Here is a 144,179-nt window from a genome sequence, read left to right on the forward strand (position 1 = left end):
ATAATTTTATACTTTCACTTATGTCTGTCTCTTCTGACACCATGGTTTTACTAGTCATTCATTCAAACAAATACATATTGAGTTATGTTCTTAGACACTGTTCTAAGCAGAGGGGATATGGTGGTGAAAAAGACAAGGGCCAGACATCACAGAGCTTAAATTCCAATGAGATAACCGATAATACAACTGAAACAGATGAACAAAATAACTACACAGTGTGACGGGTGTTATGATGGCAGTAAACATAGTGGTGAGATGGAATCAGCCACTTTAGATCAGGGCTGAGGTGATATTGTCTTCAGAAAGAAATGATTCTGCCATGGCCAGAGAGAGAAGACAAGCACCTAAGGCATAAGGAATAGGAATTCAGGAGGCAGAAAGGACTCCATGTATTTAAAAAAAAAAAGAGGTCTGAGGGATTGGACGGTAGTTGGCACAGCAGAATACACTGGATGAAGTTGGAGATGTTGGCTAGGGTAAAACGTCTCAGATTTTATCATAAGAGCGGAAAACTAGTGAATACTGTTTGTCTTGTTTTGTGTGTGTGTGTTTAACTAGGAGATAGAGGTGTTTGTAGGGCACACATCTGTAAGAGTACAATAAGCGGTATGTTTATGTATATGTGTGTGTGTGTGTGAATTGCACATAAATTATCAATAAAAAAAAAGGCTAAAAAAATTTTGCCAACCATGCTAGAGTTGAGATTGAATTACCTTTCTGTTCTCTATATAGGAAATGACATCACAAAAGTGTTATCATAAGACGATGGGGATACAGTCAAAAATGTAAACAAAACATAAGGCATGTCAAATGGTTAATTCATAAAATGGCATATTTTTCATATTCTTTTTCTATGTATTCTCATATTTAATTCTATATTCATTTTTTGGATTCTTTTTCTTTAAGACCCCTCTTCCCCAAGTTTTATAACCTTCAGACCCCACAAAACCTGGAGTGGATCCACCTTTGATTGGGACGATGCTGTGATCTGATTTTTATTTTATGAACTTACTGGCTGCCGTACAGAGAATGGATCAAGAAAGGACAGGAATAAAATCAGAGAGACTCCAATTTGTATCCAAACAATTACAATTCTTTGGAGTTTGGGTATTGAAGACGACCATCAAAATGGTCAAGTGTTGGCAGTGGTTTTCCTTCATTGCTTTCTAGAGTCAACAGAGCCTTTAAGGGGGTGGAGCTGGTTAGCACCGTGTCACTTCTCATACTCTAATGTGTGTATGAATCACCTGAGCATCTGGTTAGAATGCAGGGTCTCCTTCAGTTGGTCTGGGGTGGGGCCTGGGATTCTGCATTTCCAACAAATCCCCAGGTGCTCCTGTGGAAGTTCAAGGACCACATCTGGCATAGTGAGGTAGTAAAGCACTGTGGATCCAGAGTCAGGCAGCCTGGGTTTCAACGCCCATTTTTCTACAAACTTTGTGACTTTGGTTAAGTTAGCTAATCTTTCCAGTCCTCAGTGTTCTTATCTATTAATGGGTGTGCTAATAATAGAATCAACCAGAGAGGGTCATTGTAAAGATTAAATGAGGTGATCCAGGCTAAGAGGCTATCACAGTATAAGGGCACAAAAATATTTGATATGATTATTCTTGATGTAGTTATAACACTTGGTCTTCTTAGCCAAGCTTGGCTAAGACTTCCTATGAATGATTACCGAAATTTCTCATGCATATAGAAAGAAAGGAAAAGCCTTTCTCTGCAGTATGGATTAAGTAAAATTAATCCAATCAATAAAAACTTATAGACAATGAAATATATTTGCAAATCAAAATTACCAAGTAATGGACTTCCCTGGTGCTGCAGTGGTTAAGAATCCGCCTGCCAACACAGGGGACACGGGTTCAAGCCCTGGTCTGGGAAGATCCCACATGCCACGGAGCAACTAAGCCCGTGTGCCACAACTACTGAGCCTGCGCTCTAGAGCCCGTGAGCCACAACTGCTGAGCCCATGTGCCACAACTACTGAAGCCTGTGTGCCTAGAGCCTGTGCTCCACAACAAGAGAAGCCACCGCAGTGAGAAGCCCACATACCGCAACAAAGAGTAGCCCCCACTCGCTGCAACTAGAGAAAGCCTGCACGCAGCAACGAAGACCCAACACAGCCAAAAATAAAAATAAATAAATAAAAATAAAAAATTACCAAATAAAATAAATATTGAGACCAGTGAAGAGCGGGCTAAGCTGCTGATTAAATCATAGAATGTTGCATCTAGAATAGAAGTTAGAGATCTTATAGTCCAACTAGTTCATTCTACAGACAAAACCAAAACAAAGCAAATGGAAGAGGCCTAAGGGGTCATGACTCTGGTCATCATTTATCATGTAGGTGGGATCTTCTTATTGAAAAGACAACAGAAACCCTTTCATTGATATTTTGATATCTATAGAAACCTATCTTTATTTAGGTTGTCATTGTTGTGACAGGTCGAACTGTGTCCCTCAAAAGGACATGTTGACATCCCAACCCCTGGTCCCTGTGAACGTGACCTTATTTGGAAATAGGGTCTTTGCAGATGTCATCAAGTTAAGATGAGGTCATTAGGGTGGGTCCTAATCCAAGATGACTGGTGGCCTTATAAGAAGATAATGTGAAGACAGACACACGGGGCAAGGCCCTGTGATGATGGAGACAGAGACTGGAGGGACGCATGCAGCTGTGAGCTAAGGAACGCCAAGGATTGACGGCCCACACCGGAAGCTAGGAAGAGGCAGGGAAGGATTCTCTCCATAGCTGCAAAGGGATCTCGGCCCTGCCAACTCCATGATTTCAGACGTTAGTCTACAGAACTGGAGAGAATTCATTTCTGTTGCTGTAAGCCACCCTCTGTGCGGAGCTTCGTTCCAGCAGCCTTGGGAAACTATAGTACTCTTTATCCTTTCTCCATTTTTTCACACGTTTATTTTTCCTCTTCCACCCCACAGAAAGCTTCTTGAGGGTAGGAACTGGACTTGGCCCATGTTCGTGTTCCTTGAACAGCTTGACACTGCTTAGTCGGGGCTCAGTGAGCATTTGTTGAATTGAAGTAATTGCAGGCTTCCCCAGAGATAATGCAGCTCATTATTTGTTATTATAAACCCCCTATAATTTGCCTGTCAGCTTTGGACACTGTCATCGAGGACATAGAAGAGGTGCCTCTTAGTTGCCAAGAGATGTTTGGATGGAATGAGGAAATAAATACTGACAGGGAAACCCAGGAGCGTACTTTAATATTATTTTAAGAAGAGTTTCTAATATTCGCTGAGAGTTTGCTGTGTGTGAGACTCTGTTCTCGGTGGTCAGTGCACATTCTTTCATTGACTCATCATAATATCTAGGTGAGAGAGATCCTGTTAGACCCAGCTTACCGATGAAAAACACTGAAGCTCAGAAGCTGTGAAAAGCAGAGTTGAGAGTCAAACTTGGGCCGTAAGACTGTAAAATTTGCTCTTAACCACTAGACTATTGGAAAATGCAGACGCTGAACATTCCTTTCTGCAGAACTGAGAGATCCTCAGCTTTGTGTTTATGGACGATAATGTGTTTAGATTGCTCTCCATATAAACGTGTGTGTGAGAGTGTTGCGTATATATTTATTCTGTGGTATGTTTGTTACCCCCATATATACAAGCCATCAGGTTCCTCAGACATATTTAGAACTTATGAGCCAGGTTTCCTAAGCTGCCACCGCTACCTTTTTTTTTTTTTTTACGATTTTTTTGATGTGGACTATTTTTAAAGTCTTTATTGAATTTGTTACAATATTGCTTCTGTTTTATGTTTTGGTTTTTTGGCCTTGAGGCCTGTGGGATCTTAGCTCCCTGACCAGGGATCAAACCCACACCCCCTGCATTGGAAGGCAAAGTCTTAACCACTGGACCGCCAGGGAAGTCCCTGCCATGCTACTTTGAGTATACTCTTCTCCCTCTGTAAAGCCACAGGTTTTATATTTAAGTGAGTGGGTTTCCACCTTTGTGTGCATTGCAGCACTTAGTAGAGGAATGGAGAGCCCCAGCAAGGAGAGCACTTTGCTCTTGTTTTGCTTTTGTACTTTTGTGGGGTGACCCTTTCGTTTGAAAGAAAGTTTTTCTAGAGAAAGAAAAGTTAGATTCCCCTAATTTAGATCATTTTAGTTTACACAGGAGGACTGATAAATAAACTTCTCCCTTTGTTTATATAAGCCCAAGTCCTGAAAAGACCCAAGAGCAAAGTTATCAGAGAAACGAATGACTGTCTGGACACAGTTGGATTTTAGGTATGTGTGATCCATGTGTGACCTTTATCTAGGAAATCATTCTCTCTGGCTTATGTGACATGTTCATCTTTTTAGGGGCTGCTTCATCATGACTTAATGGCATACCCTTATTGGGAAAAATTCAGTGACTTTCAATATTTTTTATTTCAAGAGAATCATATTGAAGTTTGACTTAAAAAACTGGATAACACTGGAGAGATGGTGCAATGTCACATTCCCTCCAGCTGCCTCTGGTCCTAATAAAGAATTAGGCTCTGTCCTCAACCTAGAATAGTACTTTGCAGCCCAGAGCTACAAAATATTTCATAAGTTGTATTCTTGCAATAGGGAAGAAAACCTGTTTATATATCCTATGAAAGGATTCTTATCATGGCTTCATCTTAAACCTGGATGAATGGTCTACTCTGAATTCTTTTCTGAAATTTGGGCCTGAAAGTTTGCCACAAATAAAGCTCACGTCAACATGACTGTAGAGTTAGGACAAGCCAGGGCTTGAGAGTTCTGCTGCTCTATGTGATCTTAAACGAGTTACTTAATTTGTATGTGTCTTGATATCTCATGTACATTACAAGTATAATAACTCCTTCATGATGCTAAGGATTATGTCAAGTATATATGAACAAAACAAAGTTACTTTCTGATTATATCCTATTTCATGAAAATAGCTATATGTTTTCACCAACTTTGGAGGGGATTTCTGAAATAGTTTTATTAAAATATAGGCCACATAGCACATATGACATTTACATGGGGGACCTAAAAGGACACCTCAAATGGGTGGGCCATCATTCTTACGAGTCGCTGAAGCAGAGGGAGAAAGTCACATGACTGTTGGTCATGCATTTGAAATCCCCTGGACAGCTGTGGATCTAGTCACCCTGAGGGCAGACTCGGGAAAGTAGTGTTGATCTAGAATCAAGCTGCTTGTCACAGCAGAGCCTCTGTGTATCTTGATTAAGACTCTCTGCAGCCATTAGAACTTACTTATTAGTTATTAGTAATTCTCCTCAACAACCGGGGTGAGTTTCTATATAGAAACCTATATGGACTATTTCCCACAGTGCTCGACACGTAGGCTAGTCCCTGGGGAATATTCTCAATCCCAGTCCTTCCCCATCCCTGCCATCCCCCCCCACCCACCAAAAGCATGGAGGGAAGTCGCTACTGTGTTCATTTTGTATGAATCGTTCTGATTCATAGTGACTCAGTCATTTCTATGGACATAGCCCAGTCCAACAGCAATGGTGGCCTAATATTTCCGAGACCCTAGGATATTTGGCAGGGAAGAAGAACTCATTCTTTAGCGAGCCAGTATTTCCTTCTCACGGACTCAGAATGTTGAACTATATTTTGGTTTGCCTGGCTTCCCCTTAAAGCTTTAAAGTATTGCAAAAGAACTGTGGTTAATAATAAACAGTATATTTCTGAGTCTGAAACATTATTTTTAGTTTGGGCTTCCTAAAATTAAAATAACACCTTCCTATTGGCAGATAATTATAGAATAATTGATATTTTATATTTAAATATTTTCTGTGCTGAAGAGATGAGTTCGTTTTATCCTCTAAGGTTTAAATTTCTCTTTTGATTTTGATGTAGTAAGTACCGTAAAAAGTCAGTCTACTGATGAAAATTACACTTCATAAACCAGGTGTGAAAATTTTTGAGTACAGTTTGTCTTAGATTTTTCACTTAAAATAAAAACTTATTCTTGAAACTTGACACCTTGAACTAACTTAACAGAGAATGTTTTCTTGTCAGGAGTGACCGACGGAATAGCAACTTTTCTTCTGCTTTTACAGTAAAAGAAGTTGGTCTCCCAAACATATAGCCAAGTTTTCAAACATCCACAAAGGTGTGAAAGTATTTTTACCCTTGGAATTCCTGATGGCACTGTTTAAAAATACAAGTGCCTTTATTTGTATATGCCTGGTCTGTTGAATGTTTGTGTTGTCTACCCTTATAAGGGGTCTCATAATCACTCAGAAGGCCTGAAGCTTTGAACCTGTCATGGAGAAAATCTTCTTCTCTCCCTGTTCCTGCCTTGGCCCATAGAGGAGGTGACTTCTGCCAACCTCTGCATGACAAGGACTGTTCCCACCTTCCCTGAGAAATATCATGGGCCCCAAAGGACAGAGAAAGGAGAAGACTGAGAAGGTGCCCCGCACCTCTCAGGAGGCCTCGCTTTGTTGAGCACCTGCCCTCAGGTGTGATGAGCCCTCCTCAGTCCACCCAGCCAGGATGTCCGCGTAGAACAGGTTTCATCATTCTGCTTCTATCTGCAGCCTGAGGTCTAAGACACGTTGCTCAATCAGGCTCTTACCTGAAAGCCTGTCTTATGGATTAATGGGCATTTTCTCGTCTGTTAATTAACTGCCGTTTTGTTCCCCATTTGGTTACTGATCTCTTCACATCTCTTCATATTCAGGCAGAATTCTGAAGATGAGGGCTGAGTGATGGGATTTATTTTTATTTCTAATCTCAAAGAATACTAGAAGTAGTTCAAAAATGAGCCTTGTACGGGGCTTCCCTGGTGGCGCAGTGGTTGGGTGTCCGCCTGCCAATGCAGGGGATGCGGGTTTGTGCCCCGGTCGGGCAGGATCCCGCGTGCCGCGTGGCGGCTGGGCCCGTGGGCCGTGGCCGCTGAGCCTGCGCGTCCGGAGCCTGTGCTCCACGGCGGGAGAGGCCACAGCAGTGGGAGGCCCGCGTACCGCAAAAAAAAAAAAAAAAAAAAAAAAAAGATCCTTGTAAATTGTTTTTCTTACTGTTAAAACCCCCAAAACTCCAAAGCCTGCTCTTCTTTGAAGCTGCGAAATGTTATCTGTATGAATGTAAAAACCATTTGGTTTGGCTAATTATCAATCTGTCTCAACAACAAAAAAAAAGGAGGATGACTAGAAATCCTTTTAAATGCTTCTTTTATTTCATTGGTTGTACATTGGGTGAGTGAACTGAATATTACAACCAAAACATAGAATTGATACAAATTAGACTCCTGTTTACACTGTAAGGTAATGAATGAGGGAATTCTTTAAGTGTTACAGAAAGATTTAGTAGAAATGTTACCAGTGATATGGCTCAAAGAATATTTAGGTGAAGTGCTGTTATATCCTGAAAACCAAGAGTGAAATGTAGTTTCCATACAAGTGGCGAGTTCATCTCTTAACTACAGTATTTGTTGAATTGCTATCATCATGTCTTGGATATTGGTGATTTTGTTCTGTAATTAAACAAAGCATTTAAGATTTATTCATCATAGTCAGACTTCTGAATATAAACAAACTTTTGGCAAATAATATTTATACAGAAAAATAGTTTTAGATCCTCTCAAATCCCAGAATTATTCTATAAAATTACATTATAAATAAATAAAAAGCAAAATCTGTTGTACATATATTTGTACATCTATGCATTTGCCTTGCCTCCTCCTTATTGTAAATGGCATATTTATGACTCTTTGCATATTACAATCACAATTCTGGAAAATGGATATCATAGTAAAAATACAGTCTTCTATATTCGCTTGGGGGGTATAGGTGATGTTTTTCATGCTCCATTATTAAAGGGCTGAAAATAGTTGTGTGCTAAAAACCTTAAAAATCAAAATCATGAAACAAAAGAAAAAAAAGACAATGTTACAATAATTAGTCTACAAAAATATTTCAGTGATTCCCATAATTTACCTTTTAGTAATGTATACTATGTTTTCAATGAGTTTAAGTGAATTAACAAAGAAAAAAAGAAAAAAGAAAATAAGTTTGAATGTTTTAGGCAAGTTGTAGCATAACTACATTGTTATAGTTGAGAAAATTACAAATATCAATAATACATAAAGATGAAACTACCAAAGAAATACAAGTTAGATACAATACTTTCCCACAAATTAAAACAAATGCAACAATACAAGCACTATGTAAGATTACACTTAGAATGTGATTTTTTTTGATAGGGTTATCAAATCTACGATATAAGATAAATAGTCATTAGACTTTGACCAACATTAATTAAAATGGCAGATTTCTTTTTCCTCAAACAAAAATGATATGGTTGGTGCATCTAGTTTTCAGAACAGGCGGTGGTGCCAAAATTTAAAATATTTTACATTCAATCTCAAAAGTCAAAATACTTCAATCACTAATACGTTCACAAAGAAAATGGATGTTTTAAACAATTACACATAATAGTAATTCATAACAGCTGTTTCGTTTTTTAAACAATAATTTAAAAACTATGTAGGTACTGTATAGGCTATGTGCAACATATAAAATGTGAAATATGAAATATTTGGTACGATAGTGCTTAAAATAAACTTTAAAACAAACTTTCTGAACAAAATTTAATTGTATCGCTATTACCTTGAAGATCAACCAAGTATTTAAAAAAGTAAACAACATTAAAATATGTTTCATCCATATATAGTATATATATATGTATGTGTATATATAATATGTATGTACTTGTATTAAAGTTTTTTATACTTTTGAGACATAAAATATGCTTTAAGGTGAAAGAATTAAAAGAACTATTTTTTTCCATGCTGTAGTCAGTTACAACCTTTTAATCCAACTTTTGAAATGCAAAACAGTAATGGATTTTTTAAAAAGTGAAACTATCTACTTTTTGTTTACATAGTAATTTAGATTAAAGTCACAGTCAAATTTTCAGTGACTAAACTCAAACTTACTTAAATTAGAATATTATACAGATCTCCTCACCTACAGCTTCCTTGTTTGTCTAGGTTTTTAGTTCAGAAGAGTTATTCTGTAACAGGCAACCGGATGGTGAGTTTGAAAGACTAATCCTTTTGATTAGACTGTTGGCATGGGCCTCTCATTCTTGTCAAGCTGGATGAAGTCTGGCAAAATCTAGGCACTTCTACAAAGTCTCTCTTATAAAACAATTTTAAAAATATACTTGTAAAATAATACCTTCAAGACTTTGTTTGGTGGGGTATGAAGATCATACCGTGCAAAGTTTCTTTTTCAATCTAGTTAATGTTATTCTAGAATCACATGATTCAATGCGGCATCTCCAGGCAAACCAAATACCACACTTTGATGTGTCCCCAGTACTTGTGCTTGAATTTCCATTCAAATTTTAGACCTGCAGGACAGGTAACGGTTTTACTTCACTTCTCATCTTTGCTGCAGCATTCGTGTTGTCAAGAAGTGAAACATAGCTTTGATCCAGTAGGTAAATGAAATGACAGTAATTGAAGTTAGAATCGAACCTGCCCTTGGAATAGGTGTTTTTTTTTTAACTAATGCTAATTGTTTATTGCTAACTTTGAAATATTCTGAGTCAAAATGAGTAAATTGGTTGGACTTTCTGCATCAGCTATAGTTATGGAGATAAGACAATATTCCTAGGACAGAAACTATGTTTAGAAACCCTTTAAAAGTAAACTTTATCCTTTATGTCTTTAAACATCACAGCTGGTCTCAGGTAGTTAACTATCTTAGGTTGGAATATACTAAGCATACCATATTTAATACTCATATATGATATAGCAGCACTAGCTTCTTAGAGTTGTGGTCTGTCCAGAAGAACTAAATCTTTATTTAGCATGCAGTTTGTGGCAATTCTATTGAGGAGGAAACAGGATAGTATGTACAGTAACAATGTTTAGTTATTCTCAATGCAGATTCTTGGCATTCCATTCCGTTTCTGCTGATTATTTCAGAATTATCTGTTAAAGAAAAAGACAAGTGTGATTTAGACATCCTTCTTGAGGGAAGATAGCTAGTTTAAGTTTTACTGTTTGAAGATAGACATTTAAAAATAGGAAATTTCTGCAATTTCTCATAGTTTTGATGCAATTATAATTTTGCACAATCCCCACCCTTCATGCTGAAAATGTTTACACTTAAGCACTTCTGCTATGTGGCCACTGTAAAGAATGATGATTCAAATGCACAGTATTTTCTGTAAAACTGTGACTGCATATATATGGGCATGCAGTGTGTTTAGACCTTAATCTCTTTTTTAAGTTTTGGCTTCATATCTCTTTATTATATGTTCAATTCTCATTCAATTAATATTTGCTAATGTGATCAGGAAGTCTAATCAAAGGATTAGTTTGTACGTGAAAGGTTCTTTGTAAAGATTAAATACAAATATTTAAAAATGTGTAACAAATTAAGTAATACTTATCTATTAACTTGCATTTATAATTCAAAGATATGTTCCCATCAAAAGTAATTTTGTTCCCAAGATACAATAACAATTAGTTTCAAATTCAGGAACCGTTTAAATGTCCCATATTAAAGAAAAAAGAAATAACATTCTAATAAAGCTGTTAAAACAGTCTTAATAATTCCAAAAGCACAGATAAAACTAAACTATCAAATGCAAGTTTGATATAAGTTCATTTCCAACTTCATAACTTTGCAAAGGACAGGGAGTTTGCCCTGTGGACCCAGTCAACTAAATGTCAAGCTTAAAAGCCAAGCTTTTGACACATTCTAACAAAAATATTTATTCTTTGTGCAATGCTTTGACCAAACTTTGTGCAATTAATAAACAAAATGTTTTTTTATGAAATAGCCAAGAGTCTTTGTTTTCGAAATAACCAGTAAATATTCTTTATGGTCAAGGTCAGCCAATATTCCTACACACTGGGATCCAATTCCCAATAAAAGCCTCATTTCTACAAGTATGATTTCTTATCGCATTATGTTAGAATTTAAACATGTGGATATTTTTTACGTTAAGTGGGTATTTCTGCAGTTAATATGAAACAGTTTTAGTACGTACACTTAATTTCTCCCGTGAAATAAATATGAGTATGCTTTATTTTATTGGAATATACAGATATGTATGGAATTGATAAAAATAGAGGAAGAATTCATGTATGTTAAATATTTATACGAAATGGAAACTCAAAACTTTGGATAAGATCAGATCATTTTTTTGTTTTTCAAAAAGTTCTAGGAATTTAAAATTAATTGGGAAAAAATATCTCACATACTGATATACAAATAAAAATAATGAGATATAATGGTTTATATCTAAATATTATCATACTGTTTTTGAACAGTCATTGCAAATAGCTAACATTCAAATTCTTCAGATGGCTCTATTATAGCTTCATTTTTAGATTTAGATATTTGATTATTAAATAGGAATTATTCTATTTCATCCCTTAGCTTCAATCTTGTCTGTAAGTTTTCCAAATAAGAATGTTCCCTAGGACATCAGATCATGTTTTTCTTTTTTCTTTCTTTTCACTTTAGCAGAAGTCTCTCTAAAATATTTATGGAAAACAAACTTGCAATTTCTTAAATTGATATATATATTAATATATGTTTTAGAGCATATTCATATTCTTGCTTATTAACTGAAATGAAAATGCCATATAGGATAAAAATTCCCAACCACCTGGAAAGAAAAAGTATCCTACAGAGAGCCCAGCAATGGGCAAATCTGTATTGCAGAAATTAGTTACAATGCTTTGGACTTGAATTTGACAAACAGACGTGTTCGACCACCCAGATGTAATTGAACTGTAAATCATCCCTGAAGTTAACTAAAAGCATTACCTGGGCTCACCCAGACTGCTTTGCCCCTCTGCCTCAGCCTACACACCATCCGCTGTATGGATAAAGACGTAAATAAAAATGACCTCTGGTACTACTGAACTCTCAGCCGCACTGCTTCCTGGCATCTAGGCCAGAAAACTCTGGCCATACCCTGGTCTATGTGTTGGGCTATCTTGAGGACTGTATGAGTGATGTTAAAAAATGAATTACACCCCCGCCAGCTGTGAACTTCAAGAGGTTTAAGAGATTTGATCTTAGATGGTAGGAAAGCTATGGGTGTTTTTTGGTGGTAGCATTTTTCTCAGAAATACCGTTTGATTATTAAACTTTTTCCTGAGAAATATAGCTTGTTGGTACAGTCTGAATTAAGTGTACTCTGGGGTGAAATACGTTTTGGAAGTAGAGACAGATCAGGAATGCAGATGAGGACCAGTTACCAACTGAGAGCCTCTTGATCACTCCTGCCCCTTTGATCGCTGCTTCTGATGTTAGAAGGCACATGATATTACAGGTCTTAGGGCCCACGGGGAGGGGAGGACAGTTTCCAGCAGGAAGGAACCTCTGGAGGGAAGAGGAGGGCCAAGTGGGCGTGTGTCAAGCGGGAAGGGTGTGGAGAAGCTGTTTTGAGGGAAAGAGGGCTCTTCTGTCTAGTTTTTGATATGGCTTTTCTTTAGTCAGATTATATTTTTAATTCACATCAAAAAACCATAATTTAAAATAAGATGAATAGGTAATCTTGTGTTTCCCTGTTGCCTCTCTTTGGAGATTCTCTTCCACACCAATTCAGTATGAACATATAAAATAGGTTCTATATATGAAAACTTCTTCAGCCTCTATTGTAATTTCAATGGCCAGGAGGATCAAAAGCTTCAGGAGGTACCTGAATATTTCAATATAGACACAAAACATATATTCCTAAAAGAACAGGCTTACATGTGGTCCCAGAACATGGGCTCCAAGTCTGATATTGACAAGTCCTAGTCCTGAGCTGGTCTATTTTTTAAAAATGGTTAATTAAACCACAGTTCACCAAAGTGACCTCTATAGACTGGCTGTCAGTGGCATCCTTCCTGCCCTGCACTCATCAAAACTGAGGCTGATATCCAAAATTCCTTCCTCAACCTCCAGGCACTGCAGCCCATGCTTTTTTGGAAAGGTCAATGGAAAACTCCCCTGGGGACTGCTAGCATATGTAGAGGTCAGAGAAATAGCTACTACACTAGGTCCCCTAAAAGTCCCCTTCCTGAAGCATCGTTATTGTCTCCATTTTAATTTTAATAGATACTCCCCTGATTTTCCAGGAGGTACTAAGAAATTTTTATCAAAGCCTTAAGAGCTATGTCAGTCTTGCCAGTCATATTTCACAGACATGGAAAAGACAGCATGAACAGTGTCAGCTGGCTTGCACAATATACCAAGTACTTGTGCAAGCCAGCATGAACTTAGAGATGTCAGCTCACTCTGCTCCCTGGCATGGGAATCCCCTCCAGGGTGTAGTGACGGTCTGCAATGGGACCAGGAGACAGTGATTCCAAAGAGCAGGGCTGTGCCTCTCAGGGTGCCAGTGGAAGTCAGTGCTCAGAACCCGTCTGGGAGCTTGGGAATCGGGGAAAGGCGAGGCCATGGGGTAGGGCCTAAAGCAAACAGAGCCTGGAGCACTGGATGAGAGGCAGCAATGACTGTGTGCAAGAACCAGGTGCATAGCAATTGCTGATGGACCTGTGTGCTGCTAGGCTCCCTGCTAAGTCATCCCTGCCTGGGTGGTCAACCACATCCTACCCTAGGCCTCCTCCAGATGGATGCTGCAAACATGTCTGCTTATGACAGCAGAACCCCCTACCCAATCAGAGTTCCACTGCTTCACCTTCTAAGGAGCCCTGGCAAGCTGTATCATAGGAAAGAAATTGAATACACTGAACAAGTTGTATTTCTGTTCATCTCTCTGATAGACTAGTCCCTCAAATAAGAATTATTTTCTATAACAGAATCATGATGAAGATGGGGATTAAATTATTAAAATAAGATTCTAGCTAACCTTTTATTGGTAAATCAAAATCTTGAACTGAAAGCATTATTTTCAATTTCTTTTTCCACTCAAAGGAGAACACACAAAAACGAGAATAGCTGATGCCCACCAAATCGGTGATTCTGTTTTTAAGACAAAGACACACTTGATCTCAAAAAATGACTGCGTTCATAAATCTTCAGCGGACCCTCTAGTTTTAACAAGAGTGTCTGCAGGCAAAAATATCAGTTGGCTGTGACAGAGTCTACCAAGCAATGAACATCTCCTTCAGGTGGTTGGATTTAAGAATGTAAAGATTCTGCTTAATCCACATCCGTAAATTATTCCCATATGAACCCAGGACACAATGAGTCTCATTTTTATTTACTGAAGACAAAATATGAATGGCCCCAAAGAACATCAGATGGGTTGTTTCCCCACCAAATGTGTTATGAGCAGCCATTTAATAACCCCTGCATCCCCAGTGAAATGCCTACCGTTGGCTCACAGTGCAATGGCAGTCAAGGTCATCGCAAAGAGGACCGGGTTAGGCACTGCCTGAATACTAAGCCTACTGGGGCCAGGCAGGAAATGTGCATAAGTGGGGGATCAGCCTGGAAGTGTGGCAGATGGAAGGGCCCATGCCTAGAAGGAATGGAGCAGCAGGTACTCAGCTCCAGCCACCTGTCACCTGCAGAAGCCTGGACTCTATAGTGCCTGACCTTTCCATCTGCCAAAAGAAGCTGGAAATTCAGCTGCTGATTCACATTATGGAAAACAACTCTGTATGGGTCAGATATATCTTTGGGCTGAATTCAGCTATGAGCTGCCAGTTTGTGTTCTCCTTGAGCCTTACTTTCTTGAAGGAGATATCCACTAAGCCTGGATTGCTAGCTTCCTGAGCCAGGCAGTAGCCAAGGCTGAAGGCATCATCCAGGGAGGCAGCGCTGGTGATGGTGGGCAGGGTCAAGAGAGCAGGTCTAATGGGGAGTTCATCCTGCAACTTTCAGACATTTGGCTTTCACCCAAAGGAACGGGGTACTTGACCCACCGGTACCTTCTACCTAAGAAGAAATTACTGACCCTCCCTTGACTGATTCACCAGATATGAAATATACATGTTGCCTTGTCTTTTCCAAGATGATGATGGATTCAGAATGAGCCATCCATGTGCCCTTACCTTTGGTGTGCACTTGAAAAAGAGCTGACCAGAGTGAGAAATGCACTCGGTTGAAAGCAAAATAGTCTGTGCAGAGGCTGAAACACTGAACTTGAAAGCATGAATACCACGAACTCAACAGCAGAACTAACTAGCGCTCATGCAAGAGGGTTCAAAGAAGACAAATCAACATATAATTTCCTCAGTGCTTCACAAGTATCAAGTATTAATACTTTCTGAGTTTTCTACCTTGTGGCTGATCTCCAGGAAATGTACATATAAATAATTCTGGAAATTGTGAGCTTCTAGATGACTTCTAGACATGTTCGCACTTCTTATGTAAATGTGTTCATTGCAGACATTCAGAGATGTCAGATGAGTTATCCTTTAAAATGTTAGTTCAGTAGTAAATTCAGTAAGAACTCTTACTGCTTGGCTTAAATGATAGAAAAAAAAACCATTTCAGTGAAAAGACCAACTGTTTCTAGGGATCCAAACCACGAGAAACAGTTAGAAAAGAGGGCTAATGAATGTTTTAGTTAAACATTCAATACTAACTGTCTTTGTAACGTTGAGTTTGGAGAGGTAGATATAATATACCTTATCAAATATCTGTGTGGCCTTGCTGAAATCTGAAGGAATCTCAGTGGATCTGCATACCACTAGCATAAGAGCTCAAGCACACATTTCCAAGCAGGGCTGTTGCATTAACTGGGTCCACGGTACAACCGAATTTCATAAGGACAGGGGCACTGTCTCATTCCTCTTTAGATCCCTAGTAAAAAGGATGGGACTGGCTATATAGGAGGCACTTCTTAATTACTGGTTGCATGGATGGCTGAATAAGTAAGAACTTACCGAGGCATAATGCCGCAATGTTGGCATCGACAGAAGACCAACAGACCTCTCACAAGCAAGAGGTTGCAGTGGAGGCAGGAAAAGAACCCCTTGGAGAGTTTCCATCTCTTACCCTTTCAGAGCAGCTAAGGCTTCAGGAATATCCAAGAAAAAGAAACATTCATCCCCATCCCCCCACCCCATGTTCTATATAGATAAAAGGAAAAATATTACAGGCTGGGGGCACAATCACTCAGAGGATGGAAACATGACAGATAAACAAAAATGACCCCTGAAGAAAACTTCTGGACTTAGAATATTTCTTAGAAATCTCTTCGCATGGTGACAGGGACCTGTTTCCTCAGAAGGTAATTAAAGAAAGGGATGTTTCACTGTCTCCTTAAACAAAACTTATTATTAATCTAAAAATAGACAACTGGATGGAATTTCCTAAAAATATGACCAAGCTAAGGAGGCCAGCCTGTTGCTCACCATCCCAGTATCTTTGTCTTTATTCACAGTATTCTTCTTGTTCTGTCACTCATGTGGCTCTTCGCTACTTTCCACTGGCGTTCCTCCGTCCTCCAGGCCCTGCGTTATTTAATATTCTCTGCATCTTCTCCCTAGCCCTCCACACGTCTTCTCCATGGAAGCCTCTACTGTCTGAAATTCCCTGGTTTTGTCTGAGAGGTGAAACTTGTATTTTGGTTGAAGCAAACTATACAAAAGCAGAAAGACATTTGTACATCTTTGGCTGCCAGAGAATTCTGTACTTAATCCTAGGGTAGATTACTATACATTAGCATACTATGAATTATTAACATCGAAAGCAAATGCCTTTGTTTTCTTGGTGGACATATGTTATCAGAGTAATTCTCATGATATGTGTTGATCAATGAACACTTTCAAGAACTTTGACTTATTTCATGCCTATTTGTAAATTTTGTTTTTGAAGATTTTTTTTGATGTGGACCTTTTTTAAAGTCTTTATTGAATTTGTTACAGTATTGCTTCTGTTTTCTGTTTTTGGTTTTTTGGCCGTGAGGCCTGTGGGATCTTAGCTCCCAGACCAGGGATTGAACCCGCACCCCCTGCATTGCAAGGCAAAGTCTTAGCCAGGGGACCACCAAGGAAGTCCCAGTATTTGTAAATTTTAATTGTATGAAAAGTTCAAAGATAATTAGAGGTGCATGAAAAGACCCTTTGAAAAACAGTCACATTCATTATTTGAGCGGTATGTTTTTCCAGGGCAGGGCAGGGCAGGGTCTTCTGCCGTATTTGACTTGTTTTTCAAGTGGAGTTTTATTTATACAGAAAAGGCATACACTGGGTTGTGGGAGAAAATTCTCAAGTGTGACAACCAGTTTCACTCTTGGGAAGAGCAACCTGAGGTTTGTGGGAAGGCCCACAATAGTTAGCAGAACTTAAAGAGTACTTCAGTCCAGATTATTGTTTTGCCTTCTGTCATTAATATAAAGTTTACACTTAAAACTCTAATTCTTCTATTTTCAATGACATATCACTTTGCTGATGACTCACGACTGTCTAATATTTTCCACTCTACGATATTTGAACAAAAAGATTTTTCAGATATACTTTCTAAGAATTATCATTTAAGATACTACTAACTGAGTTTTTGTATAAAAGGCAATAACACTGGCCTCATTGAAAATTACTGACGAGGGTCCACACTGGCAATTTATATTATCTGGATAAAATACATATATGGAGCTTCTTGATTTGGGACTCTACACCTCAGATCATCTAAAAATCCATACATCATTCATGGGTGACTCTTTCTCCAAAACGATATTTATGAGGAAGAAAGGAAAGGTGTTTGAGAGGAGATTTTTTATTCCTCATGCTTCCCCCTGCTGCTATAGCAGTGTTGAAAAGAAAATCGCATTCAGGAGTGTTGTGTGCTCATTCAGGAAGAGAGGGGCTATGAGACCACGTTTGCTCTGCAGGTGCCGGAGCAGGTCAAAGTAAAACAAAATGCTAGATTGGAAGGGCCACACGACAGCCAGGAAAAAAGAAATTGGCAAATCAATTATAGCCTCCAAGGCAAATGAGAAAGAGGGTGGTGTGAATACATCTGGTGGCCACCCAGGACCAGGTTCCAGCGTTTATCTTCCTATTCATCCTCTGGCATTCTTGGCTCCACGCCGCACATCCCATTCCTACTCCTCACACCTTCCCCAACAAACATTCCAATCACGCAATGAACCGTAGACTGTGGTTCCTCTACCCTCAGCTGGTGGAGAAGGTGAAGGACTTTCCTATCACACGCTGTCCGGGGCTTTGGGTTAAGCATATGCTTTTGGCATCTTTCTTGAATCCTAAAGATGTAGAAACATCCATGAACATGGTATTTAGCCTCTTTCATGCTGTGAGCACAATATTATCCTTGAGCAATGTCACCAGTTAAATAAACTGTTACAGGCCAGCCTGGGGACCTAACCATCAAATCCACCACTGTCTCCACAGGAAAATTACTTGAGTTCCAAACCAAGGGCAAAGGGAATTTTGAACAAACATTTTTAAAATTAGGGACTGTATGTATACTAAGGAAGGCTAAATTCCTCGACTACATCAAGAAATAATATATAATAATTGGGCCACACTATTTAAAAATACTGTAAAATATTATAGAAAAGATAATAAGATATTTTTCTAAAAATATTAAGTTTAGAATATGTGCAGTGAGATATGGAGCAAGCAAGGCTGTCTGGGATTAGACAGTCTGCCCACATCTGAGGCTACTTCAGGGAAGGTGACCTCTGGACATGAAGGGAGAATCTAAGAAAACATTTTTTATACCTTTAAAAACCAGTTTATGCAGCGACTGAAAAGAAATTTCAAAAGCATTCCTTTAAACCTGTTTTTTTCAATATGGGGTTTTGCTCCCAGTAATACATTGGAGAATCAGGCCAAGAAAAATCACAGAAGCAAGATCCTGCTGGATTCAACATTAAGTCCCCAATCCTGCTCAGCGCTCTGCTTTTGTATCCACTACCATTATGTTAGACTTAGGATCCTGGGCACATCTTGGCCGTAGTATTCATTTTAACAGTGGAGCAGAATGTATAATTCAGTCTGCTAAGAACTGGCTTTTAAGACACCAAAGGCAGAAAAGTAACCAAATGCTGGGATTCGGTAAAAAGAAGGGTAAGTTAATGTCATGTGCAGGATATGAAGTGTGTCTTTGTGTATTGTAGTCATCTTACACATTTCTCAAATTGATAGGATGACACTGCCATTTAAAAAATTTCCAGCAAAAGTAATTTTGTTTTGTTTTCTTCCTTTTTAGTTCTATGCCTGGGTGTTTGTGTATGTGTGTCAGAGAGCGAGAGAAAGATGAACAAAACCACTCAATGTGTGTAAAATAATGGTGCAAAGGAAAAATCCAAGAGAGTCCTGGAGTGGAATTTCGGGAGGCTTGTTTGTGCCACCAACCAGCTTTGTGACCCTTTTGGGCCTTAGTTTCTCACTCTGCTTGTTGGCGCCTCTGCAGTGTGGTGGCTAGTTAACCAGGTTGCCATCTGTCCTCCCTAATAACTCCTCAGAAAGTGCCCTAAATATCCTGGTATAATAGATGGCAAAATAGAAACCAAAGGAAGAAAGCCAGCTCCTCCATTCTCTCTTATTTCTCTATTACTAACTGTCCTCCCTCAGAGCTCAGTGCTTAGGCCCATTCTTTCAGCTTCTCTGCTTTTTGAGATGATCCTTCTTATATAATAATTACTTTGACTGTAATTACTTACATGTTGGTTTATTGCCTGTCCCCTTGACAGTGTAAGAGCCACAAGAACAGGGACTGTTTTGTTCATTGCTGTATTCCCAGAATTTTGAATTTCATATGACACATAGTGGGCTCTTTATAACCATTTGTTGAGAAAAAGTATGAAGATGCATTGCACTGGGTTAACAGTGGGCTTTTGTTATGGCCTCAGAATAGACTCAGCTTCTAGCCTGCATGGTTCACTGAGGAAGAATTTGCATTTGCACTCAGTTACCTGTTTCATGAAAACAGAACTCTTAAAGGAAAACACAGCAACAATAAAGAATTTTTAATGTGAAAAGAATAATTTTATACTATGGATTAAAAGAAACAAAAACCTACGTATAATTAGGCATCCTTCTTTCCAATCCTAATTCTTTCTTCTTTGGAGAAATGTCTACTCAGATCCTTCACCCAATTAAAATATTGTGGTAAAATAGGCAGAGCATAAAATTGGCTATTTTAACTATTTTTAAGTGTATGGCTCAGTGGCATTAAGTACGCTCACACTATTGTGCAACTGTCACCACCATCCATCTCCAGAACTTTTCATCATTCCAAACTGAAACTCTGTGCCCATTAAACAATAACTCCTTCTTCTCCTTTCTTGCCAATACTTAACGCCTCCTTCCTTCTTTCCCTCCCGTCCTTCTTTTTATCCTCCCCATTTTGGGCTTCAAAATGGAATTTTCCTGTTTGCGTACCTGAATCGTCATCGATTCCTTGGGATACTTTGGAATCGAGCTCTATGGTTTTACCTACAACTGAATTAACCTCTAGTCACTCCTTTCACAGTTGCCTCCTCCAGGCTTCCCAAGACATTCCTTCTCAAGTAGAATGAATCAAGTAGTGATGTTCGTTTAACCTGAGATATATCTGTGAAAACAGTAGAGAAAAACAGTATCTCTCTTTTAAAATTATCGTTTAGAAAAAAAAGAGTCCTGGATGAAAGGACTCCTCCTGGTAGACTCTTCTTTTACAGAAGTTTCTTGCCAGTTTACCACCCTTGGAAGGGTGAAATGGTGCCCTCATTCATCTACTTTCTAGCTCTTGTTTACTGGACTGAAATTTGAATTTCCTTGTTGGTCTCATCAACTAACCATATTTTCAGACATTTCTGATATCGAACTTGGATTTTAAAAAGGTTTGCTTCTACTGGAACTTTCTTCTTAAATGGTGAAAACTTTGTAAACCAATAGTTAAACTCAGTAGTTAGCAGTTTTTAAGGGAACCATATAAAGAACTTCACCCCAGTCCTACACTGACCATAAGCTCCAATCTAATTCAAATATGGTGGAGACACAAGAGAACAGGATTTGGAGATCCGTGAACCTGAGTTCTAAAACTGTCCAGCCACTTCCAACCTGCTTGAATCTTAAGCACATTATTCTTTAAAATTTGCTCTCCTCTGGAAAATGGATGAGACACTACACAGAGTTCTACTGAAATATTAAATTAAATAATGTATATAAAGTGTCTGATATGTAGTAGTGTTTTTTGATAAATGTTGGTTCCCTTCCCTTGGTCTATTTATTTGAAAATTCATAATCCTCAATAAAATTTGGTTTCAGCTTCTACTTAAATAGGCATTCAAATAATAATTTTGTGCATATAAGTATTATATGATCTGTATGACACTCCATATGTGTTGATAATAGATTTGATTTTGATGAGATTAGGATTTTCTAAAATGTCAAATGCACTTCCCTTTCTGTGTATGTATATCTTGACCTGTCACTGACAACTAAATAAATATAGGCTGAACTTCTTTATTGTTCATGAAAGTCTTGACTGTCATTCATATTAACCATTTCTCAAACTAAAATCTTTTATTATAAAAGCATCAACATCCAGTACCATACAGTGATCAAAGTCTACTGCAATAGAAAGTTACATCCCTGGTGGTCCAGTGGTTAAGACTCCACGCTTCCACTGCAGGGGGCACGAGTTCAATCCCTGGTCTGGGAAGTTCCACATGCCACGGGGTGTGGCCAAATAGATAAATTAATTAATTAAATTAAATAATAAAGAAAAAATCCAGTTTAAAAAAAAGTTACATCCCATGGGAGGCAGCATCTCCCACTCTTTAAATTTAGATCCAGTTCAAACCCAGCTTCTAGACCTAATAACTGTGTTACCATGGGTAAGTGATTCAACATCTTTTATTCTTAGTATTCCTCTTCTCTGTAATGGGAATCAAACGTTGTCCCTAATGCATAAGTTGTTGTGAGCCTTAGATAATGTAATTAACAAGTGCTTGGTGGTAGTAAGCAGATGCTACTGTTATCCTGTGGTAATAATTCACTGATTTTAATTTACTAGGCTATGCCACAAAACATGAATATGAATATTTTGACAAGGTATAGCATTTACTAATAATTCTTAGATCACTGGGCTTAGAGCAAACCACTATTTATGGCCGCTTCTGCACACCCAGTCTTGTCTAATAAACATCCATACTTCAATTTTCAAACCTTCACCTCTTCTCAGATAGGTTCACATAACCAGCAGGAAAAATGAGGGGACTTAGGTTATGAGTTTATGTTAAAAAAAAAAAAAAGAAAGCAATTCTTAAACACAGTTTTCCAAGGCAAAGGAATACAGTGGGGTTTTCTTCTCATTCTTCACACACACCTTAGATCTCCCTATTTTAACTTCTTTCCTTGTTCAAGGCCATGCTTAATGTTACAGGGGTCAGAGAAGACCAAAGAAAAGAAGATGAACAATAGAAATTGATTCAAGCAATTCCTTTTCCCCTGGATCTTCATAACTAAAGTGGTTCTCTGGCCCTTTCAAATATATCGGGATAACAATGACAAGAATTGAAAGGATGACTAATGGAAGAGTTATGAACAATATTTTGAGAAAAAGAAGGAATTGAGTTTAACATCCTTGGGTATCTTTTTGATTCCTCCAAAACCTTTCTAAATTTTAAGGAGGAAGAAAATCTATTTACTGTTCAAAAAAATGTATAGCTAGCATATTCATGCTGGATTGTGGTTTGAGGGAGGGAAAAAGGACTAAGCATGGTGTTAGGAGATCAGTTTCTAATCCCTTATGTAACCTTGAATGAGTCACTTAACCATTGTAGGTCCTTTTCCTCATTATAAAATGGAAGGTTAGGAGCTTGGGGGAGGTTGTATATCTGGTTTTGCTACTTAATAGATGACCTTGCACAAGTTTCTCAGCTTCTCAAAACTGCAGTTTCCTTATCTGTATATTAGGGAGAAGAATATTTCCTTACAGGGCCATTTTGGGTTTTAATGAGATAATTCGAATAAAAGCTTAGCATGATGTCTGGCACTTGGTAAGAGCTTACTAACAGAGAGATGCTTGCATTATCTTTGTGCTGTCTGTATGCTCTATGGTACTTTGGGGTCCCTTTAATGATCATTTAAAGCACTTTCTCAGGAAGGCAGTGTGGTGAAAGGGAAAAAACACTACCCTAGGCAGGACACAGACAGTTGGGTTCTAGTCCTGGTTCTCTTATTATTTATGTGACTTGGGTAAGCCACCTTACTGATCTGGGGTCTTGTTCCAATTTATAATGTAACTTTCATCATCATTTCCCTTCTCTCTTATTGTAGAAGTATGGCATGGTTGTAGTCAGTTTGCTCTTATGACTTATCGCCTTTCATAACTTTGATGTAGTTAATGCAGGTCTTGGGTCAGACCTTCAGTGCCTGAGGCAACAGTGACTATGGGAAAATGGGTGACATTTTACAGCATTCAGCTTAATGATGCTGCTTCCAGAAATGCCTTGTGGTGAATACTGAAAAGTGTCTGTATTTGATTATAGGAAGCTCATCGACATAAACTCTGAGAACTTTGGAAACTCCAGAGCAAGGAAAGTGATGATAATACTATAATTTGATCACTGAGAGTTAAAACAGACAGACCAAAGGTTTCAGCATATCAGACGTGATGCCGAGGCATGATGGAGTCTAAGTGCTAGACTAGCTGTAGTGTTTCCTAAACCAGTGTCAGAAAATACCAGTCAACAAATTTCTCCTTTATAGTACAAATAAAAGCGAAGAAGTGTCAGCAGGAGCCATTCTATTTGTGTAAGTCATCGGAGAAATGTCTTGTAGAAGGTTGATGTGGTGGCGAGCAGAGAGCTGGTGAATCCACAGGTACTATAGAAACTGGCAAGAGCCACTGAGAGAGTAAAGGATCGAAATGCCTCCCTGAAGTTTCTTGATTTTCTTAGTTACAGTCTGTCCTGCTTCATATCTTCAGGTTCTGAATTCATGGATTCAACCAACCATGGATAGAAAATATTTGAAAAAAGAAATTCCAGAAAGTTCCAAAAAATAAAACTTGAATTTGTCATGCGCTGGCAGCTCTTTACATAGCATTTACATTGTCTTAGGTAATGTAGAGATGATTTAAAGTATAAGAGAGGATGTGCGTAGGTTATATGCAAATGTGCCATTTTATATAAGGGACTTGAGCATCCATGGATTTTGGTATCACTCGGGGTCCTGGAACCAATGCCCCACAGATACTGAGGGACGAATGTATTCATCCTCCCCTCCCCACATTTTCTCTTTTCTCTCTATCCCAGTTTTATCACTTCATCAACAAAGTAGATTCCTTACCAGTTACCCTGCGCCTGGCCTATCCCAGCTCACACCTACCCACTCACTCCGGTAGATGAGTGTTTGCAAGTCTCTCGTTTCGCATTTTGCTGCCCTGCCCTCAGCCTGCCTTTTGACCTCCTCAGTAACCTAACCTCTCCTCACCTGCTCAAGGAGATTTCCTAGTCCTGCCCACGTGTGTCTTCCCTGCACTCCCTCACTCACTGCGGTGTGGCCTTTCGTGCGTGTGAGCTGCACTGTCCCCCCCCCTTTAGATCTGATGTAGTAATAGCTGCTCCGTCTGCATCTTTTGTGGGATAAAGTCCGAAACTTATTCTGAAACTCCTATCTGAGCCGTGAAGGCTACTGGGGAAGAACGTGGGATAAGGGGGAAGCATTGACCTCAGGGTCAGAGTCTTGAGGTCAAATGCAGGCCCTTCTACTGCTTCGAGCCACGGCCACATCTGAGCCTTGATGTCTTCACATGTTAAAGAGTGAGAATAGGGCCCATCTGGTAGGGTTAAGTGTGAGAACACACGTAAAGCAGGATGCTGGTGCATTTATAATGCCAGGCTCCTTGCCCCTTACCCCACCCCTAGCTCCGCCCCTTACCCCACCCCTAGCTCCGCCCCTTACCCCACCCCTAGCTCCGCCCCTTACCCCACCCCTAGGTCCGCCCCTTACCCCACCCCTAGCTCCGCCCCTTACCCCACCCCTAGCTCCGCCCCTTACCCCACCCCCAGCTCCACCCCTTACATTTCACTCTGGTCAGGAACGACCTCACCTGTTCCTTATCTAATTCCTACACATCCTTCAAGACCTGCCTCTGCACTTTTATACACAGTAGCGTGTATATGTTAGCCCCAAATTCCTAGTTTACTCCCCCCTCCCACTTAGGGGCAAGGCTCTGCTGTGGAGCTTCCTTCCCATGCAATAATGTTTGAATCCTTGACTATTTCACTTTGTGACATTGTCTGATGGCCTCGCATCTCTTTGACTAGGCAGTTAACTCCTGGGTACCCTTAGCACCTCCCCACACTGGTGGCCTCTAGAATGTTCAGCAGACTCAGACAGGTCTGACCTTGGAAGCCACTGACTCCTGTGATGTGGCCCAGAGAGAATGCTGGAAGAGGCTGAGAGGCCAGACCTCACGCCAGTTTGTCTTTGACTCATCATGGCGTCATATCCAGTAAGTGAAGTGACAGTCAGGCCAGCTTTGTGTCAGGAGACGGCAAGGATCTCTCCTCTCCATCCACCCACACAGCAAGGCTGGCAACTTCCCCAAACATGCAGGTAGAAGTGTGGGAAGGCAGGCAGCAGTGGCAAAACTTGGGGAGATAGATGCCTATAGGTCAAAAATTTTCTCTGTTCATAGCAACTTTTTTTTAAAAACGAGACCCCATTCATCTTTCAATCCTTGGCAATGGATCCAAATTCCTGCACTGTGCCTAGTCTCTCTTTCCTTACAGATCTAGAGCTGGAAATAAACACACATACAGGATGAACTGTATATTTATTCCTCTCAAAAGAGAAAACCTACAATTAGAAAAATGGGCATGATTTTATTATGGTCAACAAAAGCCAAAGTACTACTGGGAATATAACTTTTCAATCTAAAAAGATTCCCCCAAATTCCATCAAAATGCAAAAGAGGATGGGATTTGAAGTAAAATAAGTAGGACGATCCACCAGGCAGTCAAGTTCCACATAAGGACCCTTGACATTTTCTCTTCAACTGCACAAAATTGGAACTGATATTATGTCTTTAGGTGCTGTATACAAAAGAATTCTACCCAAGTTTCTCACCATGAGGTGTAAATTATTCATGAAAAATGAAAATGTACTAGATTGCAACACTTAACATAACTTAGCCTTTCCTTGGAGAATCTGCAAATACATATATTAATTAAACCTCATGGTAGTTCTGCAAAGCAGCTGCTTCTGAGGCAGGAAAATAAGAGGCCTTTTTTCTTCTTATTTTCTGCTTTCTTGAAGAGAAAAAATAATCTGCCTCTATATGGTTCTCACAGATCCAGCTCCACTAAGACACACGGAGCGACCCTCCCACCTCTTCTCTCCACCTTAAACATCTTTTTTTTTTTTCACCAGACTAGCAAGACTGGATTCCAGTGCCCCAGCCATGTTGCACCATGGAATTTAGACTCAAATTGCCAAGCAGCTTTAACCAATGGTGTTAACTGAATGCAAATGCCGCCATTTTTATTGTTTTGATTTTTTTTATTTGAAGAGATATACAGCAGGCTCCAGTTAATCTCCCTCTCTCCCCTCCTCTGTCCCTCCACCCCTCTTTCTCTACACACACACACACACACACACACACACACACACACACACACACAATCCCTCTCTCCACAAAATATTTGATATGGCGATTCTGCCTCATTTGAGGCAACCAGATCCATTACTGAAACGGAACCTTCCTCTATAGTTAGAATGTCAGCACAAAGTTAGAGAAGGCCGAACAACGTTAGCAGAATTATAATGCTGAGATGGATGTCTCAGCCCGGGCACTATTTACGGGCCCTGGATTTGGACAGTTGCTGTCCAGGCCCTTTCAGAGCACAACATACTTGGGGCCCAGCTGCTTTCTGTCGACTGTTCTCAGGACCCAGCAAACTGCGAGAAAGGAGTGGTTCACAGTTTGATCATCCATACAGGGAGGCCAGTCGCTCTACTGTGTATCTCAGGGGAGGGAACTAACAGGGATCTATTCCTCCCACGCTGGAGCTTTGCAGAACCCATATTTTTCTTGTGAAAAAACACAGGCTCCAAATGGGTCAAGTGGTGAATCGTGGGGAATGTTTAATGCCTCCTACATTTGTCTGAATATAGTCCTAACAGATGGCTTTGAATAATAGATGTTTTAGAAAACTCTTTGAGATGAGAGATTAAGTAAAACATGACCTTACCTTTCTAGACTTCTTGGCTAGGATGGGGTGATTTACTGTAACTTTGTATATAGAAGTCCAAGAATCTATATACAAATAGCTTTGAAGTTGTGTTCATGTTTATATGTGAGAAATGAGTAAAATCTGATGCTCTTAAACTTTTCTCATCTCCCTTTAGTAATTTGTAGCAGGCCTGATAAAGCATAATATAGGTATCTGGTTGCATGTAATTATTTTGTCTGGTAAGATACCGTTGAAATTGTTATTACATATATATATATATACTAATCAGGTATGTCTGGAAAATGGGGATTTTCTGACTTACCAAATATCCCAATAAATGGAGGGCTAGGAATGTATAATATGTTATTAACTAATTTTCAATAAACTCTTCCTAAGGCCAGCTTTCTGTTGAATGGATTTAATCTTTGGAAGAGGATTCGGAAGATGTGATAAAACCTTGAGGTCATAATTAAACACCAATCAGCACTTTTTGGAGATGTAGTTAGTGTTGTTAACATATTGTCAGAATTATAATTGATTTCACCAGCTTTAAAGGCACTGCGTGGGATGCTCCATTAAAATATTCCTAATATCCAGTATGTAAGAATTTGCCTTCCTAGCAAGGACTCAGGACCCAGAATGAATCAGATGAATAACTGCCCTCCGCATCCACATAGCTCTAACTGTGCACACGTGGACAACGCGTATTCACTCCAAACCTGGAGGGACCCTTTCTTCCAGGCAAAGGCCTGGGGGTGTTTGAGCTTTTGTGGCTCTGATGTCTCATTCGGGTAGGGAGTGGGGAGCCGCATATTAGGCGCAAGCGCCCTGGAGGCATTTGCCCAGGGAGTCCACCCAAAGGCCATCCTTGAATTCACGTCCTACAGAGGCAACTTTCTGTGGTTAACCTTTCATGTCAGCCCAAATCTCTTCTTCTGCTACATGACATTTACTTGGACAGGTTTTGCCATAGTATGAAACCATTTTTATGTTTCTCTTTGGCTAAACGTGACCCTCCCTATGTAACAGGCAAAGGCAAGGCAAAGTCGGCCACTCGCCGGCTGCCACTTCCCCACTTCAGGCTCTTGTGAAAGCCTCTCCACAGTCTCCGCACACTCTCCTGCCTTGACTCCATCTGCCTGCTCTTCTCAGAGTTGTATTCCGTCACTTTCCTGCTTGAAAACCTTCAGTGGCCAAATAAAGGCCAGCGAACCCTTTACCCTGTCATTTCAGGTCCTACACACTCAGAATCAAACCTATGTTGTAGCCGCTCGCGAAAACTGGTGCTCTGGCCAACGGGATTGTTAGGTTTTCTCTGCTAAGCTTTACACTTCCCCACCTTTGTTGTGTATCAGAACTGTCATTCCATCTATCTAATGATGATGCTTTAAGGAACACGCAGATAGAGTCCTTGTGGAATTCAGAGGATAGAAAAAAGAAATTCTAGCTGCAGGGTTCAGGGAAAGACTCAGAATACAAATTGTATTTCAATTGGGCCTTCAAGGATGTTATCAGGTAAGTTGAATAATCTCTGTATATAAATGAAGAAACTAAGATTTAAAATATATTAACTAGGAAATTATTTTCTCCCCTTTTGAAATAGAATGTATTTTTGAAGTAAAAATAATAAAGCAATGACAGGATAGAGTACCATAATAATTCAAGTTAGAGGGATTTCAATCTGCACTCTCATTTTATTAAATAAAATTTCTTATAATGTGAAAAAAACTAGATAATCCATATACTAAGCTGCTGACCTCTCCTCTCTCACTGTACACTCTAAGATTAAATTGGCTTCGATATAGGCATCTATAGATGTATATATACATCCTGACCTTCTATTAGCGGACTGAAATTGACTGACTTATATAGTACCTGGGTTTTCATTTCTGATTTCCCTTGTCACGATGCTACTTGTGAGATGAGTGGCAGAGGCTGGGAGTAAAGTCCAGGGCCATGATTCACACAAAAGAAGCCCATGAATCTGCTTCACCAGGACTAATGACTAATTCCTTTTCACTTCTCGTCTTAGTTCTCATCTTACTTGTACAGAAATTATTCATAATTTTCAGTCTACTCACTGGGTATAATATAACATAGACTATTAATAAATAGTTCTATATCATAACTAATATATATCAACTATGTATATGGTTTCTAAATGTGACCTGGCTATTACATAACTAGCCTGAAGCTCTGCTCAGATTCAGTTCATCTCCCTAGCTTGGAATTCACCTCAGTCTGAGCTGCATTAGCAGAACTCCTTCATTTTTCCCTAAAGCAACAGAGCTTGCTGCTGTTGAGTTTCACTTTAAAGACAGTTTTACCTGTGGAAGAAGTGACTTCCGTTCATTTATAATTATAGAGAGAGGCAGTGTAGCATGGTGGTTAAGAGCAAGGCCTCTGGGATCAAACTGCCTGGGTTTAAATTCCAGCAAGACCATTTATTAGATGTTTAACTTTGGCTAAGATAGTTAACCTTCGTTTCAGTTTTACTGTCTATAAAATGGGGATGACAGTAATATTTATAACACTGTAGTAAGGATTGAGTGTATCCTATACATATGTATTCTTTCTCATATGATATACATGATATGATATATAAAAATATGTAATGTGTTATATAAGAGAGAAACCATTTAGAATAGTATCTTGTATCTATAAGTAATTTGTTAATAATAATATTATTATTATTAGGTGTAACTTGTATATTAAGGCCCAAAGACCTTAATTGAAACAGGAGATAGCTGTTGGTAAATTTGTTGATCGTATTTTTGTTTATATATCTACTCCCAGAGCTAAATAACCAAAAAATAATTTTCTATTTCCCAAAAGTATTTGGATCTTGTCGTCATTTAATTTCAAACTGCAAGTCTAAGTTCAGTTAAAACTTTCATGGCTGTCACCTTGATTAAGCCCTGAGGGTAGAATTAATAGATTTATTGCTGGTTCAACTTGAATCACCATGGGGTAACATGTGAAGGAAACCTGGGCCGGAGGAGCTGTCATGGGATGTTTTGGTCTATGTTCTTTCTTCTCTGAGTGACTTGTATCTTATTACAAATACTTGTGAGATTTGAACTATTTGACAGTCTAAGTTGATCAAATGAACTGAAAAACTGTCAAAACCCTACCGCATTTTGTGATAAAGACAGATGGCTCAGTGACGGGGAAGAAGGGAGGATGCGTATCATGCACTGAACTCTGAAGTCATTAGCACCACTTTCTACTCTGTTTGTGTTTACCTTTATAATCTCATGCGCTGGGCTTAGCACAGCAGCTAAGGAGCCATACGTTTGTTGAATCTTAGAGCTGGAAGGGACCTCGGAGGCCATCTAGTTCTAATCTTCCTTTTACAAGTGAGGAAACAGATTCATTTTGTTTAAATGACATGTAATTCACATGGACATGATTCAGTGTGAGTTGAAAGGGCGAAATCTTAATAAGATGAAAACTTGTCATTTCACAGCCATCAGAAATCTCTCTGAATTCTGAACTCTTGGGCATTAAAAGAATTTCCAAGTTCTTTTGTAGCTGCTTTGCTCTTTGAAACTTGTTGAAAATACATTAAGAATGTCATATCTGAAAATTTATGTTTACTACTATTTCTTTTTCTGTTGTGTTCATGTGCAAGCAGACCTTCATTAAGAGTCCTCACTGAAGTGCAGTCCAGCAACGATTACACCTGATAAACTGCAAAATGCCGAATCTAGGATTCTTGAAGCTACGGTCAGGTACTGCTGTAATTATACTTCTTTGGATTTAATTGAAGTTAACTTGTTAGTTCCTTTACCAATCACACTCTGCTGAAAAGTGATATATTTTAGCTTCTGAATAGTTATAATTCCCCTACCCACATACATAAACCTACGCATACGTATGCAATCTCAGTTTTTTCTACCACATGGAGCCAAAGAATCATTAGGCTGGAAAAATATTTATGATACATGATCAAGAATTTATCATAATAAAGGGACTTATCCTAAAACTCCAAAATAGTTCTTTATCTTGACTTCCGTTCCATTCCCAGGAAAGAGCTCTCTGTATTAGAAGTGCTTAACTTGCCGTAAAGTATAACGTTACATTCCAATGTAACGAACACTCTGTTACGCTTGAAACTTGCTTTCTGATGAAGGGACTTCATATAAAACTTCTGCCCCAAATCGCAAAAAACATGGTTCAGGAAGACAGGGCTTAGACATAAAAGAAACCTTTCCAGTTTCCCTACTAAGAATGACCATGTGAAAAGGGGTGCTTTGAACCTAATGATGGCAGGACGCACACTGTCTCTCCCTTCTGCCATCCTATCATTTAAACAAATCTTCGCAGCTAAGAAAGTGATTTGCTGTTCTTTGTTCTATCTGTTTGGAAGCTGAGCTGGCTTTCCTTAGAGGGAAGCTGGCATGTTGAGGTGGCGAGTGAAGAGCTAAAGCGTTGTCAGCAGTTGGTGTTGCCTCTGAGGGCCCGCTTGGCCTCTCCTCCCTCCCTCCCTCGATCTTTTGTGCTTTATCACACCTCAGAGGGCACAGGAGGAGCTCAACGGGATTTTACTTTTATTCCTTCATACAAGTGCACTCACGCCTATCTTTTCAGCAATGAAACCTATAGCTCTGGAATCACTTATTCACTAGAACTGGGAAAGAAGCGTGACTCAGCCCTTCTGCCTGCAGAATGTAGTTTGGAATCTGCTATTTATGTCCAGACATGATTTCTTCCAACTGATCCCGTTAGCTGGGACTTTCCCTCCACCTCCTCCTATATGTCTTGTCATCTTTTATCAGTACAGTTGATTTTATTAAAACAAAAATCAAAACAAAGCAAAACGGAAAAGAACCCACTACACTCACAGCAAAACCAGAATGGCTCTTCTGTGAAGGGAGAGCATGCGCAATCGAGTGTTTTTCCAGGCATGTGAGAGTTTATGCTTTTACGCCTCTCCTGGGACCAGAAGCACACGTTTGCAGGTTGGTTGGCTGGGGTTAGGGTTACAGTCAGCCTGTGACGACAGGAAACAGCCAGCTGGCCCTCCCTGAGAAAGAGTCCATCCGAGGTCTCATTGGTACATGCGTTAAACCAAAAGAATTACACGCCCCTAATCAGTTATATCCAGCCTTTCTGAACTCGGTGGCCCGGCACTCTTCTTCCAGGACCGTTTGTCTCTCACTTGGGAACCAAGCGAGTTTGGGAGCACATGGGACCCAGGTGAAATGTTAACAAGAATCATTCAGACCTCAAATTTGACACTAAGGGAAAAGGGGAGACTTTTCTAAGAGGAGAGTTTTCTTTTCCTCCACAACAGATAATAGGGTCTCTGAATGAACTGAATCCAAATACAACCAGGTCTGAAGCACTCCCAGGTGAGCTTTTCTGATTTTTCTGTGACAATTCACAAAGCCCTGGATGCGTAATGCTGCCCTGAAAGGAATGTAAGCCTGTCAGGTTAATCACACAATATTAGGTACGGAAACGAACAGCGCAACACGAAACACAGCTACATCATTATTTGCAGTAAATGTTAACTCTAAATAAGTGCAACCTGTCCACAAATGCTGGCCATAAACTAATCAAAAATAAAATAAAATAAAATCTGATGGATAAACATGAAAAAAAAAAATTCTCCCTGAGAATTTTTTTTTTTTTTTTTAACTATCAGCACTCATTTAGAGTTTGGGATTTGTGAAAGAAAAGCTTTAAAAGGAGCAAACCTGATTGGCTGTGGCTGCTGCTGCGAAGGGGGCACTTGTTGCAGGAGCTGTTGCCGCAGAGACAGTGGCTGACGTAGCGCTGTGCATCATGGGTACTTTCAGGAGGGGGACCATGGGAGCAATGAACAGGAGGGTGTAGCGTTACGGTAACAGAAGTGGCATTTTGGCATATGGTGAATATCAGAGCAGCAAGCCATCATGGGTTAAACCAGCAGATGGCATGCAATCACAATGCAAAGCAAGGAAGCATATGGGAGAGAAATAAAAAAAAGGGAAAATAGCTTATTACAAGTACAATTAAAGGAAGTTTTAAAACATCATCAGTGATTCCCAGAAAGGCCAAAGCAGATTACTTTGGTTGATGTATTTATAAACCCTTTTACCTCCAGCACTAGATTGTTCCCAAGTCAGAGTCTACAGTGCCTGTAATAAACGGTGCTCCCCAAAACACGGAATTGTAATGTCCAAATGAAGTAAGACTATTCAATATTCACTTTTAATGATCATTCTAAAACATCAAAGCCTCGATAATGTAGGCCTAATTTGGGTTAGAATTTTCTTGGAATTAATTGCAGTTAAATTGAATGTTTTGGGTCGATTTGGGCCTGCCTGTTTGAACTGGAATTACTGGGGATTGTGGTTTATTTGGGTCAATAAACAGTAGACCAGAAATCATGGCCTTGATGTAAATTGTAACACAGTCACTGTGAAACAGCCAGATAAATTTTGCCAATATTTATTTTTCTTTACTCTAAGTGGAACTAATCCATATGTCCTTAAGACAGACTTTTGTACCAAGGCATTGGAATGTGTGGGGATAGCTTATGTATGTACTCTTAAAAGTTAACATCTAAGGGAATGGTAAGGTACAAATACTCATCACAAATAAATCAACACAAAATTAAAAAGGATAATAAATCAAGGCAGTTGAGACATTTGTTTTCAAAATACATCCATTTATAATTTTTTAAAATAAATACTTCTGGGAAACTCTGATAACTCTAACACACAGCAAAGAGGAGATAAAGGCACACCACATGAAACTTTAAAACATTGATGAAATTAGCCTGCCTCTCTGATAAAGTAAGCTTTTTTTTTCTTATGCTAAACCATATAAACTATAAAGAGAAACAAAATACAGATCATTAAAAAGCAGACTCGTACTTGTGGTTTTATGTCTTGCAGTGGTTGTTCTAGTCACATTAAGATGGTCATTGTCTTCAGTATACAAGTACATTTTGAAACCTATACATTAACTCTAAAGCCAAATAAGCCTTCAGATCTACCAGTTCCTATAGCATTTCTACAATCTTTGAGATAAATCTCAATCAAGTGAAGGTATTGTACATAATATAAAAGACAAATAAAAAAAGGTTGGAACCTACCAATACTGGTAGCGGGTGTCATGCACAAAACTGACCCTGCATGTCATGCAATGGTAGGTGGAAAAAAGTGAATAAAGGGAAAGAAACAGGTTAGCGGTTTAGAGTTAACATTCAAAGTGAGATTGAAGCACAACCAGAAATAAGTAGGGTTAGTTAACACAGTCTTTTAGAGTCATTCACATGTTCAGTGTGGACACAAATATATCTGACTTATTTTAAGCCAATATTATTCATTACTTTTCACACTTTTGATTCATCTCCATCGACATGATTCTAGTAAGAATGACATGTGATAATGCAGCAGTCACCTTCCTCTAAGACCTCACAGTATCTTACAGACATTCTCAAGTTCATCCTCCAAGGTAGGAAGTGGGTATTTTACAGATGAAAAATCTGAGGCATAGTAACTACTCCAAGGTCATGCATCGTGGGAGTCAAGGCTAAGGCTAGAAATAGAATTCTGTTCCTAAATCCAGGTCAGGTTTTGTATTCACTAAATCACACTGACCTTATTGAATTAAAAGTTTGCTTGTTTGATTGTAAAATGTTTTGTGTCAATAACAATATGAAAATAAAAACAGTAATTAAGATTCCGTATCCTCTAAATCAAAGGGTTGCAGGTCAGGTGAATTTTAGATTACTGCTTGAAAGCCCTCAATGTAGGAAGACTGAGGTTCCCATGACGGGATGACCGGATGTGTATGTGACCTATTTTCTGTTATGAGATTCATTATGACAAAGGAGCGGTGGCTAGCAATAAAATCTAAACACTGTAGAGGCAAAACAGCACTGAACTGAGGCTGGGATAGGACCAGGGCTAGGGGTTTTTGGTGTGTAGGTGGGTAAGTGGGAGGGTGGGAAGGAGAGAGGGAGGGAGGGGGGTTTTCAGCCCTTCCTTGGGAATAGCTGCCTTACCTGTGGGTGGTCTTATTAATGTACTTGAATCAGAAAACTGACCATGAATATAACATATGTTGTGGAATACTGAAAAAAGAATTGTATTGAAAGGAATTATCTACTTCTGGTTCAGCTCCTTAGAGTGAAAATCAAGGTAATGTAAGGATTTAGATAACTGAAGATTGGATGTCATATGGGTGCCAGAGAAGTAGTCTTTAATGAAGGTAGGTGTACCCACTTAGGGCTTTAGAACTGCCTTCTGAGGTACTGGTTGAAGAATCTGAGATGTGTAGGTCTTTATTCTCTCTGCTGAACTGTTCATACCTGAGGGAGACTTTTTGCCTGATCTGCATTTTGATCAGGCCAATATTAACTAGTCAGGAAAAGAGGCTATTTAACTGGGCCACTCCTGGATTCTTCAGCAAACATGTGCTAATATATCCAACTGAACACACACACACAGACACCTCATGACACCCTATCTTTCTCCAGCCCTATGTTTCTAAACTTCTTCACAATCAAACTTCTGGAAAGTTACCTACACATAAATTTGCACTTCCTTGACCCCGTTTATTCTTCAATCCTCTCCAATTTGGCTTTCATGTTCACCTCTCCACTCCAACTGCAAGTCATCAAAGAACTCCGTATTTCTGCAATCAGTAAGAACCCTTCCATTCTGAGTCATGGTAACATTTAGCACTTGTCTACTCTCTCCATAATAAACCACTCTTTTCCCTTGGATTTTCTGATAACACAGACACATATGCAAACACAGACACACACATACACACACACATACACACACACTCTATCTCTATATACTAGAGTTTTTCAGGGCTCAGTCTGGTTCCTTTTCATCTACTCTATACTTTTCTTCTGGTATATCATTCACTCCATGGTATTATTCAATTTAGGATTTAAATACTATCTACAAGCTCAAGGCTTCCAAATTTATGTATCCCACCCAGATAGCTCCTCTGAGCTCCAGGTTTTTCCATCTAACTGTTTATCTGGCCTTCCTACTTGGATTTCTCACAAGCATCTCAAATCGAACATGTCCAAGCATTGACCTTTCCCACAGCATCTGTTTCTCCACCTCAGGAAATGCTAGATGGACATCACCATCGATGTCGTAGCTCTAGCCCAAACTGAAAGTTCTCCCTGACACCACTTTCCCTCGTGAAATTCTCTGGTCCAACTCACCAATAAGACAAAGCAGTTCTGCTTCTAAAGTGCATCTTGTGTTTGTCTGTTGGCCCATCTTCACTGCCACTTCTTGTGGCCTGATCACCATTTTATGATCTGGGATCGGCTATGCAGTAACATCCTAAGTGGTCTTCCTGCCTCCATTCTCGTCCCCCCCCTTTAGTCCATTCTCCATTCTGCTGGCAGAGTAAACCTTCTCCAATACGGGTCTGTTCACTTCTCTGCTGGAAATGATTCATTGCCTTCTCATTGCTTTTAGGATAAAGGTTCCCGTGGTCTAGTCTCTGACTATCTCCCCAGCTCATCCTATACCCCTCCCCTGGCCCCCATGCACCAAGCTCCAGACAGATTAGCCTTTCATTTCTTTGAAATGAACTCATCACACTTTTGTCCTATGTTTGGGCTTCTCACAAGCTCTCCCCCCTGCCTAAAATCATCATTACCCCACTCTTCATTTTCCAGGTCTCGAGGTATATGTTGCTTCTTTAAAAAACTGTTCAATTGTTCTTTTACCTACCTTCACATGCCACTTAAATCAGTTTCCTATTTTAAACCTTACTGAACTCTCTACTTTTTCATTCATTATACTCATAAAAATGTTTAATTATATATTTCTATGGCTATTTATTGAAATCCACCTCTCCTCTTCCACTGTAAACTCTGGAGGGCAGGGTTCATGTCTGTCTACGTCTATGGGGGGCATGGTAAACAGTCAATTGAGTGAATGTTCTCAGCCACCAGTGAGAGTGTGTTGGGAGCAATTTGTTCCTAAAATTTATTAAAGTACCCAGTTTGTGAATGATTTCAAAGTCAACCATGGCTGGATTCAAAATTATCCCTATAAAAATTCCATGTTATTCTCTCGCATTCCAATGTGGATGGGCTATCTTGGAGCACTTTCCTTTCTTGGACACACCTGAATGTCACTGGGTTGCAGATCATCAACAGCAGCTCCTACAGCCACACTGGGCTAGGACTGGAACCGTCCTTTGGCTTCAGTTCAGGATGTGCCTGAAATGCTCAACCAAAGCAATGTGATGAGCATCTCTCTCTATGTGGCCTAAAAGTGATATGCATATCGGAAACACAGAAGTTTTGCAATGTGTGGCTGTCTTACTCAATGGCAGAGTCTGGTCCTGATCTTCTTTCTAAGCCCCATCTCTGCCTTTTCACCCCACTCTCTCCTACCCCCCCCCCAAACACAGCTCCTTCAGTACTTTACGCTGAGCTACAACGGGCAACTTGTTATTCCTCAAGTACACTGTTCCTAATCCATGCTCTTCCCCCTGCCTGGGATGCTCTTCCTGCACTGGTAAAATTTTCCTTTCAAAGTCCTAAGCAAATTTCTCCTCCTTTGGAAAGTCTTTCTTTCTCCATATCCTTCTTCGCCACCACCTACTGCACGTCCGATGGCCAAATACATTGTCTCTTGCTTCCTCATTCTCAAATCTCTTTGCCCACTCCCTAAGGTAGCCCTTCACGCTTTGCATTATATTTGGTTTTTGCCATGTTTTGAACTCCGTTGTATGCCCCTACTGGCTTTGGAACCCAGAACAGACTATGTGTTCAACAGTGGCTTGCTGAATTCAATAGGATAAATACATTTTGCTATGGTTATACAGATAGGGTTTCCACTAAACACTGACAAATCTTTCACCAAGGTGTGTGATAAACTTATGTAATAGTATGGTTTCTGATCATTAGGCAGTATTTGTGCTAGCACTTTCCTGTTCTCCTTACTCTGTATTTCCAATATAGTGAAATAAATCAAGGAGAGAGTCAGTAGGTCGTCTTTGCTCTGACCGGCAGAAGCATTTCACTAAGGCACTAATTCTATTAAAAAAGACTTCTCAAATGTTTTCTGCTTCAGTTGCACAAACATTTCAACTCTAGAATCTGCGAGTAGAATTATCTGGACAATTCCATGAATCATATATTCCACTTTACGGCAAAGGCACAGCCTCAGTTTTCCCATCTGCAAAATGCAAATAATTACGCCCGCCACTTGGCGGAACTATCTTGAAGGATAATGAGATAAGAACACTTAGAGGAACTCAGAATAAACCTGTCAGAGAAATGCCAAGAATTATTATGCTGCTATTTCTGTGTGTGTGGTTTTTGTCACTTTCCTAACATAGCAAAGAAAAAGTATAACCACTAGGTTAAAATAATGCCTATCAAAAAAGGAAAAATCCCACCCACTGCAAATGTGCTAGGGCATCAACCAGGGTGATAATTATATTAGCATGGGTTTGGAGAAGAATCCCATATTTTGCGTAATATTTTAAATTAATATCTCCACAGCCTGGAGGCAGAATTCCTGAAATTCAAAGTCACATTGTATCAATGGGAGAATTTTAGCAGCATATCAAAAACTTCACTGTGAATGACCTTTCAATAAAGGGTAACTTCCAGGAGAATATAAAATGTTTTTTTGTTTCACATTTATGATAATTGTTAATGTAAAGTATTTAGAGAAAAATCAAAATCCGTCAGTTTAAAAGTAATGAGCTCCTCACTTACTAAGTTAAAAAAATTATTTTTGAACATCATCACTTAATTTTCAGAGTTTAAAACAACAGTGATTAACAAAGAATGATTATTATCATTATCATTTTAAATTAGGTTGAAAATGTGGCTTATGAGAAAGAGTGCCTGAAATAAAAACTAGAGCCAAAATAAACACTGAATTTTCTGTTATGGATTTAACTGGGGGAAGGACTATGCTAATTTCCTTTTAATAAAATTATCCTTTCATCATTTAAGAGAAACATGAAAACTTCATAGAAGTTGAAATACCATTTCAGAGCATGAGATCCACATGTTTGTCCATTATGATATTTATGTCATGTTACAGATGGAAATACTTCTAATCCACAGAATTAAGCAGGCTAGGACCCACTTTTCCGCTCCCAAAGCCCACTCTATGGAGAGTTGCTGGACACACTTGAACAGTTCTTAAAGAGTCCAGCAGGGGGCGGAAGTGCACAACCACAGCACCCAGAACAGCCTTTGGGTCCTCAATACAAGCATTTCATCAACTATAATCAGGCCATTGCAAATGGGACGTTATTCGTTCTTGCTTTGGAAGTCTTAAAATGGTTTCCTGGTGAAATATTTTTAAATGAGAATTCTTCCAGTGATTTAACAAGTCAGCCATTATTGAATTGAAGTGTTAAATATGAGTTAGAGGCCTTCAGCCTTTTGCATGGCTTAGCTCCAGGGTTTCAGAGGCATTCCCAGGAAATGGTAGTGGCATTACTACCCAGTCTTCAAAACAGACTTGTCCTTTTCTGTTTTTCCCCTCAGTATATTCTTCCACAATTTTTTTCTCTTAAAATATCTAGTGACAAGGTCTATCAAATAAGACACTTGTAGAAATCACACAGGACCTTCAGATAAGTTTACCTTCTAGTAATTGTTTTATAAACATGCTATATCAAGTGGATTACAAGTACAATCACTGCTGTGCTATAACTGTACTGAAATGTCACTAATTAAGATTGTAATAGGACAAGATTGAAGCCCCAATAATTACTGATTTGGAGACACATTCTACAGGTCTATGAGTCTATTTATTTTAAGAGAAGAGCAGAACTAAAATAAGAAAACTATATACTAAGAACCACTTTACTAATGTAATTTATATTTTTTTACTACAATATAAATATTGTTAGGTTAATAATTCATTTCAAAGTGTAGATTTTATATAAAGAATAGGATAGAAATATTTATTCAGCTCCCTCCTATGTTAATTCCTGATATGCTACAGGATTTAAGAAAATGGATAATAAACGTGAAAAGTCCACCCATGTGGATTGGGATCAGTATGCTGCTTTTTTTTGATAAAATTGTTATTCACCTATATTGACCTTCAAGTCACTGTCATGGGCTGAAAATTTTGACTTCAAACTAAGAACTCAATGGACAGCCTTCCCACTAAAGCCTAAGTCACTCCCTGGTTCTTTTTTATTTTTATTTTTGACACTCCAGCAAATTTTATTTTGCAAATGTTATCCCTTCTTTTAGCTCAGACTAAAAGGTCAAAACCCCAGTCACTTATGGTGACTCTTTGTGTTTGTATATGGTGTATGTAGGTCTGTGGTCAGGGAGGTGGGTAAAAAAACAGAGGAGGGTTGGCGTGCATTGTACTTTTGTTTCTTCACCTTTTTCTGATGTTTTATGCCAAGCTCTAAAGGAGGACCCTGGCCTCCGCCTATGGAGGCTGGCTGGTGTCATGTCATGTACATCGAACTGGTCACAGGGAAACTGGGTTCTAGGTCTTTTTCTCTTTAGTAGTGCCACCTTGGGAAGTCACTGCACATTTAGGGGGCCTCAGCTTTCTCATCTGTAAAACAATCAATTGGATGAGGAGATCACTAAGAATCCTTTAAACGTCAAGGTTCTGTGATTAACAGAATTCATTTCTTAGTAGGATGACAGAGTTAAAGCACCCTAGCACCTAATATTATCAGGCATTGGCTTAGACACCTAATATTATCAGGCATTGGCTTAGACACCTAATATTATCAGGCATTGGCTTAGAAACCGAGGAGAAGAGTTCTCTATATTTGTGAACTTGGCGGAAGTTGAGAAGGATGGCAAAAGAGATAGAATGGATGTAAAAATATGAGTAGATGTTTGCTTTAATTTGAATAGCCTCTTTTATTGTTTTGTTTTGTTTTGTTTAGTGCTCTGAATAGGAATAGGAAAAAAAAAAAAGGTTAGTATTTACTGGAATTGCTATTTTTAGGTCATTCAGGGTTAATGACAAATTTCCATTGTCACACATAAGAGGTCTTACTTACATAAACCATTTTTACACAGCTTGTGTAAATACAAGAAACCAAAAGCCCTAACTGCTGTTTGCTTCTCATGGGTTCAAACTGTCACTTAACTCTATAAAATATTTGGCTTTAGAATCCTAACAGTCTTTAGCTATTGTCCCAAGCAAGGTAAATTATCTAGGTAGCTAGGACAATGATGAGTTTCAGGCTGTATTTATCGTACCTTTAAAAGCAAACTAGATGCCACCAAACAGCTTAAAGGAATGAGAAGAAAGCACATGACCGGAGGGCACACGGACACAGGACTCGGAACTGTCAGGGCACGTACCTGTCGGAATGAATGCCGTGTGTTGCTGCAGCTGTGCACTGGTGAGAGCCTGCTGGTAGTGCAAGACGCTGGGATTAAAGACGGTGCTGGCACCGTTGCTTTTTTCAAGTGCTTGTCTCTTTGGTAAAGGATGAAGAGCACCAGGAGGAAAGGCCTATAAGTGAAGAATTGGATAAGATATGTATAACTCAAAGTGAACACACCTTCAGCGTCCACAGAGATCATCAACTGCAACATACTTTAAAAAAATGACAGCTAAGGAGATGCGTCTGCCATGCACCTTAATTTAAACAGCGGCAAAGTCGAATGAGTGAGAGTTTGTTACCGAGAGCAAAGCATGATTTCTGTAATCCAAAACGGTAGCATCTTAACTAAGGAAAAGAAAAGCTATCAAGCAACAACAACGAAAAATGACTTCAGCTTTTAAAATGAGTTAAACTAGTCTAAGGGGGGAAGGAAGCATTTGTGTTATTATTAATACCTATTCTTTTCCTTAACAAAGTGGCAATTTCTTGAATTTAAAGGTTAATTAGAATTATAATGAGCATTTTTCCAAGCCAAGTAATTTAAATTTGCTTCACTCTTTTGGAAAAGGTATTAAAATTTGTTAGGATTAATTTATTCCACATATTACATATGAAAATGAGATGGCTAAACACCTTATTGAATTTTTTTCATTAATTAATAATAATGATTGTTTGCAACCAATATTTTACAAGTAATACAAATCTCAGATGGTTCTCTGAAAAGCTACATGCAAAGCGAAAGGTGAAAGGTCAAAGTACCAGGTCTACAGATGCTTCGAGAGGTCGCTTCATTGCTTTGGCAGTCGACTGAGTCTTTTAATAACAGGCAGCGAGCACATGATGGCAGTGGGCCAATGGGATTCAAGCGAATTAACATACAGGTAAACAGCAAGCAGAGGTGCATCATGGGAACGGCATTGCATTGTGGATAGGTGAGAAGGAAAAAAATATTCTGAATGCAATATACAACGTACAAAACACTAGGCATGCACAACAACAAAAATGTTCTCTAAAGAAATGAATATTACACCTTAAATTAGTATTGAAGCAAAAATGCATCTACTATACCTTAGTTAAAAGCATATAAGAGAGTAAAATATAGATGTTTGAAATTCAGGAAAGTTAATTAAAACAGCAGCTTGCATACACACCATAAGCATTTTTTACATTGCTTCAGGAAAAAATGCAAAACTTTTAAGGGCCACAGGACTGAAGAACTTCTGATAAGTTAGTTTTCAAATATAAAATAATGAATGCACTACGTATAACATCCAAGTTATAAGATCCAACTTGAAAAAAAAGATAATATCTTTAACTATTACAAAAATAATTTTTAATGAAGATCTAGCCTAACAAAATGAAGCGGCAAACTGAGACAAACAATTCAGGCAAAAAAATATTCAAACACAAGATTATTTAGGCAAAACTGTTTGGGTTTGGATCTTAATTTTTTTGTCTGAATTATGTGGATAATTGTCTCAGTTTTTCTCTTCACTTTGCTAGTGTGGATCTGGTAACGTGGAATAAGGTTCCAAGCTTAACAAGTTTTGAATTTGCATAGTAGGTTTCTCAAATTTCCTGCTTTTATTCCATCATATGGTTTCTAATGACTAACTTATCATCCATTCTGTTTTCCACCACATTTGAAATTTTAATTCAATTTATCGCAAACAACTTACCAGATTACACTAAGAAAATACCCTTTAACGGGTATTTAGTGTCCTCAGGTATCAAAATAATTTATACTTAATGATTCTAGTCGTACTTTTAAGTATAATCCGTGACCAACCCAGTTAATGAGATGTGGGAAACTCTTGGTTAGAACAAGTACAATAGCTAAAAATAGCAAACAGCTAAAAGATAGCAAAGAACTGCTTGGACTGTTAGAAGTCAGATAATATCTTTAACTTATAACCATACTTGTGGGCAGATAGTTTCATTTAAACAGCTGAAATAATAATAAATAGTGATTGATTTAGACCATGATGAAAAAATTTTCCTGTTCCTTGATAACTGTTGCAAAAGAAATCTAAAAAATTTATGATGGAATTCTATGAAAATAAAGAAATTCAAAGGAATAGCTCCAATGCAAACAAAAGAAATGAAATACCCATTTTCTATGTTTAGCACAATAGGTAAATCCCTAAGGTTTGCACAATAAATACAAAATGTTTTATTCTAAAGTTCCGAGTTACAGCTATGGCATTTGAAAGAAAATGGGATAGTATTTAACCCTCCAAATGGGAAACAATGAATCATATCTTCCTTGGCCAATAAAGAGCTGTTCATCATCATTTGAAGACTCGGGATTAAAAGTATGGAGGTGATAGGAGGTAAAGGAAGGAGCTAAGGGTGGAGCGGGGTGGAGACTAGCAATAAAGCGGAAAGGACTCTAGGTAGAGGAGAGGCTTAGAATGGCCAGTGGAGAAGCTGCTTTGGAAGGCAGTCTGGATAGAGGCCATCCCATAATATGAAATCATCGTTCTTCAGGCAGAATTGTGAACATTTTCAAAACCCAGCAAGCTTCACAATGAGAAAGCTTCTTTGAATATTCTTTCCTCAAGTGTCAGTTTGCCATGATGTAACTTTCATGACACCATTTTTGTTTAAAATCTTTCATTCCTGTATCGTTTTACACTGCTAGGTAATGCAGTTTTTAAAAATTAAAAAAATTTTTTTGCTTATATTAGTCTGTACTAACTACATAAAGCTGCATAGCCTGTTCTCATAGAGTCCACTAACAACGTTAACTGGGTGGTTAAACTCAAAATCATTTTGGCCTCAACGTTCTGGTTTCAGTTCTTCCCTTCACTTTTCCAATCTTTGAGAGTTATAGAACAAATCTGCTATCAGGTTGATCTTTTCTGATATGCTAACTAGAAGAGTGATTATGTCTCCACAGGCTGGTATTTATAAACAAAATTTTGATTTAACAGAGCATCATTTAATGAAGTCTCCAAGTAGAAAAAAGAAATATTAAATATTTCTCCTTAGGATCGACACCTGAAAGGTTACTGCTCTCTTTCTTTTCAATCTTAGTTTGATGAAATGCAATTTTGACAGAAATTATAATAAACTAGGAATTTAAAGAAGCTGAGAGCCCTAAACTGAGCTGGACAGTGACAGTGACAGCATTTCCCTGTCTACCACTCCTTATTTGGGGTTTTCTTTACTAAATGCAAATATCTTGTCTTTTCAAGGAAACACTAAGGTCTTGGAGGGTCGAGTGTACATGTTAATATCTTGCACACCTCACACTTTGAGGCACATGTGTAGAATGTTTTTAAAAAACTGTATGGATGAATAATCATGTTCTAATGTGGCTTTGTAGTACACAGATGTTCCGTTTTAGAGGGTATTATGTGGCTGCAGGCATATGTTTACCTATATTGAAAGATCTTCAGGCTTAAAATAGACCTGAGAGATTCCCCAAGCCCGGTGCATCTTGGGAGCTTCCTTAGGCACCTATGCAGAGAACGAGGTTCTCTTTAATTGAGCCCCTACTCTGTGCCAGGCACTGGGCGCCCATTCTTGCTGGCTTCACCAACATTTCTGATCCTTTGCCTCTCTGGGCTTTCTCCAGCCTTATATACATTCAGCCAGGCTTTTCATGTTCTGGATCAAGGAGCAAGCCAACTTCAAGCCAAGACAAGCCAACCAAGGGCCCAGCATTAGAGGCAAAGACCAAACCTGAGGAGTCAGGAAATGCTGATGACAGTAATCAAACCTGCCACTCGAATGTGGAAGAAAAGGATGTGGACAAGTAGGATGGGATTCAAAGTTCCCGTACATGTTTTCTTGAACAACTGGAACTTATCTAGCTGATGGCAGCTGGTCCTGTTTCCTTTTACAAAATAAGTATCTCCTGGTATAGCCCCATCTTGGTGTGTGTGTGAAGAAAGACTGCTGACTTGAAGGTCAGATACCCTTTGTGTTAAAATTACCAAAGAGAAGCTCTGTCTGGCTTATTTATTTATTTATTTATTTTTGTGGTACGCGGGCCTCTCACTGTTCTGGCCTCTCCCGTTGCGGAGCACAGGCTCCGGACGCGCAGGCTCAGCGGCCATGGCTCATGGGCCCGGCCGCTCCGCGGCATGTGGGATCTTCCCAGACCGGGGCCCGAACCCGTGTCCCCTGCATCGGCAGGCGGACTCTCAACCACTGTGCCACTAGGGAAGCCCTGTCTGGCTTATTTTTACATTTGAAAAATTCTGATGAGGATGATGCTCATGTTTTAAGAGGCAGTGCAAAAGAATAAGGCTCTAAAGGAAAGAGATGGCTCTTTTTCTGGAATCAAAGCTTTAAATTCCTTTTCAGGGTCCAATTAATCCAAAGAAGGGGAAATCCCGGCAATAATAAAAATTGCACTACAGAAATTCTTGGTGTTCAGATATGGAACCCAGGGGAATGGAATACTAATATCTTCTGACTGCAATCATCACTCCCATTTGTTCTTTTAAATAAGGAAATAATCGTTTTTCTTCAGTGTACCGAGTAATCTTGCTACGAGAATAAGAATACTTTGACTTCATCCAACTGCAACTAGACTGGTTTCAAATGAGCCTCTCACTTCAACTAAAAAGACATGACAGATTCAGTAATTTTCATGTCACTGTCAGAAAGAAGCTGACGCTTTTGTTCTGAAACTACATTCCTTTGGGTTGTCTTTGACGGTGCTGCAAGATCACCTGAAGTATCAGAACTCCAAATCTGGGCACAGGGTAACAATCTAGGAAACTATGGTAGCTAAATGTACTGACATCCACTGCAACAACATCTGTGCATCTTGATGAAAATGATGTGAAAATGCACAGAAAGGCACATAGAGGAGTCGAATCTTGATTTAAAGATACCGGGCTGTTTGTGTAAATGGCCATTTCTTCTCTTATCTCCATCAACCCAGGTCATCTACCATTGACATACTCTAGGTGCACTGTCCCTTCAGTGATTGAAGAACATATTGACTGCAGATGTTAGAACTGGTACTTCTAGGTAACAGCCGGATAAATCAAGGCTCAGATAAATTCAGGGCTCAGCTGTAAAGGTCACTGTTAGTACCAGTGTTTTTTTGTATTTAACAGGTATTTGAGGTATAGGGACTACGTTTTTCATAGTCCCAGAACCTCGTCTCATATCCCAGTGGCCAGAGATGGCCATCGTGATCCAGGCTGAGCCAATCATGGCATGCTATTACTCTCCCCACAGGACAACCACCAAAATGACCCTGGTGGCTCTTTTTTTTTTTCCTAATTAGAGATGGTATAGATACTATTTTTGTCTCTTGTCAGGAAACGTAAGAATGTGTCTCTACAGGTGTCCAAAGCCATGGTCAGTGTTGTCTGGAGAAGCTGATCTTAGAGAATGGAGCTGATATACCAAGAGAAGCAGAAAAAAAGAAAAGAGAGAGACCTACTGGTTTTCAAGTTTCTGGATCCATCTACCCCTGAGCCCTATTTTACCTCTCCTCTCTTGGAGGGCACTAAATGATCTAGTAAAGTTGTTGTCTCTTGCAACCAGAGTTCTGATTAGCCTCGGGGGTATCCTTGATACCTAGTTATGATTTATAACATTCGCTTGAGGTAAAAACGTGTTCTTTGTGCCCAACGATCAACACACCAGTTAGAATAAATCTGGGCTGGCCTGAAAGAATGATTACAATGAAAAACATTTTACTTCTCGGTCGGATGAGATCTTCACTAAGTGGATGGTAAGATGGATTCCACACTGCAGAAGTATATAGAAGACCTCATTTGCTCTCTAAAAGAATTCCTTTTTTCATCAGCATTAAGTGACCAATTGATTCTCATCTCCCCTACAGGTCCCTCACCCCCTGCACCGAATTATAATCAGTTTTGAAAACCACTCTTTTATGAGAACAAAAAGGGGAGAATTTATCTATACTGTCCTGACTCTCTTATGTGGATGCATACATTCCCACATATATAGAAACTCACACACAAAAAAATTAGTTATGTCCAGTGATGGAAAAACACTAAAGGGACAAGGACTCTGAGAAGAAACAGTGAGAGAGATGAAGGACTCAGTGCCCAAGATTCTTGGAAATAAGCTGAGATTGGAAAGGTGTGAATAAGCACACAGGCCACACTAAGTAAGCGGTGATGACGTTAAGGGCAGGTTCCGTGCCTTCCTCTCTGCATCCCTGTTGCTTATCACTGGGCCAGGCCTTATAAACATTTGTGGAGGGAATTCCCTGGCGGTCCGGTGTTTGGGACTCTGTGCTTTCATGCCGAGGGCCCAGGTTCAATCCCTGGTCAGGGAACTAAGGTCCTGCAAGCTGTGTGGTGTGGCCAAAAATAAAATAATAAAAAATAAAACGAATCATTCTCTAAAAAAATAAAATAAAATGAATCATTCTCTAAAAAAAAAATTTGTGGAAAGAATGTTGAGTAATATGAACTTGGTGTATAACAGCTCCCCTTGCATTCGGATCAGGCATGAGTGTATGAAGTGGTGGTCGCTAGTTAGAACAATGTGTTTTAAACTATACCTTTCATCTCTGAAGCCATATCTGTCTTTCTTGAGGGATGACTGGCCGCTGAGTCTTTCCTGCTCCTCCTCCACCCCGGACCCCATTATGCATTTCCCTTGTGTCATGGAGGAGCATTATCGCTTTGTCACTCAACTCCAAGCTCCCCGAGGGCAAGGAAAGCTGCCTAATTTATTTTTTCCAGCCAGCAAGTGCCTGATGCACGGCAGGTCTCATTATATAATATGTTTTGAATGAATGGACGCCCAGTGCCTATCATGTAGTAAAACAGATTTCTGTCAAGCCAGAGATCTCACATGAAAACAAATTAATTCTACAGGCCAGTGCGATGGTTCTCAAACTTTGCTGCACACTGGGATCAACTGGGAGCTTCTAAATAAATAAATAAAGAATAAAGAAAGAAAGCCCCTGCCCAGGCCACATCCAAACTAATTAAATAAGAAACTTGGGGGAAGGGACTGATGTTAGAACCTTTCAAGATCCCTCAGGTAATCCCGGAATACAGCTAAATTTAAGTGTTCTAGGGGCTTCTCAAAATGTTACTGTGTATACAAAACACCTGGGGATATTTTAAAATTCGAATCCAGAGCCCAAAGGTCTGGGGTGGGGCCTGAGACAGGACAGTGACTCAGGGACCTGAGGCTGGGTTTCAGGGCTTTTTTTTTTTTTTTTTTGCCAAGCACCAGCCCTACAGCTCCATCTTCAGCTGTTTCATGACTTGATGTTCTGCATAAAATTTCATTTAGGGAGAGAGAGTTCGCAGCATGGCCTTTGTGATAAGTGACAGAAGAGGGACAAAAGATGGGGGTAGGGAAAAGCCGGGCAGCGGGGGCCGCCAGCCGAGGGCTCCTGGCTCCCGACTGCTTCTCGGGAGCGCTGCGGGTGATGCGCAGCCGCCGTCGCAGGCCTCCCGCCCTGTTTCCCTCTCTCTCTGTCTCTGTCTGTCTGTCTCTCTCTCTCTGTCTCTGGGCCGCCTCCCTGGTCCTTCCCGCTCTGCGAGGAGCCCGGGCCGGTCCCGCCCGTGTCAGGTCTCCCAGCAGAGCTGGACGTGGGGAAGGGCGCTCGCACCCGCCCCGCGTTCCCTGCGCCCGCCTGAGGGATTTACTTATTGTGCTGCAGAAGGGAAGGAGGGAGGGACAGAACAGAACAGAACAAAACAAAACAAAACGGGGGCAACCGAGACAGGACGTAGGCAGCGGAGCAGCGGGAACAGCAGCCGTCCCCCGCTCCCAGCGGTCTGGGGAGCGTGCGCGTCCCCGCGCGGAAGGCGCGGCTCCGGGCTCGCGGGCCGGGGTAGGTGCGCGGCGCGCGCGCCCCACTTACCATGACTGTGGCCGCGGCCGCGGCTGCCTGGGCGGCCACCGCGGCCTGGTTGGCTTGGTGCTGCGCAGCTTTGATTTTGGCCTGCAAGTGTGCAGGAGGGTGAAAATATTTGCATTTCTCCCTCATGCAACGCCCCTTTATGTAATCCATACAAACGGTTACGGTGTTGTCGTTTGTGTCGATCATGGTGCTGTCGGCGGGGTGTGCAAAGCGGCAGTCAGTCTCTCCCCGGGCACAGTTTCCTCGCTGGAACTCCCTGCAGACCTAGGACACGGGGAGAAGAGCACACGATGCAGAAGGAGGCCCCAGGGCCGCCGGGAACTACCTCTGCGAGCGCAGCCACGAAGTAAAAAAAAAAAAAAAAAAAAAAAAAAAAAAGAAAAGGAATAAATGCCTTTCCTTTCTTTTAATGGTGGCTTTTGTGCCATTTACAATATAAACATTCGATTATTCAGGATTCAAGTAACTGGAATCCCGGGCAAAATAATTTGAGTTTTACTTCGCCCTCTCTTCTGGGGTGAGAATCTATATTAAGAAAGTCAAAATCTGCAGTTAAATCAACAAGGCCCCCATTGTTCTTGGGATTTATTTAGAGAAGGAAAGGAGGGAGGGAGGGAGGGAAGGAAGGAAGAAAGGAAAGAAAGAATAGTTTATTATATATATATATAGTAATTTGGAGATTATCTATGTGTGTGTATATATATATATACACACACACGTATATAAAATTTGGGCCTCTATATATAGCCACATCTTCTTCTACCATGACAACTCTGGGATTTTATAGGTTTTTTACATGGAGGGATTATTTCACCAAAGATCAAGCCACAAGGTCATTGCTGCACAACTGCTAAAAGAATAAGGCGACGTGACGAACTTGTTTCTCCTGTCTGAGGATGGGGAGTGGGGCTGGAGTGAACGTGAATACTCCCGTTTTCCCATAGGTCTATCCTGCTCCACAAAGATAACGTATGCTTATACTCATAAATCAGAAGAAGTGCGATATCTAAGACACCAAAACTTTCATTTAAGTCACAATATTATTATTTCTGACAGCACAGAAAGAAGGTAAAAATACAAAATAAAACGGAGAGAAATACGGGAAGAGATAAAGGGAAAGAAGTAAAAGGAGGGAAGTAGAATAGAGTTTGAAGTGTGATGTATGGTTTCTTTTTTTTTTTATTCCTTAATCCTTAATTATCCTGAAATCTCAAGTAACTGCGCAATGCTCCATCCTCTGAGAATTCTTGTGGATCAGGAGTTTACTGTTTAAAGAAAATTTTCTTTGGAATTTAAAGAGTATTCTTAACCTTGCCCTAAATACCGATAACGTCAAGTAACACAAATAACATATATACATAATACTTATATTTATAAATATCATTATCAGGGAAGAATTACTAGTAAAATTGTAAGTTATTTTCTTCTCAGGCTCCACATCCAAAGTTGATGTGCTTAAGCGGTGGTTCACATCTTTATCATTAGTGACATTACAGGAAGGGTCACTGACATGACATTCAAGCCTTTAGAGAGTCAAAAGTACTTGGGAAATACAGTTTCACTGACCAGTGACCAAGCGAGTTTAAAGGGTAAACAGATAAATCACAAAATTATTCATTGTTTCCTTCTACTTTGGATATTATCCAACATTCCATCTTTAGCTCATAAAATGTACAAAATAAAAATTACTAAACTGTTCCCACAGATTCTGAGTATGCCTCCCTCTGTAAGTGGAATGACTCCAGGCTAAGACTGCATTGGGGTGTAGAGTAGCCATCAGGCATTTACCAAGGGGCTCTGTGTGCAGCTGACTTCATTCCTGGTTTGAAATGAATTGCAAGCTGCTTTGCTAAAGTCCTCGTGAATCAGTTTTACATATGTCTTTGTCTACCAATCCTGTTGGGAACGACAACTTGTTCCCAACTCAGCTGATTTAATTTGTTTTCTAAACCACACAGTCACGTACTGAACACGAAACCTTCATGGGTCCACCAAGTGGAGCCCCAAACACTTTTCCAGTCCCATGAAAGGTCTGTTCAATATTCACAGGGTTAGTCTTGATCAAAACAGTAGCGATGGGAGTTTTTTGTCTTTTCATTTGGGGATCTATATACTCCAGATGGAAGCTGATATTAGGCGACATTTTATCATTTTCAATATTTATTGTGCAAATATTTAAACAAATGCACATTGAAAGAACATTGTCAAATGATCCAAGGCAAAGCACAGTGTACATCCTAACCATACATATATATCACCTAACAACTAACTGGTGGTTGAATGAAAGGAACTCTTTGAAAAATCTATCAGACTCTTTACACACCCATATAAAATGCTCTATTAAATGTCATAGGATACAGTAGTTAAGATAAATGGATGAATGCCCTAACTGATTAAAGAGAAATTTTACCTAGTAAAGTACAGGTGAGTTGGTTTGACTCATGACTTAAGAATTATGTTTTATAAATATATGAATTTTTTAACTTTTTATTTTATATTGGAGTATAGTTGATTAACAATGTTGTGACAGTTTCAGGTGTACAGCAAAGTGATTCAGTTATACATACACATGTATCTATTCTTTTTCAAATTCTTTCCCCATTTAGGTTGTTATATAATATTGAGCAGAGTTCCCTGTGCTCTGCAGTAGGTCCTTGTTGGTTATCCATTTTAAATATAGCAGGGCGTACCTCTCAATCCCAAACTCCCTAACTATCCCTTCCCCCCACCCTTCCCCCACCCAGTAACCATAAGTTTGTTTTCTAAGTCTGTGTTTTCTTGACTTTTGTAGATCACTTGAATTTAAGTTAAAGAAAATATCTCAAATCAATAATTAGATTTTCCCAGGCTCCAGTTCCCCCTGTTTACCTGTACATAACTGGGGCTGATATCCTGGAACATGCTAGAGCAGCCATACTAGTTCTTCAAATACTGAAATATGATCATACCACTTGGTCAGTAGTCATAGTCCTACGTCCTCCCACCCCTGTCCCTGAGCGTCTCCCTTGTCCTGGCTGCTGGCCTCCTAACCTGCCCGTTACCAGACCTTTCCAGGATCCAGCAAAGGTTCATGCCTGGCACAGCTGGAGCCCTTGGGAGCCATCTTCGTGGCCTGCATAGTGATTGATTCAATGTTCCATTGGTTGTTACATATTTTGCCCCTGAACACACATTCCACACAACAGATTTTTTGTTTGTATTAAACGTATTCTTTTCCCACAGACTAATTTCCTTTATACTTGACCTTAAATTCAAACAATAGAATTATGAATGCATGGCTTTTAGGTGAATGTGTGTGCATGGCTGTTTTACAAGACTGAATTAATATCTTACAAGCATTCACTTACATAGAGGTATAGTTCTACCACAAATGCATCTCAAACCACAAATATAATTGAAGTACCTCCAGTTTGTCAGTCCTGAGAAGTTTCTGAGTTGCAGTTGAGCCCGGGACAGTGACAGGTGGACTTCCGGGAACAATAACAGGTGTGGTGGGTAGAATTTCCGTTGGGACTAACCCAACTCCAGGGGTTACCGGTGCTAGGTAAGGAGCAAAACTAATCGCCGTATTTGTCCCTATTGCGGGACCTACAGGAAAAGTGGGCTGTTAAAGGAAGATAACACAAGACAAAGGTTCCTTTAGAATAAAACTTTAAAAAATCACCAGCAAGTGTCATTTGAGCAAAATTCATTCATTGCATACAAGACTCTTTGTGTTAGTTGCATAGATCAATGCTGAACTGTGAAAATTCGTTAAGCTTCTCTGTTTTTTGCTTAATAAAAATGAAGTCCATACAGATCCTCCCCTCCCCAAACCACACAAACACGTGGGAGAACGTGATAGAAACCGAACTACAGGGACCAGGTTAAACTTTTATCCCCATGAAAGTGTTCTCAAGAAAAGGATAATTTCACTCTAATTGCTCATCATTCCAAACTACTGAGTGTTACAACAAGAAGGCAGTAAAACTTAGGGAATGCTGACTCATAGTCTTTGATTTCTCCTACGTGTCTCTCAAAGGGAGAGGAAGAAAGAAAAACCCTTGACTATAGACTGATTTTCAGACTGACCAAGTTTATACACTCTCAAAAAGTGGGGATTATTTGGTATTTTATTTTGTTCAGATTTACCAGTATGTTTCCATATTCTATCACTAGCATATATAACCCCAAAATTCATAGGCAGCTTACGTCTAGACCTGCTATTTCTTGCTCTAGCTCAACTATGTCTAGATCCAATCTTCCTTTCCTGAAAGGTTGGACAGAAGGGCTTGAACTTTTCCATTGGCCATTAAAAGCTGCTTTGGGGGCTTCCCTGGTGGTGCAGTGGTTGAGAGTCCGCCTGCCGATGCAGGGGACACGGGTTCGTGCCCCGGTCCGGGAAGATCCCACATGCCATGGAGCGGCTAGGCCCGTGAGCCATGGCCGCTGGGCCTGCACGTCCGGAGCCTGTGCTCCGCAGCGGGAGAGGCCACAACAGTGAGAGGCCCGTGTACCGCAAAAAAAAAAAAAAAGTGGCTTTGGTTTCCTAGGTCACAAAATCAACGCAGCAGTGATGAAGGCATAGAGGTCCTTACTAAACTTCTCTATCACTGTACGCTTTGTCCAGGGATAAGAAGAAATATATTAGAGGGTTGACGGGATGATTGTTTTCAAAAGCTTCACCTGAAAATATGCCTTTCAGAAAGGAAATAATGCACATTTAAGAGAACAACAAACTTGGCTTCACTTTTAAAGAGCCAATGTTAAAAATGTACATTTAAGAGAACAACAAACTTTTGCTTCACTTTCAAAGAACTGATGTTAAAAACTTAAGATGCTAAAGATTTTTCTTAGAATAAACTTTGCACTGAATTGGATCTGAAGAGTTTTTGTTTGTTTTGTTTTTAGTTATTGGATGACTTTTACCCTATTTATTTTTAGGATATTTTAGGTATTTGCAATCCCATGTTAATGCAATTTTCTCATATTGAACTATGTGGTTGGCCATGTCATGCTACTTCTCTATTTGTACATTATGGGTAACATTCTTGTTGTCTATTTATAGCTCTGAGTTGTTGAACATATGGGAAAAATAATAATCTGTGTGTATTAAGTTTTTTGTTGACAGCAATAATGGAAAAATATCTTTTACAAACGATGATGTTAGAAAGCAGTGAATTATTGATAGTTTGTGCGGGGAGTTCTTGGAGAGGCTGAAAGGCTTCACTGAAGTGGCTGGTCGGGGGAGGGACGGAAGAGGTGATTCTAATGGTCTTAGAGGGCTGCTGCTGCACTCTCACAAGGGGCTCTTAGATCTTTATGGCTCTGACATAAACTTCACTTTGGGGGAAAGTTGCTTCATGAAGTCTTAACATGGGAAATTGATGGCAGTTAGGATTTTTTTTCTTCCTTGACTTTCTACAGAGTTTTATACATGAATGTTTTCCATTTTCAACCTATTTGAGTCATAATTATAGAACGTTGTGGTTTTCAGTAACTGTAGCTTTTATAATTTAGTACTGTTGAAAAGAAGCCAAGTGATTTAAATGGTATAAGGGCTCTATAATGTTAGGATTTAAGAAAATCAATTCTGAAAGGTCATAAATCACAACAGATCAGTGATTCAAAGAACCAGCTATATCAGAAATGCCTGAGGGGAATTTCATAAATAGAGATATCACAAATTCTGACTCAATATGTCTGGGCAGGGTCCTTGAGATTTGCATTAAAAAAAAACTTACTACATGATCTGATGTGGAGCCCAGTTTGGGGACAACTGTCATAGATGAGGAGTGAAAATAAATATTAGGAAAAACCAGTACTAGTGGTGTCATTTAATCTAGAGGCTAATGATCGAAGTAAACATTTAGAAACTAGAGCTCTCCCCACATCTCCATTTTTGACTTTCTGTTGAAGTAAATTCCCAACCTCCTTCCCTTTTAGATAACTTGAAGCCCAGGTCAGTGTAGGGACACACATTCAGGTTGTACCTTGACTGTCAATGGGCTGTCAGAACCTCAAAACCCATTTCCCAAAACCTTTTTGGATATCAACAAATCTCTCGCCATTAGCCAAGTTTTGTTCCTTGTTCATCTAATTTAATGGTCAAAAATGAATGTTGCAGTTTGTTTTATTGATGTTAGCTGTACTATAGGTCACAGAGAGTATTATTTAAAAGTAAAAACACAAATATTAGACAAAGGGAGACAGGAATTCGAAATCCTGAGCTCGGCCAGTTATTAATCTTTACCCTGGGCAGGAAATCAACCTCTCTGAACTTTAGTTTTCTCATCTGCAGAAGGGAAGTAAAACTACTCAGCTTAAAGACTTTGGCTGAGCAAGGTGTTCGTTCTTTCTTAGAATACTTCACACGGTTGGAACGCAAGAAATAGCAGCTATCATTAGTAGTGTAAAAATCAGTATTAATAAAGGTTTTTTCCCCCAAATTGTCCATTGATTCTATAACAGGAATGTAGTCAGGATAGCAATATAATACTAGAGGTATAAAATCTTACTAAATGATAGAAAATATCTTCTTTATTTTGAAATATAGGTTGGGAAAGTATATATTTTCTTTCATGTGAAAGTTAAAAGTTCATAAGCTTTATGAAGATAGATTCAATTAGATATTTTCTCTTTTTTTTATCTAGAGTGTTTTTTTGTTGAAGTTGAATAGTAAAAAAAATACAGTTATGGTAATTTTCAGAGATGGGCACTATATTATTTATTATTATTATCATTGACAGTAATACCTTACATCTGTGAAAGGTTCGGCTGTTTTCAAAGCATTCTCACACACGGTGTCTTCTTTAATCTTCTCAGTACTCGCGAGAAGCAAGCGTGGCAGCGAGAACTGCACAGTCTTCAGGTGAAAGCAATTTAGAGTAGAGACCACGTGGATTCCCCAAGGTCAGCGCTGCCCAGGCAGAGTCAAGGCAAACTACCCAGGACCCCTGGCTCCCGGTCTGGGGCTGTTTTTACTCCTTTTCACTTACTAGATCTCGTTGGTCATTTCTTAAAACAGAAGAGGGAACAAAACCACGAGTTGCCCTTACAGACATAAGCATACAGAGTGAGCGTTGGCGGGGAGCCATGTCCCACAGTCAGCCAGGGCCTCCCGCAGGCAGGAGGTTAGGGCTGCTCTGAACAGCTGCCTGGAAAAGTGGGTCTCAGACCCTGGATTCAAATTAAGGTCTCCAGGTGGAGTTGAGGCTGGTGTCTGAACTTGAGTCTGAGTTGGTAGCTAAGAGAAGGGCAGGTGAATCTGCTCCTGGAAGGCCACGAGCTGGGGCTTGGGAGAAGCGGCCCTGCGGTTCCCGCAGGAGGGCTGTTGTCAGGTGGTCTGAGACGAGATCCATCTGGTCCTCCTCATCTCTCAGCACTAGCTGCAGTGAGAGAGGCCAGAGGACAAGAGCTGCAGAGAGTCTTCGGGAAGAAAATCGTGTCCGAAATGCCGGTCTTGCCGTCTTCGCTCTGGGCTTCACCCCACCTGCCTGAGTTTCTCACTCTCCACTCTTCCTTCTCAGTACCTTACAGCAGTGGGTCTGGGTTCAAAGATCACACACTCACATGTGCACACGTGCTCTTTGATATTTTGTAGTGGCGAGGAAGGATCAGGGCTGGGGAGGAATGACTAAGTGACCCGAGGTATTTTATGGCTCTAAAATGTAGTCAATTGACTTTTTAAAACAAGAGCCTGAGAGCTCATACATTTAGAAAGCTCTGACTTCAAAGGGTAGGTATTTGGCACTCAAACTGAAAGGCCTAAAACATGGCATCTCTTAAGCCTTCTCCCTTTACTCCTGGAAGCACCTCTGGAGCACAGAATACTCAACGCTAGACCTCACCCCCAAGGAGTGGATTGCATAGGCTCTTGAATCCCTGTCCTACTAAAGGCTACCCGCCTGCTGCTTTATCTTGAGTGTACGTGGGAAGGTTGTGTGGGAGGTGAGGGGTTGGGGGCAGTGTGCTGGGAAGGGAAGGGAAGGAAGAATTGCTGTTACACTCTGTTAGGAATTGGAGAAAGAAAAACTGCTAGGAGGAATAAGGTGAAGGAGACTTTTGAAATGTAATGAATTTGAGACAGAAGAGGAAAGAATAGATTGCATTTTCATTCATTCAGTAAATATTCATTGGTGGTACAGACATGGTGCCAGAACACCGTGTCTACATTTACTGAACTTAAACCCTAATGGGGAAGGACAAAGAAATAAAATGACAATTCATTTTTATGGATAAGCAGAAATGAGGAGGCCTCACTGGTAATGACAGAGATTGGTGGTGGGTCGCAGGGGATAGAGTTGGCGTCCTTATGAATAAGATGAAGTTAAAACGTGAAGAGTGGTAGGAAACTTCCAGCAAAAGCAAAGGCCTTGAGGCAAACAAGAGCTCTGTGTGTTCACAGAACTGAAAGTTTGGTTTGGTCTCAGTGGATAAAGGAAGAGTGGCCCAGAATGAGTTGGTGAGCTGGGAAGGGACCTGATCACAGATGACACTATAGATCAAGTCAAGGTTACATGTTTAGGCTTTGTCTCCAGTGAAATGGGAAAGCATTGAAGGGTTGTAAGAAAGGGAGTGATATGATGCCTTTATGTGTTTAAAAGAGTCCTCCGGTTGCTGTGTGCAGGATACATTGGAATAAAGCAAGAGTGGAACTTGAGAGATCAGGAGGGAACAGCTTACAAAGTATTTTGAAATACTTGATGGCGGCTCACACGAGGGTGCTGGGAGAAGAAGTAGATGGACTTGAAGGCACATATGACAGGATTTGCTGATGAACTGGATGTGAGAGGATCTGCTTGGTTTTGGTTTGAAACTGCTGGTTGCACATACTGAGATGGAAGTGTAGTAGAATAAAAAAATGGGTCTTGAACATGTCAAGTTCCTGTGAGAAATCTGAAGGTGAGTCCAGTAGGAAGCTGGATACCTGAACCTGGGACTCAGAGGAGAGGTTTGGACTGGGAACGTGCATTTGGGAGTTCTCAGCCTGTAGATGATTCAGAGCCACAAAAATGGATGAGACCATGAAGGAGAGGGTAAATGAAAGAGGGGTCCAGCACTGGGAACATCAATGTATAGCAGCCTCAACATATAATAGAGGAAAAGAATGGGCAATGGAGACAGAGGAGGAAGGAACGATCAGAGAGCGAGGGGTGCTCCACAAAGGAGAGATGGATTGCATGTCACTAAGAGGTCGAAAGAGTACAATAAAAGCAGAAGTGCCCATTGGTTTAGCAACATGGAGGTCACTGGTGAGAGATGTCAGCGGATGGGTTCAGGGGAGATGGGAGATAAAGGGAGTGGAAAAAATATGCATTTCTCTTTAGAGAAGTTTACCTAAGAAGGAAACCTAAAAATGGAGGGATACTGGCTACTTTATGTTTATCAATTTCTTTGTCTTAAGCAATTTCTGCATGTATTAGTTTCCCGTGGCTGGTCTAACAAATTCCCACAAACCTGGTGGCTTAAACAACATGCATTTATTCTTTCATAGTTCTGGAGGCCGTAAGTCTGAAATCAGTTTCACTGGGCCGAAGTCAAGGCTTTGGCAAGATCATATTCCCTCTGGAAGCTCTAGGGATGAACCCATTCTTTGTCTCTTCCATTTTCTGGTGGCTGCTGGCATCCCTTGGTTAGTGGCCACATCACTCCAGTCTCTGCCTGTATGGGCACATTGCCTTTCTCCTCTTCCGTATGTGTGTCAACTCTCCCTCTGTCTCTCTTCTAAGGATGCTTGTGATTGCATTTAATCCAGGAGAATTTCCCCATCTCAAGATGCCTAGCTTAATCACATCTGCAAAGACCCTATTTCCTTGTAGGGTGACATTTACATTTCCAGGTACCTTTGAGGGCCCTTATTTGGCCTACTACCTTGTATTAGGTCACTAATTTATTCCTGAGACTCTGAAGTGATTTGTTTGTAGAGTTAATGATTTTTAAGTTTATTACATTTTTTGTTCTAATTTTTCTTGCGATTTAAAAACCTCTATTAAAATACTTAAATGTAATATTCCTTCTTCATAGAGTAATCTGATTATTGTCTTCTAATTAATATATGAGACAATACATAAACATAACTTTCAAAGAAAATTCAACTAATAGTTTATAACAGGAATGGAATTTTCTTATTACCATTGCCATTATTGGGTACCAGGGTCAATCCTTACAAATTCTAAGTAAACAAGAAGTGAATGATTAAAACGATATAATGCACTGTTGCTATGTTGACCTAGGTGGTTCTAAGTTTATTCCCATAGACGTCATTTAATATGTATAATTAAATTATTTTAGCATTTAGGTAATTTAATAAAATAATTTATATGTGTGTATCAGTAAAGAGAACCATAAATTATACAGGTGAATGGTTTTAAGTAGATCCACTTAAACGCCTGTATTTGGTGTTAAATGTGTGTTCAGAACTCTACCTGTGTTGTCCTTACATCTAGGATAACTCCTTCTCATCCTTTAGGCTGTACTTATTTGGGACTTCCTCCAAGCAGCCTTTCCTGCCTCATCCAAAATCATAATTCCCTGGGCCTGAATCTTATGTTGCCTTTTCCTTGAGTCTGTCTACACCCACAAGACTGTAGCTGATTTATTTTGGAGTCCCTGCACCTGCACTTTTTTTTTTTTTTTTTTTTTTTTACTCCGAGCAGAGCTGGTTCCTGGCTACTTTGTGCCACTATTCTTGGGCAGAAACCTGGAGACAAGCAGAATTGACAACAATCTGCCCAGATTCTCTCCCCTCTTCCTGGACCAACCCTACCTTCCCCATCTCATCTCATGGACGCACAACAAGAAAATGTAACTCCCTGGTAGCTATCCCTTTTCATTTAGCAGCTTTCAATGACATAGAATTTTCATACAATAAAGACTGATTTTTAAACAATCATCTCTTGTGTATGTACCTCTTTTTTAAAAAAGAGCAAATTTCACTCACTTCACTGGCTTTGTTTTTTAAAAAATTAGCTTGTTTTTGACAAAAAATTTACAAGTGCAAACAAAATTCACTAAAGCCAAAAAATGCACTCCTCTCCCTCAGGGCCTCATTCTTAGAGCAATTTCCAGACCTTTAAGGAAGTACTTTCAAACACTGTGAAATCACTGTGAAATATGACACAGTACATATTCGTAGACTGAACTCCCTGGGCGTTTAATCCTGTGGGCCTTGTCTCAGCTCCTGCACCCTTTGCAGGCCTCTGAGACGGGAGGCGTGGGTGGCTCAGGCAGCCCTCCTTCAGGCCTCTGCCAGGCTCCAGGGGGAGCAGACTGCAGAAAGCGCCCTGGTCAAGATGTCTGAGGTCCAGGCTCAGCTCCACAACTGATTAGCTGCAGGACATTGGGTAAATCCGCTAACTTCTGTGGTTTCATTTTCCCCTTCCTTAAAATGATACCATTGAACTAAATAATCTATCTGTTGCATTGCTAATAATGTTTTAGGCATCAGAATCTCTTCTTTGCATAGATCATCAATTCATACTCTAAATGAGAGCGTAGAACTATTGCCCTTCTAAGATGGTTCAAATATGGAGGTTACTGGTGAGAAAGAGCTGGAGTGACACAGATTTCCCAGATATTGATTAGAAATTGTCTTTGCCTACAGTTTCTACATGCGTTTTTCCATTTAAATAATATAAAAAACCCTGTTTTCAGCATCTAGTTAGCTTCAAAGCTATTTGCCTTAATGGTAGCCAAAGAGACAAAGTAGGGGGACACCATTTTAGGTCAATGTGGCCTTGCTGGTACCAACACTTTAATCATCAAGCCCATCATGAGATGCAATGTACTCACCACTGGATGAAGTGGGGTTCCTGGAAACATAAATTGCATCTGCTGGGCAAGCATTGCTGCTGCAGTTTTTTGCTGGATCAAATTGTTCCTCCCGTTAATTTCGAGTTGAGTTTTTAAATGTGTTGGAGGGTGAAGATACTTGCAGTTCTCTCTTGAACAACGGCCCTGGAAGAAAGAGTTTGGGTCTTAGGACTGTCATAAGTAGCTTTCAACTCTGTTGTCAACCATTTCACAATCATTCCTTATATACGAAGGTGTGTATCTGTGTGTGCACACATGCGTGCACATGTATGTTGGAACATACAAGGGGTGAATCAGGCATTCGATGATTATCAGCCTTGCTCAGACCTGTTGAACAGAGAAGCGTCCTGAAATGTTGTTGTTTTTAGTGGATTCTAACTCTGACAAAAGACCCTAAGGAAACGTGCTGCTGAGAGTAAAGTCGGACCCTTCTAGGCAGTGTGGAAGGCCATCAGAGGAGCATATTTATTGTGACTTATCAAAAGGAAGCTTTGAACTTGCTAAATGTTGGTTTGTGCTGGAGTGATGACAAAATGTGAATAATTATGCGCCACATTTGTGCAGCGGGGAAAGTAATCAGAAGGTCTTGAAATGTGTGCTCCAGGGTGGCTGAAGACACCCCTAAATCGAATGATTGAAGAAGAGGCAGTGGTAGAATAGGAGCGGACATTTCTTAGTAACTGATGCACAGGTGAAATTTCCAGGCATGAACTCAGATAATCACCTGCAACGGAGCAGTTTGCTATAATACATGAAAGCTGCAGCCCATGTCCCTGCCCCAATCCCGTGACAGTTGTATAAAATTAAATGTCACAATATGAGGTAGTGAAGAGTGTTTACAGCTAAAGTAACATCGGGATGTTAAAGTTGGCAAAGTGAAAAAAAAAATTAATTAGGTGACAGGTGTGCCTAAAACCAGTCTTGAAGAGTAATCACAAATGGTAGTGTTTATACTGAATTCCCAAGTTTTCAAAACTACCAATTGAGAGAATCATGTTGATGTGTGAATTATGCGATTTCTGGAGAAAGAATAACGAACTGTGTTAACCAGTATGGAGACTGTCATTCCCTAAAGAATTAGTCTTATTTGCAACCAAGAAAAGAGAATATGGGTTTGTTTACCAAATATAAAAGTAATTTTAAAAAGCAAGCTGGGTGGATCTGGGCAAACACATTTGTTTATAGTCATCCTAATTCTAAACATCTGGAGTTCGCACGCTGCCCCCTGCTCGTTTCAGCTGCACTTGTGGTGGCGCAGGCTCCCTCCCAAATGTCAGCCTCCTACACTGCCGCGGAGAAGGGCAGACAGGGGACCTGGGCTCAGCCTGGCGCTCTGCACTCATCAACCTGCGTTAGGAGCATGAGAGGCTGCGCCGCCCTCTGTAGGCAGGACACAGAGGCGGGCACCGGGGACCCCAGAAGGAATCGGTCACGTTTCTGCTAAAGTTATTCTGTAACGATGGGCAAGGTCAGCATGTCTCCTTAGGCTCAAGTTCATATTGTTGATGTTTCATTCAGCATCCTAAGGGAGGAAACAGACATCTTGGGTCAAGTACTGGAAGGTCCACTGTTAAAATCCTGGCAAACTGGACCCACAATTTAAAATAATCCACTTTGTTGTACACCTGAAACTAACACAACATTGTTAATCAACTGTACTCTAATATGAAATAAAAAGTTAAAAAAAATAATCCAAGTCAAAGCAGTCTAGAAATCTCTTTCTCTCTCCATCTACTTCTGTCTACAGATTTTTAAGGTAAAGTTTTTTTTTTTTTTTTTTTTTTTTTTTTTGCGGTACGTGGGCCTCTCACTGTTGTGGCCTCTCCCGCCACGGAGCACAGGCTCCAGACGCGCAGGCCCAGCGGCCATGGCTCACGGGCCCAGCCGCTCCGCGGCATGTGGGATCTTCCCAGACCAGGGCACAAACCCATGTCCCCTGCATTGGCAGGCGGACTCCCAACCACTGCGCCACCAGGGAAGCCCTAAGGTAAAGTTTTAATCCTAACTTTACTTTGCTCATTGTTTTGTGATGTCCTAGGGTCCCTCCAGCCCTACCAACCTGCTTCAGGCATGTCTTATTTTTACTTCTCTTTCTGTCTTCCCTTGACAATTGCCCAAGTCTCTGGATTTTCTAAAATAAAATGTCCAAGAAAGCATTCAGATTGGGCCAGCTCCTAGAGCACAGGAGTGTGACCAGTCTCTGGACTGGCTGCCTTATGTCAGGTGTCCAAATACATTCTTATCATCTATTGTGGGAGGTGGTCACGGGACGTGGCTACTGCCCGTCATCAGGGGTGGAGGAGAATTGAACAGAGTGACATTTCTTGTGTAGAGGATAAGTCTCCCCAGGCTTCTCTCTGGCAAGCTCAATTCAAACTCTCTTCAAACACAGTCAGTTCACTTGGAAGATGACACCCAGAAAGGCTCATGTATACAGGGTACACGTATGGGCCTATGTGTACAAATGTACAAAGGGCCTCATGCAGGGATTTGGGAAAGCAGAGTTCCATAGAATGGAGTTGGAATTTGTGAGACATCCACGCTTCTACCAGTTTGGCTATTATATTTTACTCGTTCATATAATTGTCAATTTGATCATTAGTCTTCTAATGTAATGCTTTGTAGCTTCAGGTAAAAATTTCGATTAGGCTAGAAAAATATGTTTTTTTTGTTAATGCTGTCATCTCTTGATACAACTGGGACTCTTAAGGAACTACATAAACTATTTTCAGCCAATGGAACATGATTGACAACATCGAATTAGTAATTTATTGATGGAACCTTCTTTTCCATGAGAATTAATACAATTTCCTACTGTTCTTACTTACACACTTGGAGTGAGGTATATTATTGATTACCCATGTACCAGACAATTTATACATGGTTATCTCATTTTCTCCTTATAACAGCTGTAATGATCCCTATTTTACAAAACAACAAATGTACTCAGAAAGATCAAGAAACTTTCCAAAGTTTATATAATTGGTAAGTGGTAGGGCTGGATTTTAAATCTAGGTTTATCTGACTCAATTACCTTACTGTACTAACCTATTTATTAGCAACAGTTAAAATCCAGGGAGGCTAAAAATCTAGCATTCTCCTTCATAGAATAATAGGCTACTTAACACAATTTAAAATATAATAGAATATATATGAGGATTTGGGAGTGGAAAAAGATCATTTGCCTGGGTCTGTCTGTCGGAAGGGGGTCAGAGGCGTGGTTAGGCTCACAGGCTCTGGAGGCAGATGCCTGGGCACATAAGTTGGCTCTGCTTTTTCCTACCTTTGTAACTTCGAGCAAATTACTTGAATTTCTTGTATATTGGTGTTTTCATCTATACAATGAAAATAATTATTGTGTTTTCCTCTAAAGGCTGTTGTAGGATTAGATGAGCTAATACAGGCACAAGGTGTAGAGAATGCCTGGCACGTAGTAAGCACTGGGGAAGTGTTGTCAGCATTACCAAAGAAAGGAAAGATATTCGTATGTCATTTTCTTTACAGTAAATGCAGGATTACAGATTTAGTTATGTTTTGATTGGCTTTTTGTTTCTTCTCTAGAGTAGCTTTTCATTTCAAAACATGATAAAAGCAATCAGTACTTAATTATACTTATTCAAATATCTTATATTTAAAATTATTTTCAAGTCTACAGGATATTTCTGCAAGTATCCATATTTGAGGGGAGAGCCCTGGAACATAGTTCAGTCTAGCATCAATATTTTGAAGGGTGTTGCAGCACAGATGTATGAGGCATACAAATTCAAAGCCTGGGAAACTCTAGGCAGCAGAATTTTAGTAAGGGATACTATAGGACTGTAAAATCCTAAAGGAAAAGTTACTGTCAAAATATAACTATTTGACACAGTAAACAATCGGTAAGGAAGTTTTTGTTAAAGCGTAAGATCTGTCAGGATACACATCATCGCACAAAAACTGTTGATTATCAAAGCAAGTTGTCATAACCCGACGGGAGAGGGCATTGAGCAGAGATGTAAAGCATCTTTGTATACCATTGTGAAACAAAACAAAAGTGTCAAAAATAGCGTCTCCCAATTTTAGTCCAAGAAATGAAGATGAAAATGTCTTGGGAAAGTCTTCCTGTGGCTGCTAGGATTGTTTTTTTTTGTTTGTTTGTTTTAACTCTTCCTCCCTTGGTTAAACACTGTTTCCGAGAGATAAGAGAGGTAGGGTCCAGCCCCTGGAGAAGGGGACTGGCACAGCTTCTGTGGGATGGAGTGGGAGGGCACCATTCCAGAGTCTTTGTGAAGAATCTTCTAGAACTGGAACATGGGAGCCCTGGAGGAGTCTAGGCAGATGGTCCCACACCAGGGTCTAATGTGGAGATTGCAGCCCTCAGGGGCTCCGCCCACTCCGGGTGGGATGCAGCAGGTTTAGAAACGACAGGTGGTGTGGATCACACTCACCATTGTTCTTGGTCTATTTCCAGGCTAGGGTCTCATTCCTTCCTTCATTCAACAAATATTTATTGAGACCTTGCTGTGTACCAGGCCTTGTGCTAAGTGCTAGTTAACTAAAGGTGAGTAAACACAAGATCTGCTGCCTCCCTGCCTGAAGCCTGCAATCAGGTGGTGAAGACGGATTATTAGCCAAACAGTGACACAGATAAATGTATAATTACAAACTGTGGTCCCTGTTCTGGAGGAGAAGGCTGAGGGAGGATGGTGGGAGAGGGTCAGAATCGAGACTGGTGGCAAAGGAGGGCTCTGAAGAAGTGACATATTTAAACTGAGACCTGAAGGATGAGAAGGAACTTGGCAAGAGAGTGAGTGAGGGCTAAAGTGTGTGTGTGTGTGTGTGTGTGTGTGTGTATTTGTGTGTTGAGGGGGAGAATATAAAATGAGGACAAAAGGAAGAGGACGTGCTAGGAGAACGTACCATCTGGGGGCCTTCTTGAACTTTCTCAAGGCTGGAATACGGAAGGGGGTGTGGGTTGCAGTGGGGGGATGACAAGAGATAAAACGGGAAGAAGTTGACTAGAACCAGATAACAAAGAACTTTGGGAGTCAAGTTAAGGGCTATGAACTTCATTGCCACTGAAATTTTTTTTTTTTTAATGTCTCTCTCTCTCTCTGTTTGTTGCTTTTTTTAAAAAATTTTATTTATTTATTTATTTATTTATTTTTGGCTGTGTTGGGTCTTCGTTTCTGTGCGAGGGCTTTCTCTAGTTGCGGCAAGTGGGGGCCACTCTTCATCGCGGTGCGTGGGCCTCTCACTATCGGGGCCTCTCTTGTTGCGGAGCACAGGCTCCAGACACACAGGCTCAGTAGTTGTGGCTCACGGGCCTAGTTGCTCCGCAGCACGTGGGATCCTTCCAGACCAGGGCTCGATCCCGTGTCCCCTGCATCGGCAGGCAGACTCTCAACCACTGCGCCACCAGGGAAGCCCGCCACTGAAAGTTTTGAAGCAGGAGAGGAGCAAGATCAGATTTATGTTTTACGCTACGTATAAAATCTTACCCTGATTATTAGATTTTGTATCTCTAATGTTGTTATGGTTTGCATTGTTTGGAATCCGCTTATTTAAAAACAATAACAGAATTCTGATGTAGTTTACATAGGATTTGTGCACTTCATTCTGCTTCCCAAAATAATCTCTACTCCAGGAAAATTTAGTTTAGGGAGGATGGTTAGAAGCAAGTAAGAATTTCAAGCTGAATTAAGTTTATTAAAATAAGCGACCATGAAAGATTCTAATGCAGAATACCCATGTTGATTCTTAACAGGATGAGGAAAGATGCTGAATAACTGTAATATGTACTTGTCAGAACAACAGATCATAGCTATCAGAATTACATGGTCATTACATTGCACGATGTGGAAGAGAATAAATGCAGCTTTGGCTAAGAAAAAATTTCAGAATCAGGTTGGTGTGAGAAAGGAAAAGCATAATTGGAAAATGAGGTCTTCCAATTTCTTATTTTAAAACCAGGAATTTTTAGAGTCTTTCCCTAGTATGCCCCTAATTGAAAAAGTCAATTAAAATATGGAAGCAAAAAAGAAAACAGATTAATTAGGAGATTATTAAAGGGATTAACAATAGGAGTTTGGCCCATAGGAATAGCTAACAGACAACTATATCCCATTAGTTTTCCAAGGGAAAAGCAATAGATTTTATATGATCTGCAATTCAAACTGACAATAGGCCCCTGCTGTATGACTCGGGGATAATTTAAGTTGTTTCTTAGTGTGGGCCACGCCATTGATAGCAGACTACAAACGCCCTTTTGGGAAATAATTCCAGTTGAGGCCCAGGGTCACAGCCTGATCCACTGAATTCCTCCTCTTCCCGTTGGGTCTTGTCTGCTCACTGCTTTCAGCATGTGATGGTGTTTTCAGGGAGCAGGCCTGGCTGTGGAATGGAGAATCTGACTCTAAGATTGGGGGCAAATGGTATGCGTTCCCAAAGCGGCCTGCTGGGATGCTCTGAGTCCAGGAGCCTGCTTGGGAGGTCCACGGAAGCCACTGAAGAACCTCTCAGATTCCCTTGCGTTCCGCACGCGTGAAACCAACTTAGCGAAATCCTGATGTCCTGGAGTCACATTCCTGAAGCCTGTTCTATCTTGGAACCTTTCCTGGAGAAGCAGTTTAAACCAGTGGTAAAGGGAACAGTCTCTGGAACTGGACTACTTGGGCTCAAAATCCAGCTCTGCTGTTCTTGCCATGGGACCTTGTGGCCTCCAGTTGCCACATCTGTAAAATGGGGATAACAGCAGTTCCCCCCTCATAGACTTTGGTAAGGATTAAGATTTAATGCATATACAGTGTTTGAACAGTTCCTGGCACATAGTAAGCCCTCTATAAGTATTTTTTTTTTTTTTTTTTTTTGCGGTACGCGGGCCTCTCACTGCTGCGGCCTCTCCCGCTGCGGAGCACAGGCTCTGGATGCGCAGGCTCAGCGGCCATGGCTCACGGGCCCAGCTGCTCTGCGGCATGTGGGATCTTCCCGGACCGGGGCACAAACCTGTGTCCCCTGCATCGGCAGGCGGACTCTCAGCCACTGCGCCACCAGGGGGACCCCAGCCCTCTATAAATTTTTATTATTATCCTCTTCCTCTTCCTCATCATTATTAATATTACCAACACCCTCTCTGCAGAGTAGATAAAAATACATGGTATTAAAAACAACCTTCCTGGGGCTTCCCTGGTGGCTCAGTGGTTAAGAATCCACCTCGCAATGCAGGGGACATGGGTTCGATCCCTGTTCCGGGAAGATCCCATATGCCGTGGAGCAGCTAAGCCCATGCACCACAACTACTGAGCCTGCACTCTAGAGCCTGTGTGCTGCAACTACTGAGCCCACGTGCTGCAACTACTGAAGCCCGCACGCCTAGAGCCCACGCTCTGCAACAAGATAAGCCACCACAATGAGCAGCCCATGCACTGCAACAAGGAGTAGACCCCGCTCACCACAGCTACCGAAAGCCCGCGCGCAGCAACGAAGACCCAATGCAGCCAAACAGCAAGCAAATAAATAGATAAATAAAATAAAAATAAAAACAATCCTCCTGATAACTAGTTCAGTTTCTGTATCACGGTGCTTCTCTCTGGCCTGTCTACCAAACTCTTTAACACTATTCTTGTTCTCACAATCAGCACCAGCCTTGGCCATTTCTCTCTTCGGAAGAACCTCAGATCTGTTTCTCTTTGATATCTGTCCTACTGAAACTTGCCAGGCCTGATGAACATGGTATGACTAATCCAGAGTTTAAAGCAGCTATGCATTATAGTGGGAAAATCCTGGAATTCTGGTTGTGGCTTCATCCCTAAATGGTTAGATTAACTTTTGCAGATAATGTATAATATTCTGTGCCTCAATTTTCTTATCTGTCAAATGGGGGTGATCATGTTCCCATATCTCAACTCTTTCCGATGTTTGTAGGAGCTCGAGAGACAGCCACAGTTGCTCTGAAAAAAATCATAATTTGCTATACGTGGTCAATTCTACATCTATTTCCCCTTTGAATGTTCCTACTCTAGTAGAAGGAGAAAGCCACATAAAGCAACAGTTACAGTGGAGGGTGACACCTGGGAGGTATGTTGGCAGCAGTCCCAATATGTTATGAGAATTGTGAGCAGTCTGTGTGACAGGCGGGGCATGAAGTGTATCAGCAGACGTGGCAAATTAAGTCAAAATCGATTAAGTCTAGGAGGATTTATTAAGTACCTACAGTGGAAAAGTCAGTCAAATAGACCACTGCTTTGGTCCCTGTGACATGTAAAGTGTTTAGCAGATGTTTTCTAAGTGACTAAACTGGCTGGGGGGATCAGATGCCCACAGCCTCAGTTTCTCTAGTTTCAAAATCTCTCAAGGTTTTTGAAAGTGGGAAAAAAAAAACAACCCAGAGGCTTTGGTTTGAGCAGGTGAGGTCCAGCCCTCTTCCCCAAGGCTGGCGCTTTTCCCTTCCTTACAGGGAGCTGCAAATGCTTCTGAGTCTGCCCTCTCTAGGTTTGCATTTAGGGCAGCCTGTTATCCCCGGAGAGGCTGGAAGACCTTGGGGCCGTCACCAGTGCTCTAGGAGCAGATCTGTGACTCGTTATAGTCATGCCAATGTAATTGCTCTATTCTTTCAAGCACTATTGTGCTGTTAAGACCTAATTTGTGACCGTTTAAACGGACGAAACATAAAAATTAATAAATGGGGAGGAGAGGCAAAGAGGGTGAATTGTTTGCAGTTTGCCATTTCAAATCGCGTTTCAATTTTTTTTAATGGATTTGGCTGCCTGAGAAGTTTAAATCAATCAATTAATTTATTAACATTAAGACTCAAGTTTATTTATTTATTTATTTATTTATTTTGCGGTACGCGGGGCTCTCACTGTTGTGACCTCTCCCGTTGCGGAGCACAGGCTCCGGACGCACAGGCTCAGCGGCCATGGCTCACGGGCCCAGCCGCTCCGCGGCACGTGGGATCTTCCCGGACCGGGGCACGAACCCACGTCCCCTGCAGCGGCAGGCGGACTCTCAACCACTGCGCCACCAGGGAAGCCCTCAAGTTTATTTTTTTATATATGCTTCAAAATGTACTGAGCGTGTCTCCTTCCCTTGATTCTCCAATTATGTGAAGAATTCTTTTTCACTGTTTTTCTCTTCGACTTCTTTTCTCTGTCCTTGAGCCTGGGCAGTTTAAGTGTCTCAGACTACTTATGTGTCTTATGATGGGAAAGAGCTGTTTGTCAGTTTGATTGAGACGCCAAGCCCAGTCTTTACTGGTAAGGATTATCCATCTTGTTATCTTTATATGTTAACTGAAAATGTGCCAGTTAAGAGAAATCAGTGAGACCAAAAATAGTCCCTCCATTTTCCAGAGGTTTAAGGAAACTGATTTCCAAGCATCAGATGCTTCATTTGAAAATTATTTTATTTAGCTAAATGATTAATATCTTCTTCTTGTTGGTGTCAAGCTGGGAAAGGCTTCCAGGAGGAGGTGGAAGGGGTGGGTGAGGTATGGATGGGGCATTGGGAAGGGGTGGACAGGAAAGGGAGCAAGATGGGGGAAAAAGACCAGGAAAACAGGGCCAATCAGGTGAAGAAGCGCTGGAAGGAGATGGAAGCGTAGAGTGTCCTTTCCAGGGTGCATTCAGTTTTAGTAACAAAGGAAAGCACATTCCTCTTGGGCTGGTGTGTATTACTCGCTGCCTTGAGACTGACCTGCAAACTGAGCAGCTGCCGGAGGAAGCTGCACTTGATTCAAGAAACACAGCCTGGGGAGGTACGGGCAGGCGTGGCCCCTGCGTCACTGCAGGGCCAGTTCTGCACGGCTTAGGGGAGGATCAGCTGAGCCGCATTACAGAGCAGAGGTGAGGGGGTTAGTGTCTGTCTCCTGAGGGCAGGAGCTGTGGGCCTCCATTCCTTTATTCATTCAGCAAACATTGTGGAGCATCTGCTCGAGGCCAGAAACTGGGGTGGAATTGCGCACAGGGTACTGAGATGTGATCTTACCCTCAATAAAAATAGCAAAGACTTATATAATAGTGCACATATCATGTACCAGGAGTTTCTAAGTGCTTTTGGTACATCACACTCTAATCTTCAATACAAGTGCTTAACAGAGGAACTGTTAATATTCTCACTTTATGGGATAAAAGGGAGGCACAGAGAGGGGAAGTGACTTCCCAGTCACACAAGTAGTCAGTGGCAGAGCTGGGCATCTGACCCAGGCCGGACGGCAGCCTGTGCTGTTGACCCTCTGAAGAGCCATTTTTAAGAAACTGAAAATCCCACGCAACGTTCCTAGTACATGTTAAAAAGCATTCTTCACACATAATATCTTATTACAGCTTCACAACATTCTTGTAATATATTACTCCAATTTAAAGGGAAGGAAAATGAAGCTCCGAGAGATCTGAAGATACTTTCCAAGGCCAAGTTGCCAGAGTCGACCAGGCTGAATTCTGGGCCCCCATTACTAAAAAATGTGCCCTCCCTTGCCTCTTGCTGTCAGTGGGGGGAAGCTGCAGGGTAACATACAAAAGATTTGTTCAGAGCAGAGTGGACCCCTTGCATAATAATGAACATTAGGGAGGTGACGCGGGACGATTGTGTTGTGGGTTGAATTGCGTCTTCCTGGAGAGACGTGTTGATGTCTTAAGCCCCAGTTCCTTGGAATGTGACCTTATTTGGAGATAGGGTCTTTTATAGAGGTAATTAGATTAAGATAAGGTCATCTAGGTGGGCTTTAATCCAACATGACTGGTGTCCTTATGAAAAGGGAAAATTTAGACCCAGGGACAGACAATGTAAAGAGACACAGGAAAAAGATGGCTATCTCCAACCCAAGGAACGTCTGCAGCTGCCAGAAGCTGGGAGAGAGGCCTGGAACAGTTCCTTCCCTAGACCTTTAGAGGGAGCACCGCCCAAAACTGTGAGAGAATAAATTTCTGTTGTTCTAAGCCACCCGGTTTGTGGTACTTGTTATAGCAGCCTTGGAAACAAGTACAATCACTTATAAGAAATGCTAGATGATGTATTTTTTTTTCATGAGATTGGAGGCTACAACCAGCAAAACACTATGCTATCTTCTGACACAAAGATTTGGTTCTGCGAATGGGTATTCTAATTTTTTTCCCCGAACTCAAGTAACAAGATCCCCTTGTCTTATCAAAAACAAACTACAACAACTCCCAAATCCTTAACAAGTACAATGATTTTCTGCAAATGAAATTTGGTTAGCTTAAACACTATGAGATTTTTCACATGGTAGATTTAATAGGAGAGATTTATTTTAGTAAAAGACAAAATGTTTCACTAAAGAACTTATCAGTAATGCATAAAGGCCTACTGAGTCTCTGAAGATCCCATTTTCAAAGAGAAATGTTGGGATAATTTTTATGTCCTGATTACAGAGAAAGACTCGATGAAGATTGTCCTTGATATTAAATTTGTATGGAGGTGGCAGATGGGGGAATGGGGAGGAATCACTCAGTCAAGCGGGGGGAAGTCAAAGAAAGTGTGTAAATTTGGCCAGCATTCTGAAGTTGCTTTTAAAAAGGTTGATATGCGTCTCTGGGAAGTGAGGCCACCTTCACACGTACTTGGACACACCAAGCGACGAGGTTAGATGCTCTGGGTGCAAGGATGAAGCCTGCCAACTTCAGCCCAGGTCTGCCTACTCCCACCCTTTTGACCGCCTCACCTATTCAGTCCCTCCCAGGCTCCCAGGACAGATCCTAAACTGAGGCTGGCTGTTTGCCCCTGGCTGATACCAAGTCAGGCCCCCTGTTTTGATGGCTAGACGACTGCTCTGTGCTACGTCCCCACTTTCTGCTTACCTCTTCACCTTGTCTGCCTAGTGGGTGTCCCAGTGGGTACCACAGGGTTTCTCTCTTCACTTCCAAGTTCAAGGGCTGAGACACTGCCTCACTCCAGGCTCCCTCCTCGGGTCAGAGCTCTGCTTGGCCTCTGCATCCAGAAAACCCTGCCCACAGGCTGGGCCCTGTGACCCACCTGCAGACCCACCAAGGATCATCTACCTGGATTTGTCCTCTCTGTCACCCACCCTCAGCTGACACTCTGCTTATTTTTCTCAGACTTCCTGCTGCTGAATATTTCTCCGGGATGCACCTAGGAGGGTGGACACACAGTCAGCGGCTCAGTCAGCGTCTCTTTGGTCCAGGGAGCAGAACTCAGCAACCCTCTTCAGGAGCACCCACTGCTCGATTCAGCCAAGCACTGAATATGACCTCATCAATCCCTCTTAGACAAAAAAACAAACACACAACCACCAAATCCCAGTGTTCCACATTAGTGGCTACAGGTTGATACAGCTCCTCATAGCCCAGCAACTGCGGGTCAAATTTATTTATAAACTGAATCAAGCCATTATTAGAACATCCAGTGTTTTGTGGTGTTGTTGTTTTCTAAGAGAATTACATATATGGTAATAATACTTGGTAACATTGGTTGAGTACAAATAAATACTGATATTATTATTTTTTTTTATTTTTTTCTGCGGTACGTGGGCCTCTCACTGTTGTGGCCTCTCCCGTTGCGGAGCACAGGCTCCGGACGCGCAGGCTCAGCGGCCATGGCTCACGGGCCCAGCTGCTCCGCGGCATGTGGGATCTTCCCGGACCGGGGCACGAACCCGTGTCCCTTGCATTAGCAGGCGGACTCTCAACCACTGCGCCACCAGGGAAGCCCTGACTACTTATTATTAAATACATACTAGGCACTGTGCTAAGTGTTTCACCTGCATTGTCTCAGGCAAACCTATCAGAAGGGGAGGTGCTATTAATATCTCCATTTGATACATGAGAGAACCGAGACCTGGCTAGATTAACCACCTTGTCCCAGGTCATACAAGGAGCAAAAGGCAGAACCAGGGTTTCCACAAGGTTACTCCTGAGCCACTGCTCGTAGTCCCTGTGCTTCTTTCACATGTTCATATACTTATACAAGTGACATTTACTGAATGCTTATGATGTGCCAAGTATGGTGCTAAGAGCTTTACAGGAATGACCTTGTTAGTGTTCATTATAAGCCTCTAGGGTAACTCTTATTTGAATCCCCATTTTGCAAAAGTGGAAACCAAGGCTCAGAGAGGTTAAGTAACCTTCCCAAGGCCACACAGCAAGTAAGGGGAAGATCCAAGATGTGAACCGATCCAACCTGGCTCAGCCAAAACTGCCATCTCCGAGAATAGCAATTATTAATTCCAACGATATGCCTGGCACTGTGCTAGGCCCAAGTGGATACAAAGGTGAAAGATAAATTGTTCCTAACTTTAAGAAACTCTAGATACATAGATCTACAATGCATAGACACATGAATGGAAGAAAGGGAAGAAACCATAGTAACGAGTACTATTTGAGTTTAATATTAGCTGAAAGGATCCATGTAGTGTTTCATAAATCAGGCATTCTTACAAGTCCAATTCAAGTGATTGAGTACATTTAATAAATACGGTTGAATTTTAACACAGCGAACTAATAATTGAGGGGAACGACCAAAGTAGACCCCTGCCAGCACATCTGTAGGTCTTAGGGCAGAAGGAGGCACCACTACCAGCCCTAGCGACCACCCTGTTTGGGGAGAGCACAGGATTTCAGCATCTGCAAGTGGCGCACCTGGATATCATGGAGATAAATGGATTATGCATATATCAAACCATAGTTCAAGACTAACACGTGTACGTTTTAGGCACACGTCTGTGCTTTGCTTATTGAAAAGGCCTAAAGCCCTGGATGAGGCCAGTTCCCCAGGAATAGTCGGTGGAGGTTGGGGCACCCTGCACCTCCCTGGATGACCCCAGCGTGGAACGTCTGCCTGGCCTGGCATGGCAGAGTTGAGCAGGGCAGAGTGGACACTTTGTGGGATCCACTGGGAGGGCATGCAGTTGTGAGCTGTTTTTATAGGACTGGTATTTTGTTCATTTTTATCTACTCAGTCTCACCTGGTCACTTCTGTGATCCTAAGGACAGGGGGCAGGGCAAGGCACACAGCCCAGGGACTCTCTCTCACAGGACCACCCGGGACTGAACCTGTGGCTGGTGCCTCATCTCTTCACAAAGCCCCACATCTCCCACGTGGAGTCATCTGGCCCTGGATACACATCCACTCCATCTCCTGCATTGTCCCTCCCTTTCCATCCCACTGCCTCCGTCAGGCCAGTGAAGCATCGGATGTGGCCCGATGCTGACATGAGACCACTCACCGACCTCCCTTCCTGCAGCGCCCTGCCCTTTGCTCACTTGGCAAGCGCTTGTCTACCGTGTGCCAGGAAGCGCTCTAGGAACAGAGGCTGTATCAGTAACACAACTCACAGATACCCTGTCCTCATGGAACTCAGCTTCTACTTAGGGCAGACAGACAATGAGCCGTACGTAGCATAAAAACGAGGAAGTCGTAGGGTTGAATGTGTCACGTTCTACGGGGGAAGAGAGGGTGAGATAAGTAGGATGAGGGGGACTGAAGTGGGGTGGATTGCCCTGTTAAATTCAGTAGGCAGGGTCAGCCTTCCTGAGAAGGTAATTTTGGAACAAAGACTTGAAGGAGGTAGACAGCTGGGCCTGGCCTGACTGAAGAAGCTCATTTCAGGTGCAGAGAACAACCAATGCAAATGCCCCAAGAAGGAAGTGTGCCTGGAGTGTCTGAAGCTAATGCACCCGGAGGGGTGCCAGGAGGCCAGAGGCCCTGGGCACCCAGAGGCAGGGCAGAGTTGAAAAGGAGGTCAGAGATGCAACAGGGTCATGCTGGGCCCTGTAGGCCACTTTAAGGCCTTTGTTTACTTTGAAGGAAATGGAGGTTTTGAGCGGAGGAGTGACATGAGCTGACCGCTATTTTAGAAGGGTTGCCCTGGCTGCTGTGTTGAGGATAGACAGTGGGGGCCAGAGGCACAGTGAGACCAGTTATGCTGCACAGTCGTCCGGGGGAGGGACTGTGATGGTTTAGACCAGGCTGGTGGCAAAGGAGGTGGTGAGAAGTGGTGGCTTCTGGTGATATTTTGAAAGTAGATCCAACAGGATTTCCTGACATGCTGGATATAGAGATCAGGGTAGGGTTTTGGGATGATCCACCTTACCGGAAAGGTGGAACTGATGTCATCTGAGATGCAGAAAGGCATGGATCAAGCCAGTATTGGGGAAATCGCAGGAGCTGTGTTTTTGGACATACTGAGTTTGAGATGCTTATAGCATATCGAAGTAGGCATGTCAAGGAGGCAACTGGATATAGGAATCTCAAGTTCAAGAGAGAGGTGTGGGGTGGAGATGTACATTTGGAAGGCCTGGGCATCTGAAAGGTATTGACAGCCATGAACACACCTCAGTTATGGCCCCGGGTGCATCAGTCTCCCTCTGAGAACCTCATGGAACACCATTCCTTCCTGAATCGCGTCCAGATGTCCTTATCTGTGAGCAAGGCCTCCCATGTTGTCAGAGAGCGAGCTGCCTTTCCAGTCTCACCCCTGCTGCTGTCCCTCTTGCAGCCTAGAGCCACATCCAGTGGGAGCTGGGACACCCGAGTCCCCATTGCCTCCCTGGTTCCTCTGTGACTTTGCTGAAGCTGTGTCCACTCCTTTCTTTTCTTTCCTTTTTCAAATTGTTCAAATTCCACTTCCCCTCCAAGGCCCAGTTTAACTGACCTTCCTCCACGTGAATCATTCTCCAGCCTCTTTACTTTTGTGCGTTTTTGCCTGCCCTGGGCTGTTTTAGCAGCCTGCACCGCTCAGGGGTACATCACACCTTATGCCTGCTCTTATCATCAGGATTCTTGGGACCCAATCTCAGGTCTTATTGTAAGTTTCTCCTGAGCAGAAGTGCTCTCTTTTGCCTCAGAAGAGCCAAAATGTAGAGCCCAGTGCCACGCAGAGGCAGAGCTTGTACACCATCAACGTTTGCTTAACAAATGAACCTTGGGGAGACATGGATTTTTTCCAAGACAAGACCCTGTATACCTTGCGGGATGAGATCTGGGGGACAAACAAGTATAACTTGAAGACGATTTTCACTGATTTAGAGGCCACTTTGTCCCACTTAGAGATTCTTAAATAGTACAAATACATCCTGGAATCTAATAAAAGCGTATAGAGTAGGCTTTTTTTTTCCCACAAGGACAAAAATACTATTGCAAGTTAGTTTTAAAACGACTGAATGTGTTTCCTAAAATGAAAATACCAACAAGTATGTGAATTCTTACTTTTACCAATAACACAACCAACTACAAATTAATAGAAATGATTTACATATATAAAAATTTCACAAAGGTTGGCTATATGTCAGACATTTTACCTACATTGACCCTGATTCTCACCACAACCCTGGAATTTTGTATCCTTACCTTCCTGTTACATATTGAGTGAATTGAGAGAAGTAACTCACCTACGTTACATAGCTTGTCGGTGGTCACAGAGCTAGTAGGTGGTAGAGTCAGGGTTCTAACTTAACTGTCTTGAAAGCCAAAGGCAAAATTCCTTGCGTCCTGTCATCTGACCTCCTCCCGTCCACCTAGAAGCCCTCAGACCTACAGTTTCTGACCTCAGTATCCAAACTGCTGATTGTCTTAGTAGAGGAAAAATATCATGGCATGATTCTTCCAATAATCACGTTCTTAGAATTCACTACCATTTCCAGACATTCATTCACTCAATGCATATTTCATGAGCACCTCCCTCCTCTGTGTCAGCCACTGTTCTCAGCGAGGGAGAGAGAATAATGAGAAAAACAGGCAAAAGTTCCTACTCTCAATGGAGCTTACATTTAATGAGGGAAGACAGACACTAAACAAGATCAATAAGTAAAATCTATAGTGAGTGTGATGGGGATAAGGGCTATGCAGACAACGAAACCTAAGTGAGATAGGAAGTGTGTGGCTGGGGGACTTGGCGGCTTTTGTTAGAGTGACTGCAGGAGGTCTCAGTGAGAAGCTGCCAGTTGAGACCTGACAGAGGCAGGGGAACAAGCCTGGTAGATTCTCGTAAGAGGAGGCAGGAGTATGCCTAGAGTATTCTAGAATAGCAACCAGGGCAATGTGGCTGGAGCAGAGTTTGTAAGAGCAGTAACTAAGATGGGAGATGTGAGGAGGGTGAAGTGACCAGAGCACGGTGACCAGGCTCATCAGAAGGACTTTGGCTTTTACTCTGATTGAGGTGCAAAATCAATGGTGGGTTAATGCACTGGGCGATATTACCAGAGGTTTCCACGTTCTTCACATATTTTTAGAATGTATTAGCAACTTTAATAAATTATGAGAAAGTGCATTATGTCCGCCTTCCAATCACTAAATATTGCTGAGCTCATGCAGAGCTCCATATAGCACTGCCCTTGTGACCGGGAGCAAGGCAGGGAAAGCACAGAAGGCTTAAATGCAAGAGGCCCAGATATGGGGCTGGTGGAGTGGGGGGGACCTATCTCCAGCCCCCAGACCTTTCCCACTCTCTTCCTTGAAAGGAAATGGGTGGCGATCCCCGCAGCCTCCATCTCAGCCTTAACAGCCAAACTGCTGGGAACAGATCAGGCCGTCTTCACTCCCGGCTCTTGGAGCTGAGCTGCGGGGATAAAGCCATCCATCAGCAGCCTGCAGATGCACCTCTAAGAAGAACAGCAGTGACACGTGCACCTATGCTTCTCTTCTATGAATCAATTTTTCAAGTTATTGCCAAGGATGGCTCATTTCTAGATTGTCCTCACGTGCCATAGGGATTTGAAAATTAAAAACTTTTCAATGATTCAACTCAACACTAAGAGCTAGTTCTTGGTCATAATTAGTCAGTTCCATTCAAATTAGTACTGGGTAGAAGCTCGCATCCTCTCTTCAGAGAAATGACAAGATCAAGATCGGCACAGAGGAGAATGATCTGTAATGACCGATGGGGCAGGTTATGCAGAAGGACTGTTGGTGCCTGGGAGCTCACGGGAAGGGGCTTCACCGAGATGTGCGGGCCTAGGAAGGCACTGTGGGCGGAGGACGCATGGATCCCAACCCGTCACTACCCGCCTAATAGCATCTCAGCACTGGCTGAATTCCGCCAGCTTTTCAGGAACCTCAGAAGCAAACAAGGAGAGCTTTTGAGTGACCACCAACATGCGCACGGTTAAAAAAGAGTCATTTCTAAGACACAAAAGCCATTTCAAGAAATTGATCAACAGCTTTTTCCAAGTAATGCGATCTCAGGTTGCTATTTTTGCATTTCTGAAAACTTTTCCTTTCCTCTGAACTAAAAAATAAAATCTCATAAAGAATAGCTAGAAGTGGGAAGCAGCCGCATAGCACAGGGAGATCACCTCCGTGCTTTGTGACCACCTAGAGAGGTGGGATAGGGAGGGAGATGCAAGAGGGAAGAGATATGGGAACATATGTATATGTATAACTGATTCACTTTGTTATAAAGCAGAAACTAACACACCATTGTAAAGCAATTATACTCCAATAAAAATGTAAAACAAACAAACAAAAAATCCAAAAAGAGTCATGTACCAAAAAAAAAAAAAAAAAAAAAAAAAAAAAGAATAGCTAGAAAGCAAAGCTTCAGTATGTGAACTGGCTTGTTCTCTTAAATTTAATTGTAAAACGTTATTAAAAAGTTGGGGGGCTTCCCTGGTGGTGCAGTGGTTGAGAGTCCGCCTGCCGATGCAGGGAACGCAGGTTTGTGCCCCGGTCCGGGAAGATCCCACATACCACGGAGCGGCCCGCGTACCGCAAAAAAAAAAAAAAAAAAAAAAAAAGTAAAAAAAGTTGGGAAGTATGGGGGATGGGAATCCCTCTTGCGAGCACCATGCTCTCATAATTATTGCCGTCGGAGGACTCCCTTTGGATGTTTTCCCTATTTTTATATAGTTATAATCTCGCTGACCAAATCGTTTCATATCCCGATTACGCTCACTGAGCCTATCATTAGCGTGTTTGCTCCTCTTTGCTGATGCGGAGTTTCATTTACGATGCCTGCTCTATATTACCCTGAAAGGAGGTAGCACAATTAACTTAACTATTTCTCTCCTTTTGATTACAGTTTTGCACTTTCATAAATAATCTTGTGACAAGCATTTTCACACGCATAGTCATCCTCCGTGCCCTGGTTTTCTTTCTTCAGATTAAGTGGAATTATTGGATGAAAGAGGATGGATTTTTGCATGGCTTAATATACCTTGAATCAGCGTATTTTTAAGTGAAATCTTATCTGAGCACTCAGCATATCTAGATGTTTTTCTCAAGAACTAATCATATTACACTGATTTTTATCAGACAATGAGCATATGTTTTTCTTTTTGCCTCAACTGCCAGGAAACTCAGAGCTAAAGTTCAAATCCAGTAATGAGTTCATCTCAGGTGACCTGTAATAGTTTCTTTTGGATTGATAGTCTACTTTGTTGTCCCTTTTAAAAACAGTGATGCTGAATTCTTAAAGTTCCCTCAGGTTCCTTTTAGAAACAGGGTGGTTAGAAAGCTCACTCACGTACGCACGCAAACACACACACAAACGTGCCTTTACTGTACCTGAACACAAAACTTCTTTATGTAATTAGCATCATAACATCCAAATTCTTGGAACTGGAATCTGTGAGATGATCTAGTGCAATCCCCTCCTTTTACAGTAGAGACACTGGGCTAGAGAGAGAACCTGACCGGTCTGGGATCACAGAACTCCCTGCAGCTAGAGCCAGGGTTAATGGGAACCCAGGCCTTTTCACGCCCAATCTGAGCCCTGAGCAAAGCACGAGGAGCTGCCTACTGATTGGCTGTACCTTACACCCTGACGCTCTTGCCAGGGGCTCAGTCATAAGCGCCTCTCTCCATGTCACTTTCCATCTCTCTCTCTCCCTTTTGCCACCATTTCTCATCGCCACCATCCTCTGTGAGGCACGTGCTATTCCATTCCTAGATCCCCGATTCTGCTCACTCTGGCCCATCTCACACACTGTCACCGTATTAGTTTGCTAGGGCTGCCTTAACAAAGTGCAGATGGGGAGGCTCACACCACAGAGATTCATTGTCTCACAGTTCCGGAGGCTAGAAGTCCAAAGCCAAGGTGTTGGCAGGGCCACGCTCCCTCTGAGGGCTCCAGGGGAGGATCTGTTCCAGGCCTCTCTCCTTGGTTCGTAGATGCCTGTCTTCTCCCTGTGTCTCTGTGCATTGTCTTCCCTGTATGCATATCTCTGTGTCCAAATTCCCCCTTTTAATAAGAACACTAGTCACATTGAATTAGGGCCCACCCTAATGACCTTGCTTTCTCTTGATCACCACTGTGAGGACCTTCTCTCCAGACAAGGCCACATTCTGAGACACGGAGGGCTTGGACTTCAACATAGGACTTGGGCAAGAGTAGAGGTGGGGTGGAGTGGACGGGTGGAGGCGGGACGCCATCCAACCTGGAACAGTCGCAAAGGTCTTTTTTTTCCCAAGTTTTCTTCTCCCTGCTCAAAGTCCTTCATGGTCCTGACTTACCAAATTAATTCTAAATTCCTCACTTTGGCGTTCCAGTTCTCCCTTGACCCAGTTTTGACATATCATTGTTATTTCATCTCCCCATACGCCCCATATTCCTCTACACTGCAGTCCAGCTGCATTACTCTCAGATTGCAAACACCCCACACTCTCCTGCCCCCAAGCTCACTCTCACGCAGCTCTTTCTGCCTCCGATGCCCTCTTCCCCTACCTCCCAGGCCCATCTCAGGCGCCCACCCGTCCACTGAGCCTTCCTAGTCCCCCTCAGACATGTCTCTTCCTCCTACAGAGCTTTGCTTCATGTATCTTTTGGGCAGTTAAGGATTATGACTATTGTATTACAGTCACTTGTGTGTTCCCTCCTGTAACCTGTATCTCTCTTAAGTGTAGGAACGTATCCATCCTTGCATCCTTCCCAGTGTCTTTTCTTTTCCAACTTCCCCCACAGTGGTTGCTGGTACCTCTGATGAACACATAGATGGCAAAAGATATATGTACTCTTCCACAGAGGGCAATAGTGACGTGTCAGGTCACCTAAGACAGCTCCTCTGTAACAGTGTGCAGACTCAGCATGATGTATAGAATAGATAGCGGAATACATAAAATAAGGGTTGGATGTAAAATCTAAGATTGTTGGTATGTGGGCATGGCTGGTGTTGAATGGGAGATTATTTTTATTAGGAAATTCCCTTTGTCCTCATCATTTTCCCCTCCCAACAGAAAATTCCATGAAGTTCATTTCTGAAGCAAAGTAAATATCCAGATGGCCAGAGCAATGACCTTTCTCTAACGGAGGGGATGGATTTGTTATCCGGCCAAATGTTTGAAATTCTTCCACCGGCATGCATAATTGAGAGAGATGTGTTAATTACCCTTATGTGACAGCTGGTGGGCCTTCCTAGACAACTCTGCGAGGAGTATTGATCTGGAGTCGTTGTCAGTGACTGTGCTGTGGTGATATAAAGGTAAGGCCCTCACAACAGTTTCTTTTTTTTTTTTTTTTTTTTTTGTGGTACGCGGGCCTCTCACTGTTGTGGCCTCTCCCGTTGCGGAGCACAGGCTCCGGATGCGCAGGCTCAGCAGCCATGGCTCACGGGCCCAGCCGCTCCGCGGCATATGGGATCCTCCCAGACCGGGGCACGAACCCGTATCCCCTGCATCGGCAGGCGGACTCTCAACCACTGCGCCACCAGGGAGGCCCTCACAACAGTTTCTGAATGGGCAGGTCAATGTGCAGGTTCTGTATGAAGTGGAGCCTGCAGGCATTAGGGCAGCTGGCCAGTGCTTGTCAGGAAACAAAAGCACCAGTGTAGCTCTTCAAATGACATCTGAATGAGTGGCACAGGCAAACTCCCAAAGATGTAATCCCTATTATTATAATAGCTCTATGGCTCAAAATGGGCTGTTATCAAAGGGAAAGACAAATCCAGAAAGTGAAGATGAGAGTTTCTTTTTACCCCCTCCAGCTGTGAGTCAGCAGCATCCACATCATCGACTGTTATTTAAGGGAACTGAGTGCACAGCTCTTGACTCAGCACTGTGGACATTTTGAAGAGGAAGCAGAAAATATGATCCTTGCCCTAGAGGAGTCACTGTCTTGGCATTGTGTGGAAAATAATTCAATTCTCCAAAGTCTTTTACAGATCCAAGATCTTGTGAGTCTATGATCAAGAAAGAGAACTATTTTATCTTTAAACAGCAAAAATGTCATGAATGTTCTTTTGTCTAAAAGGCAATTCATATTCCCTAATATAATTTGCTGTGTTGCTTCTACATCAAATTGCTCAGTTTTTGTACCACAGATCTGCACAAGAGAGCTTTTGGATTTATTTTCCCCTTTGCTGTTGCCAACTAAGTATTTTTTTCTTTTACCTGGAGTCATGTGAAATATGGGATTACTTGACTTCTCTGAAATCAGATATAATGGCATGTCTGCTTCCAAAGTAACCACTTTGTTGTTCATTCATACGTTCCTGGAAAAACTATCTGATTTTGGTTTAGTCTAGGGAAAATACATTCAAGTTTTTTTTTTCCTTAAAATGTGTAGAAGAAAAATATGCATCTCTTTTGAGCAACTGGAATCAATTTAAGGTTTTGGCACACACCATGGAAAAATCAATGGAAGTTAAAAGTTGACAGGCAAAGTTTGCCTCTGCAAGTGTCAATAAACTTGTGCCCACTAAGAAAAATTAAAAAAAGGATCTTTGACAACCAACTAGGATGGCAGGTCAAGTAATCAATGAATATAGTTTTATAGAAGATAATTATACACTGGATCCTGGGAGGTGGGACCCATAAAATTTAGGCTTCCTTTCTATCCCTCAAAAGCGTTTTCTATTTAACTAGGGAGATAACAAGAGCATGCACAGAACAATAAGTAAATAAGATGTTATGTTGATAACAAGAATCAAACATCTAAAGGACTAGGCATGCTGGAGGAACTCATGAACATTGAAGATCTAACCAAGGTTGAGTCTCCCTACAAAGTCCAGACATCCTGTTGAGAACCCATCCAAATCTGCTTCCTACCTAGACAAGAACTCATAGTCCTTGAGCCTTGTTCTTGTTGCTTGACAACTGACATCAGGCTCTACTGAGCCCCAGGAGACCAATGTCCAAGACTCTCTACTTCCCATGAATGTTTTTTTTCTTCCACATGGAAGGTGAGCTAATAAGTAGGACACCTATTTTTCTCCTTTCCTTTCTGGTGCCGGGAATTCCTTCAGGTTTTTCTGGAAGCATTTGCTGCTTTGTTCCTTGCTCAGAGGGAGCAAGTTAAATAAGGATCACCAAAGGCTGAGCTTCCCATTTATGTCCCAGGCATTCACACTGGTGGCCCAGGGCCAGCCTCTCAATAATATCAACAAATCATGGCAATGTAATGTAATATGTGTCATGTAAGTTACAGTGGTGGCAAGAGGCCATCATCAGTTTGGTCTCCGATGGTAATTAAAGGCTCCATAAATATGGGTCTTGGGGAAAGGAAAGAAAGGAGTGGTATTGGGGGAGAGAGTGTGAGTGCCCGACAGTGTCAAGTACTGCGGAGAGGTCAGGTAAAATCCAGAGTTGCAAAAGTGATCTTTGGATATGGCAATTACATAGTTATTGGTGATCTCATCAAGGGCAGTTTTGGTGGGGCTTTGAGAACAAAAGTCAGATTGCAGTGCAGTGAGCAAGGCCTGGAAAACGGTGAGAAGTAAGGTTGGACAATTCTTTCACTGAAATATCCTAGTAGATTAGGTCCTTCTGGTCAGAGATGTCGGAGGAAGAGGAGACAAAATGATGTTTAATGTTATGGAAAATGTCTCTATTTTTCCACCCTCCTCTGTGTGAGTAGACAGAAGGGACCACGTGCAGACTAGCCATGGAAGGTGCCCAGCCAGGGCACTAACAATGCGCTCCATGCTTGGGGCAGAGAAAGCCCCACTGGAATCCTGTTTTGGTTTTGGTTTGTGTTGTTTTCCCTTAATGTGTGTGTGTGTGTCTGTGTGTGTGTGTGTGTGTGTGTGTGAGTGTGCGCGTGTGCGTGCGTGTGTGTGTGTGTGAGTGTGTGTGTGTGTGTGTGAGTGCATTTGTTCTATTCCTTTTCTGTCCCTTCTTCTCCCCCCACTCTTGCTCAGATCCTCTTAGAAATGTTAATTACTTCTGGGTAACTTTCTGTCAAATGTCTTGAACTTTTCATGAGAAATCCACCATAAGAATCTGACAAAAATATATAGAAAGCCTGCAAATACATGATTTGGGATTTTTGAGGTAATGATTTAGGCTTTTAAGCAGTTAACCTAAAATTATATCCACTTAGTATTACCTGAGCACTGGAGACTGATCCGTTTTCTGATTTGCTCACTTTGCCTGGTACATGGGTAAGTCTCAGAGTTCACTCTTATTTCCAAGTAGTAGATTGTAATTAGCTAAGAAGGAGTTTTCCTATTATAGTAATTTCCTAATTATGCATAGGGACAGTAGAAAGAAAAGTTGGGAATAATAGTAATTCATCTAAAAACCTATTTTAACCATTAGCTTTAAACTCAACTGAAGAATTTAACCAAAATTCCTGATAAGAAGTAAAGGAAGGAAATTAACGGGAATTCTACCTTTTAAAAATGTCTGTGGAGGTGATAATGATCAGTTACTTGCTTAAGGGTGGGCTTGCAATTTAAGAGGCAAGAATATGGGCAGAAAGCCCAATAGACCACAGAACAGTGATTTTCAACGCCCCCCCCTTTTTTAAGCAGCAGATTTCCAGTGAAGCCTTATGTAGAAAACCAATATATAAATCAGTTATGAGGCAGAAAAATCAAATAGAGTTTCTCTAAATTAGCAGAGCTGGAATCTCTCCCACTTTTCCTCTTCTTGGGGACTGTCCTGGAGGTGACTACATAGGGCTCTTTATTTTAATTCTCTATGGTAATGCATCGCATTTGTAAGCATTTAATCGTTTGCAAAGCACGGCCATTTTCATCACATCACTTCATTTTTATGAAAAGTCCATGAGCTAGGCAGACTAGACACTGGCATTATTATTGCCATTTTGCAAACAACTTGCTTAAGGTCATCTAGCTTCTCAATGGTAGATCTTCGATCCAAAACCAGGTCTTCAGAGCTGTTCTACTTTGGTACACTGTGAAATCCTTCACTTGTCAGCTCATGACACTCCTGTTCCAGGTCAGGGTATATTTAAGAATTTGGATAACATACTAAAGGACAATAGCAAATATTATTAAATTAAAAATTAATAAGTAAATACACCTGTTTTCATACGTTGGACCTATGTAAAACGGTACATACATTTTTTAATATAAGTTTTAAAATCATAGTTGGTATAGACAATGAGCGAATAAACTCCTCCCTCCTTAACCCCACTAGGTCAGTCCCTACAGAGGTTAGGTGAATAAAATATGTGACAAAGCTTTCCTCCCTGGTAACAGAACAGCATTTTCTAAATATGACTTTCCAACAGAACTAATCAGAGAACTTTTGGATTTTTATTTAAAAATTTTTTGGGGGCCGTGCAGCATGGCATGTGGGATCTTAGTTCCCCGACCAGGGCTCGAACCTGTGCCCCCTGCGGTGGAAGCGTGGAGTCTCAACCACTGGATCGCCAGGGAAGTCCCAGAGAACTTTTTGAAAATGCAAATTCCTGCCCCCTTGATCGAAAATATAAGTCAGTAGGTCCGGATTAGAGCCATTCTTCAGATGTGGGGTTAGGTTTGTAAAACACAGATAAAATCATACAGTGGATTCAGCTTCCCCAGTTACTTCCAGAGAGTGGGCTAGAGGTTTTGGGAGAGGGCTTTTCAGGTCACAACGGTATCATTTATTCAATTATAGCATTAAATTCTATTCCAGTGACCTGAAAGAATGAGTGCATATCCAATTATGTCTAATTTATACCCTGGGACGTGCTGGCTCTGGCTCAATGTAAAATGCTGGCAGAATCGCAATTTAACAAGCTTGACAGGACACCAAAATTGCTATGTCGTTTCCAAACCCCATTAAGTGGGAGCCTACATGTTCCTATAATGTTCGGAGACAGTATACACTATTATTATTTTTCTCTCTGTTTATGTAAGGCAAATGCTCAGCAAATACTTTACCGGAAAACAAGAACCAGTTAGAGGGAGCTCCTGTGCAAACAGGGCGCTTTGCCACCCAAAGCAGTGGCGCTGAGACAGTAGATACCGCGTCGTCCTCTGTGGTTCCAGCATTTAATGGAATTTAATATATTCTTAACAAATTTGACATGATTGAAAATATCACAGCAGCAGCCTGGGCAGGTTAGAGTGGACCATCGGCAGGCAGGCTGCGGTGCGCTTGGGCTGGAACTTTCTCTGCACGTCCTCCACACTGAGTCTCTGATCGTGGCATCCTCTGGTGCCAGCTGTCCCTTTTCCACCTCTTCTGGTGGCCCCTGTTTGTGGGCACACCCCTCTTCTCACAGCAGAGCACGGAGCTGCCGGACTGGGGTCCCGCAGGGTCCAGTTTGAATCCCTGCTCTGCTACTCAGGGGCCGTCCTTTCAAATCCCGGAACCCTTCTCTTCAACCACAAAATGGACAAAATAAGATCTCCTCCATAAAGTGATTGTGGAGCTGGCTGAAATAACCGCGCGCATTTGCGGGGCATGCAGGGTGTTCACTCAGTGTCCTCTCCCTCTGGCCTTTGTTCCCCTTTTTACTCTCAGCCTCACAGCCTTTCCTGCGGACGCCCGCTCCCTTCCTTTCCAGTCTATTCCCGAGGCCGGCAGAGTGCTGTCCCTGAGACATTCAGGACTCACGCCAGCTTCCTATGAATGCCCCTGTCTTCACTCTGGTGACGTTTTTGCACCTGTTGTATTTGGTCTGAAGTTCTCAGCATCAGTCTCGACTCTGCCACGGACCAGCTGTGGGACAAACGAAACTCTCGAAGCTTCAGTTGCCACAACCACAAAATGGGCACAAGCTCATAGGGTTGGTTGTGAGGATTAAGTGAAATAATGCTTTTAAAGAGCTCAGCATGGTGCCAGGCATATAGCAATTCTCTGTCCCCATAGTGAGCCACAGTCTCTTTTTCACTTGAAATTAGTCTTACGCGCTATTACCAGATCACACGTCGTAAACTTCAACTTTATCCTATCCAGTTGTCTCCTGCTCAAGGAACTCCAAGTCTTTCCTCACCTGATCCCAGCCCACAACCAAAATATCTTTAGGGAAAACTATGAACCACTCCGTTTGACATTCAGACCCTCCATGGTACAGGACACCCCGCCATATCCAAGTGATTGAGATTCTTTTCCTCTCATTTGCCTGATCAGAACAATGAGGTACTTCTGGAGGAAAGCTCTTCATACAGTGTTTGGGAATTGTCTATGGCTTGAGTCAGAGACTGAAAGAAGGGGGAATGGCCTAAAAGGAGGACTTTTGCTTAGGCGTTCCAGTTGAGAGGGGCTTCGTGAGGAAGAAGCCAGTGGAGATGGCTGCGGTGCCAGGGAGAGACAAGCTGAGGATGGGCTGGGGAACTGCTGCAGGAATCTGGTGGTGTCTCTAAGGCACTGCCTCGGAGAATACACTGCGTTACAGTCACCTCATGAAGAGCTGGAAAAGGTCCAACAGAAGAAATCTGAGAGGAGCAGGTGCAGCTTAGTGTTCTCCAGCCTCTGAAGAGGTAGGAAGACCCCGCCTGCCCTCGTTTCTAGGGGACCACAAGTAACCTGGAGCAGCGCAGGGCTCATCACCACTTGCTGTTGATGAACTAGTACAGGCTGGGGGTGTTTTCTGCAAACTAAGCCCCTTTTCTAAACTGGTTACATTGTTAAATTGGCCAGTGGAGCTGGGCTGACTCGTAGAGCTTCCTTCCCCCAGGCCTGGGGGAGAAGTCAGTGCCAAGTGAAGCATGATACAGCGCTTCCTATAAGTAACTCAATCCTCTCGCACCGGACACAGTGCTCAGACACCAGGGTGACCTCAACCCCGAGGCATCTGAACTGACATCCTGCCACTCAGGCAGCACCCCTCTCATACCTCAGGAGACCACACTCAGCCCCATTCCATTCCATCACTTCTGCTTTTCCTTCTGAAATGCCTGAAGTGCTCACACAGTGAGGTAATTGGAAACCAGAGAGACCTAAATCTATCCAGAAAATAGAGGGATCTAGACCCAAGTCCCACCTCTTCCACTTACTAGCTCCGGGATCCTGAATCGTTTATAGAAGCTCTCTTTGCCTCACTTACCTTATCTGTAAAATTAGGGTGTCTATCTTAATGATACGTTATAAGGATAAGTGCAATAATAAATGCAAAATGCCTGCACCGTACATAGCATGTTGCAGGTGTCAAGAAGGTTTCACTCTCTCCACCCAATATACATGTGAATGTTTTTATGTCTAGACAAATATCACATGTGCCCGTGGGCCCGATTCCAGTCTCATCTCATTGAGGAATTGTCACTTAAACTTCCTTTCCCAGTCAACATTCTGAAGTCCTTCTTACTTTAATGGCTTCACCACTAACTTGGGCATATCAGCTGCTGCTGTTACTCATCTGCTCAGACACTGATGTCTTGTTTGGCCAGTTAGACAGACTTTCCTGAAGGGGCAGGCTAGTGTCAATGAAAATTCTGTCTCATCACTCCAACTTTCTACTGTGTCTAGCATTGTTATAAGTGCTCAGTATATTTGTGTGAGTTACAGAGTGAAGGAGAAAATCCCAGGCAAGGATAAAGGCCAGTGGTGACCTGTCTTTTTAATAAATTACAATCCAGTAGGTGCTGAGCAACCACATTTTGGAAGCATTTCAATGGTGGTTGGTGTGGAGGGATAGTGGGGTAAAGATATCAGAGGTGAAGAATAAGTTGGAGAGAAAGGCAATTTTGCCAGAGTTATAAGAGGTCAGTTGGGAGGTCAAGTGAGATGCATGGAGCCCTCCCCCACTCAGGATTAGACAGCAGATTAGCCAACTGCCCTCGTTACTGGCTCCCAGGCAGTCATAATCTCTCCTACTCACATTAAACAATTCAAAGAATGCTGACGCAAAGATTTCCTTTGAGATGCTGCCCAGTCCTCACTTTAGAGCAAAACTTCACATTCCCCTTTGTTTTCTGTTTGTGTTCATGTTCTCTATATAATGGAGGAGACAACTATCTGTCCACCAAAATCTATTCCCTTCTTCTTCCACTGTAATAATCTGTGGTTGGGTGTGTGGTCATCTAGCCAGGGCTGTACATCCAACCTCCTTTGCTATAAGGGGTGGATGTTTGGCCAAGTTTTCACCAATAGATCGTGAGTAGAAGCGACACGTGCTATCTCCAGGTTGGGACCCTTGAGATAGTAAGTGGGCTTCCTCCATATTTTCTCCTTTCCCTTAAGGCTGGTTGGAACTTGGATGTAGCAGTGATCCAGCCTTGCTCATGCAGATGCTAAGACTCTAAGGCCTAAAAATTGCAGACCCATGGAAGGAACCACAGCCCTGAATGACTGTGGAACACCCATCACATCCTTTATGAGAGAGAAATGTTTCTTGTTCACTGGTCTATGCCATGTGTTTAAAAGCTATATAATTGCTGGGTCTCTTATTACAGCGTAGCTGCAGCAACCCAATGGCAGCATATATATATTATACATTATAATATATATTGTATATAAATATAATCTGTAGATACTATATTACATGATATATTAATATAACGTGTGATATAATATATAATATATAATAGGTACATTATATATGTACTTATAGATATATATCTCTTGGAATGTATTTTAAATACAAATAGATAATAGTATATGAAATATTGCAACTAGCCTTTTTTCCTACTAAATAATCTGTTTTGGAGATTTTTCCAATTCAGATGTGTATGTGTTTGATATAGATGATAGACACACTTCTGATGTATTTCTTAGTATCAGTGAGCCATAGTTTATTTAACCAATTTCTTTCCTGGATTACCCTATGGACTAGTTTTGTGATTGATTTTACTTTTCACTATTATTACTACTGACATGAACACCCTTGAACATGCTTCTCTGTTCACATACATATTTCTCTAGTGTAAATATCTAGAAATGGGATATTGAATACTATGAACATTTAAGAATATAATTTATTATTGTCCTCTTAAAAGTCTAAGCTAATTTATACTTCCATAGCATATGAGAGTGCATAATTCTCTATAACACTGTCAATGTTAGCAATCTTTAATTTTGCTCAGCTAATGGGGAAAAATAGGGAGAAAAGATTATTACAGAAAGAATAAAAAGATATCTAGAACAAGAAAGATAAAAGTAGCTGGAATCTAGTATGATAAGCTACCAAAAAATCCCATCAATGATCACATTTTGTGAAATTCTGAGCCACTTGTACTGTTTCAACGATCACAGCAATTGTCAGTCCTAATCCTGTAACTCCTAACATCCCACTGCTTTCCTGCTGCCTTTCTCCCAAACCAGCTAGGTTCATGACAAGTTACACACTTCACTCTGCTCTTATACTACACGCTAGGTTATCATGACCGTAGGTAATTATGAGGCTGAGCTGCAATGCATTAGTGTGTTTGTCCTAACATTTTAGCAATATAAATAAATGCTGAGGAGGACACTAAACTGCATCATCGCAATAGCTGAAGCCCCACTGCAGCTGTCAGGAACAGGCAAGCCATTCTGTCTGTGTATTCCTCTAGTGCTTTTTCAGCCCAAGCAGGAGGAATAAAACTTTCCCATTTCTCTTCCCCAATCCCCAACTTTTTTTTAGAAAAGTTGATTATTGCCACTATAATAGGTATTTGCTAAATATTTACCAATATATGCTATTGTGCTAAGTCCTTTAAACAAGACCTTATTGGTGAATTATAGACAGAAAACTATCTCTGGAATATAAGCAGGCCTGAGATAATTAGAGAATAATTGTGCAGAAGGAAAGGCCAGATTGGTGTGACGTGGAGGGAAGAAAAGCATGGGTTGACCTGAGAGCAAGTCCCAAATGGTCCCAGTTTATGTGATGATTTTATCTTATGTGATTTTGCGTAACATACTGAATCATGCTAAATCTCAGTTTCCTCGTGTTTTATTTTCTATTTTTTAAAATTAATTTATTCATTTTTGGCTGTGTTGGGCCTTCATTGCTGCTCACGGGTTTTCTTTAGTTGCAGTGAGTGGGGGCTGCTCTTCGTTGCGGTGAGTGGGCTGCTCATTGTGGTGGCTTTTCTTTTGCGGAGCACGGGCTCTAGGCGAACGGGCTTCAGTAGTTTTGGCTCGTGGGTTCTAGAGCACAGGCTCAGTAGTTGTGGCGCACAGGTTTAGTTGCTTCACGGCATGTGGGATCTTCCCAGACCGGGGCTTGAACCCATGTCCCCTGCATTGGCAGGCAGATTCTTAACCACTGTGCCACCAGGGAAGTCCCTCCTTGTGTTTTAGAAGAGGCACATTTATTGAGTGCCTACCATGTGCCAGCCTCCATTCTAGGTGCTTGGGATAAAGAAGAAGGCAAAATGAGGTTCCTGCCCTCAAAGAATTTACATTCTGGGGATGGGGGAGGGGAGAGAGACAGAAGCCAAGCAAAGAGAAATATTGATCTATTCATTTATTTAAGAAATAGTTACTAAGCCCATACTTTGGCAAAAGACTGTTCCAGGACTTGCTTTAAGAATTTGCCTTCCAGGGACTTTCCTGGTGGCGCAGTGGTTAAGAATCCACCCACCAATGCAGGGGACACAGTTTCGATCCCTGGTCCAGGAAGATCCCACAAGCCACAGAGCAGCTAAGCCCGTGAGCCACAACTACTGAGCCTGCACACTAGAGCCTACGAGCCACAACTACTGAGCCCACGTGCCACAACTACTGAAGCCTGCATGCCTAGAGCCCGTGCTCTGCAACAAGAGAAGCCACCGCAATGGGAAGCCCACTCACTGCAGTAGTAGCCCCTGCTCGCCGCAATTAGAGAAAGCCCGTGGCAGCAATGAAGACCCAACACAGCCAAAAATAAATAAAATAAAATAAAATATTAAAAAAGGAATCTGCCTTCCAGATTTACATATAGTATATTTAAGAATTACATATAATATATTGAAAATGGCTGGTACAGTTGACGATGTATATTGATTATGCTCAGTAAATGGCAGCTATGATTGTTACTATTTTCTTTCATTTGTCTGCTTTTTTCCTTTCAAGAAATATTTGGTTTATTTTTTCTATACATTCATTTATTTATTTCTGAGTGCATGTATGTATTTATTGCTGCTCTCTCTACAGTTTAGTATTTTCTCTTTGCATCTTGTTTTTGGCAGTTATCTCTTCTTTGGAATGGCAAGCAGAGCCAGTTTTAACTTCACCTGCACCAGGTCTTTTGGAATTGGGAGGCAGGGCACTGTAGGAGAATTCTCAACTTGCAGCCTTCTCCAACCTGCAGCAGGGCCTTTAGGCAGTGTCTTATTCTTTATTGTTACATAATGGTTTGATGGATGGTTCTCATAGGGTCTACTCTTTAAGCAGAGAATGATCCAATAGGGAGACATGGAAGATGGAGACATATGAAATGAGGCAAAAGGACAGGGGGTGGGTGAGTGAGAAAACAGGTGGCTTCATGGAGTTAGACAAGGAAGATTCAGAGATGGTGTGTTCTGCCCTCTCATCCACCACCACCACCTCCATTCTCCTGGTCAAGTCTGATGAGAAGCTTCCCTGATCTTCCCCAGTCCCCAGTCTGAGTTGGCTACCCTACAGTGCGCTTCCAGGGCGCATATCCTAGAGCTTACTGTGCTCTAGAGCACACAGACACCCTTCCTGGTACTTAGCATCCTGTATGGAAGTTGCCTGATACTCATCTCTGACTCCTTCCCACCCCCACTAAACTCTCAGCAACTTGAAGGCAGGATAGCATCTTCACTGCTGGATCCTCTATGCCAAAGACAGAGCCTGGGACATATCAGGCTTTAATAAATACATTTGATGAATGAATGAAGGCAGAGATAGAAAGAGAAGGTAGAAAAGTTAACAGGACAAAGGTCTAGAGGTAAGGCACAGGTACAAATGAATCTCTAGAAGGCGTGAAAAGCAACTTTGACCTTCAAATAGTAACACTCATTCAACAGTGCTAGATAGAAAGGCCAAACAGAAGCTCAAAGAAAGCAGGTCTACAGAGAAGATCCCCAGAGTGAGATGCCCTTTCCTACCAGAGAAAATGAAATTGGACTCTTGGCCTCTGAGATCTAGTTATTTGTCTCTTCATCTAGTTTATGTTTAACTGTTTCAATGGACCTACTGTTTAAATGACAATGGGTCAGGTTCACACCATGCCTTATCCAAAAGCCTATTTTGGCTCCATGAAGTCAGACTTGATGTTTGGGGCAAAAGACCTGGAAATCTTCTGTAGGTCTAGCCTTCCTCATTTTCTAGTATATATATTGAAATGTTCAAATAGGCCATCTCAACTAATAATAGTCTTTTTTCCCTCTTTTCAGCACCTTTTGCAACTACCTCCAAATTTAAATGATAGAGAAAAACTGATGGAATCATCTCTACTATCTTATTAAACCAGGCTTCTATTAATGATGATTCACTGAAGTGTCAAGAATAGATACACTGAAAACTTCTCGAGCATATTAATGTGTTAAGCATCATACCACACTTAGCTGCTGATATAATTTTGAGTTTCCTCTGGAGGAAAAAACAGTTCTTTTGGATTCTTTTCATAAACAGCACCTTGAAAAAAGCTTTCAGATACTCAAAGACATGAATCTTGCTCCGTTCCCTTGTGTATATCTGATTTAAAGGTTAATAAGTAATTAGGGAACACAGTCATCCAAAAATTACCAATTAATATGCCATAATTTTCATTAAAAATGCTATTAATTATATTTTTGTACAATTGTCCTGGACTGGCTAATAAAAAGTTACCTAAAGCGATTCTGAACCTTTCAGGGAGAAAGAGAAATTAATCCATATCAATCGCTTTTTAAAGTTATGTTTTGGGCTTGAGAGATCAAACAAAGGAGTGTCTTAGTTATTTAGTGTGGATAGAATCTGACAGGGTTCCATTGTTTATTTTGTATTGAGTCATTATTGCTCAGAAAACCTAATAAGATATCTCAGCAGATGTTTAATGTGGAGGTTTGACAAATAACAGTTCTTGGGTTCTTATAATGTAAAGCAACCCTTTATAAATGAGATCAAACTTTTAAACTATCCAGATATATTTTGTTGGTTTCCTAGGAGACTGTGAATGGAAAGTTATGGTTAACTGATTAAAGCATGTTATATATTTAAAATTTGTTCTATACTTTAAATGATGGTATCAGTCACTTATGAAAAATCCACGGAATTCCAAAGTTGAAGAGTTCGTGATAAAACTTCTACCATCACTCTAAGGACGTGACTAGATTTAACTTTAACAGTTTTACAGATCCCCAAATTCTTCTGTTCTCACCATCTTATCGCGTCACCTCCTGTCTGAATGCAACATCTACTTCCATTGTGTGCATTATGACCGGCTAGTGTTTGATAAACATTAGAACTGGGCAAGTTGCAGCTCTACACCATTTGGGTACATAACAAATTGTAGTGGGAATATTTATCATCAATGAAATGAACCAAGTGTGGTGTTAGGAACTATACAATCAACTCAGACAAACTATTGATATTCCATTGCATCATAGATATTTACTGGTTGTTAGGCAACCAAATATTCCAGCACTGACACCGGGGAAAATTTCTCTTGCTGGGCTTGGCCATTTTAGTAATTAGTTCAGCATGGGACTGTCTCATAGTATCTCTGGCATATAAAAGAACTTTTTAAAGGACATTTAATACAAATCCCAGGCTTGCATTATTTGAGCAGTTCCTGAGATGGGAACTCTTATCCTACCAGGCACGTTTATTAATTTTTTCCTCATACTAAACAAATACCTGTCTCTCTACAGACCTTATACATTGGCTCCACTCTTTACCTAGAGCAAGTTTACTTCCTCTTCAACATGCCAGCTATAATATTTGGAGAAGGCTATCATGTCTTCTCTGAATCTTTCTTTCTGCAGAGTAAATATATCCGATTCATTCCCTTATTCAGAATTCCCCATTATCTCACATGCTGGCTGTTCTCCCCTCTCAATGGCACCATAATATTTTAAACTGGGACTAACTAGGATTGGTTGTTGTTTTATAGTTTACAGTTATGACTAATGATTTATAGGCTGTTGTGTGGTTGAACATTGCAATTAAAATTGGCACAGGAATAAGATGTCAAGGGTATAGAACAGGTGCCTGTTTTTATTTTTTTTAAAATCCTGACTTGGAAAATGCTACCAGTGAGAAATCACAGCATTTGTGCCTTATTGGAACCTTGGAAGACAAATGGAAACTTTAAGTAAGACCTTCAGGGATGCCTAAGATTTATGCAGCATAAGAACAGTTTCAGAGTGTGGGATGAGATCATTTAAAGTAATATTTTCTAAATTTGGCCGTGCATATGAATCACTGGAGAGCTTCTAAAAATACGGATTCTTGGGATCTGTACCCAGACCTACCGAACAGGTGCCTCTAAAAGTTCCCAAGGGAAAAGCATTTGGGAGCCATGGATGTAGGGTACGCAACATGAAGATCAGTCCTTCCTTTGAGCTAATTCTACCTACCCTATACAGCTGTCTTCTGTGACACGTTTTCTCTGCCTACTACAGCCAATTACTCTCTCTCTTTTCTAAAAAAGCCTCTTCTTCTAATAATTGGTACCAAATAGTTTGGTATTTAATTGTTAATTTTGCATGGCTTTTGGTCTCAGTTATTTTATAAAATCCCTCAGGACAAGAACTCCCAAGGAATATGGCACAATATTGAACAGAGCCATTGATTGACTGGTGAGGAGTTTTGGAGGTAGCAGAAGAAGTTAGAGACAAAAGGGAGACAGATACTGCAGGGGTCTAGCTGGAAAAGTTTAATATTAGGGAGATTAAAGTCTTTCTCTTTTGAAAGAAGTATCTTCTGCACTGTGCTGTGGTCTGCTCCCAGATGTAAGTGATAGAGTACACAGATGTTGCTTGATGTCTCCACCTTCATCAAACCTGATCTTTGGAGATGTCAGACAGTAACCCACAAGACTATATTATTATTATATAAATATGGCCAGAAGGCCTATTATTTCCAGTGTTTCTAGTCCATCTGGAACACCAGACATAAATGAGTTCTATCTCTTTTGGTGCAATTCTATCATCTGACAAAGTCAATAGTGAGGGTACAGTAGGTCCTGATAAAAGTTTCAAAATAAAGATGAAGGGGTTCCTTAGATAGTTACATAGGCTTTTTTTTTTCTTTTTTAAATATCAAAGACATGTAAGACTTCAAAATTCATTCAAATTAAAAATCAAATTTGAAGAAATGATGCTTACATGAGATAAATACATAATACAATTAAAAATAAAAGAATGACAAGCTATATTTGGAAAGCATGAAGAAAAAAGCAGGGATGGTACATTTGTATTAAAGAATAAATTTGACAGAAGGTCAACTGCATATTGATACAAGTAAAACCATAAAAAAGCCATGAGTCATGGAACACTAGGCACAGAATAGCATAGTGTCAGGCCATGAAAAGCAAAAGTTGCTAGAAATATAAGGAAACAAATGAGTTGTATTAAAATTTCAAAATTACATAACTCTCTGGTAGGTCAAGGAGACAAAAATAAGCAATTAAGGACATAAAACACATGAATTATTTAATGTTTGTATAAATATCTATACGCTGATATAACTGCACCTAAGAACAGAAAAGGAATCTTACAAACACTGATCATGATCTGAACCATAAGATATTTCAGTGCATTTTTAAAGTAAAAATTGCACAACTCCATTATCTTAATAATAAAATATTAGTAGAAATTAATATCAAAACGTTAAAGGAAAAAAACCTCAAATTACTTGGACATTTTAGAAATAGTCACATAAATAATAAACGAGTTAATAAGCAAACTAGAAAATAACAAATGTGAGAACGTTGTTGAACAAAAACCTATGAGATGGAGGCAAAGCTATTTTATGTAGTGATTCACAGCTCTAAATGCTTTTTGAAGAAAAGAATTATGAGAAGACACCTAAACAGTCTACATGGGAATTTAGAAAAAAAAAAGATAAAAGAAATTAAGGAAAGCTAGTGAGAAAGAAAATAATAAAGTAGAAATTAAAAAAATGAAACATAATAATGAGAAAAAAATAAGCCTATCTTTTGTAGGATTGATAGCTAAAACCAAGAACATGTTCTTCAAATAAAACAGATGAATCTCTGACAAATCGGGCAAATTAAATCAAAGAAAAAACTAGAAAAAAATAATAACATTTATAAATAAATTATTTAAACTATTTAATAATAGAGTTAAGGCTTATAACAGAGTAAAATAAATTAGTGATTAAATTGAAAACTTGAGTAAAATAAATAATTGAGAAAAATATAAATTAAGATGAACTTAATGAGAAGAAAATCTATAAAGAAAGAAGAAATTGAACCACTTATCAAAAAGTTACTTTTACTTCAATTAGAGATTTTAGAAATTTGGGGGACATAGGGCTCTCTGAGAAAGGAACACTTTCTGCAATGTAGTTAAAGAACTGGGTTTAAACACCATGTAAAAATAACCTAAGTTTTTAAATTTAGGATTGAAATTGGTAATAAAAAATAATTCTGAAAAACAAATGATCCAATAGAACTTTCTGTGTAAAACGTCTAAGAAAAAGTTCATGAAATTCAAGCCAATCTCAAGACTTGACCAAAAGAAAACCAAAAGTAATAGGAACTTCAATCATACAAGGCACATTTAGAAGGGTTTTCCAGATAAGCAGCCTGATTTTGCATAGCAGCACCACTACTCAGATAATAAACTAGCTTCTCCCGGGAGCTCTGGTTCCCACCCAGCTCCTGAGTGACCACATAGAGAATATCCTTAGAGAACATTAAGAATAAAATAGCCAGCAGGGCAAACAGGACCAGGAGAAATGAACTCTCCAGAGGGAACGGTAACTTCCCTCTCCAAACCATCAGTTCCACGTGCCATAAAGGAACAAACGAGGCTATGATGCATATTCATTGGCCCTTTTAATACGCCATCAGGATGCATCTTTCCTAATAATATCTACCTCCAAAATTTATTTTAAGTTTACTCTTCTCTATCACTGCCGCCACCACCCACCTGGGTGGCATTGGCAGTGACTGGGACAATGCAAAGCTTCACGCACTGAGCTCCCGGCCCAGCCTCCTCCTGCAATTCCTTGTCCAGGCAGAAGACCTTCTCACAAGGCAAAACATCCTCTCGCTCAAATCTTAGTACGGGGCATAAAATCCAAACTCCTACACAGTCTCTCTCTTACTCCTTGTCTCAGGTGCGTCTCCCCCTGGCCGATGGGTCATGCTCTAGTCGCCCTCACCTCTTGTTTCCAGAAGTTGGCTAAGTGCTTTTCTCTCCAGGCTTTAGGGCTCTCTTTTCCCTGTGCCGGGGGAAGCTCTTCTCTCCTCACGTGGCTGCTTCCTTCTCACCCTTCAGGTCTCTGCTCAGAAAGCACCTCCTTGGGGAAAGCAGCCCAGGCCATCCTTTCTGTTTAAATTCTTCCTCAATCGCATTGTTTTCTATCCACATACCTTGTATTTCCTTTTCAGCACTTCTCACAACTTAAAAATAATTACTTTTTGCAGGGGCAGTGTTTCTACCCATTTGTTTTCTGTCACTCCCATTAGACTGAAAACCCCATGGGGTCAAGAACGCTGTGGGCTTTTACATGGTGCTGTATTGCAAGTGCCTGGCCGAACGCCTGCAATCTGTGGGCACTTAGCATTTCGTGAAGGAATAACAGTCTTGATAAATTGTGATTATTTGATTAGTTTGTTTACTTTTCTCTTGTTGTTGTTTCCTGCACTTGACTGTGAGTTCCACGGGAACAAGGTTCCTGTGCCTTTTTTAGGCACCAAACGTCGTGCTTGGCACTTAGGGGTAGCTCAGTGGCTATTTGTAGAATACGTAAATGAATAAAGATATTGAAGTTCTCTAGGATATGAAATTTCTTCCGCCTCAGCTTTATACAGCACTCAGAATGTCTGGATCTACTAGAATCCTTCATTAAGTATTCTGCTATCCCAATATTTTCCAGTATCACTGTTTCTGTTAACAACTCAGGCACCCAACGGGAATGGAAGAGAAGCAATGGGAATTAAATCACTCAAATGAGGCTGCTGCTGGTTAATTTTAGATCCTGAGCATCTGGGTCAGTGCTTAGTTTCATAGCAGGTGTGGAAATGATATCTTCAGTGTCATTTTTAATGATTTTACTAAGGGCTGGGGGCACTTGAAATATTCTTCCGAATGAGATTTGAGAAGTGGACCAGATGGGCATTTTTAAGCAGGCTATATTAACTGTATTCTACTTTTCAGCAAATAAGTCTTCATATTAAGATTGATTACAAATGTACCTTAGTGTCCATATCATATTCAATAAAAAATTATAAGCAATGATTTTTAGAAGAATATGAAATACTCCAGTAAGATGATAGGAATCTAAATGAAATATATAAACATGCCTCAAGTTGACTCTAGTCATTTTGTTTTGCTTTAACCAGGTTAAAGCCTCGGAGTCACGTTCTTTTCCTCTTTCTCCTGGCAGTATCTCCTCTTCTACAGGGCTTAACATTCATTATGGGTACATGACCTCAGTCATAAGAAAACGGTCTTATCAGTCATATCCCCAAAATGCTGGTTGGTCAGGCAGGATGGCTAGGTAAGGTTGATCACAAATAAACATGTCAGCATCCACTTACTCCCTGAATCCCAAGGGTGGGTGCTCAGGGGAGTATTTGTCCTCTATCAGTTTTATTCTTCTTGGTCAAAACAGAGCTGAGAAAGAGTAATACATACTAGACTATAATCTTTGAGCCAGAGGAAATTGAACCAAACCAAGTGGAAAGAATATTCTATTTAGCATTAGCAGGTCAGTTCATGGGGAAATTGTAAAACAGGTGAAGTTCATTATTGGTGAAGCTCCCCTAGAACAACCCTGGTCTCCCCAGCCCCAGGGGTGAGCCCCTGCCATGGCTTAGACCTTGACACTGAATGCCAGCTGTCTTTGGCTTCCTAGAGACTTGCTCTTGTGCAATGAAACAAGTATGTTCTAGGTTTCATAGTCTCTGGTCAGGCTCTTTTCCCCACCAAAAATGAAAATTAGCTTATTTGATAGATCAAGCTGTCCTCATTTGCTAACAGAAAAAAGTTCGAGAGTCCTCTCAGGTAATGTGGACTTAACAGTGACTTTCTAATGACGAAGACTTTCCTGTGTGACTCAAAGAAGTGAGTCTGATGGTGGGAATTTCAGACCAAATGATATAGATTTTTATGAATTTTATGGAGCAGTAATATTTCATAAGAAGAGAGGGGAACTGACATAGAGTTGCCCACCTTTTTTTTTGCTGAGTAAGGACATTAAGGAAAACAGAACAACAAAACACATCCATTGACAATCATTTTAGAAAAGAAAGGAATATTATGATAATCAGAAAAAAACAAGAAGCAAACAATCTCAGAATACAAAAGCAACCTTTAAAGAATTTACCTTTATGAAAAAATGTACTTCATACAGTTTCAGTTATGCTAGATGCTATACAACGTCATGCCTGAGACAGCAATACTGTATTGTGCACTTAAAAATGTGTTGAGAGGGTAGATCTCCTGTTGTGTTCTCATCACAATAAAAACAAAACCAAACCAAAAAAAGATACACAAATATATTTCAATGTCCGAATTTTGTAGAAGACTAGTGAAAATGTTGTCCAATACCAGCATTAGTCTATGGCCAGGCTTTGGGGAGGGCTGAGGTGGGTGCCCACAGTGGCCCAACAAGCCAGTCCAGGAATTTTAATAGCTGACACTTGTGGGCAAGTCTCCATATGACCTGCCTATCAGTGCAGTCAAAACCATGAACATGATCCAGAAACACCTTCTGGGTTGTAAATCAAAGAACTTGTTTGTACAAAGCCTTTAACTTTGAGGGGTTTTCTGTCTGTAGATTAACAGAAAAAATGAATAATAGGTAGCCAAAAAAGTGATCTGAATTTTGTTGGAACAGTGATACTTTAAAGTGTAGGATTTAAGGATATACTTATTCACTGGTAAATATGATTGCACACCCAGCAGCTGCCAGGTACAAGGAAAGAGCAATGAGACCCCTGCCTTACAGCCTTAACTTCTAGCAGTGGACACGGGCAAGCAGGAGATACGTAGGCAGATAACATCCCTTAAGGACAAGTTCTGAGGTTGCTTTTGTGGATGGATGTGTGATATTTAAGCGAAGTCCAGACTAAAGTGAAGAACTGAGGCTTATAGTAACCTGCGGAAAGAGCATTCCAGGTAGAGGGAACATCCAGTGCCAAGGCCTGAGGAGCAAAGAGGCCAATTTGACGGGAGCACAGTGGGACCAGGAATGCAGCGGGGGGCAGACCACATGGGGCCTTAGGGACTTCAGGTTTCATAAATGAAATGGGCAGCTATGGGAAGGTTTTGAGCAAGAGAGTAACATGACTTATGGGTCACTAGAGTAGGAAGTAGAAAAAGTGAAAGCTACAGTAGACTATTATAACAATCCATTTGAGACAGGATGGTCATTTGGGCCAAGGCAGTCATCATAGAAGTGCTGAAAAATGCTCAGATTTAGGATATCTTTTGAAGGCAGAGAGAATAAGACTTACTGATAGAATAGACTGAGAGATTGGATATGGTGGTAATGGTGAGAGAAGATTCAGGCTGGGTTTCAAGATGTTTTATTTGATCAGCTGAATAAATGGTGCCATCTACTGAGAATAGGTACCATGGGAACAGCAGGTTGAAGGGGGAATCAAGAACTTATTAGTGGATATATTAAATTTGAGATGTCACTTGAATATCCAGGTAGAGATGTCAGGTTGGCAATTGGATACATGAGTTTAGAGTTCAGGGGAGAAATCAAGCCTAGAGGTAGAAATTTTTTAAAAATTCAGTATATAGAAAATGTTTACAGCCTTTGGGTTGGATAAGGTCATGTAGGGAAGTCCAGTTTTCTGGGCAGAAAGTACAAAGCTCCTGAGGCAAGAACATGCTTGGTGAGTTACCAGAAGAGTCAGGTAACTGTCCACTGTGGATGTGAGCAAATGCAGAGAAGATGCTCAAGGATCAAGCCTGGAGAAACACCAGCATTTAGAGGTCAGGACGAGGCAGAAGATTCAGGAAGGGAGACAGAGATGGAGTGGCCAATGAGGTAAGGGGAAAACCAGAGAGTGAGTCACCAAAGCAGTGTGAATCAAGTCTTTCAAGAATGATTAAGAGCAGTTTATAAATTTACTCTGCCCTCAATTAGCTCTATTGATGGAAGAAGCTGTAGATGTTGTTCTGTTCCCAGTGTTTAGTGGCACCTGTCACAGGATCAGTATTGGTTTGTTTATTTCAGACGTTAAATGTGCCAGTCTTCAGGCTGAATGCATCCTGTAGGTGTGTTTTATTTGAACTTTGGGGTTTAAAGATATTTTAATTGGTTGCCAAGATTTAGAAATTGGGAAACTTCACATCAAAACTTGTATCTCTGGTTCTTTTTTAAAAAATCTCCAGGATTCTCACAAGGCAAGCCAGAGCTGTTTGTGGCTGGGTGGCAGCTGCCATCTTTAGAGGGGTTATGTGCTCTTCAGCTAAATTCCTGCTGTCTCCAGCGAGCCCTGGGTCTCCCCAGCCATGAGTGCTGAGTCATTCATTCATATTACTTGCTGGTTCCTGCAGATTTTGAGTTTGTACCTCTTGTTTAGTTAAAGAGGGAATGAATGAATAAACAAACGAATGAATGAATGTTTACTGACGAGTCACCTGGAGCTGGGAGAGGTGGAATGATGTAAGCTTACATGCAGAAATGCCAGGGCTCAGCTATAGATTCTCAGGCCAGGACTTTTACCTAAAATCTTTGCTTCCAATGTCATTGTATTAAAAACATCCTAAAATAAAAACAAGAGTTTGAATGAAAGAAGTGTACTGACAAAATGCTATTTCCATGTTTGGAAAAAATAGAATGTTAAACAAATCGTTTATTAGGATAAATGTAAAGAAATGATTTCCTAAGAACTGCTACACAGACTAGCAGAAGTTAACATCACTGCCCAAGTAAAGTGAATAACAAACAAATGTAATTATTGAACAATATAATTAAGGTTAAAATTAGTATTTTACTCCATTAGTTTTTTTTTGGAGAAGTAAGTTATGCCATTTTTCTCTGTGAATTATTTTTATCTATTCTTACGTGCTTTAAACACAGACTATTATAATCATAGAATGACAGTTTATCATCATCCCTTCTTTTACTCACTATCAAAAACTGGAGTTTTTTAAGCCTCCTCTCTTTTGCCAGCTCCGGTGATGGCTAGTGGCTATTCAGGGCAGTGCGTGGAGATGGACTCTGAAACCCAATTTGGGATCATTGAATGAGAGCACAGTGTTTGATTTCTGATCTTCAGACATGATTGTTATGCATTGAATTCTGTTGTCCCCCTCCACGCCTCCACCCCCACCAAAAGATATATTGAAATCTTAAATAGAATTACCCCTGTCCCTCAGAATGTGACTTGATTTGAAAATAGGGTCATTGTGGATATAATTAGCTAAGATGAGGTCATATTGGAGAAGCAGGGGGCCCTAACCTAATATAACTGGTGTCCTTGTAAGAAGGGGAAATTTGGACACAGACTCAGAGGAAAGATGAGGCAAAAAGTGACACACAGAAAGACAGACACCTGCAGCTGGGGGCAGAGATCAGAGTAATGCTACCATAAGTCAAGGAACGCATGCACGACAAGAAACCGGAAGAGGCAAGGAAGGATCCTCCTGTAGGAGCTGCAGAGGGAGCGTGATCCTGAGGACACTTTGATCAAACTTCCAGCCCCATAACTGGGAGATAATAAATTCCTGTTGTTTTAAGCCACCCAGTCTGTGGCGATTTGTTACTACGGCCCTAGGAAACTAACATAGAGATTATCTTGTCTGACTCTTCATTCTATTTATTTTTTAATATTTAAAAATATTTTTTAAAAATTTATTTATCTATTTATGTTGGCTGCATTGGGTCTTCATTGCTGCATGCAGGCTTTCTCTAGTTGGGATGAGCGGGGGCTACTCTTCACTGCATTGCACGGGCTTCTCATTGCAGTGGCTTCTCGTTGCGGAGCACGGGCTCTAGGCATGCAGGCTTCAGTAGTTGTGGCACGTGGGCTCAGTAGTTGTGGCTTGTGGGCTCTAGAGCGAAGTTTTTCCACAGCATGTTGGATCTTCCTGGCCCAGGACTTGAACCCGTGTCCCCTGCATTGGCAGGTGGATTCTTAACCACTGTGCCACCAGGGGAGTCCCTGACTCTTCATTTTAAACTGTGTTAGAACGTAGGTATCTCACTGGCGGAAGCTGTGTCCCTAGGAAAGTGGCATCAGCCATAAATGCCACAGATGTGCTATCCCTAAGGAAGACATTTAGGCAGATGCTGCATTGCTTGAGAATCCTCATTCCTTTGCTTACTGAAGGCACTGAAGCTGATTCCACCTGCTCTTAGACAGGGAGTAATGGCCCCCTTTTGTCCTGGAAGCTAAAGGTATATCATTCCTTAGCAGAGAATATCTTGAGCATTAGGAAGAATTTGGCGCTAATCTTGGCTCTAGGAAAACTTGGAAAATAATCAAAAAGTATCTTTAATGACCCTCTGGTCTTCTTGTGCCCACCTTAATGTGTCAGACTTCTCCATGAATGAGAGTTCCTTAACTCACAGTCCAGAGATAGCTCTTAGAAGCCAACACAAAACCTTTGAGATCTTGAGATTGTTTGCAGTAGCCTGAGGGTATGACCACTTTTCTGGGTAAAGATTCCATAGTTTTGATTAATTCTTAAAGATGTATACTTCCCTACAACCAGAACATCAGAAAAAACAAAACAAAACTAAGGGTGCTTGGCATGATGGTCAGGATCAACCTAAGATTTTGTGCCTGGGGAACAAGGCATAAGGATGGAGTGGGATGATGGCTCAGGGTGGAGACAGGATGAAGAATGTGGATTTAGATATGTTGAACTGCAGGGGACAATGGACCATTCACATGGGGTGTTCAGTAGGCATTCGGAGCCACAAAGTTGGCAAGGAAAGGGCACACACGCAGAATTGGGATTGAGCAGCACAGAGGTGGGAAGTGAATATTTGAGTGCAGGTCTGCTTTCAGAACTGATCACTGAACCTGACCTAGGAAGGACCAACACTGAGTCTCGGAGAGCATCTACGTTAGGGAGCAAGGGGAGGAAGAGGTGGTGTTAGAGGCAAAATAGGCAGGCAGTTTAGACTGGTAAAAGAACGAGGAGCATGCCCTGGGGGGAAAGAGCAGGACAGGCTGTAAAAGGAAATATTTAAAGAAAATGGTGAACTCTCATGCAGAGAAGTTCTGTGTCTGAAGTTCACCAATGGCATCAATAATCCCTTTTGAAAAATTGTGGGGATTCTTTCTTAGTTTATGCATACTTTGAATGGTTATGATTGCATTTCTGCTATGTGCCAGGTACCACGTTAGGTGCTGGGGCACAAAGATGAATAAGACACAATCCTGCCTTTGGGAAGCTTACCTGCTTGTACAAGGACACATACTTAGAGGAATCAACTGTATATGGAGGTCTGAATAGTGTCAAGGGAGGCCACAAAGGGGAAGCAGTTGATTTACAAGGGAGAGTAGAAGTCATGATAGGGAGATGGATCTCTTATGCAGGAAGTATAATTGGTGGGTCCAAGAATTCTTAAAGTGTGAAGCTGTCCTGTACATTATCACATCATACTATCTGAAATCGTGCATTTCAGAATCACATGGGCACACACACACTCCAACACCTTGAACCAAAACCATTTTTAAAAAAATAGTTATTTTATTATTTATTTATTTTTGGCTGTGTCGGTCTTTGTTGCTGCACGCGGGCTTTCTCTAGTTGAGGTGAGCGGGGGCTACTCTTCATTGTGGTGCACGGGCTTCTCATTGCAGTGGCTTCTCTTGTTGCCGAGCACGGGTTCTAGGCGTGCAGGCTTCAGTAGTTGTGGCACGAGGCTTCAGTAATTGTGGCGTACGGGCTCAGTAGCTGTGGCTCATGGACTCTAGAGTGAAGCCTCAGTAGTTGTGGTGCACAGGCTTAGTTGCTCTGAGGCATGTGGGATCTTCCTGGACCCCCAGGGCTCAAACCCATGTCCCCTGCATTGGCAGGCAGATTCTTAACCACTGCGCCACCAGGGAAGTCGAAGAATTAAAAGTTTTAAGAAACTTGCTAAAATCTCAGTTTAATAGTAAATATCTAACCAGAGAAGGGTTGGATTAATAAAATGAAGAGATTGGGGATGACCTGGAAGATGAATTTCTCATCTCTGACCTGATTCCCTATCTTAAAGTTCTTATGTTCTAGTTTTCAATCTACACTGCTTTTTATAGTGAATGCTTCCATTGGTGATAATCATAGAAGCAAATACATACTTTGTTTACTTTTTTGACTACAAACAAAATAAATACTAATATAAAAATGTGCTTATGCTGTTATAGTTTATATGAATTGTGATTTATCCATCTATTCATTTCTGTGTAGACAAAATGATTTATAATTTTAAAGTCTAATCTAATAAATTTAGATTAGACAAAAAAGATAAAAAAGAAAGAAAATGGGGTAGTTATTGAGGTAAATCACATATCTATAATTTTTCAAATTTTAATCCTTAAAATAATTCTATTGAGCTATAAATGAATTCTTCTGCTTTTAGTCTATAGACACATTTTCCCTTTAATATATGATTTGAAGTCTTGTATTTCAATTTTCACTTAAAAGTCTTTTTACTTTAAGATGATTTTTTTCCAAAAAACATACCCAGTCCCTTCATACTCAAGAAAAGACTAAGGTCACTATTTTGTAAACTCACAGCACTATGATTTCCCAAATCTTTTTTTAATTTAAGCTATGTATCTTACCTATATCCATTGATATTAGAACTGTCCTAGACAGTTAGGGATTGATAGAATCCATAATCTTAGGGCAAAATCAACCTCAAAGCATTATGGGCTAAGGCATCACCATTTCCTTCAATTAGATCTTTCATTATAATTCTCCCATTTCTTCAAGCCCAGGCTCCACCAAACTCAGTATACAGCTCAGGTGCCACAGCCTCCAAAAACATTTCTTGAAACAATCAGCTGGAAGCCAGCTCTCCCATCTATGGATCCCCATAGAAGTCTGCCCTCTATCCTTCTCTTAGGGCATGTGTCCCTTTCTGTCTTGCATTGTAGCCATTTGCTGTATTTTCCCTACCAGACAGTGAGATCAACAAGGATACCATCTTGAATCACATTCATTTCTTCTCTGATGTGCTATGTGTTAACTTGCACATAGTAGGTTCTCAAGAAGTACTGCGTGTGTACTTAATAATTTCTGTTAGCCATGACAAATTGTCAAAGAGAGTGAAAAACCTATTAAGTAAAGTATTTTAGGAAACCCTTGGTCAAGAAAGAAAGCCACAAGAGTAGAAAATTCTTCAAGAGGTGAATCAGAATAACTGGCACATAAAAGTGACACATTCAATTTCTTCACCTTTGTATAACCTCCAGAAGATCAAACGTTAATAAAATATTTATCCTCAGTTGTCACAAGCCAGACTTTGATTTAAAACTCTTGGGTACATGAATGTCATGCCAGACCAAAAATACAGCACCATGTATTTTTAATTTAAACATGGATCCGTAAAACATTTATATATATATCGGATATGAAAAAATTTGAGTGCAAATATCCCAATAGTCACCACAAATAAGAAAACAGGATCTAAAATCGATTGTCAAACGTCTGTAAAAGTACAATGAAAAATATTCCATTTGAAAGTCCAATGTGGCATTGATGTGACACGTAAAATGCATTTTCTTACCTTTAGGGAATCAAAGCAGGCAATTACTCTTCCATTTTCAACCTGGCAACTTTTGGGGGGGTGAGCAAATTTGCATTCTTCATCAGAGCGGGAGCACGTTCCTCTCTGGAACTGTCTGCAGACTTCCAAGGTCAGCCATTTTGTATCTCTGACCGGGGCAACATTCAAAGCCATGATGAGAAAATAATTTGGATCCTGTTCGTTTCTGTTAAATGATGAAATCAAATCAAGTTCCAATGATTCCAAAACTATTGCTGTGAAAAATCCCACATGTAAGTCTGAAGGTAAGTGACAAATTGCTTAAAGAAGCCCAATCCAGGAAACAGGGTGAGGAGAGAATTTATTGGCAGGCGGTCACTCATCAATCAATATGCCCCACTCGAAGACTGCGGGCCGCAATGAAAGCATGCTTAGTGTCATCTCTGGCCACAAACGTCTGAGTCACCTGATCGTTTTGCAGACACAATTGTTTTTAATAAAGTGACTTCAATATCATGGCACTCCTTGGGAGACTATTTAGTTCTGATGCTCGCAGCTATTGACGATGCTGGAAAATAAGCCACTTAGATGTTCAGATCTTAGCAGGATTTTCTCTTTCCTTTCACCTTTTAAAATTCCGAAATCAAGCAATTGGCAAAGCCAGACAATTGAGGTATCTTCATCCACTCGTAAGGTCAGGGTAATGTGTATTTGATAGCAAAACACGATAACACAAAAGCTCCCGGGCTGTGGTTTCCAGCAAAAGTGACTTCACACAGGCACTTTTAAATCTTGAGCCTGCAAAACACAAATAAAATATCAACTTACACCCAAACTCAATGGAATCAACACTTTAACAAACTATTTGGCTCTTATCTAGAATTCGCGAAAGTGCAGTTTAGAGCTTTGAGCTTTGAATATAGTGAGGAAAGTTATGCATTAAAAAAGAGAGAAAAGAATGCGAAACTGCAACTGTACTGCAGAAATGATCTAGGCAGCAGTCCAAAAGTTAGGAATGACTCAAACAGATGAGTGTGGCAGACACAATAATTAGGCATTCTAAACAATTCAATCTAATGTGCCTAATCGCCAAAACAGTGTATTAGAACTGTGACTTCCAATTAATTTCACATTTAGGCCATTGATTTTATTGTAGGAAATGCTATAACCAATCATTTGGGATGTGACTCTCCTAAATAATAAGGATATTGTCATTCTGGATGAAGTGTGGGCTCCTTACCCTTTACACCCTTTTCTAGTTTACAGAGATTTGAACTTAGAGAGGGAAAGGTAGGTCTGATATTTATTCTCAGATCTCTTATACTTTCTCTCTACCTTTTTTTTTTTTTTTTTTTTTTTTTTTGCGGTACACGGGCCTCTCACTGTTGTGGCCTCTCCCGTTGCTCAGGCTCCGGACGCGCAGGCTCAGCGGCCATGGCTCACGGGCCCAGCCGCTCCACGGCATGTGGGATCTTCCTGGACCGGGGCTCAAACCCACGTCCCCTGCATCGGCAGGCGGACTCTCAACCACTGCTCCACCAGGGAAGCCCCTCTCTACCTTTCACACTTGCGTGACGTTAGTCTTCCTTTCTAGGCTGTAAGCACTCAGAGGGTAAGGGCAGTTTGTATATTCCATTTCTGTTTCCCTAGGGCCTTAGTTCATGGCTATTTGGTCCTCAAAAAATATTTCTCGACTGATTTAACTGATGACTGACTCACTGACTAAGTGAATGAATGCCTTTTAGCTGAGTCCAGTTTAGATTTTAATGGAGTCACAATCTGAGAATGTTCTGTTCTGTGGAATGCTGGAGCTGAATCACGTATCTAACACAACAACAATATAACAAGTCAGTTCAGATTTCTAAGATCAGCACGATTAGTTTCTTTTAATATCTCCAAGGATTATGAAATTATTAAAACATTAAAAATTTAACATTACTGAGTCAAGCATGAATGAAGGATAAATATCAGAAGTTGGTCATTTTTATATATTGGATATGCCACGGGCTACCTTGGATACTTGCTTAGCCTTGATGGCCTTCTAAAAAATTTATAACTAAAAACTTAATGGAGGCTGGAAGTAGGTTATTTAAAATCATCATGTACCATAGAAATTCAGAGAGCAATAATTCTTGAGCGATTCACAAGTGTTCCCTGAAAAAGTAAGTCTCACAATCAATTCAGTTTAGTTAACTCCAGGCAAGCCAAGCTGAACAGGCTTCCTTGCAAGAGGGCTTTTTTCGGCCTTGAATGAGTCTCTCTGATAGGGGAAGAGAAGCAGTGGCGTCTCTCAAGCTTATCTGATTGTGGATCATTTATTTAGCTGGACATCTCCCGGGACTAGTGGGAAATGCTTCTTCATCCCAATACTTCTCTGACTTGTTAGTAGAAGTGTTTGAATGAGTTATAATTGTATGTGCATTTAAGGAAATTGGCAACCTGGAAAGCTATGACACATTCCTAGCTTCCCATTGTGAAATATTTGAGGGGCCAGACAGGCTCCTGCTTGACTTTTTGGCAGGATTGCATTCCCAGCAGCTAACATCAACTATCTTAACTTCAAGAGTTTAAGAAGATGACTTTAATAACCAAATTGCCTCTGGGTCGGGTTTCACCGACCAGCCTGGACCTGCACCCTCATTACCTCAACCCTTACCTCTAAACCCCGTGAGAACAAAGCAAGGGAAGCAAGGGACAAGGAAACATTTCTGCTTGTGTGTTCAGTGGAGCTGAGGCGCCAATGATGTGGAGACAAAATGAGGGGCTGGACACCCATAGTTCATATTTGCCAAATATTTTGCAGCGTCCCTGAGTCCCAAGGACCTGGGTCCAATGGGGTCACAGAACAACAAAGATGCAGGAGATACTTTTCCTCAAAGCAGCACAGTCTTGGCCGATGCTTCACGTGTAGGAAAAGAAACAGGCAAACACATATTCATGCACAGATGGCAAATGAATCATTACTCAAGTCTTCCTAAAAACCACACAGGAACAATGCTCTTAACTCAATCCAGTGAATGCGGTACACTTTTGCTTATACTTTCAGATAAGAAGACATTTTTTTCCCCCTGGGAGAAACGGAGTGTCATTTCTACTACTATGAAAATCCAACCAGAATTTAGATGGTCAGACTCTATCAAGATGGACTTGCTTTTGAAAACAGAGGAACCAAGTTTCTGATGGCCAGAGTCCTGTGTAAGTCAAAGATGTTCCACAAGGCTCCTCAGGTTGCACCTAGATATATCGCTGTCCTAACCGTTCATGAATCCACTCTTTCTCCCAGCTTCTTCTCTGTTTCTATCCTAAAAGTTACCGAGCTACTGTTACAAAGATATCACCTCTCTTGGGCCATGACAGCCTCCATCTTCTGGAGTGGGTACAGCAAGCAGCTGTGGGAATGAGGAAGTGAGAATAGATTTAATTTAGGTCAGGGGAGGCCACCACAAGAGATGGGCAATGATGGGCAAGGATGGAGAAGACCAACCTTTAACATGGTTATCAAGGGACAAGGCTAAATTAACTGACACATAGAGCAAATTACGTATTGGGTCTACTAGACTGGAGGCTCCTGGGAGGCCCACTAGCCACACGTGGCTATTGAGCACTTGAAATACGGCTAGGATCACTGAGGGACTAAATTTAAAATTTTTATTTATTCTTAATTAATGCAAATTTAACTTAAAAACTTATCCTCAGTTTACTTATCGGAAAACTTTTAAGTATGCTTGGACCAACTTGAGTATATGAATCTACTTTTCAGTTGTAAATTTTATGAAATCTAAATACAGATCAAGTATTTCTAATAAGAATCCAGCATCCTAATTGAGATGTGTTCTAAGTATAAAATACACACTGATTTCAAAGACTTAGTAAGAAAAAAAAACCACGAAAACACCTCATTAATATTGCTTCATATTTACTACATGGTGAATTGATAATATTTTTAACCAACTGGATTAAATATTCTTATTAAAATTAAACTCACTTGCTTCTTTTTAGCTCCCCTCCAAAAAATTCAGAATTCTATATGTAGCTTACATTATATTTCTGCTGATGGCGCTGTTGTAGGGGCTTTTGCATTTCTTCTATTAGCCACAGCACTTTCTGGAATGGTGGAAAGTACCCTGTCCTAAGAGCCCGGTTCCAGCCCTTGTTTTGCCAAGCCTCCTTCATATGACCTTAGTAAGTCAATTTCTCTGAGATCCAGTTTCTTCATCTGTAAAATGTTAATGATAGTTCCTACCTACTTTACATGGTTGCCGCCACGGAGGACTGATTACAGAAGAAATATAAAAACACTCTGTGAACAGTCAAGAGCTGTCCCAAAGCAAGGTGATGAAAGGATGAGCCGCTCTATAAATATTTATTGAATAAGTCCACTTCCAGGCTTCCTCTCCGCAGTCGTTCCCTATCAATGACTGGGGTCATGCCTGGGGTGGATCTGCTCCAGCCACAGATTCTGAGAGCAGGACGGTACCTTGCAGATCAAAGAGCTGACTGCACGGAGCGCTCGCTCAGGGCCTCTTATCCGGAGCACCCCTCATTTCTCAGACCGTCTTATTCTGCAGCCAAAGGGAACCCACAGAGAAGTTTCCCCAAGTACACATCCCACGGTGTCACTACAAAGGCCTGAGCCTGCTGTCTTCCTCCAGCTGCTACCAACCCAGAAGTAGATGAAACACTTTTAGGGCCCGGTGGTCACCCTGGGTGTGATGCCGAGTCCCAATACGCTGGTCGCAGTGATGGGGAGTCCATGTGGCTCGAGGCCTTGGTGGGGGCACAGCTGCTGAGTAAGCTCCCAGCGTCCTGGGCGAGGCGGGAGCAGGGGAGTGGCACTTTCTTGTTCACCTGCCCAGAGGGGTCCCTGTTAAAATGTGTCTGTGTGGAGAGGGCACGCTTTCTAATTCTCAAAAAGCTGCCACGGGTGTCAGCTTTGGACCCATTCGATGCCGGGCACCATTTGCCTTTCCTGGAAGTTTCTGCGCTGCTCTGGGAAGCAAGGTCTCTTGCTCCCATTATTTTCCAGTGTTTTCTGTTTAAGTTTCTCCCAGTGCTTTGCTTTTGCTTCTGTTTGCTTCGCTCCTTTTCAGTTGTGCTTCAGCTTTATTTCCAGCTTCACAATCAATCCCATCCCATGAGCTCCTTCCCAGGCAGGACCTGGGCCGAATTCTGAAGCACTTGTTCCCAGTTATTTCTCTGGCCGTTGTAGGTATTCCCTTCCCCTGTCCTCTCCAGGCATTCAGGCACCCCACGTTCTCTCCCTGTCCTGCCTTTCTAAGCCCCCTCACAGAGGAGGGCATGATCTTGCCCTTGAGGCTCTGCTGAGTCACCAGGCTGGTAGCCCTCGCCGGCCCTGCACCCTGGAGCGGGGCTCCGGCCTGACCTCCTTCATTTCCATTTTTAAAATTAATTTTATTTATTTATTTCTTAAATTTTTTGGCCACACCGTGTGGCATGTGGGATCCTACTTCCCCCGACCAGGGATGGAACCCGCGCCCCCTGCACTGGAAGCGCAGAGTCTTAACCACTGGACCGCCAGGGAAGGTCCCTTCATCCCCCTTTTGATGGCCTCACTGTAGTCCGTCTTTTGACACTGCCTGGTAATTATTTTTAAGTAGACATCATTATTCCTTAATTCATGAGAACTGTGAATATTGATTTATCCAACTGTCTCCCCCCAGTATAAGCTCCTGTGTATCTGATAAACTGTTTTTATTTTCAAATCCTCAGGGTTCAGTTCAGTGCTTGGTATCTAGAATATGCTCAACGAATATTTGTCCAATAAATTCCTGACCCTCCTCCAAAGAGCATTTGCATTTTAATATGGACCAAAGTCTAACCTAAAGGAATAAGGCTCTGAATAGAGAGTTTCAGTATTATCCTGTAGGAAAATTCCAGCAAGTGCCAGCGGCTTACCCTGTTGTTGCCAAGTAAGTTGGGGGTGTGGGTAAGGAGCTGACCCAGAGATAAATTATTTGAGCTTCAGAACCCTGAATCTTTAGGCCAGAGGTTTTCAAAGTGTAGTATACATGGGCCAGCAGGCCCAGCAGCCCCTGGGAGCTTATTAAAAATGCAGGTTCTCAGGCCCCAGCCCAGAGGTCCTGGGTCTGAAGTCTTGGGGGTAAGACCCAGCAATCTGTGTTTTGACAAGCCCTCCAGGGCTGACTCTGAAGCACTCTCAAGTTTGAGAAGCACTGTGGTAAGCATTGCTTACCGCCCTCCTGCATGCCAGGCATCCTTTGGGTTGCTGAGGGAACCAAGATGTCTGCCCTGAGTCGATCACAGGGTCTTGGGGTCACCGATTCCCACACAAACAGTTGCGGGAGGGCTGGCCGAGGGTTTCTCCCAGTGGCTCTGTTTCCGATCAGCCAAAACAAAATAAAACTAGATGACACAGGAAACACCTGAGAAATTTGTCCCCGCTAAGACTTGACTCTATGAGAATTTGAAAAATAGATTGTCTCATAGCTTGCAGATTTTGTTCAGGATGAAGCAGGCCTTTGATGGGGGTAAATAGGGCTTTGTTTCTAGGGCCCTTGTCTGAGAGAGGACCGTCTTAGGGGGCTGGCGGTCCTTGGTGGCCAGCAGCTTGGTCCTCAGCCGCATGACGCCAGAACTCTCCACAGAGGGGCTGCTGTGTAAAGCCCCAGCACCAGATATGACCAATATGGAGGTTCACTGCTGGACTCATCTTCAAAGGAAAGGCAAGATTTAAGTTCAAGGATAAAGAAAGGAGGCTCTGTAGTATTTCCTGAAATGCCAAAGGACTTGCTGTTCAACAGTACAAAATAATCCCAAGCTTTTTTCTTAGGGTCTTCACTTACGTGACACTTCATCTTTCAAAACATATTGAAAACTCTTCTAGGTGTTAGATTTTCAGAAAGCTGTGACTTTTGACTGCAGGAAAGAATTCGCTGTGCACATTCCTTCCTTGCAGTCACTCTGTGATGTCGCAGGGTGAGTTTGGAAAGCACAGTCCTCCACTCTACCACCCTGGCGACCTGCCCCAGGCCACGCCCCTCAGACAAGCCTGGGCTGTGGACCCCAGGTGTCCTCGCCTTGCCAATGCTTTGTAGCCAGTTTGTACATTTCTGAAGGGAAACACATCAATCATGTCCAATCTTGAGACTGAGACTGATTAAAACGTTAAGACCGCCTTAAGGAAAATAGTTGTGCAGCACACAGCTCCTCCAGCCAACTCTTGGTCATCTAAGGTATTTTAGCTGTCTGCCAGACAGCGGCCTCCTAGAGAGCTGATTAAAGGATCCTTGCAAAACAAACCGATTTCTGAGTCAGACAGTCAAGGACTTATTATCCATTAAGTAAGTTATGGGATGCCTTTAATTTTATTTTGCATAAATCTAATTACATAAAGAAACTATGTCTCCTTGAGTTTCCTAACTTCCAATTTGGAGAATCTTGGACTTCCTATTTTTAATCCTTTATTTATTTATTTAATCTTGGTAATTCATTTTCATGAATTTTTCCCTTTTTACATATATATATATATATATATATATATTTTTTTTAACATCTTTATTGGAGTATAATTGCTTTACAATGGTAGGTTAGTTTCCGCTTTATAACAAAGTGAATCAGTTATACATATACATATGTTCCCGTATCTCTTCCCTCTTGCGTCTCCCTCCCTCGCACCCTCCCTATCCCACCCCTCTAAGTGGTCACAAAGCACCAAGCTGATCTCCCTGTGCTACGCGGCTGCTTCCCACTAGCTATCTATTTTACGTTTGGTAGTGTATATATGTCCATGCCACTCTCTCACTTCGTCCCAGCTTACCCATGTGAATTGGTGCAGCCACTATGGAGAACAGTATGGAGGTTCCTTAAAAAACTCAAAATAGGGCTTCCCTGGTGGCGCAGTGGTTGAGAGTCTGCCTGCCGATGCAGGGGACGCGGGTTCGTGCCCCGGTCCGGGAAGATCCCACATGCCGCGGAGCGGCTGGGCCCGTGAGCCATGGCCGCTGAGCCTGCGCGTCCGGAGCCTGTGCTCCGCAACGGGAGAGGCCACAGCAGTGAGAGGCCCACGTACCGCAAAAAAAAAAACAAACTCAAAATAGAACTACCATACGACCCTGCAATCCCACTACTGGGCATATACCCTGAGAAAACCATAATTCAAGAAGAGTCATGTACCACAGTGTTCATTGCAGCTCTATTTACAATAGCCAGGACATGGAAGCAACCTAAGTGTCCATCGACAGATGAATGGATAAAGAAGCCATGGCACATATATACAATGGAATATTAGCCATAGAAAGAAGCGAAATTGAGTTATTTGTAGTGAGGTGGATGGACCTAGAGTCTGTCATACAGAGTGAAGTAAGTCAGAAAGAGAAAAACAAGCACTGTATTTTTAATCTTTCAATTCTTAAAACACATTGTTGAAAAATGATTCTTCCTTCCTGTGAGTGGCTTGACGTCTCCAGCTCTATTTCTGGAGCTTAATTTAAAATATCTCTCCACATGCTCTCTCCCTTGGTCCTTGACTCCCCGTATCCTGTGTGTCAGATGCAAACGCCCGGGCTGGAGAGGGACCCAGAGCAGCACCGGCTGGAGCACTGGGCTAAAAGCCACTTGACCTCCAGGAGTGGGTGTAATCCTGCTCTGTAATCACAGCCACTGAGAAGAGGTCCCCGACTGGGACCTTCCCATGGGAACCCCAGAGGACCAATAAAAATACAGAAATGAAAGCAGTCCCAACGGCCAAGGCAATACAGAACCTCCTTGACTTTTCCAAGAAAAAAAGTGAAGGGAGCAGCAAAAGTGATTGTCCTTAAACAGATTTTTCTTTCTAGACACCTTAAGATTTTTTTAAAATCTATTGGAAATATAAATGAAATAGTGCTTTGCAACTTTGGCATGGGTTAGGGGTAAGAAGAAAGTTTTCTACTCTGGATTCCAGTCAGTCATTCCTCTGTCCCCAATAGCTGTGAAATGTCACCTAAGCTCTCTGAGTCTCAGTTTCCTTGTTTGGAATCATGGAGACTGGAAATACCTAAACCATGAATGGATGTATTGCAACCAAAATATAATTAGTAGTATATTATAAGGACTCTCTATTTGGTGTCTAACCCTTATCAGCATTAGATAAGGCATCAACTTTCCTTAAATTTGTGTTCATGTACACACACACACATACACATATACACACACAGGTGGAAAGGACTCCTACTCACTGAGCGTTATACATTTCTGTAAAGCAAATGAAGTGTAACTTAAAGAAAGTAGAAAGTCTCTTTCCTTGATGGTGGTACAAAGTACGGAGTCCTTCAGAGAATGTTAGACAAAACTTTGATAGATGCTCTTCAAAAACTAATTCCAAACACTCATTCATTCTAAGCAGGGAAAGAACCACGGCTACCAAGCCTGTCTTCATTTCACATGGTACTTGTTCTTTTGAACATACTTTCAAATACATTTCTATAGAGGAAATTAAACACCGGGGCACCCAAGTCACACAGTAAGTCAGATAAGCCAATGTTTCATGATAACAGAAATAAAAGGAGAAATTCCCCCACTAAAAATTTTCCCCTTGGACCTTGTCTCTTAAATTACAAGTGAAAATTTCATAAAATCCAGCAATCATTTTAATGCATAAAAATTTCCAGCCCATTTTCATTGTAGTTTCCAGGAACGGGCAGAAAAAGAAATCCCTTCTCCAATTAGAAGAGGAGAGATTCTAAACATACTCCTGAAACGACAGCCAGACATAATATATTCAACACATATTTGTATTCAAATTATGTTTTTTCACTGCGCCTGTGTTTTCTATCTAAACATTTATCATTCAGTTAGGAGCTGCTCTTATTAGAATAAAAGCAATTGTATTAGATACCATTTAAGACTGACAGCACTTACCGGTTTCCTGGATGTCCAGGACCCAGTGGCTGCAGTGAGAACAATTATCGAGCTGCAGGCTGCAACCTAGGCCTGAATGCTAGAGAATTATTCCCAGAGCTTCCATTTCCTTCCCAGCCACAGCTGCTGGTGGACAGGACTGCTTTTCAGCTGACCTTTTCCCTTTTCTCTCTCTCTCTGTTATCACCAGCCAAATGCCTAGTTCATCTGCCTGTATACGTACAAAGACCAATGCCTCCTTCTTTGACAAAATTTTTGTAACATAACTTTTATTACCACCAGATGAAAATCGTAAATAATCTAGCCAACATGTACACATTGAAGAAAACTCAATATATTTTCATAACTGAAATATAACTAAGATATCAAAGGAAGTTGTTATTTATAAAATAAATAATGTGTATTTTAAAATGTCCATGCTTAGGCACAAATATGTTAGAAGACAGAATGAAGTGGTCGGATGTTCACACCTTATTTTGTGTGGCGGGCACAATGCAGGCTGACATGGGTGAGACAGGTGACATGGCTTTTAAAGATGCCAATCAATTCCTGTTAAAGTTCCTAACAAGTTAAAGAACAATCTTGACTCAATTTACACAGTTGTTGTTGTATTCTTGAAAAATTCAGTTATATTGACTGTCCAAAAAATAAAAAATAAATCAGGAAAAACACTCCATGCAAATACATGAAACAGTTAAGATCTTGACCTAGATCCCCCAGAACAGGATTTTTATTCATGTGAATGTCCAGGAGGACACTCAGAACTCATGAGATACAGACGAGTTCTTTACTCCCAGGGAGTCATGTTCATTGCAAGATGTCAAAATCCTTTACTTCAGCCCATTATGTTCCAGAGATGTTGCCTGGTCATTAGGACAATGGGGGGAAAATGCTCCTTTAAATTTCCAAAGTTCTCTGTAAGGAGTGGTGTTGTCCCCATTGAGATATTCTCTGTAGGGTCTTAGGCTGAGTTAGTCTGAGGAAGTAGGCTCAGTTATAAAATATCAGGATCTTTACTCTGGTAGATATTGGGGAGAACTTGAGCTCTAGACAGGACCCCAACTGGAGGATCACTTAGGATGCGCTAGAATTAGAAGAGTTCGCAGGTGGTGAAATTGGTTGGCGATTCCAGCAATGGTCCAGGAGCAAAGGAGCGATCCAGGCCCAAAGTTATACTGCAGGGGTGGGAAGGAAAAAGTCGAGGGTGATTCCATATCATGGCTGGGGTAAAATCATCAGAAAAAGATAGATTGGGGGGACTGGGAGTGAGGAGTGCAGGAAAGAGATGTGTCAAAGAGGACCTCAAAATGTGGGTCCTGTGTGGGAAGAACACTGATGCTTTGCCCAGGAGGAAGGATGCTGGGGAGTGGAGGCAAATTGGAAACGGGCCATAGAAGTCGTGGTCATGGATCCATGGTTGGAGTTAATGTTCATGGAAATGATAGCTAAAACCACAGACTGGCTAAAATGGGAGAGAGAGAAAAAAGAGAGAGAGAGAAATACATATCAATATTTACATCTGTGTGTATATCTAGGAGAGAAAAAAAGAAAGAGTTGGACAGGGTCATGGACACTTTGTTCAGTTATTTCGAGGTGACAGGTGACGCCACAGGAAAAGAGTAACGAGAGACAAAAGAGCCTCCGAATAGCGCTGCATCCAGGTGCCGGGAGAGAGATTCAGAGTTTCAAGGAGGACCCAGCAGCCAAAAATGTCCAGTGCCACAAGATCAAGGACATGTGGACAACTGGTGGTGGCTAGATGCCACAACAAGGAGGTCACCGCTGACTTTCCAGGTGCCAGTTTCTGTGGCACTTGCCCAGGGGGAGGAGGGTGCTCAGCCCTGGAGTGTCTGAGGTCGCAAGAACACTGTGGAGCAGCCAGGAGAGTTTTGAAGCCCCTGTGCTCTGCAGGCAGGTGGCCCCCGATCACCTGTGCGCTCCTGGGGAAGTGACCTTTGTGAACCCGAGGTTTGTGCACAGAATTGTAAGAGACCCAGGAGAGTGGTGAGAACCTGCTTCTCCATCACTCTCCCTCCTTTGCTTTCTCTTCTGAGTGGAAGGAGAGAAACACAACAGGAACGTGGGAAAATGCCAGGATGGGGGTGTGGGCCAGACGAGGCACCAAAGGTAGGGGAGGGATGAGGGCATTAGCTCCAGGGGAGGCTCTGAGACCGGGGCCGACAGAAGGCGGGGAGCGGCGGCGACCGCGTGCTTTCCCGTCGGATGGCAGGCAGGACGGATGGGGCCGCTCTGGTGGCCCCTACGTCTCAGCCGGGGAGGAGATGTTCCACCTGCTGAGACAGGCTGAGGCGGGACCTGGGCTGTTGCCCACAGGAAGAGAGAGAAAGCCGAGGAGTGTCAAGCGGCCCAGGAGACGCCACCTGAGTGGGACAGTGTGAACCTGTTCTGAAATGAATGATTTCTCCATCTATCCTTGGCAACCTGAGAGCAGGGGCAGAGAAAGGATGCTACCGAATTCAAAGGTCCAGGCCTCGGAGGTGGGACAACTTAAAGCAACACAAAGGGTGGAATTCTAACAAGAGGACGTGCAGAGGTGGCTGAAGCCGAGGAGGTGGGTGAAAGGGCGGTACTTCTCTCCTTGGGGAAATTGTATCTGTTGTCCTGTGACTGTGTCTGAGTGCATCATGAAGTATCTGTGTGTGTGTGTGTGTGTGTGTGTGTGTGTGTGCACGTGCACGCACGTGGGCGTGAGTGATGTCAGAAGTGCGCACGGCTGGACTCCCCAACCAAGAGGTCCTGGATCAGTCGTGGGCTCAGCACATAATAATCTCATGTGATCTGCGAGTGAGTGAAGGGCCAGTGGCTTCCCTTGGGTGCGAGCGAATAGCTGCAGAAGGTGCCGTAGGAAGTGCGCACGTGTCAAGAAGAAAGAGGCAGGTGTTGGAAGAGGCCGGTGGGCAGAGGCAGCTGATAGCTTCCCAGGTTGACAGCACTAACCTGGGGGTGAACAGCAGATAAGATCCAGGGACTAACTTAAAACAAATATTTATGGAGAAGCATTTGAGATAATGGTTTTCAGGTGAAAGGTAATAACGATGAGAGCGTTCAAAGAGTTTATGCCTCGTGGCCAGTGTTACTTGGAGGAGGAGGCTGCATATCTGTGGATGGTGAATGGTGGCGGTGAGGAAAGGGATAGAACACAGTTTGGCTGCAAAATCCACCAGGCCTCTGCTTCACCATTCTCTCCTCCAGTTTAGAGCTTTCAGCCCACTGGGTGGTGATGACTCCCAAATGTGTATCCCTTCTCTCTCTCCTCCTCCTCCCCTCCCTCCCTCCCTCCCTGTCTCTGCTAGCCCACCTCCCATCCATTAGGAAGTTCCACTGGCCCTACCTTTCTAATAGATCCAGAACCTAGGCCTTTCTCTCCACCTCCCCTGCGGGCACCTTCAACGACACCATCATCTCTCCTGTAAGTTGATGCAGTAACCTCCTAACGCTTGCCTCCTGCAGGCCCATCTAATATTATTCTGACGAATCCCTTGCAAACGTAATCAGATCACATCACTTCTCCGCTCAGACGCCTCCAGTGGCTCCCCCGCTCCCGCGTGTGAGAGCCAAGAGCCTTGCGACAGCCCGTACTCACCTCCCGGACCTGCCCACACCTTCGCTGACCTCCTCTCCCCTTGTCCACTCCCCCTGAGCCACCCTTGCCTTTGGCTGGGCTTTGAGCGGCCAAACATGGGCCTGCCTGGGGCTTTGACCTGCTCTTCCCCTGCTGAGAATGTGCCTCTCCCAGATGTTCAGATAGTAGCCTGGGGTAGGCCATTCCTGATGTGATATTGATTCAGTCCTACCTCCTCACTCCAGCTCACCCTGCTTTATTTCCCTCCAGAGTCCTGATCATTATTTTACACCCACATATTTACCTACTTATCTGTTCACGTTCTCCCCCAACCACAGGGTGATGTCCGTGAGGGCGGGGTCTGTCTGTATCCCTGACGTCTAGTGCAACACCAGAACTTTAGGACATGGTAAGCACACAATCAATATTTGCTGAATGAGTGAGTGGCTCAATGCACAAATACGTGAAAGAATACACTACACGGCTTACGGTTTGTACTGCCTTTATGGTTTGCTTTGTTCCGTCTTCATGATGTGATTTGTAATATTCCTCACCCATTGTTCTTGTGGTTAGCTCTCTGGGACTCTGATTTCTTAGCTTTAAAAATGGAGAGGGTGCCACCATTTCTAAGGCCACTGCTGTCCTTCAAGTTCTGTGATTGTGCAGTGATTGGCAAGGCTGCTTTAAGGAGAAATGTATTTTTAGGAACTCTTCTGGAAATCTTATCAGCTCGGCTGGGTTTGGCCTAGATTTGTTAGCCGGCTGTTCGAGCCGGGGGATCTAACAGGAACATCAGTGCAGGGGTTGGGGGGGCCTCTGGGGAGCTCGTTGTGTTCCTGCGCCAGAGTTCAGATCCAAGGGGGCGTCCAGGCGGGGTGGAGAGGTGGCAGCTCTGTACTCAACACCCGGCAAGGAGCAGCTGTTGAATACTTCAGCCCCAGGCTGAAAAAAGGACACCGATCTAGGTCTTGGGACCCCAGAGGTTTAATTGTTCTTCTTTACATGTTCTCTTCTGAGAAAAGAACAGCACACAGAATGCTGCTGCGCACCCAGAACTCAGCCACACCCCAACCCTGTCTTCACGGTGTGGTGGTGGGAGCCGCTCTGCTCTCAGACCTCCAGGAGGCTCTCGAATTTTCTAAATGGAAGCAATACTGGCTCCTGAAGGCTGTCAGCCAAAAAAGGTTGCTAAAAGTGGACGTGAATTTGTTTCTTGATAAGACTGGGCTCCAAGAGGCCCTGCCCCAGCCGTGGTATCCTCCAGCAAGTTAAGGCACAGTTTGTGAGCCACACGGACCCTCAACACAGGGTACCCTGGGGGGGTTAACATATCTCTGAAGGCAAACCAGAGAGAGTGGGTTTTCCTCCTCCCTGGTCCCCTGAGCCAATGGCCATTGCTAGGTCCCATTCTTCTCGAGATTTGTAAGCTGGTGTTGCATACATCACAGAGAGGTTCTGCTGGGAAGAACCTTCCAGCTTTCCATTTTCTTTTCACATCCAACCCCACCCCACTAACTATGGGGAACACAATCATTCTGTCACAGAACCAGATATGGGGTATGTGGATTGGAAGCTCCCAGGGTTCAGAAGACCCCAGAAGGATGCAGAGTGCTACTTGTTTGTTTGAACACTGTGGGAAAGATACCAGCAGGGTCAGGCATGCAGGTGATGGTATTTCATTAATATTTAACCAAATAAAAATTTCCCTGTAGAGTACCATTTGACTTCAGAAGAAAAACAGAGCCTAGGAATTCAGGATCAGGGAGAGGTCAATCTATTAAAAGAGGATTTTAGTTTTGTTGTCATTTCACTGACGCTAAAAGTTAAAAAAAAAAAATCAACTTCCTGCCACACTTTAAAAAATCGCCATTGACAAGGCACGACTCAAGTCGCAAGTACAAAGCAGGCTACAAAGATGGTGTGTCAACAGTTCCTCTTATCTTTCAGGAGATGGAGCTAGAATCGAGATCAACAACAAATATTTACTGCACTTAAACCGGGAGCTCTGAGTAATAAAGAAGGACAAATCTGGCAACCAAAGGGATATTCTGTAAAAATGTACAGCACTCTGATACGGGGCGTTATCAGGTCCCGTGATTCCTAATTGCTGGAGGCAGGTAGCATCCGCTCACGATTTGTTAAATCAAGCTCAGCCCTCCCGTTCCTTCCTTCTTTTGTTGCCTCTCCGCCCAGACAGGGCGCTCCTCCGAGGCTAATCACCACTCTGGCTCTGCTTCCCCGCTGTCGCCAGTTGTCATTATTTCTAAGCGACGTCACCCTGTGCTGTGTCACCATGGCAACAGCGGGCCACCACTTTGAGGCGTGCAACAGGGAAATGAGAAAAGGAAAAATAGTCACGGGCTGAACCACTCCTGGTCACGAGCAACTTCTGAGGTGGCAAACGTGTTTCTTCCCATTTTATGGAAGGGGAGACTGAGGAAGGGCTCAGGCTCTCCCTCATTCCTGTGAATGGAGGAGCAAAGTGTAAAACCTGATGACCACACCCATGGAGGTCACTCAGCCATTTCAACAAACCAACGAAAAACAACAGAGAGGGTGGGTGCTTTGGTATTTTGTAGATGAACCAAAAGATCCACAGACATCTATTTTAATGTACAAAACACTGTTCTCTTAACTACATCTGTTGCACATTTTTTTCAAACACACAATTCTTATTTAAATGTAAGTAGTATTTCCTTCCCGGGTCTACCGACCTGTGGACTCACTCAGCCAACTGCATTTCTCCTCTGCCAACTGCATTTCTTTCAAAAACATCCATTTTCCTTTAAGAGTTTTTTGAGAGACGTACTGCTGAGTCAGAAAACTAATAACCTGGTATAACCTGTCATACCACCCTCAGGACAAGCTCTCAAGTTACCTGTTCATTATTTTTCAAAATGATTTTATCATCTGCGTTCCCATGTGCATGCTTCAATTGCTCTTCTAATGCTGCTTATTCCTGAAACTGGTCTGTCTTCCTTCTCTAAGAGAACCAATAGCTTTGAATCAAACCAAATCTGACAAGATAAAATGAGAGAGAGGAAAAAAGGTAGAATCTGAAAAACACCTTCTCTGGTATGCAGATCATCCCATGGTTACCCCCTTATGCTCTTTGCCTATTCCAGTACCTGAAATCTTTTTTTTTGGTCATTAACACTATGTATGAAAAAGCAACTTGTCCATGAAGTAATGCTTTTACATTTAAAGTATGATTTTCCTAATGCAGTCTCTTTTTAACAGGGATGAACTTGGAAATAATTTTTATGATGCCAATAAAACTTTATGTGTAGAGGTAAATGATGTTTTGCTTATTGGAATGGGTCTTCTTGGCAGCAATCAGAATGACTTTCTTAGAATTTAACAGAAGTGTGCATCTAAATGAGACATGGATGGCTGACTTAAATCCAGGCTTCTTTTTTTTTTTATGATTTTGCAAATCCAGGCTTCTGAGAGTCAAGAGATGCAGCTTACCAAACCATGTGCCCTTGAGCCAGCCTTTAAACTTGAGAGTTCCTTTGCCCCATCAATAGTACGTTGTTTCTAAAACTCTACTGGTCAGCTGTCTATGAAAGCATTGGAAGACTTAACACAGAACACTAGTGTGAAGATTTCATCCCTGGGGTCCTTCCGGAGCCATGGCAGGAAGACGGCAACTGACGGTGAAAACCTTGGTGAAGGCCAGTGATAACCCTGCAGCCCTTGGCAGAGATGATCCTGTTTGCATCGCTTTTCCCAGGAAGAATGACTCAGCAGCAAACATCTATTAGGCCTGGCTCCACCCTCTTCACTGGGCCCGACACTATAGCCAACTCCCCATCACCTCTGCTAACAGGTATTCCCAGGTCTCATCCAGCTTCGCAAATGCTAGTTCTGATATGTTCAAAGAAGACTGATAATGAAGATCCCTGTCCCCAAGCCAGCAGTTTTAAGGGTTCACTCATATTTGTCTTAAGGTGATGCTTTAGGCTACTCAAAGGTGGCCTTCAGAAAGAGCAGCGCTCTGCTCACAAGAGCAGAAAGAAGACGGAGTGTTTGAATGCACAAGGCCATGGGTAGAGTATGGACAAGTTGTGGATAACTGGCTCAGCTCTCCTCATTCCCCACCAAAAAAAAAGTTAGCTCCTCAGGTTCCAGGCAGTTTCCAGAAGGAAAGGGCAACCAGTATTTCTTTTTCCAAAGTGGAAAAGTATAAAAGGTAAAGACCCTCTGAAATGTACCTGACTGCCCTTGGGGGTAGCCTGATTGCCTAATTGTCAGAAAATGCGTAGGGCTGGGAGTCAGAAGAGATGCTAGTTTTTGCACAGTGACACGCTTGCCAGGAGATTTGGGGTGAGTCACAATCCCTCTGCAGGCCTCAGTTTATTCAGTCATAAAAAAAAAGGACCAAGCAGTGGTTTTCCAACTTGGGTGTGAGCAGCTACAGGGCCAAAGGTAAACATATAGCGTAGTTTATGGAAGCATCAGTTTTACTTAAAAAGTTTTAGGGTAAAAGGGGTATGTAATTTTAAATTTTTTATACTAGAGCAGACATATATAGCAGATAGAAGGCAAGATTTAGAAGACTTTAGATAAGTAAGGGGACCTGGTCCGTCAGTCCTTCTAAGCTTCAGGAGACCAACTCCTCTCTCCTCTGCTATCAGGATGCCTCAGTGGAAAAACTTGAGAAATTCTGAACGACAGGGTCTCCAGGGCCGCTTCTACCTTTTACATCTAGGGATTGTGTTTCTTGCCTAGTAGTGAGAGGGATCTTTAGGGAGATACCTGTCATCTAGTGGGGTTTGGTTTGTTACCTGCAGCAGAAACACAAAGTTCATTATAGCTAAAGATTTCATCTGAATCACTAACCCTCCTCAAAGAAAATAATGCTTCTTCCAGCCATTTGCTTGCCTAAAATGAGCATGGGGTATACTCTGGACTTAATGTTACCTTTGGGGCCGGGAAATCTAATATACCAATTAATTTACTACAGCATCAGGTTCAGCCAAAAGCACCTGGGCTGTTCATGTCGCTGAAAAGTGATGTACATTGCATTTCAGTTGTATTTGCTCACATCGGACAAGAGTCAATCTTGTTTTAAGAAATCCGTCAAATTAATTATTTTCTTAATGATTTGTACTATGACCAAGGATAATTTGGGAATTAAAAAGAAGATCTGGACTTGCAGATCATTTTATATGCCTACATGTATAAGAATCAAATATTAGGGCTTCCCTGGTGGCGCAGTGGTTGAGAGTCCGCCTGCCGATGCGGGGAACACGGGTTCGTGCCCCGGTCCGGGAAGATCCCACATGCCGTGGAGCAGCTGGGCCCGTGAGCCATGGCTGCTGAGCCTGAGCGTCCGGAGCCTGTGCTCCGCAGCGGGAGGGGCCACAGCAGTGAGAGGCCCGTGTACCGCAAAAAAAAAAAAAAAAAAAAAAAAAAATCAAATATTAGAGGAAGGAGGACTAGGTTTGAAGTCAAAAGAAGTCAAAATGCAAAAGTTCAAATCAAATGTTTAGACTGAAAAAAATATTTTCAAAATAGAGGCCAATGTTTTTCAGAGGGTATTGTGGAAATAAGTTAGAGTAAGAGTGTTACCTAGTTAATAATATTAGTTTTTGTTTTGTTTTGTTTTTCTGTGTGTGGGCCTCTCACTGTCGTGGCCTCTCCCGTTGCGGAGCACAGGCTCTGGACGCGCAGGCCCAGCGGCCATGGCTCACGGGCCCAGCCACTCCGCGGCATGTGGGATCCTCCCGGACCGGGGCACGAACCCGCGTCCCCTGCATTGGCAGGCGGACTCTCAACCACTGTGCCACCAGGGAAGCCCTAGTTTTTCTTTTAATTTAAACTTATACAACCAAAATTTTCATGAGCTACTTACTCCTTGGTAATTGCTAAGTGTCTTCCTTTTCAATCATAATGTAACAAATTCCTCCATCATGCTTCACAAATTGGAATTAATTTTTTTTAGATTTCTAAGTGTGAATTGTGGTTTATTTTTCAAAGGGAAATCATAAATATTAACAAATTTGGAAATGATTCCGTGTGGTAATAGTTTAATCTAAATATCTAGATGCTACTTACTCAGCAACATTTATCAGCCAAAATTCTATATGCTTGAAAACATTGTATTGGAAAACTCCTAAGAAAATATGTAGCACATTTTCTAGAATGTAAACTTCCAAAGAACACTATATGATAATGTCTGTTATAAGTATAATAAGTACGATGTTACTATAAAAAGAAAATTTTTGTGTATCATTATTTCTTAAAGGGAGAATTAGCTAAAGGATTCTTTTTTTTTAATGAGTGTGAAAATTGGTAGACTTGGAGCACATTTAATTTCCTTGCATTTACTCATATAGCACCAGTCTTTTCCCGACTGACAGACCTTGATGAGGATATAAGAAAATGGAGAGGGGGAAAGAGGCCTCTGGTAACGAATGGACAAGATCCACAAGTGATGTTGGCTTTTACTCACGTGTCACAGGTGTTTCTATCTCAAAAGATGAAGTTTTAACTCATAAGCATATCATTAGAATGTAATAAGAACTTAATAACTATATACATTTCCACTTGACATCATTTAATCAAGTCATGTACTTTTGGGGGTACACTTATGTGAACAGAACTACACATTCCTAATAATTCTAGGCTGAGACTCTCTAGGGTTGGGATGAGACTTTCATTTCTTTGCTTTAAGCACAGGGTTCAATGAACATTTGTTGAGTAGATAAATGGATGGATGGGTGGAGGGATGAATGAATGGGACAAAACAAAACAAAAATTTTTGGTTCTCCTTATTTTGAATGTATATATCAGTTATATTTTCTATAAAGCAGGAAACTTTTGTGCAATCAGTCTAAATGTACTAGCATGAATTTTGTTTTTAATATCATAAAACTAATATTTATGAGATGTGTAAGGGTCTTAGATTTCAGCTAGCAAGATGACATATCTACTGCTGGTTGTATTATTAGTTGAAAATTCTCTGGGGAAGCTTGCATTCATAGCAGGATATAAAATAAAGAGAAACCTCTGTCACTAACTATTTGTTTCTGAGAATTTTCAGAAGATGAGCTGTTCATAATTTTCAGAAAGTCAAGAAATGGTGCAGCTGATACATTAATATGTAACAGGAATATATGGCATAACTATTGGAAAAGAGGAGAAAATGTTATCATCTTCAGATGATGTGACTATATACCCAGAAAATTCAAGAGAATTAAATTTACTTCTCACAAGGAAAAAGTGAGTTCTGTTAAACTGCCAGAAATGAGACAACTAAATAGAGTTAAATGGAACCAATAGTTTTCTTGTTCTCTAGCATAGCAATAATCAGGTAGAATAGAAAAATATATCATTTATAATAGCTACATAAAACATAAAACACCTGCAAATAATGCTAACTGAAAATGTTTTAGACAGACATAAAAATTAACAAACTTTACCTGGAGATGTAAAGTAATATTTGAATGAAATTGAGAGATATTTCTAGATTAGTATTCTTATCATTTAAAAATATTAGTTCTTACAAAATTATAGATTCAACACAATTTTAATAAAATATTAAAAGGATTTTTTTGTTGCTGGAAGAGGTCATTATGAGTATGAGAAAGAACTTTAAAATGATTTTGAAATTTGAAGAAGAAATAGATGAGGGCAGACCAGAAATTTCTGAATAAGAATCATAATATATAGAATTGGCCTTAGTAGATGGATACATACACTACTCATCTAAAACTATCAAAAGAGTTTGTTACTGATGAAGAAATAGATAGATAAATCAATGAAATTGACTAAAAGTATCTTGAAAGAGATCCCAGTATACCTAAGAACTTAGGATCCAAGATAATAAGTACACACATGGGAAAAGATGCCTTATTCATATTGAATAAGTCTCGTTTAGAAAAATTGAAAAGAACAAGAAAAAAATTAATTTGTAAACTCAACTTGTACTGTCCATCAAAATAAATTCCATGTTGATTTGATTAAAAAAGATAATCTACAAAAAGACAAAAGAAAATATAGCTGAATCTTTAATCAAGAACAGGCATGCATGCCTTTCTAAGAATAAAAAAACCCAACAACAATATATACAAAGAAAACAAAGAAGAACAACAAAAAGGTCGATCTTTAACGGCTTTAATAGGCTATCACTCGAAGCTTCTGACTTCTTAGTTCAGTGTCAGCTTGAGCACAAGTAGCTATCTAACTTCCCCCGCAAAATCCCCAGTGAAATGACTAAAGGTTGGTTTAAAAAATATGGAAAAAAAAAAAAACTTTAAGCAGAGTTAGAAATAAGGAAAGTGTGTCAGCCACATGTTTTGAAGCCTGTGCTACTACTAGTTATACTGAAAAACCCCAAATTATGCCCAGGAGCTATATTAAACCAAAAAACAACAGTTCACTGATTTGTCTCCTTTGTGCAGCAGAAATAGCAACAGCAGTGGGGCTTGGCTGAGTTGGATACTTGGCATACAGGCTGAGCAATGGAAAAGTTGGGTAGAGAGAAGTAACCCCTATGACAAGAACCTGAGCAGAGGTGGCATATCCCCGGTGGGCACCCCCGGCCACAACTCTCTCTACCCTATACTGAGGCTGTGCCGCCACTGAACTCTACCAAACTGACATCAAGGCATTTTCTACTTAATATTTGACGAGAGAGTCTATCTACAGTCAGGTGGCAAGGGAGAAACTATACAAAGATTCCTCTGCCCTGTTTGAATAAAAAGAACCAAGCCTGGACAGACTTCTTTTCATTCAAGACGAATAAATGAATTTTTTAAAAAAAGCAAAAATCTAGATATGCAACATAGATCCAATATGAGACCAAAGGAAAGATTCTGCAAACTAAAAAGAGGATCAAGATTGAGCACTCAAGATTTATCATAAAAAAGTGGGAAATATTAAAACAGCATCTTGCTTTGTGTTTTCAGTAAAGTTCAGTAACGCTCCTCCTCTCTTCATGGACTTATGACATAGGAAAGGAAAGATGAGAAGCAAAGACAACAGACTGAATTGGAAAGGGACTGAGAGATATCCAGAAATAAAAATGGTAGTTGATTGACATAAGAAAGGAATCTGAGTAAACCAACATTTCAATAGCAGATTACAAATCTTAATTTTATGCAGTAAAGAGCACTGTCGGTGTACAAAATGTAATCAATGAGGTGGAGAGAACGTAGAGAAACGTACACAACGTAGACACAACGTACACAACGTAGAGAAAAAGGAAAAAGATTAAAATGATCAGAGCGCTAGTGACGGATATGGAGGTCAGAAAACAAAGATCCAGCTTAAGAATTATTAATGCACCTGGTTGGGGGGGCGGTGCTGGGAGAGAGAGAGGGAGGGAGGGAAACAAAATAGAAGCAATAATTAAAAGATATAGGTAAGAAAGTCTTGGGAGGTTCAAAAAAGAACTGAGAAAGAAGATCCAAAGAGAATTCAGTGTCCTAGGCAAAGCAATGAAAAGTCTGTGAACATCCTGGTAATTGTGAAGATAAAGGAAGATTTCTAAAATGATTACCCTTTCTGCTCAGAAGAGAGTTACCTACAAATGAACCGATTGGCTTCTGACTTCTCCTTTGCAGTACAAAACACTAAAAGTCAGTAGAAACATCTCTGTTGAATTTTGAGGGACAAATTTATTATTCCAAATAATATACTCAATCATATTATATTTCTTGCATGAAAGTGAAAAATATTCTCAAATATGCAAGGGATCAAAAACTACAGCAGTTCCCAGGAATACCACTTTAAGGGATATATCCTAAAGGAACAAAATCAGGCACTGGGATTAAATATTTATGTATCAGGATGTTAATCACAGCATGATTTATGAACACAAACAATTAGAACCAATGTAAATGTTAAGTGATGGGAAATGCTAAATAAATTATGGTACCTTCATATTATTGGACATTAAGCAGCTCTTAAAAAAAACATGTTTTCTAACAATGTAGAATGTCAGGTCCAAACACTTAATCGTGTGATATAAATATTTTATATTTTCTTCTTTAGGAAGCAAATATTTTATTATCAGAAAACAAAACAAAAAACATTCTGAGACAAAAATTCTAAAAATGCCCCCTGGGCTTTTATGCTTGCAAACATGTCACTTCCTCATTTAAAACTGAACAATAGGGCCTTCCCTGGTGGCACAGTGGTTGAGAGTCTGCCTGCCGACTCAGGGGACACGGGTTCGTGCCCCGGTCTGGGAAGATCCCACATGCCGCGGAGCAACTGGGCCCGTGAGCCAAAATTACTGAGCCTGCGCGTCTGGAGCCTGTGCTCCGCAACAAGAGAGGCCGCGATAGTGAGAGGCCCACACACCGCGATGAAGAGTGGCCCCCGCTCGCCACAACTAGAGAAAGCCCTCGCACAGAAACGAAGACCCAACACAGCCAAAAATAAATAAATAAATAAATAAAGCAAACTGTCAAAAGTAAAAATAAACACTAAAACTGAACAATAGGTCAAATGTTACAAGATCTAAGGACAATCATTTAGAAAGTGTGGATACACTTTCCAGCCTGAATAGCCTCAAATGCAAGATAGCAGCAAGATAAGGAAATCACATTATTTTGCTAAGTCTAGACATATTTTCATGATTGTGAACTTTGCCCAGTTAGATGAGATAATAAGCATATCATATGTCATAGTCTGTCGTCCAAGTTGCTCAGCAGAAATTATAATAAGTGTTACTGAAAAATAAGTCACAAAGTAAAATACGGTTTAATATTTAAACAACTTGAGGTTAATTTGAATAATTCAAACTCACAGTGAGTGGGTCATGGTGGAGGAGGCTGGCCAACTTTTGAGAAAAGAGATTAAATGAAAGAATGAACAGAGTGACAATGGCTTGCAAATTGTAGCTTTCTAATAATAGTAAAATTTGCATAACACTTTTCACAGAACTTGGAATAAAAATGTTAACTTATAACTGCTCGTTATTACTTCTAATAACAAGACATAACTAATGCAAAATTAACCACTAAGGCACCAAATGAGACAGTTTTAACATTACATTTAGGCTATGGCTCCATGTTCTCGTCACCTCCTTTGATATTTATAAGATTTTAGAAAAAAAGAGAGGGGATGCTAAGAAAAAAAGAAAGGTATCTGAATTTTATTATTCTTAACAGCAATAATGAACATAGGGTTTCCTTTTGTGTTTTAAATGGTTAAAGATATTAGGCTATGGTTTGGTCTCTTTGGGAACTCATAGCACGTATTTTTAGAAGGGTTGGCTAAGGTTTGGAATGAAGCGTGAGTCTGTGGTACGGGGGACCCATAATCACTGTCTCATGCTTTAATCAACTAAGCTATTCAACCAGTACAAGAACCTCAAATATGACTATGAAATATTATGAAGACTAAATTGTTCTGTAAAGAATAAATAATTACACGTTAAATTCAGCAGTAATAAATACGGGAAGGAATATTTGCCGAGAAACATCGTTTCTAGTGCCACATAAAAACATTAAACTAGAATGCGACTGTCTGATGATAAAATATTTTAAGTTGAGAAAGTGTGTTGCAGGATTTGCCATATATGCTTTGATTCAAACTAAATGTGTCCTAGATGTGGGTACACCTAGAGTTTAGGGTAAAAGTTACAAGTAGAGCAATTGGTCAGCAGATCCAAATATTAACTGCTTATAAACTATTTAAAATAAAAATAATGCAACTAAATCAAAATGTGATTAAAATATAGGGGTAAGTGACATTGGCTTTTCTAAAGCTATCTGACTAATGAATGAACCAAAGAAATCATCTAGAGTTCTAAACAGTTTTCATATAAGCAACACCACTGCCTCAAAAACCACGACATTTTACATTTGAATCCACAGATGAGTATCCCAGATTGATTAACTTCAACCGATCAACAAGAGGAACAGATATGAGAGAGATGACGCCTTCCCCGAGAGCTCTGAGAAGAACCATAGTCACGTTTTTCTAGAATGAAAAGCTAGTGGTTTTCTGTCCTAGACCTTAGAACGTATCTCTTCTCTTGTCCCTCTTTCAAAAGACAATTCAATCAAAAGACAATTTCGATTTTTTTTTTTTTTTTTTTTTTTTTTTTTTTTGCGGTATGCGGGCCTCTCAATGTTGTGGCCTCTCCTGTTGCGGAGCACAGGCTCCGGATGCGCAGGCTCAGCGGCCATGGCTCACGGGCCCAGCGCTCCACGGCATGTGGGATCTTCCCGGACCGGGGCACGAACCCGCGTCCCCTGCATCGGCAGGCGGACTCTCAACCACTGCGCCACCAGGGAAGCCCGACAATTTCGAATTTTAAAAATCAAGGCAGCATACCATTTTAAAGAAAAAAAAAATCTGCCTGTCTTCTGAGGGCTTTTGTATTATTAACATAGAGCCAAGATTCAGGCGCCTGTCCCTCCTGATACTTTTGGACATAAAGAAACGAGTAAAGCAGACTGCAGTCTTTAATGAATCCTCTTTTTGAAGAAACATGGTGGGCAATCTTAGAGCTCTCTTCATGTCTTAGTTAAAAGCTTCAATATAATTATTCTCATTAATATCATCAGCTGTCATTTACACAGAATTTTATACAGTGAATAAAGTGCTTCCAGCATGCACTATCTCATTAAATTTCAGACGTGGACAATAGGTACTCAAAGGGTTGGTCTGGAGGTTGTGAGCCTGCACAATAAGGAAGATTTCCAATTACTAGTTTCATTATTTAGGCTACTCAACACTTTCTTCCCCAGATTACCAGTAGCAATCTCATTGTGACCCCATAAGTGATTCAGATTCATGATTGCTCCTGTGCTATTTACAGAACAGCAATAAGTATATTAAGAAAATCTACTGGCTTTGCGATAAAGCTGACGGTAACCAGCTCATAAAGTTGATATCTGTGTCCTTCAGCAGGAAGGAAAAATCCCGTCTGGGGGAGCCTGTCCTGTGGTGTGGTTCAGTACAATAGCTCTCTTTTTCTTTACAGGGTCAAAAATTCAGGAAAAGAAATTAATAAAAAGCCTTCTCAGAGGAAAAAAAAAAGCCTCTCTCCCTATCACCAAAGCCACTGCCCCCTCCCACCAAAAGACAGAGACAGTGAATTTTAGAAACAGGAGTTTATTCACAGTGCTTAACTAACAGCAGACTTCTTCTGGATTAGAACTGCAACTTACATACTGTATAAAATGTCAGGAGGATATTCTAGTTCCTTACACACGCTGTTGATTTTATTGTATTCTTTACAGTCTCTATCATCCTATAAAAATTTCCCCTTTCTAGGTTTAGATAATTTTCTAACACAAAGAGTAAGCATTTACGTTTTCTTTTTGAAATAAAAAGGCAAAGGGGTTTGCAATAAACATTTGAAGTTCAACAGGGCATTAGCCCACAAATATAGATGTATATATATGAATATGTGTATGTATATGGAGAGAGAAATAATAGTAACCAACATTTACTGAGGGCTCTCAAAATGCTAAAGTTATAAAACTCTAATTAGTCAATACATTAAAACATCACTGCTAAAGTCCTGTTTAAAAGTTAGGATGAGTGGTTGTGTTTAGATTCTGAACTCCAAACAGAAATTTCGGCCAGCTTTAGAGGCTGGCTCCAATTTAAGCTGCACATTGAACTAACAGTCTAAATGTTCTAAACCTCACTTTTCTTATCTATAAAATGAGGCAGTATTATGAAGCTCTCAGGGCAGTGAGGAACATTAAATTAGAAAAAAAATTTACCATTTTGAAAGTAATTGTCAAAGCGCCTAGAACATAGCAGGAGCTTTAAAAGAGTTGGTTCCTTGCCTCTGTTCTGTTCATTATGTTACTTAACCTAGAAATGAAAGAAAATTGTGCTGCGCTGTGGACCCGGCCCTGAGTTTCCGATTTTAGTGGAGGGAAATAAGCACTTGTTCACTTTCTTTCAAAAACTGCAAGAGTAATGACTACAAATTAAACTATAACAAAATATCAGACTATCATTTCAAAGGGCTCATTCCTGAGTTAACTGCTCCCGACCCTACCCCTAATATCACATTCAGGAGAAAGGAGTGAAAGAAGAGTTGCAGAATAATTCTGTTTCCTCAAACTTAGTAAAAATAAAAATGCATTTTACAGAGCTACATTTAGTACATGCAACTTAATTTTCTTAGAGTTTCAGTGAGTTAGGATAGTTCAATGGCTACCACCCTTGCAGAAAGAACCTTCGATGGCTGGAATTTGGAGACACACAGAAACTGTGTCACCTGCAGCATGGAAGTTACTACCGTTTTGCGGTCTATTCCGGAGCTGACTGTTGTGAGAATTCCAACTTTCTAGCACTTCGGAAGGGCCTACGCCAGGCTAGCAAATGGACGTCACTCAGGTTCCTTCTGGCCACCTTTCCCATCCACAGCAGGCATGACAAATTGATCCCATCCACAGCAGGCATGACCAATTGATCCCAGTGCTCTTCCCCTGTGAATCTACACTTGGCACTCAAGAATTTCTCAAAACAAGTTTCTAGGCAGGCAGCCACCACCAACTGATTAGAGTTCCCTTGTGAGTTGGAACCACCCCAAGACTAGGCTAAAGGTTACCTTTGAACTAATTATGAAAAATGGGGGCAGAGGGTGCATGCTTGCTGAATAAATTAACTGTCTTAACGTAATTCTAATGGGAATATTTACCCTACTTAGGAGACCAAACTTCTCAGGCATTTCATTACCATTCATTTAGATATAAATACCTGTAATACTACTTATAAATCATTCTTATCTCTTCATTAATAAGAGCTTCTTAAGAGCCATTATGAGATAAAATAGTCTTGGCCAGTTCACGTTGCTGTATATCGCCGTAATTAATAAAAGGGTACATCTTTATGAATAGTCTGTAATTCAGGCTCTTCCATAATGAGACTGAAATGAAGTTTTATTATATTTCAATTTCATTTTCTATAGTAGTGGAGAAATGTAAGCCTACCCCAGCGCAGACCTGGGGTGTCTTTCACCCAGATAAGCCTCTGTTTTTATGAGCAGTGTAAAGATGTACCGAGAGCTGATTTCTTCAAAACAAACGCTGTGAAACAAACGTCTGATTCTTTGGCCAGTGTGCATTAGTGGCAAAACAAACAGGCCATTATATCTGTGGCAAAGAATGAGATTGCAAAGTCAATGAGGAACAAGGCACATTATCAGCTGGTCTACATTGTAAAACAAAAGGCACAAAAGCACTGTTAATACATGAAAAAGCCAAAGTTTCACGGTTCTCAGTGAACTTCAATGGTTGGGGGGATCATCCTGAATTTAAGTTGACTTGTCTCTATTTAGTTTCCATATTTTCCTTACCAGAGGACACGTTTCCCTTTCTGATCATGATCTACTCAGCAGTATTATTGGGTACTGGACTCTTTTTCTCTCTGTATCTCTCAATTGGTTGCTCTTAAAATTATAGCTGGTGTTTATTCAGGACAGCTAAAAAAAAGTCAACATGTTTGAAACGCAAGCAAACAAATTCACTGCAAATATTTTTGCAGTGCAGGTTTTTCTTTGGGCATGTGGTAATATTTGAAATAAATTAAACACAACTAAAGAATCACATTGGAATTTTGCAAGCATTTCCATGACCTAACCCTGTAATGCTAATGCCTTTAAACTATGAGGAATTTTGAAACCACCATTATCCAATGTCATGTGAGATGAATTGTTTGGTTTTTTTATTTCGTTTTTATTTATTTTTTAGCCAGTGGGGAGGGCAGGAGATGGTCCACGCTGTGGCCAAAAAGAAGGGTGCGGTTCCTTTTCTTGCCTTTTTGATGGTGTGGGAGACGGTGGTATAGGGAGAACAAGAAGTTTTACTTCGACCCTTTTCCCTGCTGTTTCTGATGAATGATAACAAAACAAGATCTAGGCTGGAGGACAAAAATCTCCCTAAATATCTAGCCCTATCCATGCTGAATAAAATAGTCTTGTTTCCGTGCATCTACATCATGCTATGTGCTGCCATATTAACTCTTTTTTTTTTTACATCTTTATTGGAGTATAATTGCTTTACAATGGTGTGTTAGTTTCTGCTGTAAAACAAAGTGAAGCAGTTATACCTATACATATGTTCCCATATCTCTTCCCTCTTGCGTCTCCCTCCCTCCCACCCTCCCTATCCCACCCCTCTAGGTGGTCACAAAGCACCAAGCTGATCTCCCTGTGCTATGCGGCTGCTTCCCACTAGCTATCTATTTTACGTTTGGTAGCGTATATATGTCCATGCCACTCTCTCACTTCGTCCCAGCTTACCCTTCCCCCTCCCCACATTCTCAAGTCCATGCTCTAGTAGGTCTGTGTCTTTATTCCTGTCCTACCCCTAGGTTCTTCATGACAATTTTTTTTCTTAAATTCCATATATATGTGTTAGCATAATTCAAAAAGAGTCATGTACCAAAATGTTCATTGCAGCTCTATTTACAATAGCCAGGGCATGGAAGCAACCTAAGTGCCATATTAACTCTTAATTCATGTGTTTTTCCCTTGAAGAGTAGGAGGAAAGAGGCAAAAAAAAAAAAAAAAACCTAACTGCCTAGCAGTTTTAGTTTATAGATGAGACTTGATAAGCCTCAGAAGCCACGAATTAGAAGGAGCATGCTAATTAGGAGATTGTGACAGCCTTCTCCCCTTTCTTTGCTGGCTGTCATTTGGTGCATCCTACAAGGTCCCCGATCAAATGTCCCTTCTTGGAAAGTCATTCCCTACCCTGTCCCCCATCCCCACTGCCCCAGAGAGCCACTCCCACTCTCCCTGACCACTGTGACCCCCTCTCATGTCCTTGAAGTTGACCTTGTTGTTGTTGAGTCTGGCTTGAACCTGAGCCAACTGAGCCCAGGTGCCAGGCTAAGCCATCTTTCTAGCTCAGCACCCAGAACAGCATCTGGGTACTCACCTAGGGTCTGTTGACAGATTGACTGACCAAATAAATAAATGATCCAAGAGTAGTTCCTAAGAAAATTTAAGGGCCTTAATTTTCCACCCTCCGGAGTGAACTGAAAATCAGTTTCCCTAAGCTGCAGTGAAATTGATGTGTTCAAGGAGCACTGTCTTGTGATCAACTTTCTCTCCTACATCCACTGTCCACGCCTGCTGCTGGCCACTGCTGCAGACAGTCACGTGGGGGAGGATGGAGGAGAGGAGGATTGGGGTGGTGACACTCTGAGCTTGCACCTAAGCTCTGGGGGTCGAGGCGGAAATGGATGGAGACTCCACCACGGGAGCGCATCCACTCAGGCAGGGGGAGGGGGACAGGCCGTGTGTTGGGTGTGGAGCCCTTAGTCTTAGACTAAGAAGACTTAGTCTTCTCTCATTGCTCCTTCCACCAGCACCCTTTCAGAAGATGACGTCAGTGGAAAATGACTCCATAATACATGCCACGTAGAGTAGCATCCCCACAGACCCAAGCTTAACTGTACTCAAGCTGTCAATCAAATAACACAAAGGTGAAAAAAAAATAACAAGTTCTGCTCATTCCATGCTTTTTTAACAACTCTTAGGTGCCCCACCCCAGGGGCTCCAGGGGCCAGGGAAATTCCTATTTTTTATTATGTTTACTGGAATGAATTATCCTCTTCTAGACCTTAAAGTCCTTGGGAACTGGGAATGTCATATATGTTTCTATGTTCTCTGCGGGGCCCGGGACAAACACCAGGCAGGGCACCAGGCTGTATCCTGCAAAATCAAAAGCTCATGGTCAGGATTGTATTTTGGTTAGAAGACGGCAGGAAGCAAGTCTGTTGATGTTACTATTGTCTAACTGAGGGGCGTGGATGTAAAATCCCTCTGAGCTGATCAAGGGGCCTCATCCTGGTTGGCCTGACCCACCCCAGGGAGCCAACAAGGGCCCCGTAGAGAGGCGGCCCCGCAGGGCACGGCCTATGTCTCAGATGGCTGATGGACCCTGAAGAATGAAGGAACTTTACCCACGTGCCTGCTCCCCGCTCTTTCCTATCTCCAAACGCCCCAAAGCACAAGGAGGACCATAAGAAAATGCCTTTTAGGTTCCCAAGGATACTTTTCGCAATCGAAGTCTCTGGAGGTCCAGGAAAGTGGCTGGTTTTACTAAAGTCCTACCCATTTCACTGCAGCCAACCCTGGGTTGAGAAAGACACCTTCTCCAGGTTGTGGGAACGCAGACCTTTCCTTGTAGCTTCAGCAGGCATCGGAAGTGTCCTGAATCAGGCAATTTCCTTTCTGTGGAGCCCCATGTGTGTGCACAATAAGAGCTCATTTCCTCCTATTGGCTTTTGTTTAAATGGTTGCCTTTGATATGGGATGTGTTCCGCTCTCCTTCGAAATTATCTAAATCCAGGCATCCTTCTCAACTCAGGAGCCACTCCAGTTGGAGTCAGGCCCAACTGGTTTAACTCTAATGGCCTTTCCCTCCCTCCTGCCTTAGATTAAGCAGTTAAGTGCCTGGGGCCCTTAATCCTAACAGAATTACAGTTAGGGTTCTCCATTGTGTGTGCGTGTGCGTGTGTGTATTTTCAAGATAGGCATGCACGTGTATGTCTTAACACCTCAGTGCAATTGCTAGCTACCAATCCTCTTCATTTTGCTTGCTTTCTATAGCATCTGCGGACAGGCACACAGTTGGGTTTTAATCAGTACATTCTGAATGGAGGGAATGAGTCTTTTGAAAATGATTCACAATGAATTTGAAGATTTGCAGATATACTGAGCTGAAACTAAGACTTTTCTATCCCAGAGTATCATAAATTTCTCTTTGCACTCCAACCCCTGTTTCTGAATTTCTTTTTCACTTTTCTGTTATTTCTCCCTGTGTGTTGATCAAATGGACTCTGTACCACACTTCTTTCCTCCTGTTTGTGTGTGACCCAGATCTCATGACCTGGAGCACCAGCAAGCATCTAACTTGTGAAAATACTTCTGCTGTTGATGGCTTCTCAGTGGGAAAAAAAAAAAGGACATGTGACATTGAGCCTTCCAACACAGGCAACTGGGTTACTACATCCAGGAAGGAAGGAGCACATGCTTGCAGGAAACACCTTGGAGCAGTCCTTGCTTATTTATTCTCTAAGCAACAAAGAGTCAACCTTTCCTCAGGGACCAAAGGGCCAGAATGGACTGGCAGATGTCAGGACTGTATCCGGGCCTCAGAGGAAATTCATTCATTCATTCATTCATTCATTTCCAAAAGTTTAAGTTCAGGAATTTAGTCTCCACGTGAGCCAGTTACCATCTGCTTCAATGACCTAAAAGCAGCCTGAGTGGGGACAGAATCAACTTTATCTTTGCCAAAACAGCTCAAGCCACGGGCAATCACAGAGCTGGGCTAAGGGCTCCACTTTCACACACATGCTGTGTGAAACTTCTTGAAAGTGGCTCAGTCCCCCTGTTTTCAAAAGCAGCAGCATTCCTTCAGTCCAGGGTAACATGCTCCAGTGTCTTACCATCCTTACCAAATATAAGCCTTCCCCAAAGTCTGGTATAGCATTATTTTGTAAACTATAAAGCCTTCTTGCATTTTGCTGAGAAAACAGTGCAGTCTGTGAGTGATAACAAGACTTTAAGAAATTGCAGAAATAGTCATGGTGAAGCCGCTACCCTTTCTGGAATTGTTTAGAGGTTATGTAGCATTAATTGGGGATTAGTCCTCAGTAGCTTCATGTTCACCCAAAGAAAGATACCCAAATATTCTGTATTGAGTGTTTATTCTGTGCTGCAGAAAAAGTTCTTTGTATGGGTAGTCTCATGCAAACCTAACCATCACCCCAAGAAGTGAGTATTACTACCCTCATTTTAAAGATGAGAAAGCTGAGATTCAAATACATTTTGTAATTTGCCTGAAGTTGTGCATCTAGTGGCCCAGCCATAATCTGAATGCAGGGTTTGAACTGTCTCTTAACCTCTGTGCCAGGAGGTCTGTTAGTCATTTGTGTTCAAATCACTCTGTGGTTTTACAATCAATGTAGATTCCTGGGCCCTACCCCAGACGTCCCAAGTCAGAATCTCAGAGGCTGAGGCCTAGGAATCTGTCATCGGTTTTATTTTTTTAACAAGCTTCCCAAGAGTTTGTGCAGCCAATGAAACAAGGGTTTGGAGTAACTGGTAAGGGCTTTTGAAACGGGTTCAGAAAGAAAACACAACTTCTTTCTTCTCCTGAGGTTCGAGTTGGGTGGGGCAGCGAATGTAGTGCAGACATACGACCTTGTCCCAGTGGCTACAAGAGCTCATTGTGGCCTGGACTGTGGGCATGTTTATTTTTTTACTTAGTTTTCAAGTGGCCCCCAAGCGCAAACAAATAGGCCAATCCGTTTTGTGAGATGTGCTGTACATTTTGTGCAACTGAGCATAATCAGAAGTATCTGTCCTACAGCAACTAAGCAACTAAAACTTATTTGCAAAGTCAGGGCCCTCCGGATAACTCCGCAGTTGATGCATTTCACCCTTCGTCTCTCTCTGCCCGTTGCCTTCATCAGCAAAACTTCTGCTGTGAAGTTTCAGTGAAAAAAGAGCCCTAGCTGAAGGGGTCAAGGTTCAGCTGGCCCCCCTCCAGAACTAAATGACAACTTCATACAAATGTGCACAATCTCTGGGGGGAAAGGCATTCTCTCTGTGTCTGTGATAGAAACTTCTGGGTGTATTTGGGGGGATGATGGACTATGTATTTCTGTTACTATGACTCGTGGCTAATAATCATCTCTAGAAAGGCCTGCCTCTATTATAAAATACTTTAATCATTCAGTCGTGTCCCACAAACATTTATCGAACACCTACTTCTTACCGGACATTGGTTCAAGTTTAAATTGCACAAGGATTACTAAAATAAGGCCTTTAAAAATATTCCACATGTGATATCTCTATTGACAGATTGTTATTTCAGAAAAGAGTGCTAGGCCCACGGATTCTCTTTTTGCTGAACCCAGTGACATGAAGGAAAAAGCTAAGGAGAAGGAGTAAATAACAAAGCAACAACCAAATAACATTGCTGTAGCACTTTAGAAAGAAGTGGCAGTCATTGCATTTTAGTTAAGCCTGCAGTGATGCAAAGCTCATCTTTAATTAATAATTGGGGATCAATGCAGTATATTGGCCTCACCCCACGATGGTTATTTTGAATAGAGCAGGATTCATTTCAAGGCAAAGGCCTCTCGGAGTCTCCCTGGAGAAGCATTTAGACCTCAACTTACACCTTCCTTCAAATATGTCTGACGTTTCCCCCTTTTCCTTTTACAGCAGAATCAGACCTGTTCCCTACAGATTTTCACAAATGATTTCTCCCTGGTGGTCTCAGCCCATCTATCCCCTGCAGCCTCCTTGGGCTTCAAGCAGCACCAGGTGCCAACAGCCAGCCCAGACCACCTTCCGACAAACCTACACAGTCTTATCTTAACCCTGCTTCTCTTCCACTTACTTCATCTCTCCTTTGATTGCTCTAAATATTCCACACCCCCTCCTGGAAGATTTTGACTTTCCACCCTCCTGGTACCTGGCTGTTCAGCTGCCCAGTCACCACTCTCTGGCATTATTTTCCATTATCACCTGGTTTTAGGAAACCGTAATTCAAAACACATTCATACTGTACCACTGATCGGTGTTATTTCTAGGACATAGTAAGTCCCCTACACACGAACCTTCAAGTTGCGAACTTTCAAAGATGCAAACGTGTGCCATCAGTGTCAGGCGTGAGCGATGTTGCAGCTTGCCCTCCATCTCCTGTTGCTGACGATCCTTCAGCTCTACCGTCTCCCACCTCCTCTCCCTCCTCCAGTCAGTAACTCTTCTTGCCTGTGCACTCGATGCCAGCCCCTGGATGCCAGCTGTTGTACTGGACTACTGCAGTTTTCAAGGTGCTGTACTGTAAGATTTTAAATGTTTTATTTTTTGTGTTTGTTTGTGTTTTATGTATTATTTGTGTGAAAAGTATTATAAACCTGTTACAGTACAGCACTATATAGCCAATCGTGT

The 144,179-nt window shown here is 41.4% G+C and overlaps 1 protein-coding gene and 1 long non-coding RNA gene across 12 annotated transcripts; both read right to left on the reverse strand.

Moving 5' to 3' along the window:
- Positions 1-7,154: 7,154 nt before the first annotated feature.
- On the reverse strand, positions 7,155-9,257 carry LOC307064868. The gene is made up of 2 exons (XR_013811311.1): positions 9,179-9,257; positions 7,155-7,470 (listed from the first exon to the last, which is right to left on the reverse strand). It is a non-coding gene; the product is annotated as an uncharacterized lncRNA (long non-coding RNA).
- Positions 9,258-9,811: 554 nt separating this feature from the next.
- On the reverse strand, positions 9,812-108,999 carry MBNL2 (muscleblind like splicing regulator 2; the record flags this gene model as incomplete). Of its 11 annotated transcripts, none has more annotated exons than XM_079721728.1 (8): positions 9,812-9,939; positions 34,156-34,191; positions 41,374-41,527; positions 42,159-42,212; positions 49,231-49,494; positions 52,634-52,834; positions 61,003-61,167; positions 108,826-108,999. In XM_079721728.1, the coding sequence occupies 8 exons, from the start codon at positions 108,997-108,999 to the stop codon at positions 9,812-9,814; spliced, it is 1,176 nt and encodes a 391-aa protein (XP_079577854.1). The 11 variants fall into 11 exon arrangements, with proteins under 11 accessions (XP_079577854.1, XP_079577860.1, XP_079577856.1 ...); XM_079721725.1 differs by lacking the exons at positions 9,812-9,939; positions 34,156-34,191 and adding exons at positions 32,286-32,480; positions 32,771-32,865; XM_079721734.1 differs by lacking the exon at positions 49,231-49,494.
- Between the last annotated feature and the right edge of the window lie 35,180 nt (positions 109,000-144,179).

This window comes from Hyperoodon ampullatus (assembly GCF_949752795.1).
Source record: "Hyperoodon ampullatus genome assembly, chromosome: 16".
In the NCBI taxonomy this organism is placed as follows: Eukaryota; Metazoa; Chordata; class Mammalia; order Artiodactyla; family Ziphiidae; genus Hyperoodon; species Hyperoodon ampullatus.